This window comes from Taudactylus pleione, unplaced genomic scaffold, assembly GCF_031769625.1.
Source record: "Taudactylus pleione unplaced genomic scaffold, aTauple2 ptg000032l, whole genome shotgun sequence".
Classification (NCBI taxonomy): Eukaryota; Metazoa; Chordata; class Amphibia; order Anura; family Myobatrachidae; genus Taudactylus; species Taudactylus pleione.
This window is the reverse complement of record NW_028284434.1, coordinates 48239225-48383403: the sequence shown is the minus strand read 5'-3', so window position 1 is coordinate 48383403 and position 144179 is coordinate 48239225. Positions and strand designations below refer to the sequence as shown.

The 144179-nt window shown below is 44.8% G+C and overlaps 3 protein-coding genes across 13 annotated transcripts in view; 1 reads left to right on the top strand and 2 right to left on the bottom strand.

The window, feature by feature from the left end:
- Positions 1 to 4969, bottom strand: part of LOC148539083 (lysosomal dipeptide transporter MFSD1-like) — a 13726-nt gene extending 8757 nt beyond the window's left edge. The window contains exons 1-5 of one of the 2 annotated variants that reach the window (XM_088452074.1): positions 4844 to 4969; positions 4697 to 4735; positions 2233 to 2333; positions 776 to 903; positions 9 to 64 (exon numbers count right to left, since the gene is read on the bottom strand). In XM_088452074.1, coding sequence (XP_088308200.1) covers positions 9 to 64; positions 776 to 903; positions 2233 to 2333; positions 4697 to 4718 — 307 coding nt within the window. In that variant the 5' untranslated portion in view covers positions 4719 to 4735; positions 4844 to 4969. Of the gene's footprint in view, positions 1 to 8; positions 65 to 775; positions 904 to 2232; positions 2334 to 4492; positions 4567 to 4696; positions 4736 to 4843 lie in introns of those variants that run through there. The other variant, XM_088452075.1, reaches the window with a different exon arrangement.
- Positions 4970 to 23572: 18603 nt separating this feature from the next.
- MAPK8IP3 (mitogen-activated protein kinase 8 interacting protein 3) lies at positions 23573 to 131001 on the top strand. 9 transcript variants are annotated; one of them, XM_088452066.1, is made up of 33 exons: positions 23573 to 23793; positions 24639 to 24990; positions 63127 to 63247; positions 66716 to 66786; positions 67083 to 67174; positions 68351 to 68374; positions 74013 to 74157; positions 74832 to 75066; positions 76676 to 76778; positions 80308 to 80426; positions 87966 to 87983; positions 90474 to 90531; positions 90897 to 91049; positions 91634 to 91688; positions 94043 to 94191; positions 97352 to 97408; positions 99804 to 99974; positions 102275 to 102434; positions 102782 to 102877; positions 102985 to 103143; positions 105014 to 105179; positions 116306 to 116491; positions 116886 to 117069; positions 117233 to 117352; positions 117636 to 117716; positions 120734 to 120801; positions 122192 to 122340; positions 122998 to 123169; positions 124383 to 124496; positions 125077 to 125115; positions 127685 to 127867; positions 128062 to 128205; positions 128544 to 131001. In XM_088452066.1, exons 2-33 carry the CDS (start codon positions 24682 to 24684, stop codon positions 128663 to 128665), a joined length of 4023 nt encoding a protein of 1340 aa, XP_088308192.1. In that variant the 5' UTR covers positions 23573 to 23793; positions 24639 to 24681; the 3' UTR covers positions 128666 to 131001. The 9 variants fall into 9 exon arrangements, with proteins under 9 accessions (XP_088308192.1, XP_088308196.1, XP_088308194.1 ...); XM_088452070.1 differs by having other exon boundaries at positions 23573 to 24990; positions 74013 to 74064; XM_088452068.1 differs by having other exon boundaries at positions 23573 to 24990; positions 102308 to 102434.
- Positions 131002 to 135015: 4014 nt separating this feature from the next.
- NME3 (NME/NM23 nucleoside diphosphate kinase 3) lies at positions 135016 to 143348 on the bottom strand. Of its 2 annotated transcripts, none has more exons than XM_088452062.1 (5): positions 143135 to 143348; positions 141547 to 141677; positions 140259 to 140363; positions 138032 to 138144; positions 135016 to 137586 (listed from the first exon to the last, which is right to left on the bottom strand). In XM_088452062.1, exons 1-5 carry the CDS (start codon positions 143178 to 143180, stop codon positions 137469 to 137471), a joined length of 513 nt encoding a protein of 170 aa, XP_088308188.1. In that variant the 5' UTR covers positions 143181 to 143348; the 3' UTR covers positions 135016 to 137468. The 2 variants fall into 2 exon arrangements, with proteins under 2 accessions (XP_088308188.1, XP_088308189.1); XM_088452063.1 differs by having other exon boundaries at positions 140259 to 140360.
- Positions 143349 to 144179: the final 831 nt, after the last annotated feature.

Here is a 144179-nt window from a genome sequence, read left to right as displayed (position 1 = left end):
TAACTCACATCGGTTTCCAAGCTTGTCAATGAGAAATCCAGCCATGATGACCACCAAGGCGTTCCTGAGAAAGAAAGACAGAAAAGACGCAGTCAGTTCCCACGATGACACAAGCCGACAGGAACATACATGGACAGAGGCACATACTAGTGCTCCTTACCTACGTAAATCAGCCCCCCCCCCTTATTACAGCAAAAGATCCATCCACTATATACGTCTCCAATCTTATTAAGTGAACAACATGTTTTACGAAAAATAGGCCTGATTTAGATGTGGACGCAATGCCGCTATTTACACAGATTGAGCAATTGTTAGCCATTGCGCACGCGCAGAGATTGAATGGCGATTACTCTCACACAGAGAATTCACTAGCAAAGGGAGTGACAGGTAGTCAACATTTGGGGGAGGTCATAAAGAAAAATGCAGGTGTATCGGACACTTTTCTGGGTGTGCATAAATTAGCCACTGTGTCCTTGCTGGCAGCAGGAGAGCTCTCTGCTATGTCTGTGGCAGCTTAGACTTAGAAGGCTGATGGCCGCCTCATCTGCGTTCCATGTTCCCAGTTTTGTGCGTGAGCAGCGGATGCGAGATGCCATCAGTGGGCGTCTCTAAGCACTGGACTGTGGGTGGGTCATTAGCAAAATTTTGCAATTGTAATCAGACCTAATATCATTACTTTCAAAATAATTGCTTAGTAAAACACTATGAAGTCACAAGCGAGCCGCCCAGGCTGTGAAGAGTGCAGCGTATTATACAGCATGTTCCTTATACTCACGTCCAGGCATAGATGGCGTATAACAGGTTATACTGCTCTGGGGTCATCCCAAGCCCCTCCACGCAGCCTGTACTGTGGTTACCGCTGTGCGTGCTATTGGGGTGACTCCCATTAGTACAAGTCAGGTTCTGAAGATAGTTTAAGAAATTAGAGAAAATGTGTCTTTTATTACAAAATATATGTATAACAAGTCAACAAAGTTTTGTACACATCCAGAATATTAATGCAACAAAGAAGGCAAAAAAAAAAAAAAAAAACCTTTGCTATCAAATTGCACACACTCAACGCTGCTGACTCAGATATGCACAAAATGCCGGAGTAGCCTCATGTCACTTATCTCTGGGACCATACAAACCAATCACTCACAGTATTTTTTTTAAATCGCTATTAGTACATAAGTACTGTTTCATAGTGGTCTTTGCGAAATGTACAGAAAACATTTATATAAAACAACAATAGTTCTACCAGGGGTCTATGTACTAAGCAGTGTTAGGAGACAGAGTGAAAAGTGATAAGGTGCCAGCCAATCAGCTCCCAACTGTCATTTTTCAAGCCTGTGAGATGACAGTTGGGAGCTGATTGGCTGGCACCTTATCACTTTTCACTCTGTCTCCTAACATTGCTTAGTAAATAGACACCCCAGACTTTTATATGAGTAAGCCCTAGATAGTGATCATTCTAGGTCCAGCACCGGGCGTGGACGAAAAGGGGAAAGGGGGGGGGGGGGTGGCATTGAGACTTGTCCCCTTTTCCTCACTTCTGGGGGTGTGCCAGCAATTACGGACATGCTGGGCTACCCCCAAAGCTCTCCACTCGCTGTGGCGTGCACATGCGCACTGCATATATTCACTGGCAGTGAGCGATCCACCGCAACTTTTCCCACCGGCGGGACACTGCGGTACTTGACAGGCTGGGCACATATGAAATCAGGTAGGACGCGGCACCCTGCTAAAGCAGCCTAGTGGGAACGCTACCTATTGAGGTAATATAAGTGGTGGGGGGAAACATTCATGTAAATGTCATTAGAAGCATAGGGATACCACAGTCTGCACCGGGCAATTCCATTGTACCTTGCTGGATAGCTGTAACCTTACATTCTCTTAACAACAAAATGTTAATTACTGATGCATTCAGATTAATAGAAGACATGGGAATAGAGATTAATACCGGGTTTACAGTATTTGGCAACTAGCAGCAACCCTGAGGCTATTTGTAATGGACTGGCAAAATGTCAGATACCTTTAAGCCGGATATTATTTCCCCCCACCTGCCTAATAAGATGATACATGGAAGAACTGCAAGACAAGCTTTTCCAAGCAAAAGTCATTTTAATGAGGAAAAACTATGTTAAAAGCTCAGCAAAGAATCACAGCGCAGTGATTTAGGTTTATTAAGAATTTTTCATGAGACAGGAATACATTCAGTGATGTGATCTGGGGAACAGACTGGACACTAACCCCTTGGAACTGGTCCTGGAGAACGCTGGGAATATCAAAGCAGAAATAGGAGCCAAAAGTGAGCATACAGTTGAAGAACAGCACCACAAACCGGTAATACCCTGCAAGGGAAGGAGAGGTATTATTACATGCTTGTTGTAGAGTCAGTACACATGTTATACAGTGCTGCCCACTGGGACAGGTGGGTGTGTACTGAGGGCCCAGTAAAGCTGAACTTGGTCTCAAAATGGCTGCCTCCATTATGAGCCATCATTTCACCAGGAAAAAATGTCTATACTGAGCCAGAACAATTAATGATTTACTATATATGCACAATATAGAAATAACTTATTCTGCACTTCACTGAGAAATTTAGTGATTCACATCAGTCCCTGCCCCAGCGGAGCTTACAATCTACATTCACACTCGGGTTACATTTTGTGTCAGAAGCCAGTTAACCTACCAGTACGTTTTTGGACTGTGAGGAAACCAGTCTGGGAGTAAACCCATGCAAACACAGAGATAACATATAAACTCCACACAGATAGGGCATAGGTGGAATAATCCATGACCTCAGCATTGTGAGGAAGCAATGTTAATCACTGTGCCATTGCGCTGCCATATTTTTATACCCCATTATTGATAAGACTGTGACATACTGTATTGTGCAGCTCTGTAAATTGAAGGAGCCCTGATATATAATGACTGATACAGAGGGTAAAGATGGTGCTGTCCAGATGAGCTTACAATCTAAGGGATTTGGGTAGCACCATAAATAAGGTAGTGTGATGACAATTGTAGCTGCTTGTGGGGAAAGAACATGTATCTACTGTAACCAGCCACCAATAATAAGCCAGCCATTGGTGACTGGCATTTCTGAATAGCTGCAGGTGGTGCCACACAGCTGGAACGAAGGGAGATAGTGCACGGATAGGCTTGAATGTTGGAACAGACCAGACTCCTGCCTCCACTGTCTTTAGGTGACTTGTGAATCTTGAATGAAACTTGGAAAAATGTATACCCTCATACTTTGTCTGTTAGAATATATTTAATACACAGTGGTTACTAAACAAATAGTTAGAAAATGTTGCTTTTTTACAATTAAGACAGCTTTTTTTTTTTCCATTTATTCAGCTGTCCTCATTTTGCAGTGTCAAAAGATGAAGGGGATCCAGAATAAATGACTTCCAAAATACCTCATTATATAAGTTATTGATGGATGTCTTGCAGTAAAAATAAAAAATGATATTACAGCTTACACTACTGAGGTATTATATGTAAAGTCAACATCTATAGCAAATCTGTACATTAAAGGGGCTGTGCAGCCGCTTGTAAGCTTGTGCACTATAGAGAATGGGACGAGGAAGCTTTGGAACCATGATTTATTTGTGTCTATAGTGCTGCTTATCAAGGAGGGCAGAGGAGATGGGAGCACATAACTACAATGGTTATGCAATAAACCTCTGAATAAAGACTGACCGGTATTTATTTCTATGCTGTCAGTGATGCTATAACATCATTAGGGTCTGATGCAGTTTCTTACAATTATTATGTACTTTTAATAAATAAAAAATAATGACACTGTAGCCACCTTACAAACTCCAATTACTGTATTTAGTGCAGTTTATCTTTAATATGAAATAAATGTGTGTGATTTTAGGGGAATGCCAGAACACGGTTCATTGGGGTACTGGCATCAGTCCTTTCCATAGGTCCTCCAGTTTAGATAAAGGTCGAGAGTTACTGGATCAAAGTATTAATGAAAGCTGACAAAGCAGTGTGCATCAGCTCGCCTCTGACCTGGTGGGGGATAACCAGATGCTTAGATGGCAAAATAGGCCGAAAGAACATCCCTCCGCCTGAGCTTTCACCTCCTTCACGACTCACTCATGTCACCACTATTGTGTAACAGGAATAACATTTAATGACAATGTGACCCTGATCTTACACAGCACTACAACTAGTGTTGTGCTCGCCTTACATCAATGGCCATAATCACACAATCACACCGCTCAGCAGCCTTCAGCAAACAAATGACAACAAAACACTAAACAGCTGCAAAGTACAGCGTATTATAGCAATGCCATTGGTTATTAGTATTCCAAGTATAGTTTCCATACACAGTTTATCCATACAGATCTTTACACCACAGGGTCACTGGGAAAGTAATAATAGATTCAATAAATACACCAGTTGGGACATAATATACAGAGTGAGCCTGCAATGATTAAATAAAGTGCAATGTTACAAAGTGCAAAAAAACCCAAAAACGGATTAACACCTCTGGATAGGTCAGTACTGACAGTCAGGGATCATTAGTAATATTGTGTGTGTAACAGCCGCTTTACTCCAGCAGGAAGCTCCCATCACGTGATCCCTGGGATGTTTAAACCAGATGAAAACAGTCACGTGACGGGGGAAGAGTCTCGCACACACAGGTTACTGGTGTTGGGTAGTTTAGGAGACATCTCTCCGATGTACTTACCTCTCTCCGCTGGAACAGCCATGATTCCCCTTGTTTACTCTGTAAAGCAGACACATGGGTACCATTACAATGCAAAACAGCATAGTACTCGTCACACACAGCCATGTACTTGAACTACTGCTGCATACCCCCAACTACGGTACTTACACACACGCAGCGGCTCCCAGCGCACGGACCGGCCACACACAGGCGCAGCCGCTGCGCTCCGACTACCAAAGCATCAGCGGTAGGTGACAGACAGCGGCTAGCCACGCCCACGGGAGCGCCGGCAATCTGAATGCCCGGCTCCGCCCAGCATATACTGAACCCTGCACCGATCTACTGCTAAACCACAGCGCCATGCCCAGAATGCCCACAGGGGGGCGCGCCGGAGAGAACTTGCCTTTCATACTGCTGAGAAGAATGAGATCATTACAGGACACAACACTCATAAAGCATTTGTAGAAGATATATATATTTCTACATCAGGGTCCATAGGGTATCCACAGGATACCTTGGGGTATGGGTGATGACGTCAGGCATCGGGCACCATAGAGTTAAAGTTTTCAGCCTCCCAGGATGCACCAGGGTCCCCCTCCTATACCCCGCCCCCGAGCCAAGGCATCTCAGTTTTCGTTGGTGCCCGGCTCAGAGTCGGAGCACCTGTTTAGAGGGGGGCTAATGGATAGCCCCTGAAGTTTTCTTCACAGCAGCTGTGGCTGCCCATCTGGAAATACAGCATGGACAGTCAATACTGACGTCCATGCTGTCTTCCCTACACCCCCGCCGGTACCAGAGCGCCGGTACTGATCTGGGGATGCTGGTAAGGTGTTTTGGACCATGGCCGGATTCAAGGGGGCAGCAGGTAAGTAGCGGGGTCCCGCGGTGGGTCCCTGCTGAGCACATGGTACAGAGTCCCCAGGCAGGGGGCTCCCTGGGGACTGGCTGCAGCGTGGAGCCAGGTAACTAACCTGCGCTTCCACTACCCCCCTGGGACAGCGGACCTTGGCTGAGCGGTAGTGCTGCGGCGTCCCAGGGGTTAATTGCATGCTAGGGGAGCACGTCTTCCCAGTAACACAGCCGGCGCCTCCCCCGCTGCACACAGCCCTCTCTGCATCTGCTGACTTGCCCTGTGGCAGCGCTCCTCCCCCAGGCCGACCTCCTATCTGCTCCTCGGTGGCCGTCTTTGCTGAAGCATGGTGAGCGCTGCTGGAAGCTGATGATCGGTGGCATTGCGGTCTGGGTCCCCCGGCATACCTCTCCTCCGTTGGTTACAGGTCTGTGTATGCAGCGCTGTGTCCTGCCAGGCTCTGTGTCTGCGTAGTTGAGGATCAGCGCTGATAGTGCAGGAATTGATTTCTTTGCATTTGATGTGACTTCTGCTAGCGTCTGCTGCCTGTACTTTCACTTTCTACTGTCAGCCATTTCACTGTCCCTGCTCTTCTTCTGCAAAAGCCCTTGCGGTGCGGTGATTGCAGGGTGGTTCTCCCACTATACTATCAAGTATCAGTGAGAGGGGTCACATACTTACCATCATGTCTGAGAGTGACTTTCCTCTCCAGCTTATGTTTACTACGTGCAAGGTACCAATAGCAGAAGGGGAGGGTAACGCGGAGGGGCTATGTCGACAGTGTTATTTATTGGCAAGGCCAATTACTGTCACGGCTCCGGTACAGGAACCGCCCTGGGCTTGTTTCACCAAAGCGCTTACAACCCTAGTGGGCCAGTTAGCTCCGCAGCCTGTGTTTTCACAGATGGGATTGTCTCAGCAGTCAGTAGTGTCGTCATCCATGCAGGGTTTCCCGAGACAATTGATGGTACCCCACAGTCTCCCTATTTCCCCTCCCCCGGTCTCTTAGGAGCCTGCGTGGGTTAATTCACTGACAAGTTCTGTACAGCATTTGTCGGACGTGTTACAAGGGGAGTCTGTGTTGCGGCCACATAAGCGGCTGGTGGCATCTCTGTCCACTCCTTATGAGGATGACGACGTGACGTCCGATGATGGGGAGATTCTGGATCTTTCTGACCAAGAACCTCTCCGTACTAAAGAGTCGGACGCTAAGTCCAAGGTTTATATTCCTGGCCTTATTCGGGCAGTCCGCACAGCTTTAGTGATTGAGGATGAAGATCCTCCGGTGTCCAAGTCAAAATATGCCTTTTTAAGGATATTAAGGGTGACGCCACAGTGTTTCCTCTTTCGGGTCAGTTAGTAGACCATTTAGAGGAGGCATGGAAACACCCTGGTAAACGGTATCAGCCTCAGAGATGCTTGGCGGTGGCTTACCCGTTTGCGGACAATTATTTTTCTAAGTGGGAATCCCCTCCACAGGTGGATTCTCATGTGACACGCCTAGTCCGAAGTGCCACATTGCCCATGCCCTCCATGTCCTCCTTGAAGGATGCTACGGACCGTAAGGTGGAGATCTTCCTAAAGTCCGTTTATTCCCTTGCGGGGGGGGGGGGGGGGGGGTGTTGCCAGACCGGCTACGGCCATTTGTTGGGTAGCCAGAGCTATGGAGCGCAGGGTGGATAGTTTGGAGGCGTCTTTGGATTCCGACTGTTCGGCTGAACAGACAGAGTTGGTAGGCAATCTCCGGGATTCGGCCACTTACATCAATGAAGCGGCCTTGGATATCAGTACCCTAACTTCTCGGATTTCTTCGGCAGCTGTAGCTGCTTGTCGCACCTTATGGTTGCGATCTTGGAAGGCGGACGCTGATTCCAAAAAGGGCTTGGAATCTTTGCCTTTTAATGGAGAAGTCCTATTTGGTCCGGATCTGGACAAAATTGTAGCCACGCTGGCGGCAGCCAAATCTGCATGTCTCCCGTCTGCTGCAGTTCCTTCCAGTTCAGGTACGTCGGCCTTACAGGGCCCAGGGTAGGCCTAAAGCACAGTCTTTTCCCCGACAGGCTGGCCCCAAAAAAATTGGCCGAGCCCCGGAAACAGGCCTGGAGTATCAGACGTCCGGCCCCTAAGTCAGATGACAAGCCTGCGGCCTGACGGTCCGGGCCTCCCTTTAGGATATCCCAAAGTGGGAGGTCGTCTGCTGCAGTTCGCCCAGTGTTGGTCGGTTACCACGACAGACAGTTGGGTTCACGAGGTGGTTTCTCACGGGTATGCCCTCTCCTTTCAGCACAGGCCCCCATCCCGATTCTTCGCCACGGGTCTTCCATCAGACCGGAACAAAGCCATGGAACTGCGGAAGGTTTTGCATACTATGCTCCAGGCTGGAGTTATAGTGCCTGTTCCATTCTCCCAGAGGGGTTAGGGTTTCTATTCCAATCTGTTTTTGGTGCAGAAACCCAATGGGTCATACCGTCCGATCCTCAACCTCAAAGCACTCAACAAGTCCTTGTGGGTGCCGAGGTTTCGGATGGAGACTCTACGGTCCATCATTCTGGCACTGGAACCTGGGGATTACATGGTGTCGTTGGACATACAGGACGCTTACCTGCATGTCCCTATTCTTTTACGCCATCAACAGTTCCTCAGGTTTGCAATCCGCAACGATCACTTCCAGATCCTGGCGTTACCCTTTGGCCTGGCGACAGCACCACGTGTGTTCACCAAGGTTATGGCGGCTTCCCTGCGGCTGCAGGGAGTCGGCATGTTGCCGTACCTGGACGACCTTCTGTTGGTAGCAGGATCTCCAGAGCTTCTTCTACGCCACTTGTACCTGACGATTGTGGTACTGCAACGGCACGGCTGGTTAATGACTGGCAGAAGTCCACCCTGATCCCGTCTCAGAGGATTCTGCACCTTGGAGCCTTATTAGACTCCAGACAGTGAATAATGTATGGGAAAAAAGGGGGGAGGGGGGAAGAACGCAGCACAGGTCAAATAAAGATTCCCCAGATATATAACAAATCCAATGTAAATAAGAGATATCACATGATGTTTAACACAGGTGCTCCCACGGAGTAATAGAACTATATTCACAAGAAAGAGAGAAAGAGAAAACAGAAACTCCTTTGTTTGGGGCACACTGCGTCACAAAAATAGTAAAAATTAACTTTTATATCAGAAAATTAAAAAATGTTACAACTCAGATACATCATGTCAATGGTTGATTCAATCAAAGAAATATAATATGATCCTATATGTCTAGTTAGCAACAGGGGACATCAAGGTGCTTGGTGCAATCGAATATATATACACATAAATATGTCCCTTAAGGATATATATCCTGCTCATTAAATAAATATAGTATCAATTAATAAATAGTTAATGAATTAATAAATATAGTCAAAAATAAATATATATAGAAATATATACAGAGAAAAATCAAAGTGCTAGTGCAAATGAGAAATTGATCAGGAAAACTCAATCAATAACGTGTGTGCAAATGTGAGCAATAGATAAAGCAAAAATAGGCAGTCAATTGATAATTAAGTATAAACACACAGAAGGTATGTGTCAACAAACTGGATAATTAACAATTAGTGTCAAAAGTGCTAGTGCTATTTAGAGAGATCCTATATCAGAAACACAATAAACATATATGTGCAAAAGTATGCATATATTTATTGATTATTGTTTTTTTTGTGTGGGTGTGCGTGCATGTCTATATGTGTATATATATGTGTGTGTACATGTGTACATTTGTATGCTTCATCATTGGTGTCCATTTGTGTTAATCCCATTAATTTTAGCAATCTGGTTCCATTCCTTTCTGTGTTGGTAAATATTTCTCCATCTCCTTTCTTAATAAAGAGACTGTTGGTTATTTCTCTAATTGAGATAGACTGCTTAATGATATTTTCCCTTTTTAGATATTTAACAGCTAAATAGACTAACATAAATGAGGTTGATTCATGTCTCAATGCAAACTTTACGAGACATTAGACCCGCCCACAAGACGCAATACTCAATACACTATTGGTGTTTTGTGATTACAAGGATGATTGGAGGATTACTCTGTCAGAGAATCCCATCCAATCACAAGATGGCCGGATGTATTTATGCCCGGCGAATATACTAACACGTGAGCCCTCTTGAAAAAGACCTTTAGGCGAAACGCGCGCCGGGCCACGGGAGCACCTGTGAGCACAGGCACTCCGGATCATACGGACGGCAGTCCAGGCTACTCTCCTTCTCCCCGCTAAGTGTATCAGGTATCTCTGTCCTACTCTTTTTTCTCCAGACTCTCATCAGCTGCAGGCTCTGTTATTCCCACCCTGCAATACCACGGTAACGGGGGTTACACTGCCCATGCTGACAGCAGAGAGAGTGCTTCCTATACTTCACTCTGCTATTGGACAGGGACTCTTATTCCCAGTCCTATGCAGATGTAAGACTGGCACTAGCAGATCCCTATCTCCCTATAAACGCACAGGCACTTTATTTCTAATCTACTATGGGGGCAATCTATGGTTAATGAGGGACGCCTCAAAAGACATCTTGCAATCACAGGACTGTCAGGTCCGTGTTATTACTGCATCCATTAGTATAGGCAGTAATTGATCAATTGGTGACATTTCTTCCATATTTGATTTTATTTTCGCCTACTGTACTGTATTTCTTACCTATTAACTGTGTTCTATTAATTAATGATGAATGTATTTACACCAATATGATAACGCTATATCACTTGCTCAAGAGGACAAGTTTTTACTATATATATCTTATGTGACTTGTGTATTTTTCTGTCTGCATCAAGTGAGATATCAGTACGCTGTACTTTGTATTTGGACCAGTGAAATTAATATTTGGTGGTATGATGACAGTCACCACCTACTTTTGCACATATATGTTTATTGTGTTTCTGATATAGGATCTCTCTAAATAGCACTAGCACTTTTGACACTAATTGCTAATTATCCAGTTTGTTGACACATACCTTCTGTGTGTTTATATTTAATTATCAAATTATCAATTGACTGCCTATTTTTGCTTTATCTATTGCTCACATTTTTGCACACACGTTATTGATTGAGTATTCCTGATCAATTTCTCATTTGCACTAGCACTATGATTTTTCTCTGTATATATTTCTTTTCTATATATATTTATATTTATTTTTGTTTTTGACTATATTTATTAATTCATTAACTAACTATTTATTCATTGATACTATATTTAATGAGCAGGATATATATCATTAAGGGACAGATTTGTGTGTATATATATTCGATTGCACCAAACACCTTGATGTCCCCTGTTGCTAACTAGACATATAGGATCATATTATATTTCTTTGATTGAATCAACCATTGACGTGATGTATCTGAGTTGTAACATTTTTTAATTCTCTGAAATAAAAGTACATTTTTACTATTTTTGTGACGCAGTGTGCCCCAAACAAAGGAGTTTCTGTTTTCTCTTTCTCTCTTTCTTGTGAATATGGACTCCAGACAGCAAAGGATCTTGCCTTACAGTTGAGAGTGCGCATTTGTCTGCAGAGTCGCCGGGTGTCTCTGCACGCGGCGATGAGGTTACTGGGCTCCATGGTGTCAGTATTCGACATGGTGGAATATACCCAGTTTCACTCCAGACCTCTGCAGCAATTGATCCTGTCCAAATGGAATGGACTGCCTCAGAGTCTAAAGTCCCAGACGATGGTGCTCACTCCAGAGGTTCACCTGTCCCTAGCCTGGTGGTTGCAGACGACCCATCTCAACAAGGGTCGTCCATTCTGGGTGGCGAATTGGGTCCTGTTGACAACGGACGCCAGCCTTCGGGGCTGGGGAGCTGTCACGGGTCCACACTTGTTCCAGGGCAGATGGACTCAGGCGGAAACAGAGCTTCCAGTAAACATCTTGGTGCTCCGCGCGGTTTTCAATGCTCTCCAGCAGGCACATCGGGTTCTCCAAGGTCACCCCGTGCAGGTCCAGTCGGACAACGCCAACAACATGGCCTACATAAATCGGCAAGGAGGAACCCGAAGTCGGGCGGCACTCGTAGAGGTGTCCCGAATCCTGGTTTGGGCGGAGCGCAATCTCCCGGCCATATCAGCAGTATCCATCCCGGGAGTCCTAAACTGGGAGGCGTACTTTCTCAGTCACCAGGACGTTCATCCGGGGGAATGGGCTCTGCACCAGGACGTCTTTCAACTTCTGGTGGACAGGTGGGGTCTTCCAGAGATCAACCTCATGGCGTCCCGGCACAACAGCAAGTTGCCGTTGTACGGGTCTCGCACAAGAGACGAATAGGCGTCTCTGGTGGATGCTCTGTCCGTCCAGTGGACGTTCCGGTTTGCTTATCTATTTCCTCCGTTTTTCCTTCCACGGGTAATCCGGAAATTTAAACAGGAAGGAGGGGCGCTCCTGTTGATAGCTCCCGCGTGGCACAGGCGGCACTGGTTCTCAGACCTCCAGGGGCTGTCCGTGGACATTCCTTTGTGGTTGCCGTTGCGACCGGACCTACTGTCACAGGGTCCTTGTCTTCACCCGGACCTGACTCGGCTGTCTTTGACGGCGTGGCTGTTGAGACGGCCATGTTAAGGTCCAGGGGGTTTTCCAGCTCTGTAGTGCAAACTATGCTAAGGGCTCGGAAACCATCTTCTGTGAGGATATACCATCGTGTGTGGCATACGTTCTTCCAGTGGTGTCGACCGAGAGGTTATGCTCCTCGGGAGTTCCGTCTGTCTAGAGTGTTAGCTTTCCTACAGGCGGGACTGGACCATGGGCTTCGCCTTGCGTCTCTGAAGGTGCAGGTGTCTGCCCTGTCTGTCTGATTCCATCGTAGGATTGCTGCAATCCCTGATGTGCGTGCCTTTATGCAAGGTGTTCTACGAGTTCAGCCACCTTTTGTTCCACCGGTGGCGCCTTGGGATTTAGCTGTGGTCATCAGGGCTCTCCAGGGACCGCCGTTTGAACCACTGGGCTCAGTGGACCTTAAATGGCTGACAGCTAAAACAATTTTCCTTCTGGCCAGGCGTGTTTCTGACTTGGGGGTTTACAAGAGAGAGCCCCTTTTTCTGATTGTTCATAGGAACAGGGCGGTGCTGCGCACTCGTCCTGGATTCCTTCACAAAGTTGTTTCGAGTTTCCACATCAGCAAGGAAATCGTTGTGCCGGCTTTCAACTCACCTGACCTGTCAGTGGGTGAGGCCACTTTGGACGTGGTGCGGGCCTTAAGGATTTATGTTGACCGCACTTCTTCGTTTAGGAAGTCGGACGCCTTGTTTGTCCTCTTTGGCTTCCGTAAAAAGGGTTGGCCTGCTTCAAAGCAGACTTTGGCAGGTTGGATTCGTATGGCAATTTCTGAAGCTTATCTTCATGAAGGCCTTCCGGTTCCATCCTCTGTGAGGGCTCATTCCACTAGGTCTTCTGGTCCTTCGTGGGCAGCTCTGCAGTCCAGATCTGCAAGGCTGCCACGTGGTCATCTGTCCACACCTTTGTGAGGTATTACACGTTTGACACCTTTGCCTCTCAGGATGCTTCCTTCGGGCGGCGGATTCTCCTTTCAGCACAGGAGCGTCCCCACCCTTGAAGGATACTGCTTTGGGACATCCCCAAGGTATCCTGTGGATACCCTATGGACCCTGATGTAGAAAATATGAGATATGGTAAGAACTTACCTTTGTTATCTCTATTTCTATGAAGTCCATAGGGTTCCACAGGACTCGCCCTGTCGCACCTGTGCTGCAGATGGGCTTTACTCTGGTCACCGGTTTTTCCGTCTCCCTCTGGTGAGAATGTGATTCTTGCGTGTCCAGATCTTTTTTGTCTCTCTTCCTTCTCCTCCGGCCTATGGCTTGGTACGTAACTGAGATGCCTTGGCTCGGGGGCGGGGTATATTAGGGGGACCCTAGTGCATCCTGGTAGGCTGAAAACTTTAACTCTATGGTGCCCGATGCCTGACATCATCACCTATACCCCAAGGTATCCTGTGGAACCCTATGGACTTCGTAGAAATAGAGATAACAAAGGTAAGTTCTTACCATATCTCATATTATAACCACAAGTACCAGCATGCAGGGCATTACAGGCCTGTTGGTACCTGTAGTTCACCTGCAAAAAAAAATATATAAAAAATGACAAGACACACCGTGAAAGTTAAAGTTTATTAAAACATACATGCACACTCACTATCTCACATACTCACCTATGTATCCCTGAAGCCAATCACGTCCCCTTCTCCAAGTAGATAATCCACCAGTACCTGTAAATAAAATTACATACTCACCTCCTATTCGTGCATCAGTGCTGCAGAGTGCAGACAGACTGTTGGAGGCGGGGGGCAGAGCCAAATACCTGACAGCCGGAGCTTTAGAGTTGAGTGACAAGCAGACTGCAGGAGGCGGGGCTAAACATTGGCCAATCGGAGCCTGCAGATAGATTGAGTGACAGACTGTGGGAGCCACACTCCAGCCAGCCGGAGCCTGGAGAAAGTGACTATCTGGAGGGGGCGGAGCCAAATGCCGCACTCATGGATGGAGTTGAGTACTCGTCAGGGGGGGAAGAGGACTACAGTGCGCCGGCATGGGCGTGGTCACAAGGGGCGTGGCCACTGAAAAATGGGGCGTGTCAACATGACACACCTCTTTCTTGTCACTGGGAACATTTCTTTCCATTTGCACCTTAATGCAGTGCCCCTTATACAGTCCCCCTTATGCAGTGCCCCCAGTAGTGGTCCCCCTTATGCAGGCCCCCAGTAGTACCCCTTATACAGGCCCCCAGTAATGATCCCTTATATGCAGTGCCCCTTACACAGTTCCCCCTGTAGTACTCCCCCTTATGCAGCCCGCCATTAGTTCCCCTTATACAATGCCCCCAGTAGTGATACCCCATATGCAGCCCCCCAGTAGTGATCCCCCATATACAGTGCCCTTTATACAGTGCCCCCAGGAGTGATCCTCCTTATGCAGGCCCCCAGTAGTTATCCCCCCTATGCAGTGCACCCTGTAGTGGATCTCCCTTTTCAGTGCCCCCTGTAGTGGTTCTCCCTTTTCAGTGCCCCCAGTAGTGATCCCCCCTGTGCAGTGCCCCCAGTAGTAAGCCCCTTAGTGCCCCAGTAGGAGTCCCCCCTGATGCAGTGCCCCTTGTAGTAGTCCCCAGTAGTGGTCCTCCCCCCAATGCAGTGCCCCCAGTAGTAGTCCCCAGTAGTGCCCCCCCCAATGCAGTGCCCCCAGCAGTATCCCCCCTTGTAGTCGTCTGACTCTCATTGGCTGCTGGTTAACACACACATCGCCGCCATCGCTGGCGGCGATGTGTGTGTTATGCACAGCATGAACCCGCCTGCCACCCTCCTCCTGGCGCTATTGGGCAAGCGCTCAGGGGGAGGGAAGGGGCTCAGCTGTGCAGCACAGGACCGGCGCTGGAAGCCTAGCGCCGATCCTGTGTAAATGTGTAGCGCTGACCGCACTAACTGTGGTCGGCGCTACACTGGCTAACTAGGGCAGGCCGGTACCATGGCCGGCGGTGCCCCCCCCGCTCCACCGGTCCCACGGCGCCCAGGGCACGCACCCTGCTCGCCCTGCCCTAGTTACACCACTACACATATGGCCGCCACACAGCAGCCAGGAAGGAGCCAGGGGTGGTGCAACTCTAAGGAATTAAAGAAAGTCAACCTTCGGAACACCATTAAATCATTACCATTAGATGGTGACAAACATTGGAATGCCACTATCGAATGGTAAAAACACTAACATCAAACGAAAAACATTGATGGTTAGCAAACATTGACCATCAATATACATCCCTAACCCTCCCTCCCCGTGCCTGAACTTAACCCTCCCCTCCAGTGCCTAATCCTAACACTCCCCCTAGTGCCTAACCCTAATCCCTAACCCTCCCCCCAACCTCGCTACGTACCTTTGGGATGCCGGCAGTTGGGATGCCGGTGCCGGGATTCTGACAGGTGTCAGGATTTTGGCGACGGTATTCTAAACACCGGGATCCTATGTGTCAGGCTACTATATGTATCCCATGCTCACCCTATTTGAAAGGAGCATCTAATATATTTATTTACTACCAGTTATTTATATAGTGCACACGTCCCTGCTATAGATACGAAATCCACCTGCTTCATAACCAGCTAACTGGCACGGGGGGCATGAGGCTTTCACCGACACAGTCATGGGCATAGCTATAGTGGGTGCAGGATGTGCAATTACTGTGGACCCAGAGGCTTAGGGGTCCTGCACCCAGGTCATATATGTTACGAATCCCAAAGACTTCTCCGGCCTAGCGAGGTCTTCCGCCACTAACAGCCACCCGTTGTTCCCTTAGAACTAAAGATCTTCACCACTACTTAGGTGGCCGCCTGGACTTAATACTCGGGGTAGTAGCGGCTTACGCGAGTGCTTGATGGGATCCAGTGGAGAGGTGAGGAGTTTAGAACAGGAAGTGTCAATGAGGCAACTAGAGAACCAATGGTGTGGCTGGAGAGCCGGTGATGTGGTTTGAGTGCCGATGTGCAGGAAGGTTTGGCTTTGAGAGCCGACGGTGCGGTTTAGGAGCCGATGGTGCGGCTTTGAGCCGGTAGCATAACTAAGTGAATTGATGGTGCGGCTTTGAGAGCTGATAGTGCAGCTAAGGTGCCGATGGTGTGGCTTTGAGCCGGTAGTAGGAGTATAGGAGTAGATGTGGCTTTGGGAGCTGATGATGCAGCTGCGGTGCTGATGGTGCGGCTTGGGAGCCGGTACACAAGTTTGGGTACTTGAGATGTGGCTTTGTGAGCCGATGGTGTGGCTTGGGAGCCAGTACACAAGTTGGTGTACTTGAGATGCGGCTTGGGAGCCGGTACACAAGTTGGTGTACTTGAGATGTGGCTTTGAGAGACGATAATGCGGCTTGGGAGCCGGTACACAAGTTGGTGTACTTGAGATGTGGCTTTGAGAACCGATGATGCGGCTTGGGAGCCGGTACACAAGATGGAGTACTTGAGATGCGGCTTTGAGAGACGATGGTGCGGCTTCACATGTTGGTGTACTTGAGATGCAGCTTTGAAACCCGATGGTGTGGCTGGAGAGCCATTGATGTGGCTTGAGTGCCGATGTGCAGGAAGGTTTGGCCTTGAGAGCCAATGGTTTGGCTGGAGAGCCAGTGATGTGTCTTGAGTACTGATGTGCAGGAAGGTTTGGCTTTGAGAGCTGACGAAGCAGTTTAGGAGCCGATGGTACGGCTTTGAGCCGGTAGCAGAAATAAGTGAATTGATGGTGCGGCTTTGAGAGCTGATAGTGCAGCTAAGGTGCCGATGGTACAGCTTTGAGCTGGTAGTAGGAGTAAAGGAATAGATGTGGCTTTGGGAGCTGATGATGTGGCTGCAGTGCTGATGGTGCGGCTTGGGAAATGGTACACAAGTTTGGGTACTTGAGATGTGGCTTTGAGAGCTGATGGTGTGGCTTGGGAGCCAGTACACAAGTTTGGGTACTTGAGATGTGGCTTTGTGAGCCTGTACACAAGTTGGTGTACTTGAGATGCGGCTTTGAGAGACGATGGTGTGGCTTGGGAGCTGGTACACAAGTTGGTGTACTTGAGATGTTGCCTTGAGAGCCGATGATGCGGCTTGGGAGCCAGTACACAAGTTGGAGTACTTGAGATGCTGCTTTGAGAGCCGATGGTGCGGCTTCATATGTTGGTGTACTTGAGATGCGGCTTTGAAACCCAATGGTGTGGCTGGAGAGCCGTTGATGCGGCTTGAGTGCCAATGTGCAGGAAGGTTTGGCTTTGAGAGCCAATGGTGTGGCTGGAGAGCCAGTGATGTGGCTTGAATACCCGTGTGCAGGAAGGTTTTGCTTGAGCACCTAGATTGCCTTGTGGGAGCCGAGACACAAGTTGGTGTACTTGAGATGCGGCTTTGAAAGCCGATGGTGCACCTTGGGAGCCGGTACACAAGTTGGTGTACTTGAGATGCAGCTTGGAGAGCCGATGGCAGCCCGAAAGCTGCTGGTGCGGCTGGGAAGCCGATGCAGTGATTTGTGAGCTGGTGGCAGCACAGAAGCTGATGGTGCGGCTGGGAAGCTAATGGAGTGGTTTGGGAGCCGGTGGCAGCATGGAAGCTGCTGGTGCGGCTGGGAAGCCGATAACCGGTGGCTAGGCAATATCGCTGGACACATAGTAGCAAAAAAGCACAGAATGCTGACAATGCATCGGAGCCGAGAGAACCAAAAGGAACGCTATAGTCGGCGAGGCGGCAAAAGACCAGCATGCACAAATAGGGGATAGATATCTCTATCTATCACAAATAAAGCTGTGATCTAACCAAATATTACACAAACAGTCCTACTTTGATATAATAGCACAGGAAACAATTCACAAGTCATAGCAGAACAGCAAGCACAAGCAGAACTAGCTGCAATGCTATGTAGTTGGCATACAGCCATGTCACTGAGCACCTAACTCTGACTGGCCAGGGTGCTGCCACCAGTGAGGCGTATAGATGCTGGCATGGCAGCCAGCAGGCAGGTGACCAGTGATAATTGCTATGCAGACTGTAAGAGGGGCACTCACGCTTGTTTTCCCTGGTCCAGTGAACCATCGCCTGGATGTGTCCCTCCAGCACAAAAGAGGAGCTGACCAGTCAGATATGCCCTGCTGGAGATGGCCCCCTATGGAGCCAAGGCGGGTTGCTTGCTCAAACAAATGTTGCTACGAGTCTCCTCTCCTGCCGTGGTGTACACCCCCAGCCCAGTTTGTGCATGATCAATGTGCAACGTGACGTCATGCTGCCCCTTACATAATACATGCAAAAGGTTCTGCCAGCCCCGAGCAGAGCGGAACGGCTGTGCTGCGCAAACTGGTAGCTTTGTCACAGACAGTGACACAGTCTGTCCGATCTGTGTGTGGGCTTGCTCGCGTGTCATGGCCAGGACGCCCTCCTCTGTGTGGCGTCCTACTCAGCTGGCTGCGTAACACATGTAATTACAGGGCAGGCCCCGGTGACTCTCCTCCCCCTCCTATGCAGTATGCACAGTCACTCTACTCTGTGACAGTGCAGACAGCAGTGACACTGAGGGACTCTCGGAGTGTGGGCGGATCTGTGTGACATCATGACATCACGCGGTACTCACACAGTACTCCTCTGGTAGCATTTTGACCGGACGGATTCTTGGGGCAAAGGGGCCCGTCTACGGGACCCTTAGGTCCATCAGGGCCCTAGGTGAGCTCCTAGGTTGCCTTGTGGGAAATTCGTCCCTAATCTAGAAGCTTTGGGGTGGGGGCCCTTCAAAATGTTGCTGTGGCATCCACAAAGTTCTGGTTGCACTCCTGGACACAGTTGCATCCCAAGCGACCTTGCCGTCTGCGTCTGTCTCCCAGCTGTTATTGAGGAAATCCTCCTGCTGAATTCACACTCCAAAAATAGTGATCAGGACTAGTGCTTGAGGCTTAGGCCGATAGTAGTAAAATCTGGGGGACTGGCATTTCTAAATAGCTGCAGGTGGTGCCATACCAGGGCCGGCTCTAGGGGTGTTCGACCTGAGTGGTCGCACAGGGGCGCCACCCATAGAGGGCACACCCCTCCCCAACATCCTAATTTCAACCGTGGGCCGGAGTGGCCTGCGGGTGGCTAAATCGGGCGCCACCCATAGAGGGCACACCCCTCCCCAACATCCTAATTTCAACCGTGGGCCGGAGTGGCCTGCGGGTGGCTAAATCGGGAGGTTGGGGACCCCCCCCCACTGCCGCAGCTGTGCAGCGGTGCTGGACCTCGGAGTCTCTGAATGGATGCTGCGCGCATGCACGCGGTATCCATTCAGTGACGGGAGAGGGCTGAGGGAAGCCCAGCTAGTGAGGCTCCCCCCAGCCTGACGTTATTTGGAGGCGGACTCGCCTCCTAAAACATCACATAGGGGGCGTGGCCTATGGTAATTAGACCATGCCCCCATTTTCGGGAAGATAGGGCGCTCTGGAGGGTGCCGGCACAGGGTGCTCCGACCCCTGGAGCCGGCCCTGTGCCATCTGGCTGGAACGAGGGGAGATAGCGCAAGGATAGGCTGCATACTCATGACTGTTGACCACAGACACCTGTCTCCACTGTCTATAGGTGACTTGTGAATCTTGAATGAAACTTGGATAAATGTATACCCTCATACATTGGGGGAGATGTACTAAACTTTGGAGAGAGATAAAGTACCAACCAATCAGCTCCTGTCAGTTTACAGGCTGTGTTTGAAAAAATCACAGGAGCTGATTGGTTGGTACTTTTACTCTCTCCACTTTATCTCTCTCCAAGGCTTAGTACATCTACCCTTTTGTCTTTTAGAACCCTGCGGTTGTGCAGTACCGTCCATCTCTAAATCAGGCCCTATGACCAAAATACCATACAGCGGAGGCCTTCTAGGTAAGTGGTGCAAGAGAAGTGGACCTAATAACTGACAACAGGACCTGCAGGGACGTTAGAGGAGACCCCATCTGCTCCGTAAGGAAACCTGCTGCACTGAGAATCCTGCTCCCACTCCACTAAATGGGCAAGCTGAGATTAGAATCTAATACTGCGTATCCACTAGACGATAAATTGAACGATTTGACCGATAACAATAACGTTATCGCTCATCGTCTGCAATATCGTCCAGTGGATATGCAGTCAACGACCAGCGATGCGCACTCCCGCTGGTCGTTGACAACATCTTTCATCGCCCGATATCGTCAGGTTCTGCAAGTGCGGGCATGAGGGAAGGTGACGTCACTGAACGATATTGTTCAGTGTAGCCCAGCACTGCAGGGCAAACACTAGGCTATATATCACTCACGGAGCATATCGTCTAATGCACAGGTTCATAAACGGTCCTCAGGACCCCAAACAGTGCATGTTTTCCAGGTCTCCTTACAGAATAACAGGTGAAATAATTACAGTAGCTCCTCCTGTGGAACTTTTAATATGTGTTAGTGAGTAATCAATATACCTGTGCCCCTGTAACTGTCAGTGATAACTTCTTCCAGGTATGGGCTAAATGCTTAAAATAGGTTTACATAGCTCTGTTTGATATCTTACTAAATCATATGTAAAATAGAAGCATTTGGGATTCAAGTCAAGACACCCAGGTTATAGAAACTGTTAAATTTCCAGCTGACCATTCATAATAACTCTGCCTACACACATAGGGCCTGATTCAGACCCACTCGCAAGCGGCTGTCCGCTCGCAAGTGGGTCGATGTTGTGCACTGCACATGTGCACGACGGCGGGAGCTCCGTCGTGCGCATGCGCCAGACGCGACGAGCGAAGGACTTTCCTTCGCTCGTTGTGTCTGATCAAAGGGGGCGTGCTGTCGATGTTGATTGACAGCACACCCCCTTTGGTGGGCGTGCCGGGGGCGTGCCTCCCAGACGGGGGCGTTCCCAAGGGAACGCCTACCGTCAGAAGCCGGCCCACTGACATCACTAGTGATGTCAGTGGGAGTGATTTTGGCTCTGATAGAGCCAAAATCACTCCGGGCCTTGCGGTTGAAAAACTCAACCGCAGGCTCCGGCTCGCAGTGGCGATGGTCGCGATGGTCAAGACCATCGCGGCCATCAAACTGCATGCTCGTATAGGCTGTGGGTGGTGACCCACAGCTATACGAGCGTCCAGGAGGGCGCTCATTCAGAGCGTGCGCTCTGCTCAGAGAGTACGGCTCTGAATGAGGGCCATAGTGATGTGCTCATGTTCCCACGATGTGTACGATTTCCCCCTGAAGTCTCCCCGGGAGCTCCCCGGCAGTCGTGGGCACGACTTGGTCTGAAAAAGCTGCCAATTTGACACACGATCCATCGTGCCTCCTAAACTATTCCAGTGCATTGTGACTTGAGATTGTCAGATCTGCCCTACAGCACGGCAGATCTGAAGATGCAATGTGTGACCAGCGGGGCCGCGCATCGCATCGTGATCGTGAGTGGGGACTCACGATTTGGGCATATTTTACACGATCTGTCGTTCCCGATGCATCGGAATTGGCCAGGTCGGGTAAAATATTGCCGTGTGTAGGTACCATCAGAAGCATTACCAAGCCTTTAAACAGGGTTGGGTATGAGAGACCGGCAGTCGGGATAAATGCTGGCTGTCAAAATACAGACAGCGGCATCCCAATGCTCAGTATTCCCGACAGGTGCTCCGTAAGTATGCTAACCCTACCCCCTGCTTCCCCTAACCCTCTGTTCCTGCATCCTAACCCTAAATCTCCCCACCGCCACCCCCTAACTCTGCCTGTTAGTACCTAAACCTAACACTCCCCCCTTGGCTCGGGTGGACTCGGATCCCCACTGTTCTGAGCGGTTCGGATTCCACAGAATCCGAACCGCTCATCTCTACACCAATCACAATGTCACGCCCCTGCACCTCCCACCTGAAATGTTGGTAATTGTTGTATTTAAAAATGGTTTGATAAATTTAAAGTGATATGTGTTTGTCTGACAGTTGCAAGCAAGTTATTTTATAACAAGTTCAATACCCATGTCATGCTGGGAATTGTAGTGCTCCAAAGTTTGTTTAGAGTTTTAGATAGTACTGAGGACAATGGGCCTGATTCAGCAAGGATCTCAATTGCAACCGCGTACGCAGATCGACCGATCTTGCGTACTGCGTATGCACCGCAGTACACGTGTGCAGGTTAGCATTGTGATCGCACAGCGATCAAGTCTGCAGATACAAAGCCATTGCATGGTGAGTGATGGGACGTCAGCGTTTGGGGGTGGTGACGGGGGAGTGGTTGGAGAAACGCAGGCGTGCCTGTCCGTTTGAATGCCGTTACATGGGCGTGCATAAATTAGACACTGCAACGACGAGACTTGCAACTTCTGAGCCAGGTCAGACCTGCTGTAATTCTGCGCGAGGGGCCGATGTTACTCGATGTTACGGATGTACGCGCAGGTCTTACGGATGTGAGAAAGCGGCAGTGGGCGTCTCTGTGCTGGCTGAGCGTTTGAAAACATTAACATATTTTCGCCACAGAACTGCGTGCGTAATCGCAGCTGCGATCGCAATAGCGATCCGTAATGAATCGTGACCCATGTGTTTAGATGTAGCTGATGACTAACAAAGTGCCCCTGAAATGATTGTACAGATGCTGGTAACTATGATGCTGGTTGGTCATAATCTGAGGCTGAGGCCCTTTATCATCAGGAAATATTTTAGTCAGGTTAAATTGTCTTTCACTGTTACAGTTAATATGTTTTTTTCATGTATGTTGTTACCTTTTAAAGTTCCTCAGCACTGCAAATATAGCTAATCATACCCATGCCAGTCCTCTAACAGCACAAGTATTCGGCATGGCTGGACGGCACAGTGACACAGTAGTTAGCATTGCTGTCTTCCAGTGCTGGAGTCGTGGGTTTGATTACGAAAATATGATGGGTTTATAGGTTTTCCTGGTGTTTATGTGGTTTTCCTCTGGGTACTTCGGTTTCCTCCTACAGTACAAAAATATGCTGGTTCATTGGCTGCTGACAAATTGGACTATACAGTGTATGTGTATGCCTGTATGATTGCACATTTATGCTCCTTTCAGACTGATGACCTGAAAAATACACGGGTCTATCAACGGGATCGGTATGAAATCTCGACGGCGGAAGACCGGCACCAGCTTCAGCTCCCGCAGCCTGACCAAAGGAGCAATGGTGATCCCAGCCTGCAGCGTGCAGCGTGTCTGACACCTTCTTCTGCATTTGCACCTGAGATGGACGGATTTGCACAGCCGCTTGTGTGCGGTTCTGCAAATCCGTCCATCTCTGAATCAGGCCCAATATGTACTATTGTGAATTAAAAGTAAAACAATATAAAAAAATAATTAAAAAAAAATCAAATATTTATTTATAAATTTGCATTCATAATGCAGCAGCAAGATCCAGCAATGGTTTATCATAGATACACTTATATACTGATGTCTGTGATGTTATTTTAGGGACCATCTGACAAGAGAGCACCAGTGCCTCCCTCCTCCCTGAGTGTAGTCCAATAGTAAACAGGCAACGGGTTTGCTTTGCAGTGCAGGAGATGCTGGGAGTGAATCAGCTGTATTCTCTACCCATAATGCAGACAGCCTGACGTCAGATCAGCAGCAGCAGCCTTGTCAGGGAGCAGGGAGGGAGGGCACAGGCACAGCCACTGCCAGCCTCCTATTCCCATACTTCCAGCAGATCTGGGAGGTGCCTCTATCTACCAGGGACCAGCATCACCTCTATAATGAGATGGAGAGGCTCCTCTAGCACCCCAGCAAGGCAGCATCATTAAGAGGGATCACCCCCAGGACCACTGCAGGTGTGTGCAATCCATTATAGAACATTCACCCTCCATCTAGGGTATCCCTGTAGGGTGGGGGAGGGAGCAATCAGGTGCCTACATCACATAGAGTAGAAATGTATCCTTACTGACTGAGAGCTGGCCTGCTTGAGAAGGGATGAAATACCCCTATAAGCTTTATCTTATGTACAGATAAGACAAGGGGGAGGGGGGAGCAGGAAGTGAATTGACGGTGTCTCAGATTTAGATTGTAGTACTCATAGAATATATGTAAATAATGTCACCCTGCTTCATCAAGGTTGCATGTTGTCACTGAGGATTCTGGGTGAATATATGCACTGTAGATAGGTCACATTTGCAGTTGTAAATCTTATTTATATATTTTTTTGTATTGTCACCTTTGTGCGAACGAACGTAAGGATGATAAATAATATTATAGGTGTAGGAGAATACCAAGCGTTATAAAGATCGGCTTAGTATTGGAATCTTGTCTTTGCGGATGGGGAGAGGTGCTGCATTGCATTGGCACACGTATAAAGTCACACAGTGGCAGAAGAAGGCCAGATCCCCGGCTGCATACACCCCTGTAAATAATGTACTTGTAGCCATACATGTAACATTAGTGTAAAGAGCACACCGGAAGGAAGTCCATGCTTAACTGGAGATTACTAAAGTAGTCACTTTAATGAAGAATTTACACATGTAACGGAGTCTTAAAATCATTGCACCTGATTCTGCCCAGGGTAGCCAGAGGAAAGGGTCATACTGATATTTAATAAAGGAATTCATCTGCCCCCACCCTCTAGAAAAACATAGCAAAAAAAACTAATTAAAAAGTAACGCAATAATAAGTAGTATCCCAGTTTTGCAGCCTGCCACCCCTGTGGGACCTGTCCCGTTGTCAAGATGATGGAGATACAGATTGATGATGGGGTGGTGTACCAGGACGACTATTGTTCTGGGTCGGTTATGTCAGAACGGGTGTCGGGGCTGGCGAACAGCATCTACAGAGAGTTTGAGCGTCTGATCCAGTGCTACGATGAGGAGGTGGTGAAGGAGCTGATGCCACTGGTGGTCAATGTCCTGGAGAACCTTGATGCTGTCCTGACTGAGAACCAAGAACATGAGGTGGAGCTGGAGCTTCTGAAGGAGGATAATGAGCAGCTGCTGACTCAGTATGAACGGGAGAAATCCCTCAGGAAGCAAGCAGAGGAGGTGGGTGCCAGAGCTGTACATTGTCCTTGCACTTGCTGAGTCACTAGCTCATACAGCTCACACTCTACTCATGAGACGTCACATGGTAATGTGAAGTGTGCTGGTTCACTCTACTCATGAGGGGTCTCTTGCCTTTATGCAGTGTGCTGGTTTGAACAATGAATAGTGAGTCAGTGGCTCACACAGCTCACACTCTATTCATGAGAGGTCACTTGCTAGTGTTAAGTGTGCTGAATAAAACTATGAATAACCTCTATGTAGTGGAAGAAATTTCGCTTTTCAGTGTGTTTCAGAGCAACTGACGTGGCTGTTGCTAGAGAAAAGATTTTTGTATTAATCTTTTTATAGACGTTGTCTTCCTTACATTGCAATGGTGTGGCAGATTTTAGGTTCCCTACAGATTATTGTCTATTACTGTATATGTGAAATCTCAGCTATTAGCCAGATCAGTATCAAACTTTTAAGTGTCTTTTACTGTTCCTTTTACTCTGATCCCCAGGATCTGTCAGTAGTATATATGTTATCAGGATGTCAGTGTTTAAGATTTGTTGGACCAGTTCTAAGAAGTGAGTCTCAGATAGGGATATACTAGGTATCTGCACTGTTTAATAGTTTCTGAAGATCTGAACCTAGAGTATGTTGTATACCAGAGGTAGACAAACGATTGCTCCACAGTGGAACTGTATGTACCAGCATGCCCACACCAGACTTTTCTTTGTAACTGCAAACACTCTGAAACATGCAAAATACAGTGGCTATGAAAATATGTCATCTTCCTTCCAAATATTGTACATTTTATTTTTCTTTACAACATTTTTGTACTATTTGGGAATTCTAACCAATGCCGAACATAAAGGGGGAATTCAATATTGAAAATGGAATTTGTTGTTGAAATTTCACCCGATGTACATTTAGCTGGCTCAAATGCCCTGCGGCACATCGCCAGGTATTAAATTGCCCCAAAGCGGTATATGTAATAGCCTGCAAGATTTTGGCAATTTAGCCGCTTTATCTAAAACTGCAATTTTTTTAAAAGACTAAATCAGGTCACTTTGCCTTTAAAAAATTGCTGCTTGAAATATATTGGCTAGATTGCTGAAATCTTGCAGCTGCCGTCATCTCACCAACTATTATATATACCCCAATGTGTGCTGCAATGTCAAAACAAAAAACTCAAAAACTTTTTTGATTTATTGCAAACAAAGGGACTGATTTAGGGATGGACGCTATTCATACAGCCGTGGCGTCATTGTACCCAGCGTCTGTGCGAAATTATGAAAAAGCTGCAGGATTTGTCTTCTGATGCCGGCAGCATGTCAAAGTAGCTGCGGTGTTTGGCGCGCTGCGTCCGACATCGCAGACCCAGATCTGCACGGGTGTGGTATAAGAGATAGACAGTAATTAGATAGACAATGTCTAAATAGACACCAGATATTAGAAAGTAAGACAGGGACAAAAGATCGACAGGGACAAAAATCAGACACACTAAAGTTAGATATGTAAAAAGGTCAACAGGTACAAAATGTTGACAGACAGGGTAAAATAAAAAGTTTGACATGAAAACGATCGACACAAAAATGGTCGCATTTTTTTTTTTTTAGCCCTAATCTTCACCCTCACCCTCCCTCCTGGTGCATAACCCTAACCCTCCCTCCTGGTGCCTAACTCTAACCCTCTCTCCTGGTGCCTAACCCTAACCCTCTCTCCTGGTACCTAACCCTAACCCTCCCTCCTGGTGCCTAACTCTAACCCTCTCTCCTGGTGCCCAACCCTAACTTTCCCTCCTGGTGCCTAACCCTAACCCTCCCTCCTGGTGCCTAACCCTCCCTCATGGTGCCTAACTCTAACCCTCCCTCCTGGTGCCTATCTCTAACCCTCCCTCTTGGTGCCTAACCCTCCCTCCTGGTGCCTAACTCTAACCCTCCCTCCTGGTGCCTAACCCTAACCCTCCCTCCTGGTGCCTAACCCTAACCCTCCCTCCTGGTGCGTAACCCTAACCGTCTGGCTAAGTGCCTAACCCTAACCCTCCCTCCTGGTGCCTAACCCTAACCGTCTGGCTAAGTGCCTAACCCTAAAAAACAAAAATTGTCGACCATTTTCATGTCGAACTTTTGACCCTGTCGACCTTTTGTACCTGTCAATCTTTTTACATGTCTAATGTTGGGCATCCACTATACAATTATCTGTCAGATATCTGTCCAATCTGGCTGGTTGGAATGAAAACCTGGTAATGTATGGGAGCCAATGACAATAGAAATTTGCTCCCAAACACTAGAAAACGGACCAGATTTTCCTTCCCACCAGACAGATATGACAGATAATTGTAGAGTGTATGCCCAGTATAACTTTAGTGTGTCTGACTTTTGTCCCTGTCGACCTTTTGTCCCTGTTTAACTATTGACTGTCTAACATCTGGTGTCTATCTAGACATTGTCTATCTAATTACTGTCTGTCTATAGTCCAGAACCCGATCTGCACATGCGCAGAACGGCTCCTGCTGATGTGCAGATCTTAAATCATCGGAGACGTGCATTAACATTGAATTAACGTGCATCTCTGATTCAGACCCAAAAAACATCAACAGTTTGTTACATAAGTGCCTTTCACTATTACCATTTGAGGTGAGAATTAATTGATTGGAGCCCACCTGTGTATCATAAGTGTTTTCATTGATTGCAATATACTGTAAATACACCTGCTTGTTTCAGGTCCCACAGTTTAAAAAAAAAATCCCCCTAAAAAAATCATCATACAGATTAAAAAACAATCAAATCGAATTTAGGAAAATTTTATTAAGTAAGTACCAGGGCGTAGATATGAGAAGATTTCTGTCTTTTAATAGGCCTAGAGCACAGGTTCTCAAACTCGGTCCTCAGGACCCCAAACAGTGCATGTTTTCCATGTCTCCACACTGAATCAAGTGAAATAATTAGCTCCAACTGTGGACCTTTTAAAATGTGTCACTGAGTAATGATTACACCTGTACACCTGCTGGGTGACCTGCAAACCGTGAACTGTGTGGGGTCCTGAGGACCGAGTTTGAGAACCACTGGCCTAGAGCACTGTATAGTCTACAATAAATACATCTATACTACTTTTCCATCTGACTGCAGGGTTGCACCTGGGACTATGTTCATGCACCCATCCCAGGTGGTGCGACCCGGCTGAGACCCTTAGAGACAAGCGGCAAGACCCGGCAATAATGCAGGGTCTTTGACATGATCTGGATCACATGATGAGCCGGCACATAGAGATGATCTCATCTCCAAGCATCGGCTCTTCCTGTGCAGAGAACGGGACCCGAGTCGCAATGACCCGGGTTAAGGAGCCCATATAGCAGCAATCTGAAAACTACAATTGAACAATTTGAAGATTTATTGCCCGATTTTAGGATTTCCCAATCTAGCAATCTGTGCCCATACATTACAGATCTTTTTCAGTGATTTGCAAGATGATTTTCAGCAAACACAGATCTGCCAATCTTGAAAGGCCCATCATTATACTAGTAATGGTCTGCAATCTGCTGATCATGTCCATACACTAGCAATTTACAGCCCCAATCCATCTGGGAAATCCAACATGTTGGGCAATCTGATTTAACAATTCCAATCACTTTTTGGTTGCAATCTGCGATCTGTGAAGCCCATACATGGCAGATTTTTATATACAATCGATTGCAAATTGCAGAATTTCCACAATCGATTGCTGATGTATGGTAGCCTTTACCCATTCACATTGCATCACGGGCAGGGTTGGACACACGTTCAACCCTTCTCGTAGCCAAGGTTGAAATGCCAGGCCAACTCGCACTGCGCAGTGACCCGAGTTGATGCGCGCTCACGTGTAATAACCCGAGTTATTACTGCTAGTGTAAAAATGGGGTATCGGAGACTGTGGCGTAACTGTGAATTTGTCTAGAACAGATTGGTCCCTAAAACTGAGCATCCACAAGAGAATGGCCCTTGATTAGGAAGCGACCAATGTAATCTCTGACAGTTACAATATTCCATGGCAGAGATGGGAGAACCCGTCTTACTAGTTATCTATTACCATTGCTGCCTTTTCAAAACTATTGTGTACATCTTTTTTATACAGTAAACTAATAATATATAATGCTATTATATTTAGCATCTAATTTTATATTAAGAATTATATTAAGTATTTTTGTTATATTATTTTTTATCAATAATATGTAATTAGTAAAAAATAAAAACCACAGAGTAAAATATTCTTGATTCAAAACTGGACTAAAGGTTGCACATATTTAGTCCCTATGACAAAGCCCTAGAAAGGAACGCAGGGCCACCATCAGCAGTGGATCTGGTTGAGTTGTGTGTTGAATGTTTAGTAATCTCCTGAAGTGAAAGTTGTGCTGTTTTCCCATTGGATGGGAATGAGTCGTTTCCCTTCTGTGTCTCTGTAGATCAACAGTGCGTGTCAGCGTCGGCAGGTTGGTTTAATAGGGTTCATGGGGAAAGAGAAATTATTAGAAATATTCATAAGTGAATTAGAGGCTTATTTATCTATTTTAAAAAAAATAAAAGATGTAGAGACTGCAGTTTCTGCATAATTATATATTTCCCTGCTATGTGCTAATAGCCAAATGCAAAAGGCTAACTACCGCTACAGACCGCAGTCCACGTTATTATCAATTGTGACTACGGTTTGACCCCCTACTGTATGTACTACACTTTGGCCACGTTGGTTTATGCCATCCTCGGATGGTGTGAACCACTTTATGCCTATGGGTGGCATTCTGGCAGGAGAGGGATCTTGTGATCCCTCTCCCGCAGCCTGTGTCCAGCTCTGGTTATTGACCATGTGCGTATGTGCAGTGTCAGATTCTTAGGAGGAAACTTTTTGAAAAAGTGAAAGACTCCTCCGATATGTTGGGGGATGTAACTCGCAGGGACAGGGATTCTTGCAATTATTTTAATGTTTAATTATCTTCACTAGTAGCATCTGACACAAAATAATCTGTAAAGAAAGTATGTAGACAGGTGTGGGGCTGCATCCGATTGGTTCCAGTGACACCATAGCCACTTCACCATGAGCCTGTAGACGGGAGCAGCGGCAGTACCTCAGCGTGTTGCGTCAATGTGTAGTGTCCTACACTGATCCTCTTCCCAACCGCAGGTGTAAGTGCTGCGCACAGACTGGCGCTTGACATGCCATGCCAGTGGCATTTTATTAGCCAGAGAGAGAGAGATCCCCACAGCCCACAATGCCGGTTCACAGTGGGCATACACACGCCAGGATCTACAGGCATATATAGTGGAGCGCAACAAAATTGGTTAAAATCTGTCTGACATATGATTTGTATAGCACTGCTTAGTGCATATCCATAGTAAAAATAACTAGTACATCAGTGCCCATGAGTATGAGCGTTGCCTCTTGAAACCAGTGTACTGTACCTGCCTCGGCCTGTGCCCATGGTCCCGCCAGTGAGTGTAGTAAGAGTGGTTGCCATACTAATCTACAGATAACTATATTGATGCTGGCTCTCAGGATCCTGGCAGTCGAAATCCTGACGCCGGCATCCCGACAGGGTTAGGATACCGACACTTGTAGGTAAATGTCATAGCCCTACCCCTAAACCTAATCCTCCCTCCCTGCAGCCTAACACTAACCCTGCCCCCTGAGCGGCCTAACCCTCTCCCTAGTGCCTAGCCCTAAACCCTTACCCCAATAAGTCGGGATTCCTGCCGAGATATAAACTACATCCCGCACAGTGCTATGCAGAGAATATTTAAAAATTTACACCAGTACCAGTGGAGCTTACAATCTAAATTATCCTTCCCACACACAAACACTATGGTCTATCTAACAGTATGTTCGTGGAGTGGGAGTAAATGAGCATGAAGAGGAAGCACACGCTAACATAGGGAGAACATACACACTCCACACAGATTGGACATTGCTACAAATCAAACCCATAACCCCAACACTGAGAGGCAGAAATATGAACCAGCAATGCTAACCACTATGCCACTGTGTATACTTCTCATGCCCTCACTGTTGTTTTTAAGTTGCCAAATATACTCTTCCCTAGTTGATTGTATGTTAAAGCAAAAATATTCTGAAACATCCAAAATGTACTTTTTGAGATAAATCGGGCAATTGTCATGCCTTAGATATGTGTATTCATTCCCAAAATGATCGCTGAGTACAGTGTTTCTATTAATAATTTCCTTTGGACTCTGTAGCTACAGAAATAGTAGAACAGCTCCAACTTAATGTTAATAAATAAAAAAATGGTTATCTCTTTAAATAAGGTAGAGAGGGGAGATGTATCACACCTTGGAGAAAGATAATGTGGAGAAGTTCCCCTTACTAACTAAACAGTTTCTTGTTAACATTTGTCTAGCACAGTTTAAAAAATGACAGTTAGAAGCTTATGTGTTGCTATGGGCAACCTCTCTACTTTATTATCTCGAAGGTTTGAATTAGAAACTTTTAAATGTTTAAATCTCTTTATGTAAATATCTCCAAACGCATTCACATTATATGCCTGTGACATTAATGCTCCTCCAATTATTAAGGCGACACAACACATGATATTTCTGGCTGCTCTCTATGGACTTTTGCAAAAGAACCTCATTTAAACAAGCGTGTCCTGCTTCCCATTAACGTGTGCGCGCAGCAATGCAGGACGGTGCAGGTTTGGCATTCTTCCATTATGGATCACTCAGGAGACGCAGATACTATATAGCGAGGCTGAGTAACGCTTATCGGCACATGCCGTACCTTGGAGATATCTTTCAGCAGAACCCGCTCTGCGCTGGATTAAGAGGAATATATTCACCATTATGTGACTGTTTTGTGTGTTTGAACTTCTGTTTACTTTTCCCACAGGACTCTCTGCATTTGAATATTAATTGACTGGGAAATCATATGTAAATACCTGGCAGTGCTCTTATTTGAAATTATTTGCTGTCCATGTTAGTGTGGATTTCTGAATATTAGTTTGTCTTAAATGTATAACTCATCAGCACTAATATGACTTACACGTTGGGATACATGCCTGGAACCTGGCTGTTCATTGGTAAGGGGGACATGTATGGCTGCTGGCCATAAAGGCTCTCATTAGCCTGTATTTTATGCTCATTGTCTGGTTAATTTGACAGATCATTAGTATGGGGACCACAGCAGAGAGTATATCAGGAGTTGTGTGTGTTTGCTAGAGGCAGTGTCCCATTCATTCCTATAAAAAACCAGCTGATTATAGCGATCCTCCATTCCTTGTAACGCCTCCTTAAAATGTATCTATCTATCTATCTATCTATCTATCTATCTATCTATCTATCTATCTATCTATCTATCTATCTATCTATCTATCTATCTATCTGTCTATCGTGCCAGACTAACAACAGGGCAGCAAGGGGCGATCGCCCAGGGCCCCCCACACATATTTACCTCACCAGCACTGGGGGCACTGTGGCATATGTGAACTGTGGCATATGTGAAAGGTAGAAATGTGGTCAAACCCTGAAAATGCGGGTTTGACCGCATTTCTCATATGCACCAAGCCCCGGAATGCAATGCACTCCGGGCTTGGTTGCGGTGGGTAACGCCATCTTCCTGATCGCATTACCCTTTAGAAGCCTATGGGCTTCTATCCGGAGAGTGCTGAGAGAGGGATCCCTCTCAGCACCCTCAGCGGCATGCGCGTCCTTATGCGCAGGAGGATGCCAGAGAGGCTTCTGGGCCAGATGTGGCCCCCAGCACTGTCCCCTGTCTCTCTTTCTCTCTTCAGTACTCCACCATCTCTTTTTCTCCCCCTCTTCATTCACCTCTCTCTTCTCCCTCATCTTTCCATTTCTCTTATCAGCGTTTGATTTTATTATATAGATAATCGTTAGCATTACCTTTTTTCTTTACTGATTGGAACGTCCTCCATCTTTTCTCCTATACCTATTTCCTTCGTGTGCACTTTTTTCCATTCTTCTGTACTGTTATACATTATTGGTTGTGGATAATGCTTTTTGGTTGTTATTGGGTGATTTTCATGAGATGGTATGTGCAGGGGGATCGGAGAGGGGGTGGACGCTTACTAATTACTCGGGCCCGTGCTTGCTGGAGCGGCCCGGTGGGGGCCCGGGTCTGACGCCGCTCCTCCCTCCTCCCTGTCAGCTGAGCAGCTCAGCACACACTGCTGTGTGCTGGGCTGCAAAGGGAGTCTGCTTGCTGCTGCAGAACAGCACCAGTCGCCTCTGCCTGTGGGGGAAAACGATCATCCTGATCGCGCCCCCCCCCCTTGATCCCCTCGATATGCGCTGGGCTGAGGGGCTAACAGTGCCCCCCGTCCCAGCGTTCAGCGCCGTGTTGCAGCGCTCCACAGTATTTTTTTCTTATTTTTTTTCTTAAGGGGCCATGGCCACGCCTTCCGCGATTAGGTCATGCCACCTGCACCCGGGCCCGGCCCGGCTCTTGGCAGCCCTGGGTATGTGATAACGGGGAACAGGAGTGCTTGGAGACTGTAGATGTGTGTTATACCAGAACTCTCTGGAAGTGACATCACTGACATGCCAACGTGAGGACATAAGTTTTAGCACTCTTCAGCTTTACATCTACACAGCAAAAGAACCCGGTATATGCCGAGTAACATCAGCCGCTACGTCTTACCCTTCCCCCACCCAGTCCCCATTAAACATACTCACTGTTCTCGGTGCAATGGTCCTCCTCTCCGGATGGTCTGTCCCGGCCCACTGTGCATGTAGGAGATGGCAGAGCACCACCATTTATTAGATAGATATAGATAATATATAGGCTGGTACCCTGTAACCTTGAGGTTGATGTATCAAGCAGTGAAAAGAGTGGAGAAGTGGACCAGCGGAGACATTGCCCATAGCAACCATTCAGCTTTGAGGTAGCATTTATTAAGTACGTTAATGATAGTTAGAAGTTGTTGGGTTGCTATGGGCAACTTCTCCACTGTTCCACTTCTCTTCTCTTTTCACTGCTTGATACATCAGCTCCCTTGTTATTGTGCCTACCCTTTCTGTATCACTACTCTTTACGGTGCTGCAGAACTTTAAGGCGACTTATAATAAATAAAATGCTAATAATAATGAATGCTAATAATAACAAGGATTATGGATAATCTTGTAAACTTTATTTATAATTAATGCTGGCAGTAACAATGTAACTAAGTATAGCTGGCCCACAGCAGGAAAAAAGTTGACTTGGTTGCCGGTCATGGGCGCAGCCATGACAGTCTTTATCACCTGACTGACTCTCCGTCCAATGGAAGCATGATCGTTGTCAGCTGACGCTGCCCTCCATTGGACTGCTACCTTAGGGTATATTACTGGGCTCTGGACAGCAGGAAGTTGCCTGTACAACGTCGTTACTACTAGTGTTAGCTTGCCGTCACTTCGTTCCAGGTACCCTTCCTTTTCTGCTCTAGAGTAATTTCTAGTCACTCTCCTGTGTCAGCTGTGTGTCTGGATGACTTGCCTGCGTACTTAGGCCCTGATTCAAAGCCAGACGCTCTGACAGAGCGCTCGCTCTGAATCAGGGCCGTCCTTCATTTTTAGAGCGGCCTCCTGATCACCCACAGCTATAGCGAGCGGCCAAAAAGATGGTCGCGATGGTCAAGACCATCGGGCTTGCGATGAGACCCTTGTGGTAGGGTCTCGTTCCTGCAAGCCCTGGAGTGCTTTCAGCTCTATCAAAGCCGAAGGCACTCCCACTGACATCCTATAGGAACGCCTCCGTCTGGGCAGCCACGCCCCCGGCACGCCCACCAAAGGGTGTGTGCTGTCACCATTGACAGCATTCCCTCTTTGGTACGAGACCCAAACCTCCGTCGTGCGCATGCACACTGGGCCAACATCGACCCGCTTGCGAGCGCTCAGCGCTCGCGTGGGGTCTGAATTAGGCCCTTAGTACCACACTCGAGTATAACTACAGTGTCACTCTCCTGTGCCAGCGGTGCGTCTGATACCTTGCCCGTGTACTCGGTACAACATCCAAGTACAGATTACTCGCTAGTGCTTCTTTCAGAAGTACACTCTCCTGGGCCTCATCGGTGTTATCTCCCTCCATTTTACACTTGTATCGAATACCTGACTTAGGGGCTGCAACCTGCTTGCAGGGTGCAGCTTAAACCCATATCCCGCTTAGAGGGATCACTTGTGAATACCTCCCAGCAGGTTAGACTTCGCGCCTTTGGTCAGGTCTCATCAATATCCGATACTTGTGGATGAGGAGGACATACATCCAGGCCCCTCGCCTCTGATTCCTTCCACAACCCGGGACCTCAGCTTTCAGCTCCTCAGTAGGAGATCCTCCTGAGCCAGCCGTGACAGGGCCATGGTGAGGTGCTAGGGTTCATGCGGATGACTAAACAGCTTAATTGCGAGTTATAATATTGACTGTGATCACAAAAGCTTTGGCTTCCCCCTAGTATTGTTTCCTAAAAGAATGAGAACTGAACATCCAGTCCATGATACCGGCAAGGTGAGCTTGTTGTGTACGGATGTGACCATGTCGTGTAAGGATGCAAGCTTTCATGTAGGGATGCAAGCTTGTCATCATGGATGCAAGTTTGTCATGTAGGGTAGGGATGGGAGCTTGTGGCGCAGGGATGCAAGCTTGTCATGTAGGGATGAGAGCTTGTCATGTAGGGATGAGAGCTTGTCATGTAGGGATGCGAGCTTGTCGTACAGGGATGCAAGCTTGTCATGTAGGGATGTGAGCTTGTCATGTAGGGATGCAAGCTTGTCATGTAGAGATGCAAGCTTGTCATGTAGGGATGCAAGCTTGTCATGTAGGGATACGAGCTTGTCATGTAGGGATGCAAGCTTGTCACGTAGGGATGCAAGCTTGTCACGTAGGGATGCAAGCTTGTCATATAGGGATGCGAGGTTGTCCTGTAGGGATGCGAGCTTGTCATGTAGGGATACGAGCTTGTCATGTAGGGATGCAAGCTTGTCATATAGGGATGCGAGATTGTCCTGTAGGGATGCAAGCTTGTCATGCAGGGATGCAAGCTTGTCGTGTAAGGAATCAAGCTTGTGGAGTAGAGATGTGAAGTTGTCGAGTAGGGACACGAGCGTGTCGTGTAGGGATGCGATCATGTTTTGTAGGGATGCGAGGTTGTCATGTAGGGATGCGAGCTTGTCATGTAAGGAAGATAGCTTGTCGAATAGGGATGTGAGGCTGACGTGCAGGGATACGAGCGTGTCATGTAGGTAAGCGAGCTTGTCGCGCAGGGATGCGAGCTTGTCAAGTAGGGATACGGGCATGTCGCGTAGGGATGCGATCATGTCTTGTAGGGATGCGAGGTTGTCATTGCGGGATATGAGGTTGTAGACGGCTGATGCTGCAGCCTGTTAGAAACTTGGGAAAAGATTTATATACCAGCATTATAGTGAGGTCTATTTATCAAAGAGTGAAAAGCCTGTTTTCACCTGTAATAGTGCCTCATACTATACATCGAGTTGGTATTGCCGACAGAGGTCTCCCCACCAGCAACAAGATTTACTAGGATTCAACAGTGATTCTTTCCCCATAGTTTAGTAAATTCCATATATATGAATTTAATACATTTATTTTTTTATTTATTCTTTTGTCCACTAAGCGGAGCTGAAAGTGCAATGCTAGCCAGGTCACATACAATATGTGCATTATCTCAGCTACCCTGGCTATTTTTTTATTGCTGAATTGTGGAGATAAGTCTTCTTGCTTCCTATTTATAAACAGGTCCCAAAAGCAGACAATAGCCACATTGGACCGGTTTAGATAAGAAAATAAATATCATGGAGTGTTCCTGTCATAGCCCAGACCTCAACCACCTGTGGAACAGTTTGACAACAATGGTCACCAGTGGCCGCAGGTAGCGACTTGCCCAAATAGTCTCACAGCTGTAATTGCAGCTACGTGAGCTTCTGCTAAGTTTATAGATGAGTATGAATACTTATGTAATCAGTTCTTGTCTGTGTTTGTTTTTTTTTTTTTGCTATGAATTTATTAACAGTTTATTAACATTTATATAGAACACACGTATTGTCTAGCGCTTTTCAGAGAATATCTGGTCATTCACATCAGTCCCTGTCGCAGTGAAGCTTTCAGTCTATGGGCCCCATTTAACAACGAACCTGGGGGCATATTTTGTTCAGTTTCACAGTGATACATACAGGGGTATTCAATATGAAACGTTAACTTCGCCGTCTATGCGTTTCAAAGTTTTTGCCGCACATCAGAGCTTTTGCCGGCGAAAAAGTATCGCGCGCGCCTCGATTATACTCGTATTCAATATGAATTTGGCGAAAACGGCACCCGGCGAATGTGAAATCAGCGAAAACTTCGCTGATTTTTGGGGACATCACCCTAACACCTCCAAAAAGATGCTCTGACATGGGGGGATCACTCTGGATACCCCCGATTAGCCCTGCTGAAGGTTTTTGGGGTCTTTAAACAGGCTCAATAGCTGCTATTTTGGGGATTTGGGAAGGTGGTGAAGAATAGTATTTAGAAGGTTTTTTTGCAGAAAATAAGTAGTCCCAGCAAATTTTGGGTACTTGAAAATGGGGGTGAGCATATTTAAAAGTTGCTAAAGTGAAGTTTTAAAAAACGTGAAAAATCCACCTGCCGCAAACACATGCAATGAAAAAAAACACCTGGGGCATACTTGGGGACCCCTCTAGATTGTAGCTCGCTAGATTTTAACTTTGTACCCCCCAATTTTTTTTTTTCGCCCCCAAAATGACAGTGCTTTTTTGGGGGTCTTCTGAGGTATTTTTTTTAAACATTTTGACACAGTTTACCTTTGGGGGACTGTCTGAAGGTTGCAGGGTGGTTTCCAAAATGTTGCACCCCAAAACCCCAATTCTGCACTTTTTTTCGCCACCCATTCCTTGGTGATACTTTTTCGCAGGGTCGAATGCAATACACTTTTCGCACCGGCAAAAAGTTTTCAAATTAAATACGGTGTAAAAGTAAAAGCGGCGAAAATGACGTCATCTGAGCGAAAACCTCGCAGAAACAGCGTTTTCTCTCCATATTGAATACCCCTATAAGGCGTAAATTTACTAAGAATCGAGAATGGTGGAGTTTATTTTTTTTTTATCTCGATTTGCATCGCTAAATCTCGGGTGATTTTCCCATTTTTGATCTCGCAGATTTAGAAGAAGAAGTGAGTTTAGCTGAAAGTGAGTTGGCCGATGGTGAAGCAGATCGAGATATCTCCCCTAAATTGCAAGTGAAGATGAGATTACTCACCGAAGATTGCAGTGTTTTCTCTCTGCAAATCTCTCCCGAGCTAGCAGCCTGCACATATCAGTGAAAGGTTGATATAAACATTGTTACGGTTTTACACTATATATTTTCTTTTTCTTTTTCATATATTTTTTGGAGAAAAATACCAAAAAGAAAAGATTTTCATTAGATCATAGGAAAGGTCGGTACCACTTCACAATACAATTATCCTTTTGAGGGGCCTTGTTGAAAGCTCCTGCTGTTCCTGGCTGCATTCTGGGTCTATCGTTAGACTTCACAGGGAACATAGCGCCAGCCACTTACATCTGTAAATTTCTTTTCAATTGAGGCTGTCAGAGTAATGAGGGGCAACCCCGATATAAATTGCTGCAAATCACAGCATCAAGTGCTTGTACACTTGCTGACAAAAGGTAGGTGTCCTGTTCTCTCAAAGGGGCCTATTTATCAGTAAATATGGGGGATGCGATGCTGTCAGATTCACCAAGCTCCAAAATGCGTAGCATTCCGGAGTTTGGCCCCTGCAGCAAACTCCATCTAAAGATGTTTTAGACTATAGGTTACACTTTGGAAAAATTACCGGGAGACCCTCCACAGCAATGGCCGCCGCACATGTGGCCAGTATACCACGCATTTGCAGGAGACCCAATAGAGGAGTGAAGAGACCGCTGATATGGCAGGGACGGGCTAATGTAATATTGTGCCCAGATTGCATTGAGAATGTGATTATTGATAAATGTGCCAAAAGTGTGGGAGCATCCCAGACATTATGGTACAGTAGCCAAACCTGAAATTTAGAAATAGAAATATATATATTTTTTTACCTGTAATTATTTAATTTTTTTTTTTAGAACACATTGGACTCTTTAGTAAGTAAATCATTATATACCTACATTTACAAACACAGCTGTAAACCCTTGAATTTTTTTTTTTTTGTTGTGTAAAAATAATAGCTAAAAAATTAAACTATCATCATAGCGGGTAAAGGGTATAGTAGTTAAAAACGCTTCTCAAAAGCCAAAACATTAGTAGTATATTATATGTGTAGTTTGATAGTGTCATGGATGCCATTTTCTTACTCATCCCTTTTTTGTTTTCTTTTTAGTGTTAGATAAAAAATGTGATTTGTTTTTCGAAACAGTGGAAAGGGGCGAAAAGTCGGACAAGTTTCGCCTGACCGACTTTCCGCCTCCTTCGTCTGTTTCAGAGGTGAAAACTTTTCGTGCGTGTCCCCGCTTTTCGCCCTATTCAATTCCTAAACACGCGAAAACGGAAAGCGGCGAATGCGGTACAGGCGGAAAGTACTGTCAGAAGTGGGGAAATCAGTCTGCAGCCCAAAAAAAGATGCAATAATAAAAGTGTTTGGGGTACTTAAGTTGTTTAAATTGCTTCTTATTAGCGTCTTTGTACAAGTGGTGAAGAATGGCATAAAGCAGTGTTTTGGGTGAAAACAAGTACCCCAGTCAAATTTGGGATACATGAAAATGGGTGCTAGCATATTTTTATGTCTCTAAAGTGAACTGTTAAAAAAACGTAAAAAACGCACCTGTTGCATGCAACTGCAATCCTAAAAACACCTGACCCGTCCTTGCAGACCCCCCCAAGAAGTCTATTTAGCTAGTTTTTATACTTGTCCCCCCACTTTTTATTTTTTTGCCCCGAAAATGAAAGTCCTTTTTTTTGGGTGTTCTAAGGTGGGTTTTTTTTGCAAGATTTGTCCTTTGGGGGACTGTCCCAAGGGTTCTGGGTCATAATTCCACGATTGCACCCCAAAATAAAGATTTTGCACTTCTTCTCACCTGCTATTCTTAGGATAATCTTTGTCGCCTTATACATTGCACTGAGTTTCCGCTTAGGCGAATTCCGCCTGGAATTGAATTTGGAGATAAGTTCCAAACAGTTGAAAAGCGGCAATAGGCAAAACTTTTCTGACGATTACGGCTTTTTGCCGCTAATTGAATACGGCCCTTGGTGGCAAAATGGGCAAAAATTACTCAAAATAAAAGTGCATGAAACAATAAGGTATTTGCCCACTATGCCAGGTGTAAATTGCTGTGGCTTAGTCGCAAAGTGCATGGTGCGCCAAATGAGGCTTTTTGGCGCGATATATATATGTAGACATATATATATACACATTCAGGTTCATAAATATTGGGACATTGACAGAATTTTCATATTTTGGCCTCTATTCACCACCACAATGGCTTTGAAATGAAACAAACAAGATATGCTTTAACTGCAGACTTTCAGATTTAATTTGAGGGTAATTACATCCAAATCAGGTGAACGGTGTAGGAATTACAACGGTTTCTATATGTGCCTCCCACTTTTTAAGGGGCCCTAAGTAATGGGCCAAACTAAACAATCCTAAATCTAACTTTCACTTTTAATACTTTGTTGCAAATCCTTTGCAGGCAATTACAGCCTGAAGTCTGGAACGCATAGACATCACCACACGCTGGGTTTCATCCCTGGTGATGCTCTGCCAGGCCTCTACTGCAAATGTCTTCAGTTCCTGCTTGTTGTTGGGGCATTTTTCCTTCAGTTTTGTCTTCATCAAGTGAAATGCATACTCAATCGGATTCAGGTCAGGGGATCGACTTGGCTATTGCATAACATTCCACTATTTAGCATTAAAAAACTGTTTTGGTTGCTTTTGCAGTATGCTTCGGGTCATTGTCCATCTGCACTGTGAAGCGCCATCCAATGAGTTCTGAAGCATTTGACTGAATATGAGCATATAATATTGCCCGAAACACTTCAGAATTCATTCTGCTGCTTTTGTCAGCAGTCACATCATCAATAAATACAAGGGAACCAGTTCCATTGGCAGCCATACATGCCCACGCCATGACACTACCACCACCATGCTTCACTGATGAGGTGGTATGTTTTAGATCATGAGCAGTTCCTTTCCTTCTCCATACTCTTCTCTTCCCATCACTCTGGTACAAGTTGATCTTTGTCTCATCTGTCCATAGGATGTTGTTCCAGAACTGTAATTGCTTTTTTATATGTTGTTTGGCAAACTCTAATCTGGTCTTCCTGTTTTTGAGGCTCACCAATGGTTTACATCTTGTGGTGAACCCTCTATATTCACTCTTGTGAAGTCTTCTCTTGATTGTTGACTTTGACACATATACACCTACCTCCTGGAGAGTGTTCTTGATTTGGCCAACTGTTGTGAAGGGGTTTTTCTTCACCAGGGAAATAATTCTTTTGTCATCCAGTCATCCAGTTGTTTTCCGTGGTCTTCCGGGTCTTTTGGTGTTGCTGAGCTCTCTGGTGCATTCTTTCTTTTTAAGAATGTTCCAAACAGTTGATTTGGCCACACCTAATGTTTTTTCTATCTATCTGATGGGTTTGTTTTGATTTTTCAGCCTAATGATGGCTTGCTTCACTGGTAGTGACAGCTCTTTGGATCTCATATTGAGAGTCGACAGCAACTGATTCCAAATGCAAATGTCACACCTAGAATCAACTCCAGACCTTTTACCTGCTTAATTGGTAATGAAATAACGAGGGAATAGCCCACACCTGTCCATGAAATAGCTTTTGAGTTGATAGTCCCATTACTTTTGGCCCCTTAAAAAGTGGGAGGTACATATAGAAACCGTTGTAATTCCTACACTGTTCACCTGATTTGGATGTAATTACCCTCAAATTAAATCTGAAAGTCTGCAGTTAAAGCACATCTTGTTTGTTTCATTTCAAAGCCATTGTGGTGGTGAATAGAGGCCAAAATATGAAAATTCTGTCAATATCCCAATATTTATGCACCTGACTGTATATATACACACACACATATATATATATATATATATATATATATATATAAGCTATATAGATTAATAAAATACATGGATCAATATTTAATTAAAACGTCATGTATTTTATTTTATGTAATGGTATGTATTTTATTTTTATCTACAATAAATAACTACCTTCATAGCTATAAAATAAAACCTCCTTTGCATAGTGTGACTCACCACACCTCGGAGTATGTCAGTCTGCCTTGGAGACAGTAGAGAACTGTGCAATGGCTTATGGGAGGAGCTGCTGCCGTTTTGGTATTTAATGCAGGGAGAATGTCCACTGTGCTTGTCCACTGGAGGGAGTGTTTCCGGGCACATGAAACTCCTCCCTAAGTGTGCCTATGTGTGCAGACCCGTACCTTGGCAATATACAGGGGCGTATCTATAATGGGTGCACACGGGCCCGCACACCTTGCACCCATATAAATATACTTCTGGTGATTTGCGCATGCGCAGTAGAGATGTCCTGGGAACGTGGCGTGGGCACCATGTTCCTGGAGACCTGCGCATGCTCAGGAGATTGTGGCACAATGCCAAAGTCTACTGCACCGCCGGAGAAGAGGGGTCTAATCAGAGCCTGCACCACCTCTGGCCATATATATGCGTCATCATCTTCAGTGTGTACTTACAACCTGACCTGTAGCAGGTGCATACGCCTTATTATTATCCTTTATATGGCGCCAAAAGGGTTCCGCAGTGCCTTACAATGTACATAAACAAATGAGCACACAAGAAAACAGTTATTAACAGTACAAACAATGCAGGATAGATACGTGATTAATACATTGCTGCATAACACTTTGATAAGCAGCATGGTGTCGGCAACCAAGGGTGGGGAACTGTTGTATATTAAAGTATAATTAAGTGAAGGAGAAGCACATGAGGGAAGAGGGCCCTGCTCGTGAGAGCTTACATTCTAAGGGGAGGGGGCAGACAGACAGGGGTGAAACAGGCTGGATACAAGGGTGACAGTAATATAACATTTATGAAAAGGTTAGTTTAAACTTAAGGAAAAGATAATGAGTTGATCAAAATTGCACCAAGCCTCAAGATTTGGGGGCCACAACCAAGGTCCATTAGAGGGATCATATATCAAATAAATTTGTGCCTACTTGCTGGTTTCCATAGGTCTCATTTTTACCCCTTACTGAACTTTACCTATGGGGTGCCACAGGACACTTGCAGCAGTACCACGGGTTGGTTGTCCAGATCCAAATCAAATTATCTAAATTATCTATGATCAATGTGATTGGCAGCCACCAGCACTGGTTTTGCCTATCATAAAATCTGAGGACAAACAAGCGCGACCCTGCCCACCACCACATAGCTGACCCTAAGGTTGACCGGTCAGCACAGTTTTCTTCATTTAATCATTTTTGCAGAGTTTTTCAATAATAAACGTTTGGCCTAGGGCGCCATATATAAAATGCTGTTACTCTAGTGCTCCGTGATTCATGGAAGTTTAGGAACCACTGTGCTACAGAAAATTATTAGTGCTTCACTCTTTATTTTTTCAGTATCTTTATTTCAGGATTTGTATAAATAACTTTTTCCATTCATATTTACAATAAGCTGTAAATTGATTTGTCTCAAACTGGGTGTAAATGTGGAGTCAAGATTATCTCATTGATGGAGACGAAATATACACACTACAGACGTCCATTCATTGCTTCCCTCCTGGCCACTGACACGTGTGTATTTTATAGATGTGTTTTGCAGCAGAGATTCACAAAGCCTCACGTGTGGCTGAGCACTCTGGGAGTGAAAGGGTTGACGTGAGTGATGATGTAATATAATACAGGATAATGCATGGAGGTCAATGTTTCAGTCCCCGGAGAGACTATGGGCTGGGTCTATACATTAATATCCTGTAAGCGTATCAGGCACTCAGCAATTATGTTGGGGAAACGGGGCCCAGATAACATTATTTTTATCTTTATTTGGATGATTACAAATGACATACAATTGACTAACATTTACCATAAACATTAGTGTGTAATTGTTTTCTGTGATAGTAATGCACAGAGGCCCTGATTCAGAGCCGGACGCTCTGACCAGAGCGCTCGCTCTGAATCAGGGCCCACCTCCATTAATATGGAGCGTCCTTCTGGAGGCTCGTATAGCTGTGGGTCACCACCCATAGCATATACGAGCGTGCAGGATGATGGTCGCGATGGTCTTGACCATCGCGACCATCGAAACTGCGAGCAACAGCCTGCGGTTGAGGTTTTCAACCGCAAGGCCAGGAGTGATTTTGGCTCTATCAGAGCCAAAATCACTCCCACTGACATCACTAGTGATGTCAGTGGGGCCGGCTTTAGACGGTAGGCGTTCCCTTGGGAACGCCTCTGTCTGGCAGGCACGCCCCCGGCACGCCCACCAAAGGGGGCGTGCTGTCAGTCAACATCGACAGCACGCCCCTTTGATGAGACAATTCCGAGCGAAGGAAAGTCCTTCGCTCGTCACGTCTCGCGCATGCGCACGACGGAGCTCCCTCCATCATGCGCAGTGCAGACCATCGACCCACTTGCGAGCGGACAGCCGCTCGCGAGTGGGTCTGAATGAGGGCCAGAGCGTGTGTCTGAGTGCTGACAACTTAGCAAAGGAGCTTTAACCTTTTTGTGAGTCTGTGTCAATAAATTTGTCTATATATTGTCTATATGTTGTCTATATGTAGAAAAGTTCTAGTGAATTTGTTGGGACAAAATGTTGACTTTTAAAGTTGAACTGGTAAAAACATCCTTTAAAGAATCATAAAAACCCATTATTATGGGAAACATTAAAGGCTTTGGGGGTCATTCAGACCCGTTCGCGAGCAAAGGACGCTCGCAAACGGGTCGATGTTGCCCCACTGCGCATGCGCACGACGGAGGGAGCTCCGTTGTGCGCATGCGCGAGACCCGAACTGCGACAGCCAAGCTGTCACTCCGGGTCTCGCACCAAAGGGGGCGTGCTGTCGATGTTGATTGACAGCACGCCCCCTTTGGTGGGCGTGCCGGGGGCGTGGCGGCCAGACGGAGGCGTTCCCATGGGAACGCCTACCGTCTGAAGCCGGCCCCACTGACATCACTAGTGATGTCAGTGGGAGTGATTTTGGCTCTGATAGAGCCAAAATCACTCCAGGGCTTGCGGCAGCGAGACCCTACCGCAGGGTCTCCGTCGCAAGCCTGATGGTCGCGATGGTCTTGACCATCTCGACCATCATTATGGACGCTCGCATAAGCTGTGGGTGGTAACCCACAGCTATGCGAGCGTCCATGAGGACGGTCCTAAAACGGGTAGGTGGGCCCTAATTCAGAGCGAGCGCTCTGGTCAGAGCGTTCAGCTCTGAATCAGGCCCTTTGACCGCGAGAGCATTATAGTGATGGCAGTCTGTGAGACTTCTACAACACAGGGGAAAAAATGTCCTTTAATATACCAAGGTGATATGAATTCATAATGAATTTATCCAGGAAGTTATATGATTTGTAAAATAATGAGGATACAATGACTGTCTTTATAATGGGGTTGGGTACGGGATCCCGACGGCGGCTTTCCGACCATCAAAACACAACGGATTTTGGTAAGTATTTTAACCCTTACCCTATCTTTCCCCCGAACCCACCCCTCCCGTAGTCTAACCCTAACCTACCTTTTCCGCAGCCGAACACTAACTGCCCCCTCCCGCAGCCTAACCCTCCCCCTAGTGCCTAAACCTAACCCTAATACGGGATCTGTTGAGATTGTGACCGTCAATTGTGACCGTTGGGATGCACTGTTGGTATTGTGACTGTCGACATTCTGATCCTGACTACATCCCATATAATGTTGCCTGATGTGCCAGACTGCTACTAATGCAGTTTGTACTCTGTCCTATTAAAGACTGACTGGAATTTTTTATTGCTGCATAGAGGGCCCATAACAAAATTATCATGGGGCCCTTCCCTGCAGCATATAAAAGTCGTACCCACCACAGCTTTGTAGATTACTAAGGAGCGGATTGACAAATCAGCCGACCATCCGGGTCCTTCAACTGATAGTTTTAAAACGGCAATAGAAATAAGTGCTAAGCTAGGCTTGATTAGTATTTATTTCTATTGCTGTTTTAAGTCCATCAGTCAAAGTTAACGATGATTGACAACCTGCTCCTTAGTAAATCTACCCTAAAGCCTGATCCATCCCCGCTCAGGAGTTATGGCCCTGTTTGTCTATATGTGTCTCTGATGGTTTTCCTTCCTGCCAGACCTTTACAGCTACAGCAAATCATTTACTATATACACGTGGAGCAGGTCTTTGAATCTGTTGCTTAATTGTCACTGCCAGCACTGGCTGCTCTCCCTGGTGTCGGTGCTGACCGTGCAACAATGCAATCCAGTGACCGCGGGGAGACTGGCGGAGGGGGTAAAGGGTATATGGGAGTGTGTCCCTGCTGAGCAGAGGATGACAGCCCTTCTGATCCATGCTGACACTACTTTTAAAAACTTAAAGAGAAATTAGCATCACAAAATTTTCAATTACTTATTTTCTGTTGTTATTTTAATTCTGCTGTTGACTCTAGATGATAAAGGGCCTGATTCAGCAAGGAACGCAATCGGCAGATTATTGCATACTGCACATGCACATGCATCGCAGTGCGTGTGCGCGAACCGGCAACTGCGATCAGGACTGCAATCGCAGTGACTACGCAGACCCATCGCAGAGTGATTAACAGGAAGTGCCGTTTGTGGGTGGTCGGCTGAATGCAGGCGTGCCAGTGCGTTTGGACGCCGTTGCAGGGGTGTACATAAATTAGCACCTGCATTGCCATATGTAGCCTGAGGTCTCATAGCATGCGTGGAAGTTAGCAATGTCTGAGTAAGGTCTGACCTTGTGTAAGTGTGTGTGAGGCTGCGATGGTACTCCATGTTACCGATGGTTTCGCAGGCTTGCTAAACATTATGGATATGGCGTCCTTATGTAGTGCAGCGGCGGCATTACGAGCACAATGGATTAGCGTACTATCGCAGTTGAAGCGGGTGCGTAATCGCTATTGCATTCGCATTTGCGTTCCCTAGTGAATCAGGCCCTAAGTTGTCTCCCTGGATAGCTGGGGTACTCTGTACCACTGAAGTACTACTGTTTGCGCATTTTGGCTACGCACTCTTAGCTGAGCAGACAGATGCCAATTGATTTGGCAGAGGCAATGTTAATAGCAGCACCTGATGGTTTGGAGTTTAAGTGCAGCCATCCGTCTGCTCTGGGAGATCCCGCCTGGAGTAAGCAGTTGAGATGCATGCTCACACTATAAATTATTAATTGGAGGCAGTTCATATTACCTTAATGTGCATTATGCATCACACTGAGGAATAGGAGCTCTGCGGCTCTCGCACATGCTGCCTAGTCTTGTCTATTTAAATAAAAACAAAAAAAAAAACAACTTACAGTCTACCTCCGAATTATATGATGCAACGTGTACAACATACAGAAATCAGGAAAATCAGTTTCAAATTAAAACAAATAAAAGACTATAAAATTGCCTTTATGCAAACAGTATTCAAAATAAAAGGCCAAAATCAGTGTTAATCTTTATTTATTTTTTACAGTTTCATTATTTACATTTTAACACCAATGAATTATTATATTTTACCATGTTGTAAATCACTTGATGCAGTATACTGGCTATATGGGGCATTTTGGTTATATGCTGTCGTGTGAGGCTATATGAACTAGCTGGTGGTTTGTGAGGCCAAATTGGCATATTAGCTGTAGGACCCATTAGTTTGGTGGCATGTGAAGTATACGGGCATACCGGCAATGTGCTAGTCTGTAAGGCTAGAAGGCACTCAGTGGTGTTTATTTTATATATTACTAGCTGCAGCACCCGACTCCGCTCTGGGTGGTAGTCGGTGATCTGTCTCTCCCTAGGTAGCCGGCTCCCCCCCTTAGTGGGCTGTCACTTGGGGGTCTATTCATGTACAACATGAAGAGGCTACGAAAAGATTTCACTATATATCACATCAATGCGATATATAGTGAAGTTTAGTAGCCATTCATGTACACTTACTTCTCCGGCGTCTTTGGGCGCTGTCCGGCCCCTCCGCGTTCCCTGTACACAGTGAGTAGACAGACGTATCGCGATCCCGATATACCTGCTCCTCACTGCGTATTCCCCGGCGTATGAGAGCAGCGGGTCATGTCAGACGTGCTGCAATGGACGCTGGGAAAAGGGGACGGAGCCTACGCCGGGTAGAGAGCAGAGAAGTATGCTGCTTCCTTGCTCTGTTCGGTTTGTGGTACAGATTACGCCATCCTCAGATGGTCGAATCTGTATCGCAGGAGAGGAACGGAATGCTGAGCTTTGTATTCCTTTGTGAATCGTACTCACCATACAAAAGTATGGTGATGCGATACAGGCATGTAGCGGGGGTGCCACTGGAGAAGCAATACACTATTCCTCTGTAAACTTGCTCCATGAATAGCACGTAGCAGAGAAGAGCCCTGATTTTAGCTAAACAGGGCTCTTCTCTGTTTCATGAATAGACCCCTTAGCCACCAGCTCCCTTGTACTGAGCCACGCCTCCTGCACAAGAACCACCTCTAGGGACTTGTACTGAGCCGGCCCCTCTGTTCCCTTCAGTGACTGCCCTCCGGTATTCTCATCACAGTGCTGCAGCCTCCCCAGATGACAGGGAGCTCCACCGACCACCGCACATAACAGGTCCCTGTACAGCAGGTACATCAGCGCTTGTGTAACGGGCCTCCTCAGGTCGCAGCTGCCCTATTTACTGTACGCCCAAGACTCCTCTCACTGCTCACAGCAAAACCTCCTCTTCGGAACATAGATTTCCCGAGAGCATGGCAGGGGACCCTCTCCAGGGAGCCCCACCCACAGCTCCCTGACAACCGATCGTGATGATCCTTAGCCTAAAACCTGCCTGGGAAAATTTCCTACACAATGGTGAAAACTGCATCACAATCGGTTCAGTGGTTCCGGAGTTTATCACAATCAGACAAACAAACAGGCGTCCTCATTTAGTCTTCATTCTAGCACCCTGCACCTGTCACACCCCGTGCTGTTCTTCTTTCCTGCCTGGGGTGTCACTCTCTGCTCTGGTGCTTCTAGCACACTCAACTGATAAAACAAACTGCTGAGATACAGCAGTTTGTATGCTAGAAGCACCAGAGTAGAGAGTGACACCCCAGGAAGGAAAGAGGAACTGCATGGGGTTTAACAGGTGCAAGGTGCTAGAATGAACACTATAATTTATAAGATATATAGGGCAAGATGCTGGAAGGGGAGAAATGCGGTCAAACCCCCAAAGTGTGGGTTTGACTGCATTTCTCATATGCACCATGCCCCGCAGTGCGATGCACTCTAGGGCTTGGGTGTGGTGGGTAACGCCATCTTCCTGATGTCATTACCCTATAGAAGCCTATGGGCTTCTCTCTGCAGAGTGCTGATAGAGGGATCCAATCTGATCCCTCCCAGCACCCCCTGCGGCCTGTGCATCCTTCTGCACATTCTCAGCAGGGCGCCGGATGGGCTTCTGGGTCACAGACCCGGAAGTCCCTCCATCACAAAGGGTTGCTCTTACCGACAGAGTGGCCCTTTGCGGTGATCGTCATACATACCGGCATTACCATCGCCGGCATGTATGCGAAGACCGGTGGAATGCATTGCATCCCGAGTTTGATGCGTCATACATTCCGCCCATAGATTCAGATCAGTAACGTAATTTATACAGATGTCTTTGCAAATTTGTTGTGCTCATCTATAGTTCTCAATACATATTTCAGGTTCCTCACCACATAATCTTCCAGTATAAATATATATCTTCTGCTGTCACATAGTGTACATGCCAAGTGCATTCTGGCTTTTATCCTGCCTTAAACATGACTATTTTTGCAAACCGCGCATACCAGCTCTGTCATTTCACCACTTTTTTTTAGCTGTAAATGCTTGGTAGTCGCTGAGCGTCTGTTGTGTAGCTTTATTATACACTGGCGAACTCCCATCAGAGTTCTGATCCTCACCAAACCCCCAGTGGTATAAACACCTGAAAACAGTTGTGGCGTATTAAGTGCTCACTGTGCTGTCCAGCTGAAGATGGGCCCCCTGTTGTTATAGGATATATGTGGCCCAGGCACAGACTAGAGCAATTGCACTTTATAAATCATGGGCACAGAAACAGACAAATCTCAGGTGCACAACTCCAAATTATTAATAATATATATAAATGCAATAAAATGTTGCAATCAACAGAGGTTTTTAGCATAATCAAGGTTATGGGCCTACCCACCATATCCAGGTAACCTCTTTCGGGTAGGTCCCTAACATACTAGGGTTCAAATCCAGAGCGCAGGACCCCCCAAAACTGTCCCAGCCAAGCTGCCCCACGGCACCACCATAGTAAGATAAGTGCAGTGTAAAGAGATAGTTAGGAGCAGCTGCAGCTGCATATAAAGAATGAAAATAAAAAAGTGAAGTACATATATATTAAACACACACAGTGAAGGGTTAAAATGTGTTCTAAAGGAAAATGTCTTATAATGCGGTGCCCTGAGACAGAATCCAGGGGGACCCACACCCCAAAAATGAACCAAAGTTGTACTACAGTATATAACTTGTAGGACTTACCTAGAATTGTACCTAATACAGTGTGCATATACATTATCATACTCCATGCTTTGAAACCAATAAGGAAGGGTGCTAGTCCAGAATGGGGGCGTCTCCTTTCCCTCAGAAGTGCAATAAAGCACATTAAATGGAGTATATGGGAAAGATTTCTGGACTGCACAGCCTGACTATATATATGATGGGAGGTGCTACCTGATGAGACTAATTGCAGGCACAGAAACAGACAAATCTCAGGTGCACAACTCCAAATTATTAACAATATATATAAATGCAATAAAATGTTGCAATCAATAGAGGTTTTTAGAATAATCATGGCCAAGGTTATGGGCCTACCCACCATATCCAGGTAACCTCTTTCGGGTAGGTCCCTAACATACTAGGGTTCAAATCCAGAGCGCAGGACCCCCCAAAACTGGCCCAGCCAAGCCGCCCCAGGTCACCACCATAGTAAGAAAAGTGCAGTGTAAAGAGATAGTTAGGAGCAGCTGCATATAAAGAATGAAAATAAAACATCTTTCCCATATACTTTATAAATCATGCCTGGTGCATTCCTGGAGTACAGTAAAAATCAACTCTAATGGAGCAAACACACGGTCAGATTTGTCAGATCTGTCAGATCTGTCAGATGAACGATTTGAACGATTTTTACCAAAGATTTGAACGATTGAACGATTTTTGACTGCATTAAAATGAATGGAAATAGTCCAAGTCTGACTGCAAACAAATCAGATGTCAGATATCGTTATCTGACCATCAGGAACGCACATCGTTCAAATCGTTCATCTGACAGATCTGACAGATATGTCAGATTTTCCTTCAGATATGAACGATTGAACGATTTTTTAAATCATTATCGTTCAGATCTGAAGGAAAAATCTGACCGTGTGTTTGCAATATCAAGCTGCATACACACACAACGATTTTGTTACCAACGATTTTATGAACGATTTTATGAACGATTTTCTGTCAGATTATCTGTCAGATTTTTTAAAGTGTAATGAAAGATTTTTTTGAACTACAAACGATATTTGCATATTCCCTAAATGAAAATCGTTGAGTTGACAAGTCTGACTGAACTACAAACTACAAACGTGAACGCGCATGAAGGATAATCGTTCATCGTTTGACTCAGAAAGTGAACGATTTTTTCAAACGATTATCGTTAAACGATATCCTTTGACGATAATCATTTAAAAAATCGTTGTGTGTATGCAGCTTTACACATTACTTCAGCTGACAATTTTGACTCAATAACTAAAGTAAAACTCTATAATAACCTTTAAAATGGAAGATGAAATTGTTCTCTGTATACTAAGATGTAGTCTGACTCCGATGCGCTAATACAGATGATAATAATTTCTGTACATTTCTATAATAATTTTCTATACAAAGGCATCACATGAAACGTTTCTTAGCAAATTGGAATACATTTTTGGGGATTTTTTTCATTATTTTATTTAGTTTTTTTATTAGTTTACTATGTAATAGAAACTGGTCAACTCAGTTAGCCGCAAGTCAGCCCGCCCCGAAAGTAAAGGCGCCCATATGCCTCACTGACTTTAGCACCGAACTTGCTGATTTCTGTTCATATCGTCATCGGGCTGCATACAAAACTCGAGTCCTGGGCAAGGTGGGTGACGAGTTGATGTGCCATCACACACCGTTGTACTGGCACCCTGCTAGCAGATAACTGAACTGACCCCCAAAAATATGGGTAAAAAAGTAAGAAACCTGGACGGGGAAGGTGTAAGACAACTGGGAGGAACAGACGCAAACTATATCCAATAATGTTGCAAAGCAGTATTGACTAAAATACACTTTTTATCGAACAGGGAGAGATGTACTAAGCCTGGGAGAGAGGTAAAGTGGAGAAAGATAAAGTACCAACCAATCAGCTCCTAACTGCTATGTTACAGGCTGTGTTTGAAAAATGACAGAAGCTGATTGGTTGGTACTTTATCTCTCTCTATGGGGTCTATTTACTAAGCAGTGTTAGGAGACAGACTGAAAAGTGATAAGGTGCCAGCCAATCAGCTCCCAACCGTCATTTTTCAAACACAGCCTGTGAGATGACAGTTGGGAGCTGATTGGCTGGCACCTTATCACTGACTTATCACTTTTCACTCTTGTCTCCTAATACTGCTTAGTAAATAGACCCCTAAGGCTTAGTACATCTCCCCCACATACTTCAACAATTCCATACATAATCAGTGTCCGATTATACCAGCTATGATTTAAAAGCTCTATTAAGGCTATCATACATGGAGTATATAAAGCATTCTACCTACCGCGGAATGGAAAATAAGTATAGCACTAGCAGAGCTGGGGGCTGAAGAAGAAATAGCCTGCTCTTAGCTATAGACCACTTACTATGGGGGGAGGATGGAGCTGTAGTATAATTTTAAGCCAATTGTTTCCATTACAAAACTCCTTTGTCCTCTTAATGATTTTAGTGATAAAAGGGAGGAGAGATCTCTGTTGGACAAGTGCTGCCCCAGTCGCTATTAGAATATGTCCTGTACCTGTCATGTGGAAGGACTTGGGGTGAGAAGTTGGGGAGTAGCGATACTTCTGGTGGTTAACAAACGCTTACATACTAATTGACTTTATTGGATACTTCTACCCCTAACACAGTGTCAGACTTCATTCAGCAAATATCTCAATTACCAATGCAAAAGGATACCTAAAACCATATATTTAGGGGTGTCTTTGATGAGGGAGATTGTCCTGATCTGCACAAATCATCTGTCCCTACAAATCGTAGACCGCAGAGAGAGACAAATATCTGTTAAAAACAAATCACAGAGTGATGGACCTGTGGGTATTCTCTAACCCAGCTGCTAACTCCATCTACTCAGGAGTTACAGGCCATTCTCCAGGATAGACTCCATATTAGTGGCTGACCATCTAATAACTGGATATAGGTCAATTCTCATAACCTACACAACATCCTAATATCTGATCATGTAGCGTTCTCCATCACATTCCAGGTCCAGGTCACGATCACTGGTGATTTCCATCCTATTTGAATCAATCTAAACCCTCCAGCTATATATTAAACATAAACAGATGAAGCCTCTGGACGATATTAGAACCTTGGCAAAAGCTATCACTCGGGCCATGTTAAAAAAAAACCTTTATAGCCAATCGGAAAATGGAAAACTAAATCCAAAAATATGTGGTCGATGTTCAGCTCCGACTATTACACAATTTTACAACTGGAGGGGGTCCCTACGATTCCTGAACATTCCTTCTTTTTCCTATTCATGCAGAGAGACTTGGTGTGTGTGTGTGTCAGGCATATTTTGTGGGTTTTTTTAGGGGAGAGGGAACAGGATGGGGCTGTCGGGAGCTCTAATCACTCCCCTGTGATGCGTGACCACTTGTCCCGAGTCCCAAGAGGAAATGTTGGGAGATATGGTTGCAAAGTGGGCTCTAGGGTTTCTGATTTGTTTCCAATTATCAACACATCAACAAATTGCTAACTTGATACATATCACACCCTAACATGATACATATCACACACTAACTTGATACATATCACACCCTAACATGATACATATCACACACTAACTTGATGCATATCACACACTACCTTGATGCATATCACACACTAACATGATGCATATCACACACTAACATGATACATATCACACACTAACTTGATGCATATCACACACTAACATGATACATATCACACACTAACTTAATGCATATCACACACTAACTTGGTACATATCACACACTAACTTGGTACATATCACACACTAACTTAATGCATATCACACACTAACTTGATACATATCACACACTAACATGATACATATCACACACTAACTTGATACATATCACACACTACCTTGATGCATATCACACACTAACATGATGCATATCACACACTAACATGATACATATCACACACTAACTTGATGCATATCACACACTAACATGATACATATCACACACTAACTTAATGCATATCACACACTAACTTGGTACATATCACACACTAACTTAATGCATATCACACACTAACTTGATACATATCACACACTAACTTGATACATATCTCACACTAACTTGTTACATATCTCACACTAACTTGATACATATCTCACACTAACTTGATACATATCACACACTAACTTGATACATATCACACACTAACTTAATGCATATCACGCACTAACTTAATGCATATCACACACTAATGGTGGGTACACACTACACAATATGCTCCCTGACCGATATCGTCTAGTGTGTCCCCGGCAGGCTGTGCTCAATGTCGTTCATGACATTGAGCACAGCCGCTGAACGATATCATTAACGATATCGTTCAGCGCCGGGCTCTCTCCCCCATTCCCTGACATGCAGCAACCTCACGAGATCGTCAAGTTGGCCTGCATGTCAGCCCGACGAACGATGATGACGAACGACCCGCGGGAACGCGCGTCGTCGTTATCGTTCATCTTTTTGGGCTTAAAAATGGATGATAAAGTGGACGACTGAACGATAACGATATCATTATCGTTCAGTCCTCCACTTTTTCGCCCAGTGTGTACGCACCATAACTTAATGCATATCACACACTAACATGATACATATCACACACTAACATGATACATATCACACACTAACTTGATGCAAATCACACACTTGGGACCCAGTGACTTAAGTAGACCTCCTTACTCTCTCTGTCAGGGGTTTGATAGCTAATACAAGGATTAAGAGAGGAAGCGGACAGCCTTGGAGAGTCACATTATATATCTGGAAGCTAGGGGACTATGCCCCATGATTGAAACCTCAGGCCGACGGACCTGGATAGACAGTGAGGATGGATTGTAGGAAACAACCTGCAAAGCCAAATAGGGCTGGTGTACATTCCAAGCAAGAAAAAAATGTTCCTAGTCTTATAAGTTGGCTGTCTCCCTAGCGCAAAGTCTGTCTAATTCAGGTGTAGTGTGACTGATGGTCTGATTCAGAGGTGGGCGCTAATCCCGTCGCGGATGCATCTATATATGACGGCAGCGATAAATCATGCTGATGCCGCAGCCGCTGTCATTTGTACAGAGACACCCATTGGCTGCGTCTCTAATCTGCTGCTTGTGTACAAAGATGCAACATCGAACTAATGGGCAACCCTATGGCTGCTCAGAATATCCATCGGAAGAGAGCCGCCGGGGCTAGTGAAACTGAGTATAAAGATGCAGCCACTGTCTCCAACACGCCCACAAAATGCTTGTGACGCGCTTTCATTTGATTAGCCACCTCCCAGTTCCCTCCTATAAACGCACACTGACTGTCAATCACTCTGTGTCCAAATACTGACTACAGCCGCCATCGCTAACCCATGGCAACACATGCTCAGTGCGACTCAGACGCATGAGCTGTACAAAAACCATCGGCCAACTGTACAAACATCGGAATAGTGTCCACCCCTGATTCTGGTCTCTGTTACCTTCAGAAACAATGTTAGATCAGAGGGCCTGATTCAGACCCGCTTGCGAGCGCTATGCGTTCGCAAGCGGGTCGAAGGTGGCCCAGTGTGCATGCGCACAACGGAGCCGGCTCCATCGTGCGCATGCACGAGACCCGGATAGCGACGGGCAAACCTTCGTTCCGGGTCTTGTACCAAAGGGGGCGTGCTGTCGATGTTGAGTGACAGCACGCCCCCTTTGGTGGGCGGGCCAGGGGCGTGGCTTCCCAGACTGAGGCGTTCCCATGGGAACGCTTACCGTCTGAGGCCGGCCCCACTGACATCACAAGTGATGTCAGTGGGAGTGCTTTCGGCTCTGTTTGAGTCGAAAGCACTCTTGGGCTTGCGGCAACAAGACCCTACCACAAGGGTCTCGTCGCAAGCCCGATGGTCAAGACCATCGCGACCATCATCATGGCCGCTCGCTATAGCTGTGGGTGGTCACCCACAGCTATGCGAGCGGCCAGGAGGCCGTTCTGCAAAACCAGAGGGCCGGCCCTGATTCAGAGCGAGCACTCTGTCAGAGCGTCCGGCTCTGAATCAGGCCCAGTGTTCCAACAGGGCTACACAATTTCCACCCAAGGTTTGGCAATAACCCAGCTTGGGAATAGTAATGATTTGTACATCTATCATCTCCTTAGGGTAGATCACTTTCTCAGAGTCAGCAGTAAGGCGTTAATTTAAGATCTGAACAAGGTCTTGCTGGAAGGTAACCTATAAATAACAACTGTACTGTGAACTTTAGAGAAAAAAAGATCAGACGCGTCTTTAACAAAGATATTTCCATTACTAAAATATTAATGATTTTACTCCACTAAACAGTTTCAGTAATACACTATTGTACATATCTGACAGAAGAACATACTTTATATGAGTACTTTTTGCGGTGTAATATGTATGTTAGTGAGCAATATGGAAATGTAGGGACGGAAGTCTACAGTCAGGGAAAATAAAATGGAGTTTTATTATATTTATTAAATGAAAAAAACAAACAAGCTGGCGGAGATGGGTGAGGCTCAAGTTATTACAATTCCAAAGCCGGGTGTAGATCCCACTAACTGCAGAAATTATAGACCCATAGAACTTCTCAACACTGATGTGACAATATACGCATAACTGCTTGCTAATCGCATTACCCCCTGGGTTGATTCATTAAGATCGGGTGGGCTTTATTCTGGGACATCAGGCCCCCGGTAATATTTGTAGAGTGTTTGATTTGGTTGAATGGGTGTCGAGCAAGCAGATGGAATTACTCCTTCTTTGTCTTTACACGGAAAGGGCATGCGACAGGCTGCACTGGGGGTATATGAGGCAGGTCCATTCCAAATTTGATTTTCAAGGAGATATAGGCCCTCATTCAGAGCCGCTCGTTAGCGGCAGTACGCTCGTTCTGAGCGATGTTCGCACATCTGCGCATGCGTACGGTTTTTAGTACGCATGCGCGAACCAGTCAGTGCGGCCGAAAATCGTTTGTACGCTATATAGCGAGTGCCTGCTATTTTGTGTGACAGAATGAGGCGTATGTGGGTGGTAACAGGGGAAGGTGCTTGAAAACGGGGGAGTGGAATTCGAACGCAGGCGTGCTTAAAGGTCAAAACGGGCGTTTTAAGGGTGTGCATAATTAATCCAGCAGCGTCATTGACCACGTCACTTGGTTTTTTTAAACTCAGAACTGCTCGCAAAATAGCGGTTGAAAAAACCAACCACAAGAATAGCGAGCAGTTCATACGCTGTACGATGTACTCGATTAATCAAATAAATAGCGGACATGACGTATGGTGCGAGCGGCCAGAGGGCGTTTTTATCAAATAAACGAGCGTATGTTTTGCTCGCTCGTTCAGACTTAGAGGTGTGAACAGACTGCAATTTGCGAACGGATCATTTGAATAGCCACCCCTTGTTTTTGAACGAACGACCGCAAATAGCGAACGGCTCTGAATGAGGGCCATAATCAATGCTATCACAGCTCTCTATGCAGGTCCCACGGCACAAATTTTTAGTAGTGGCTTCCTTTCCTCCCCTTTTCAGATCACAAATGGCATGAGACAGGGGTGCCCTCTCCCCTTTAATTTTTATTTTGCGATTGAGCCTTAACCCAAGCCCTTCGTTTATCTCCTGACTTCCCTGGGGTTACGATACATGATATTTCTCATGTTATGCCTTTTTGCCTACAAAGTCCTTTTATTTGTAGCCGACACTGGGTCCCCGCTGACAGCCCTCCCGGCTATTCTGTGTTGCTACAGTGCAGCCTTGTACTATAAATTAAATGCCACTAAAACTGAGGCTCTCCCTATTAATGTCTCATTAATTTGCCCTCCAATCCCTAAAGCTACATATCCCCTTCTCTTAGAAGGAATCCTCCCTTACCTACTTGGGGATTGAAATCCCCATCTCTATTAAGAATGTTTTTTATGTCAATTATGTCCCCTTACTTGCTCAGTTGACAACCATAGCTGCGGTCTGGATGAATCACAAGGTTTCTTGGTTAGGCCGCCTTGCAGCATTCAAAATTATGCTTTTACCTAAACTGATGTACTTATTTTGTGCTGTTCCCTATGCAATCTCCAGTAAAGTTTTAGATTGTATGAAAAAATTTATTCTTTCCTATGTTTGGTAGTGGGAGGCTCCACAGCTCTCCTATGGTTGTATGGTGGAAAAACACAAGGGAGCTTAGCTCTTTCTGACCTGGCTTGGTAGCATGAGTTTGCTTCCCACGGCTATCTTTGATACCCTGTAGGAAGCCAAACTTCTGCTACATTTTGATTTTGCCCTCCCTACTACAAATATGTCTTTTAAGGCTTCAGATAATTGCTGCTGCGCCTCCATGGTTCCTGTTGGTTTCTCATGGGCATTGTGACCCTGGCAGACATGTTTTCCCCATCCTCTATTCTTCCCTTTTCCCTACCCTTTGCCCACCACACCAAAAGTTTTTTTTTCACCTCCGCCCAACCTACTGGCCAGACTAACCACTGTTGCTTCCCGTGGTGCTGTATCCTATTGATATTGTTTTATGTCTTCTCCTGACCTGCTAGACCAGAGGTTCCCAAATGCGGTCCTCAAGGCTCCCCAACAGTTGAGGTTTTAGAGATGTCCATGGTTGAGCACAGGTAACTTAATTAGTACCTCTGTCAATTTGATTTAACCACCTGTGTTCAACCATGGATATCTCTAAAACCTGAACTGTTGGAGAGCCTTGAGGACCGTGTTTGGGAACCTCTGTGCTAGACTCCCAAACAGCGGAACACAATCCACCTCTCCTCATTCTCTCTGTCCAAATTTACTAACCACACTGAAATGCATATTAAACTTTTGAATAGATTTTCCCTGACCCCTTCTAAACTCCATAAGATCTGGCCCTCTTGTTCCAAAGTCTTCTGGCATTTATGTAACCTGGAAGGTACCATATTTCAAGGTTTTCTGGGAATGCTAGAGGTGTACAGTCTTCAAAAAGATGTACTAGACAGACCTTACCCTTACTTCAGAACCAACCCTAGCCCTGCTTCATTGGTACCCTCTAGCTGTCCCTAACTCTGCCCATTACGTCCTTGGTCATATCCCAATTTCACCCAGAGCTACTCATGCTCAACACAGGAAGTCCGCCTCCCTCCCCCATTTGCTAAGGTTGTATCAAAGACCCATCTCCTATTCATGTTGGAGACCTGAGAGGTCCCATATTCTATGGCCACCTCTTACCACTTTAGTGAATTGTTATTTGTGGCTTCTATATGTAACTGAGGGTAAGGGAGCCCCCCTAAGGTCTCAACTGCATGGAGCCCCTCCTCTTCGTTTAATTTTAATTATTCCCCAACTGTGGATCCTGATGATTACATTGTTTTGGTCTACTGTGATCCATCTGATTTTACAGTGTACTTTTCTCCTCTGTGCCCTTTTTGACTTGTCTGCCTCTTTACTTCTTTTCATATTATCAGTTGTATGTCTTGTATCATTGATGCCCATGGGTGTCCTGTTTCCCCTGCCCCTGCATGGGGGGGCCATGCTACCCCTTTTTCTTTTCTATACCCCCTCCCCTTGTTTTTGTTCATATATGCTCAATAAAAATTGATTATTACACAAAAAAAAAGATCATATATAATCGCAGCGCCTTGGTGAAATTCTGCATATTTGCATATGTCTCCCAGAAATGTAACGTATTAGGGTTTACAACTGCGGTTGGAAATTATGTTGACAGTGGTTTGATTGTAGATGTGCAAGCTGTCAGTTTGCCTAATGTTCGGTTGCTGTCTGTCACAATGGTTGGTGTCAATTAGAAGTTTAGAAGCTACTGTGCTACGATCTCTGCATCATATGGCAGCTCCCGTGCACGTCACCGTCATGTTCAACTGGCACAAATTCCAGCCCTGCCTGTGAGTCATCCCAGACTCATTAATTCACTCCTGATCAGAATACACTACAGGATTGCAGCCAGATGAAGTAGCACTTCACATTTATTACTGGACTAATCTACACAGTAAAGCCAGCCACACACATGGTATCAAGATTGAGAAAGCAAATTTTACACAGCTTGGAGCCGGTGGGCAACACCATCTTCAGCTGGCATTGCCCAATAGAAACCTATGGCCTTCTTTTTGCATTCAGTAGAGAGAGGGATCAAATCGGATCCCTCCCAGTGCACTCTGCGGTGCACAGCGTTCTGCGTAAGCCCAGTGGGACTTCTGTTTCATAAATGCAGAAGTCCCACTATCGCAAAGGACAGCTCTAATCGGGAAATTATCTTATCAGGAGATCTGTTCTTTGCGTTTTCTTCATTCATACCAGCGTTATTAATGCCAGCATGCATGCGATGAGTGACGGGATGATGCCTGGTGCATCCCACCCAGGATCTGCATCAAAGGTGGCCAAATTGTATAGATCTTTAGAATGTTTTGTTATTTAGGTGGGGTGTGGTACGAAATGTCGACATTTGGAATCTAGACATGGGCATAATGTCGGCATTTTGAATATCGACAGTCAGCGTGTCCACATAGCAAACCTGACCTTAAACTTAACCCATCTCTAACACAACCTAATCCTAACCCTAAAACTAACTTGGACTGTCAACATTGTGCCTGTCGACATTCACAATTGTTGACTATCAACATTTTTAGTGTTGACCTTTTATGTCAGCATTCTGTATGAATAATGACTACATAACTTTTTAGTGGTCTTTGTAGCCTTTTGGCCAGGGATAGCACCCATGGGCCAGTGTGTTTAGCACTACAATTGATTTTTCACCCTCATGGACTGTTTTGATCATCAAAATGTATAACAAATGATAAGTTTCAACTATAGAGGCTGCGACTGCAATACAAATGTTCTTGATTATATAGTTGTCAGGTGGAGGTTAGTCTCTGATGACAGGAGAAACTGGGGCTAGCATGCAAGAAGCAGAAGGTGTACAGGAGTTATGGGAAACCTAGGTTCAGAGGTGTAATGGGAAATAATGGCAGTGGAAGGGTTAACCGTAGAAATCGGTAAAGCAGGCCAAGTTAACTAGTTAGCCAAAAAAATGTTCAAACCACTAAAGCGGGAAACCAGGACTGGGAGTGCAGCCAACAGAATCTGTGTATTCCGGACTCCCAGCACTTGCATGGAACCGCTGTCTCGCTGTCAGGTACTTGGATGCCAGGACTTGTTATGTTATGAGCACAGGGAACCTCCACTACACTTGGAACAAGATGAACCATGCATGAGCTGGAGGTTGGAACCAGAGGAAACCCACATAGTAAACCAGCGAGGTCATAGTTACAGGGACTGAGAAGAGCTGGCAGTGAGCCGCATGTTCATCCTAATTAGCCTAGCTGGGTAGTAGATCAGAAAATATTCTGGGGTTGTGTCATTGGCATCAGGGCCAGATTGACAATGTTTCGAAGGGGGCTACAGCCCTAGGCCTCCACATAAACATAGGCCCATCATCATGGCACCTGCCACAACTCCAGAGACAGCAATATGTGCATATGTTATTACTTAATGATTACTTAATTACAGCATATGCTATTACTTAGTTCACTGCTGAGGTCTTCTGCAAAGTGCAAACTATTTTATTTCACTAATAAGATATTAGATTGAAAAATATGTATTATCTATATCTTCACTGTCTATCTATCTATCTATCTATCTATCTATCTATCTATCTATCTATCTATCTATCTATCTATCTATCTATCTATCTATCTATCTATCTATCTATCTATCAGCATCTTTGTACCCAGTGAGTCATTATTCTGCAACATTGTGTCCAAGGAATGCTGTATTTAACATTGTATCTGGTGGGATAATACATCTAGCAAAGATTAGTTAGTGTTGGTAAACACTGCTTGTGTTTTGTATATTATATATCCTTTCTCACTGGCATTACTGCAGAAAGGGGTTGGCTACGGAATGCCAGCACTCAGAATCCTGGCACTCAGAATCCCGACACCGGCATCCCAACTGGGTTAAAATACTGACAGCTATTGTTAAGTACCCTAGTCCTACCCCTAAACCTAATCCTCCCTCCCACAGCCTAACCCTAACCCCCCTGCAGCCTAACCTTAACCCTCCCCCCTGCAGCCTAACCCACCCACCGCCCACAGCCAAACCCTAACCCTCCCCCTAGTGCCTAACACTACCCCTTAACCCAAATAGTTACTGTCGGGATGTCAGCGGTCAGGATGCTGGCAACGGGATTCTGACTGGTATCGTGATTCTGGCGCCACCATTCTGAGTGCCGGTATTCTGAGCGCCAGGATGCCAACTACATCCCTGCAGGTTCTATGCAGTTTAATTTTTAAAAATTAGTTTTTTGTGTTGTATGTTAGAATTCTAGTGGTATTCAATAAAGATTGATATAACTAAGTGCCCCCACAAAAAAGTGTTTCTTTCTCTCCTATTTGTGTTATTTGTACAGGAGCAGTTACAGTATTCAGCAGCATATTTCACAATGTGATTATTATAATGATATAAGGACTCTGACTGCTGTTCTAACCTTTCTGCCAGTGGAATGGGGGAAATGGTTTCACCTATGCATGCTTGTTTTTTCTTTCTTGCAGAAATTTATTGAGTTTGAAGATGCGCTGGAGCAGGAGAAGAAAGATCTCCAGTACCAAGTGGAAAGCCTTGAATTTCAGTCCCGGCAGCTGGAGCTAAAGATCAGAAACTATGCTGACCAAAGTACGATTTCTTATATTCTGTGGAACAGTCCTTTCCTTGAACATCCAACTAGTCGCTCTGACTTTTCACCCATATAGGGGTAAGATAGGCATACCCATAATTTAGGTCATGGGAATTCAATTATTATCAGTTCCTTAAATGCCTGCAAAATTAGTTTAGGAGGACATTATGCACTTTTTGTAAATGTAAATATTCCCGTACCAGGGCAGAATTCCAAATGCATTATTTGTGCAGCAGCCAGTATGTAGTCAGTGTCTGTGTGCATGCAGTTTAGCAATTCCCTAGCAGTGATGTCTAGTTTCTAGTGATATGATAGGCTGGTAACTAATGAACAATGGTTCAGCCCATATAATGGCTGCCTCCACACTCTAGGTAACAGGCACATCGCTACTAATTATTGATTATTGTGATCACACATTTTAGCAAATTCAAAAGTTCCCTTAAATATTTTTTTATGCAGGGCAATAGGTGGCCCTAGGGTCCTCTGAGCCTTCACCTGTGGCCTCAATCTCCTCCCTGCCTTATTGTTATAAGCCTTCACCTGTGTCCTCCATCTCTTCCCTGCCTTATTGTTATAAGCCTTCACCAGTGGCCTCCATCTCCTCCCTGCCTTATTGTTATAAGCCTTCACCAGTGGCCTCCATCTCCTCCCTGCCTTATTGTTATAAGCCTTCACCAGTGGCCTCCATCTCCTCCCTGCCTTATTGTTATAGGCCTTCACCTGTGGCCTCCATCTCCTCCCTGCCTTATTGTTATAAGCCTTCACCAGTGGCCTCCATCTCCTCCCTTCCTTATTGCTATAAGCCTTCACCAGTGGCCTCCATCTCCTCCCTGCCTTATTGCTATAAGCCTTCACCTGTGTCCTCCATCTCCTCCCTGCCTTATTGCTATAAGCCTTCACCTGTGTCCTCCATCTCCTCCCTGCCTTATTGTTATAAGCCTTCACCTGTGTCCTCCATCTCCTCCCTGCCTTATTGTTATAAGCCTTCACCAGTGGCCTCCATCTCCTCCCTGCCTTATTGTTATAAGCCTTCACCAGTGGCCTCCATCTCCTCCCTGCCTTATTGCTATAAGCCTTCACCAGTGCCCTCCATCTCCTCCCTGCCTTATTGCTATAAGCCTTCACCAGTGGCCTCCATCTCCTCCCTGCCTTATTGCTATAAGCCTTCACCAGTGCCCTCCATCTCCTCCCTGCCTTATTGCTATAAGCCTTCACCAGTGGCCTCCATCTCCTCCCTGCCTTATTGGTATAAGCCTTCACCTGTGGCCTCCATCTCCTCCCTGCCTTATTGTTATAAGCCTTCACCAGTGGCCTCCATCTCCTCCCTGCCTTATTGTTATAAGCCTTCACCTGTGGCCTCCATCACCTCCCTGCCTTATTGTTATAAGTCTTCACCTGTGGCCTCCATCTCCTCCCTGCCTTATTGTTATAAGCCTTCACCAGTGGCCTCCATCTCCTCCCTGCCTTATTGTTATAAGCTTTCACCCGTGGCCTCCATCTCCTCCCTGCCTTATTGTTATAAGCCTTCACCTGTGGCCTCCATCTCCTCCCTGCCTTATTGCTATAAGCCTTCACCTGTGGCCCACTACTCTGTCCTGTGTCAGATCTGCCAGTTCTGTTTGTTATAACTTAAACACTTTCATGATGAAATGTATTGTGTTAAATCATGTTATGTTAAGATCATACTTGCGAACTCTCCCGGAAGGTCCAGGAGAATCCCAAATTTGGGGTGGTTCTCCCGGGCCTCCCCGCAGATTTGGCTCATCTCCTGGTGCCACCCACTTCCTGACTGAGTGAGTGCCAGGAGGTTGGATAGAGGGATTCGCATTGAATGGCGTCATCCAAATCCCATACCCCAGCTATAAAATGAAGCGAATTGCGGCTTTGAACAGCCTTAGGAAGGAGCCACGATGCAGTGTAGCTCCGTCTACTCTGTAAAAATTAAGAAAATTACTACTTTAAACAGGAGGGATGGTGTGTGGCCTCGATAACCAGAATGCGACGCTGTGCCCCCGACCATTCTAGTGGGTTGCTCTTTCCGGTACTCTCCCAGAGGGGGTTTAACAAGAGTCAGCAAGTATGGTTGAGATTAAGTATAATGGGGCTAAATCAGCTTTGCACATAAGTGCAATGCTGAACGCAGATTCCCGATAATCGCAGGACTCGTGATCGCACTCAGCCCTGCTATGCATCTGCCTAATTTATAGGCAGAGGCTGTGTGGGGGACCAGCGTTCGCGAAAACGGAGCGTGTCCGTCCCATCTTCCAGAAGTGGTAAAGCCACGGACTGTCACTCCCGGATGGTCGTCATGGTGACCCCAGCCATATACCTCCTGCTGCATTTGCATATTAGCAAGGACAGAATTGCAAAGCAGCAACAATTTTTTTTTTTCACCCAAAATTTGTGCGGCCTTTTTTTTGCCAAAGTACACAACTTACAATTTTTTTTGTGGTAATTTATAATTAGGGTGGGTGTCCAAAGGGTTCTGTAAAAAATCCCCACATTTTTAGCCAAAAATAGGGATTTTGCTTTTTTTTTTTTCTCCTGGTCTGGGATGAAGAAAACTTTTCTCCAGGTTTTTTTCTCCAGTTTCGCCTGTTTGCTGGGTTTTTTTGTTGAAAATTTTGTGGTGAAAAACGTCCATTTTCGTCGATGATTGAATACGACCCTGAATCACCCCCAATGTGCGCTCTTTTGAAGGTTAAAGGGCTGCCTATGCCTATCAGGTTGCCCATCAATGGTGTAAAGTGAAAGATGCCTGTCCCATGATGGACCTACATATAGGACTTATATTAAGACATTTATGGCGTGCTTCAGAGGCGTACGCAGGGCCTATGTCTGACGTATTGGAGCGATTTTTTTGCTATTATGCATGCGTCTTAAGTCGCACAGACCCTGCATCCCTATTGTAGCCCTGCAGGGATTCAGTTCTATTTTCAGGCACATGCAGGGAGAAGTGTATTGAAAATGTATCGGGTATTCCTGAGCGGACAGGGTAGTAACTTAGGGAGCGCACGAAGATGGTCCGTGTTATGGGAGTGTCGCGCGGCGTGTCAGTGAAAACGGCTGCGTACACAGATGCTCAACCACTCACATAGGAGACCATACTCGGCCAGAAAGACTGCACCCGCCATAGATCTGGTACGAGTTTCGATGGTGCGACCGATAGTAACGTCTAAGAACCACCAATCGGTATTACTGTGCACACGGACACTAAAAGTGGGCTTCTCAGTCCTTGCACATTCAGACGCACAGCTGAACACAAGGGAAGAGCTCTGCAGCGGCATTTGCATAAAGTCGCAGACGGGCAACCACCAATAGCCTCTTCTGCGGGCGCACCTCTAAATGAGACCTTTATTTTCCAAAATGTTCCCTTTCCAGTTTTCATCAGTGTCTCTTTGACTTAGTACTGTATTTGTAAAGTTTGTCGTGGATTCTGATTAGTTCTGTCTGTAAACGTATCTCAGTTTCTAGACTAGAAGAGCGGGAATCTGATATGAAGAAAGAGTACAATGCTTTGCACCAGCGACATACCGAGGTGAGTGAGGAGCGACTTTGCTATAAAACTGTGACATAAATTAAGGAATATTCTATCACTTGCTGCAAAGATCTTTTTCACTGCAGCCCTAAACTGACTACTTTTTACAAGTTTATGATACACCTCTCAGTGAGTTACATTTTTCTGTAATTTCTCTTTAAGAAACTATAATATAGGATGCAGCCTACGGTTATTAAGGATTCTTAGGTGAAGAACCTGATTCCTCAATTCCAGTAAAAAAAAATAAAAAATTTTGTCTGACAATGACTAAGGCAGCCATTTTGTTTACCTCACAGATGATCCAGACATACGTAGAACACATTGAACGATCCAAACTACAGCAAGTAGCTGGAAATAGTCAATCTGATGGCGGCGTCACAGGCAGAAGGTGGGAATTTAATGAAGAGCTTAATATATTTTTGTGTACTAATAAACAGGATTGAATATATATGTGTGAAAACTGAATTTATAAAGGCAAAGTTACACTTGGGAGTATTCCACTTAAACATGAAAGTAGCCCTCAGACAGACTTTTTTTCTCTTTTTGGAATTTTTGGATAATGACTTCCCACCCCGGATAAGACTTCATCATCTCATACCCGTATATGTAATATTATAAGGTTGAATCCTTCACACTGTTAGATGTAACCAAGTGCTTTCTGTTTTCTTCTTTACTTTGAGGAGTTCTAAATGTACATTGGGGGAGATGTACTAAGCTCTGTAAAGTGATAAACTACCAACCTATCAGCTCCTAACTGTCATCTTACAGGCTGTATTTGAAAAATGACAGTTAGGAGCTGTTTGGTTGGTAGTTTATTACTTTCCAAAGCTTAGTACATATCATTTTGTAAAAACTAAATGATACATGAGGGTTACTTAGCGTAATACTTATGGCACGTCAGTGGGAATGCAGATGTATCCTAACTGTAAACACATTTAAACCCCTATCAAAAAAAACACAGTTTTATTTTTTGCAGGATAAAATGTGACTTTTTCTCAGTTATTACCTATATTTTGCTGACCCATAAACCCTTCCTAAGACCGATGCCTCATTGTGACACATTGTGACTTACCAGTGATTTTATTTTGTAATACAAATGTCATTTGCAGAGGTTTTTTATTCCCATACACTAACGTCACTTGTTCATTATAAAACCATAATTTCAACATTTCCACACAGACATTATACAGATTTATAATAATAATTAGATATAAATAAACAAAACAAGCAGATTTCTGTAAGTGGCTTGTTTCCCATATGTATTTTTTAGATAGTTAATAAAGTTATTATTATTAGGGACCAATGTCTATGTGTTTATGTATATATCGTTTCTTATTGTATGTAGTGATGGCTGCTTGTGGTACTATGTTCAGTTATACATATGCATCTTGGTCGCAAACAGTTCCTAATTTGTAAAGCACTGTGATCTGCTATTTCTGTTATCACGCTGGCTCATGTTATTTGTTTTATGCATGCACTGCGCATCTAATCGCTGTTTTCTTGTCTTGCTTCTCGTGCTGTGGCCGCTGTGTTTGGGTATGTTGTCTGTGAATTGTCACTACAGTCATCGCCAGTCATGGAGGAAGAGGTAAATGTCTCTCTCTTGCTGTGTGAATGAGAACAGGGGTAGATCAGCTGCCAGTCACAGAATATACTGTATAGTCCTTTTTATCTCTTTGTTATATGGCAAGTATAACGTGCAACTTAACCACGGTCCACTGAAAGAATGAAATTGGGCTTTCACTTGTAATAACTCCTGTACTAAATCCGCACCTTTCTCCCCAGGGACCCCGCCTTTTGGCCTATTAAGTACAGTCCTGACGCCCATATTATAGATGAGATCGTCTTCAGTTCTACTTGGCTCTGTTTCTATGTAGCTGAAGGATCAGACACAGCAGCGCTAAGACTGTCTATTAGGACCGCTGTGTCGGATCCCTCCTGCTACGGAGAGAGCTGACCAGTGCTGAAGAAGATCCCAGCAGATGTGAGTGCTGGGACCCTACTAATTATAGCAGATGGTGGGTTGTTAGGATTGGGAAACCAAACTACATTATTGGGGCTATTTTAAGTGGGAAACTATACTTTTTTTTTTTTTTCCCGGTCAAGGGCTATTAAGGAAGACAGGCCAGTCAGTCACCATAGCATAAAATATCAGGAGCTAGCCATAAATTTGATTTATTCTGAGGCATATCCTCCAATTTAAACCCTTCTACTAGGTACAAAATGCTCCCCCCCCCCTCGCAGCCTGATCTTGACTCATGGATTTTTGTATGATACCCTATGGGACTGCAAACAAAAATCCACGAGTTTGGCAGTACTGTGAAGCTGGCCACACACTAGACCAACTTACATCCAAACATCCAACTAGTTGATTGGTTGGAATGAACATCTGGTAAGGTATGAAAGCAAATGACAATCAGCAATTTGCTCCCAAACACCGGAAAATGGACAAAAACTGTTGTTTGAACAAATTGTTTAGATCAAACATTTTACAAACTTTTCTGGACGACCATTTTCATCTGTTTTCTGGCACTTAGGAGCAAATTGCTGATCATCATTTACTTCCATACGTTACCAGATTTTCATTCCAACCAATCAACTAGTTGGCTGGTTGGACAGATAATCTTTAGATGTGTGGCCAGCTTTAGTGCGTGATATAGCTGTACTTGCAGTCACCTATGTTAACAATACCTTTCTCATCAATTAATCGGTTCAACACAGGTGACTTCAATCATACATAATGGGGAAGTGCAGGAACAGAACATTTTGTACCTTGTGGAAGGGGTCATGTTGGAGGCTCTCCTGCTGACATTTAATTCCCATAATAGCCTATCGTTGACGCCACATGCATGGTGCTGTACCGTGGCACATCTTTTTCTTGTCCGTGAGTCAGTACTTGCCTGTTTTTAGATCTAATTTTTACTCTGCTCTAAAATTTCCCAATCTCTGAAATGTTGATCTAATAAATGCGTTTTGGTTGAAATATAGGTGCACTTCTACACAGCCATTTGTAATGTGACTGTTGTGGTCTCGCTAACAGCTATTCTAGCATTCACCTTAGTGACTCTGTGTTAGGGGTCTCTGGTAACCAGAGTCAGATTCCACATCTTGTCAGTAAAAAAGTTTTGCTTATAAAGTTTATTTGGCTTTTGCTTATTGCAGAATGGCAAATCCCTCTCCGCTTTTATTCTTCAGTCTTGGGGCAAACTTGGCTCTTATGGAACTGCAAGCTCCAGTGACCACACTGAAGGAGAGATAATGTGGATTAGTTACTCAAAGCAACCATTTAGCTTCTATGACCGCCTTTTTGGAGGTTTGACCTTATATATCAAACTTTACAGCGCTATGGGCTTCTTTACGGATAATTGGATCTCTCCCAGTACAGCCCTGGCCAACAGTCTCGCATGCGCTTATTGGAAGAATTGTCCTTTGCGATCTTAGGGGGTCTGTGTACTAAGCAGTGATAGGAGACAGAGTGAAAAGTGATAAGGTGCCAGCCACAGGCTGTTTTTGAAAAATGACAGGAGCTGATTGGCTGGCACCTTATCACTTTTCCCTCTGTCTCCTAGCACTGCTTAGTAAATAGACTCCTTAATTCTAAAATTACATACATATAGCGTTAATAAATGCCGCTATGCATGTGGTAAATGGCGGGATGTATCGCATTCAAAATGTGATGCTTGATGCATGGCGCCGATAAACTGATTGGTTGCTTTGGGCAATTTCCCCACTTCATCTCTCTCCAAGGCCTGGTACATCTCCTCCTCAGCCTGTATCTGCCAGGACATGCTGGGACTTGTAGTAGCACAGCAACTAGAGATACGCAGGTCTCTGTCCTAAATGCAGTAAGTTAGGTATCCTAATCTACAAAATAAATGTTGAGAGAGACTGATAATAAAACTAACAGGATGCTATACAGTACATGACGCAAAGAAACAGAGACATTTTATTTAGGTGGCTGTTTTTCCAGCTGTGTGCATAAATGGAGCACATCTATATTCCACCCTTTAATGTTTGTCAGATGTTTTGTGGAATATTTTGTGAATGTTTGGTTAGAGACTGAAACAATATATGTCAGCAAATGTGATAATCTCTCCTCAAAGTACTGTTTACTCTCACATTTGGATCACCCTGTAATGCAGACCTGTAACTTGCACACAGCAGAGGCAGCCATTTTGTTTGTTACAATAATATTCATGAAATTGTGACTTATTCATTCTCTAGGAATCAGTTCCTCATATAAGTATAAGTCAGGCCTCAGTGATGTCACTAGTTTCTAGCAAATTAATAGGCTACATCCTGGTTCTGGCCATAAAATGGATGCTCCACTGTATAAAAGATAGGTAAGGAGACAAAAACAATTCCTTTGTAGAGAAGTTAATTAATCTATTGAAGCAATGGAAAGCCATGCAACCTGAAAATAATTATGCATTCATCTGTTAATGTTTCATTAGTATTATATTTTAAAAATTTTAGACAAATTGAAAGGGAAAACATAACATATATATAGGGGATGGGATGTACTAAAGGAAGAAATGTGGTGAAACCCCCAAAAATTCAGTTTTTGGGGGTTTTACCGCATACCCCATATGTACTAAGCACGATGGGTAACACCATCTGCAGGTATATTCGGGATGCTCCCCTTGAGAGGGATCCAGTTGGATCCCCCCCCCCCCATCACCCCCCCCGGCCTTCTGTGCAGAAGGACGTCAGAGGAACTTCTGGGTGTTAAACCAGAAAGTCCCTCTGTCTGGGGTTATCGCAAAGGGCAGCTCTTATCAGGACAGCTGTCCTTTGCAATATTCCAAGTACATACTGCGGTAATTAACTGTTTTATGTACCCGAAGAGAGGCGGGATCTAGGGCATTGCGGATGCAATGCTTAGTACATCCCGTTGAGGGGGAGATGTACTAAGTCGTGGAGAGAGATAAAGTACCAACCAGTCAGCTCCTAACTGTCATGTTACTGGCTGTGTTTGACAAATAACAGTTAGGAGCTGATTGGTTGGCACTACGGGATCTATTTACTAAGCTTTGGATGGAGATAAAGTGAACGGAGATATGTTACCAGCCAATCAGCTCCTTACTGCCATGTCACAGGCTGTATTTGAAAAATGTCAGGAGCTGGTTGGCTGGTACTTTATCTCTCTCCACTTATCTCCATCCAAGGCTTAGACCCTTTATCGCTATCCACTATATATCTTTCCAATGCTTAGTACATCTACCCAATCATAGTGTGTGCACATTTTGATAACCATTTAATGACATTATTGGTAAAAAATATCGTATTAGGGGGATAAGCCCATTTAGTTACAATATGGGAGTTAAAACCTGAAAACAATTCAATTTAGCAAGCAAATCCGCTGTCCTGTGCTTCAGTGTGTTTCCATGTGTGATGCCCGGTCCACGAAGCTGTTCACAGTGTACTTTATGAAAGTGGTGAATTACTGCTGTGCTGTTCTAGTATAAGTAAAGTATGGAGGCCCATCTTATATATAGGGCTCCATTTATCAACAAGGCTTAACCCCTGGAGCGCTCGCTAATGGGGTTATGTCCTACTCTCTGGATTTAACAAAAAGCGGTAATCTAAGACAGTGGCGTAACTATAAATTTTGTTCCCCCATGCCAAAAAAGTTTCAGGCGCCCCCCCCTTCCCCGCCCAAAGATCAAACACACCCAAAGACGACGTTTAAGGTGTGTGGTTACATGATACAGTAACGTGCCTTACACATTATGACACACTAAGTAATGCCACTTATAACAGTGTGCCACACCGGATTACCCCTTACAACACATTATGCCACACAGCAATGCCCTTTACACATGCCACACATCAATGCCATGTATAACACATAATGACATACAGTAATGCCCTTATAGCAAATTTATGCCACGCTGTAATGCCCCTATTTCACATTATGCCACACTGTAATGCCACATACAACACATTATGCCACACAGTAATGCCACATACAGCACATTATGCCACACAGTAATGCCCCTTACACATTATGCCACACAGTAATGCCCCTAATAGCACATTGTGCACACAGTAATGCCAAATACACATTATGCCAAACAGTAATGCAAGTTCCCCTGTAATAGTGCCCATTATGCAGGGCCCCCTGTAATTGTGCCCATTATGCAGGGCCCCCTGTAATTGTGCCCATTAAAGCTGTGCCCCCCGTAGTTGTGCCCCCGTAGTTGTGGCCTCCCCAAACCTCTCCCCCCCCTCCCTCACTTACCTGACTTCGCGCGCTGTCATCTGGGCTGTCTCTCCAGCTTCCACGCTGACTGGATCTAAAAAGATCCAGCAGACGCGGCCGCGCAGGTTCCCCAGGTCGCGGGTGACGTCATGACGTCACTGTACTGCATTACAGAGGCCAGCGCTCACAGTTGCAGTGGCATAACCACTGCCCCCGTCGCCCCCAAGCTTCCGCGGGGGCTGCGGGGGCAGTAGTTACGCCACTGATCTAAGATTACTGCTGTTGTCACGGCAATGCTCTCGCCATCTTTAGTTGCCGGTGATGGGGACCCGCTGCTGCCTTTTCGGCTTCAGCAAAGCCTTCCACCATGGGACCGTCGCGCATGCGCATTTCACAAGACCCCCGCCGTTGCCAGCAGCCTAGTAGAGGACCTCGCAGACGAGGAGGACTTCGCTGGACCTCGCCGGAGGGGTAAGTATTGGTAAATATCAGTGGATTTTTTGTTTGTATCACAGTGATTGTAAATGAAAAATTCTGCTGTTGGTTACCTTCGTTGATAAATGGGGGCCCATAATGTTTTATAAACTTAATATTTAATGGTCAGCCAGAGTATATGTATCCTTATTTCATAACTCAACAGTGAAATGCTTCCTGGAACTTAGCTGTCATCTTAACAACATGAGAGACAGACATGTCATGGGTTGAATCATTATTCATGAGACTATAAACCGACCATTAATCAGGAATCAACCACACCACTGAGGCACAATGTGCCTCATGCCTCAGTGATTCCAAGTGAATTCATAGACTGCATTCTCATGAATATTTGTTCAAATTACAAAATGGCTGTTTCTGCTGAGTACAAGTGATGAATACTCAATACCCCCTTTCATGCTGATAAAGCACCTTTGCCAAAAGTTTCACCATATAGTTGCGAGTAGTACTAAGAAAATGAGTGGTATTCTGTTGACGTTTTACCTCTAAAGTCCCTGACTTACGACTTTTATTCTCTGTCTCTTAGCCGAAAGGAGCGCCCAACTTCTCTCAACGTCTTTCCACTGGCAGACGGAATGGTACGTGGGCAGTTGGGTGGCAAGATCACCCCGAGCTCGGACCACTGGCACCTGAGTGACCTCAGCCAGCTAAAGTCCAGTTTCAGCTACAAGGTTGGCTCAGACGGTCATCGGAACAGAGTTCCCGCCATGTGTCTCCATGATCAAATCCATCACGCTTATCCTTGCAGTGGATATGAAAAGGTCATGTGACTGTATTATATAGTCCGTACAACGGTTGATAAGATCTATCAGTTATTACATCCATGGTCTGTCAGAGTGCGGTACTATACAACATACAACCAGCAGATCTGATTTCATACATCACATATGTTTGGACCCACTGTATATTCACAGCTCACCATTTTAACATACTGTAAGTTATTTTGGACAAACATGTCACACATATCCAGAATCCCATGCAAAGCACCTTGTGAGTCCTTATTTTCTGGTGTAATCCCATTACTACATTCATTTCCAGACTCATCTTGGTCACTACCAGTCTGTTTTCCAGTCTGTTTGGTGTCTAGCAATTGGGAAATTACTTTATTAAATTGTGTTTGTCGTCTATGTACATTAAAGGCAGCCATTTTGTGGGAAGAACCAGTATTCAAATACAGTTCTTGAGGGAACTCTCTCCTAAGTGAAATTCATAGGCTAACTTTGAATTCTGGTTTAGCCCACATCTCTGAATGCCTAATAATGGTGGTGATGGGACTCATACAAAACTCACCTTCATGACCACTGACCACTATTGTCTTGTTATTGTTTGTTCCACCTTCTGTCAGGACGAGATGTCTGAGTCTGGCCAGTCTTCGGTGGCAGCTACCCCAAGCACCACTGGTACAAAATCTAATACCCCCACCTCATCCGTCCCGTCGGCCGCTGTGACACCGCTACACGAGAGTCTCCATCCCCTACAGGACTATGGCAGGACGGGCAAAAGCAAGAGGTCACGTGAAAAACGAAACAGCCATAACATGGAAGTCCAGGTTAACCAGGAGATGAGAAATGTTAGCATAGGTAAGACCACCATTTTGTAAACATAGAGAAAGTCTTCTATTACCTGATATGATCTCACTCTCAAACGTACAAAACACTATATTCAGGTCATTAGCCAATTAGACATTTATTTTTTTATGGTAAATCATTTTAACAACATTAATAACAACATTAATAATGAGAATGATGGAGTTTTGCATTCATTGATAACTCAGAAATATAATAAATAGAAACTGCTCATCTGTCTTCATGGATTTGCATACAATGGGCCCCATTTAACAACGATATTAAATACCAGCGGCATATTTCGTTTAGAATTGCAGCGATACAAAAACTAATATGCCACTGGTGAGGTCCAGCGACGTCCTTCTCGTCGGTGTATCCACCACGCAGCCGCTGGCAGCCTATCGGTGCCAGAGACGGGCTTCTCTGTCATATGTGATGGTCTGTTTGTGCATGTGCAGGACTGAATAACCCAGCGTGGACTCGGAAGTGCCTTGAAGGCTTCGCTGAAACCGGAAAGGCTGCTGCCCGGTCCTCATTGCTGGCAATGGGGACCTCAACGCTCTCACCATTTAAAGATGGCGAGAGCCATACAATGACAAACAGCTGTAATCTTAGATGACTTAGGGATCTATTTACTAATCAGTGTTAGGAGACACCGCACAGGTTTCAATTCACCTTATAAAAAAGTGATTAGAGAATCACCCTTGAAAAGAAGTGCACTAGCAGATCTCTCATTCCCTCTCCTCTACATAGTATGAGAGGGAACAGCAGAGCCTAGTTGCATATCTGGATACACCCAACTTTCATCACTTTATATCAGGGTTTTTTTTTGCTGTAGACCTATTATTGAAGGTGGTCATCCTATGTCCTATTTAGGGACCAATTATTGACATATCATATTGTACCTGGTATTTTTTACATTTAGACATTTTTAACTTGTATGTTAGTAATGTATTTTTGCAACTTTTCCAATACTTCGCCTTAAAATAAATATGTCACTACATTGATTCTAGTATACTGTAGTTCTGTCAAGTTATCTATATTTGTTTGATATTCGTTGTGTGTAACCGTGAGGCCTGTTTTATCTTGTCCTTAATAAACTAATTAAAGGTTAAGTTTTAATCAGGTAATAATGGATGATAACCTGCTATTTTGAGTGCTCTCCTTATAGAGTCTTATGTGGCTGGCTTAGTCCTCCCACATTTTCTTTTACAATTGTGTTTGAAAAATGACAGTTAGGAGCTGATTGGCTGGCACCTTATCACTTTTCACCCTTAGGGGTCTATTTACTAAGCAGTGTCATTTTTCAAACACAGCCTGTGAGATGGCAGTTGTGCCAGCCAATCAGCTCCTAACTGCCATCTCACAGGCTGTTTTTGAAAAATGACAGTTGGGAGCTGATTGGCTGGCACCTTATCACTTTTCACTTCTCCTAACACTGCTTAGTAAATCCCTAAATCCTTTTAGCGAGTTCTAAAGGGGTTATGCTTCGTTGTTAAATGGGGCCCAAAGTATCTTTTAGCCCATTGTCCAAGAGAACGTTTACGTAGATGTATTCTAAGTGTTAGTCATAGTTTACATTTTACTAAAATATGATTAAACTCCTTAATTGCTTCTTGTACAGGTATGGGAAGCAGTGATGAGTGGTCGGATGTCCAAGACATCATCGATTCAACCCCAGAGGTGGACATGTGCCAGGACCCCCGCCTGGAACGCTCAGGGAACAGGTAAAGGCTCAAATAGTGTATAGTATAAAATAAAGTCACAATAATAAAGAGCCAGAGTGTTGTCTAGATACAGCGCTAGCCCATTGACAAAGAGCATTTGCGGTATACCTTTTCTATAGTTTTATTTTCCAGCTAGATTGGAGGCCAACGCGGTTTCAGAGATTCAGACATTAAACATATATTTGCTATAGCAAAGTGCAAAAGTTTTACACTAGATACAGTCTCAGGATATAAGTTAGGCAGAGTGTATTTAAAAAATATATATGAAATAAGTACTGAAATTATGTGAAATGCATAGAATTTGGGTAGTTTCATTATGGTTCATTTAGTATAACAAAATAATACACCACTCTTGGATCGGCACTATACAACTTATTATGACAAAAACTTTGAAATGTGAATACAACTACAATAGGGAAATGTTGCACTAAAAATAAGCCCCTCTCCTTGTAGAGGAAATGCCCTTGTCTCCACAAATAAGCTTAAATACAACCAGTGTGTGGGCCTGATTCAGCTGCGTATGCAGATCGGCCGATTGTTCACTATTGCACGCACGCTGCGATTACGGACGCACAGAGGAACCCATCGCAGAGTGAGTGACAGGCTGTGAGCGTTTGGGGGTGCTGACGGGGGAGTGGTCATAAATACGCAGGCGTGTCTGTGGGTTTGAACGCCGTTTCATGGGCTTGCATAACTTAGCCACTGCGATTGCATATGCCCCTTGAGTATTCACTGCGTGCGAGGAGACTTGCAGTTTCTGCGGCTGGATATATAGAAAAAAGAAAAAGAAGACTCTTTGTTGGAGGCACTCAAGATATAAATGAAAAATGAAGATTTAACTTTTAATAGTTATAATTCTAAAATATAAGGTTGACATACAACATACATATAATATCAAATATAAGGTTGACATACATATAATATCTATAGATATTGACAAAGATTTGCCAATAAAGGAAACTATGAGAGATATGTACTCATAGAGTTAAATATTCTGGATGATGGCGAATATTGATAGGTAAAAGTCAATCTGTTCATAATAATACTTCAGATGTACGCATACTTGCCAACTCTCCCTCATTGTCAGGGAGACTCCCTGAAATAGTAGCAATCTCCCTGTCTCCCTGAAGAGTCCAGCAATCTCCCTCATTTCATCCTTACCCCCATTATGAAGCTGAGATATATACATTAAAATGGGATCATTAGTGTCATTTCCTTGCATTGGTTATTATAAGGCACAATGATCCCTATGAATTTCTGAAAAGTATTAGTGTGTTTTCAGCAACAAACAGATCCTACTAACTGCTTTTGGGCTGGTTTACATTTGGATGTAAGTCAGGTTTAGGACACACCTCTCAGATTTATCAGTACACGCCCACTGTAACACGCGCTCATAGGTGCTGCTTTCACAATCTCCCTGAAATGCTTTTTCAAAAGTAGGCAAGTATGGATGTACGTTGATGAATACAACCATAAATTAGTATAGGTCAGAAAAATCTCCAGAACAATGATTGACACATATAATGTAGACAAATACAAGCATAAAATGCCTTCCTGCTCAGAGGATCCCTCAGTGCACCCACTTAGGACAATATAGTTTATATAAATACACACGTCATGTCCTGGTGCCTGTGGGAAGAAACATTTGATAGAATAGCATAGGTTGATATTCCAAAATAAATAGACATGTAATAAAATATTGAAATATATCAGTTTCTGCGGCTGGTCAGACCTGCTGTTATTGCTCGTGATGGCCGGATGTCCGTCGATGTTACCGATGTATACGCCGGAGTGCGACGTAGTATGGATATGAGAAAGCAGCATCTCTATGCCCGCTGCCATGTGGCAGGCACACAGCTGTATCAGGATTCGCAGCTGCATACGCAATAGCGATCCTTGCTGAATCAGGCCCTATGACCAGAATAGTGTGACCTCAAAATTAGGTCATTTCACTGTCCCACACTTTTAATAGAGGGGTCACACAGTATCACTCAACTAATTATGGGCCTAATTCAGAGATGTACCCATTGCTGATATTTATGTAGTTGGGCGGTTATCTGTAACGTGCGCATGCGTCTAGATCAGAGGTTCTCAAACTCGGTCCTCAGGACCCTACACAGGTCACATTTTCCAGGTCACCCATTAAGCGTACAGGTGTAGTCATTACTTACTGACACATTTTAAAAGATCCACAGGTGGAGCTAATTATATCAGTTGTGATCTGTGAGGAGACCTGGAAAACATGCACTGTTTGGGGTCCTGAGGACCGAGTTTGAGAACCTGCGCATTTATTTACAAAGTGATTGACAGGGACTGTTTGTGGACAGCAACGGGGAGGTAGCGGCTCAAACGCAGATGTCTGTGATCCCGTACGCAATTAACTGTAGCATTTTAGTGTCTTTATCTAGGGGCTGTAGCATTTTAATGTCTTTATCTAGGGACTGTAGCATTTTAGTGTCTTTATCTAGGGGCTGTAGCATTTTAGTGTCTTTATCCAGGGACTGTAGCATTTTAGTGTCTTTATCTAGGGGCTGTAGCATTTTAGTGTCTATCTAGGGGCTGTAGCATTTTAGAGTCTTTATCTAGGGACTGTAGCATTTTAGTGTCTTTATCCAGGGACTGTAGCATTTTAGTGTCTTTATCTAGGGGCTGTAGCATTTTAGTGTCTTTATCTAGGGACTGTAGCATTTTAGTGTCTTTATCTAGGGGCTGTAGCATTTTAGTGTCTTTATCTAGGGTCTGTAGCATTTTAGTGTCTTTATCTAGGGGCTGTAGCATTTTAGTGTCTTTATCCAGGGACTGTAGCATTTTAGTGTCTTTATCTAGGGGCTGTAGCATTTTAATGTCTTTATCTAGGGACTGTAGCATTTTAGTGTCTTTATCTAGGGGCTGTAGCATTTTAGTGTCTTTATCTAGGGACTGTAGCATTTTAGTGTCTTTATCCAGGGACTGTAGCATTTTAGTGTCTTTATCTAGGGACTGTAGCATTTTAGTGTCTTTATCCAGGGACTGTAGCATTTTAGTGTCTTTATCTAGGGGCTGTAGCATTTTAGTGTCTTTATCTAGGGGCTGTAGCATTTTAGTGTCTTTATTTAGTGACTGTAGCATTTTAGTGTCTTTATCTAGGGGCTGTAGCATTTTAGTGTCTTTATCTAGGGACTGTAGCATTTTAGTGTCTTTATCTAGGGTCTGTATTTAATGTCTTTATCTAGGGACTGTAGCATTTTATTGTCTTTATCTAGGGACTGTAGCATTTTAATGTCTTTATCTAGGGACTGTAGCATTTTAGTGTCTTCATCTAGGGACTGTAGCATTTTAGTGTCTTTGTATTATAACTTTACCGTTTTAGTGTCTTTGTATTATGATTTTAGCATTTTAGTAACTGTCCTGTGGTTAAAGTGTATTGAGTTGGTCAGGAGATGTTTACTGTATAATTTATTTAGCTGTGATAAGCTTAACCATTCATAGCTACACTAAACCCTCATTTCCTAAGATGTGTTTGATATGTTCAATATAATTTATCGTCCAGTCCCACTCAAGGAATTGTAAACAAAGCCTTTGGAATCAACACTGATTCTTTGTACCATGAGTTGTCAACGGCAGGGTCGGAGGTCATCGGTGATGTTGATGAAGGAGCTGATCTGCTTGGTAAGCAAAAAAAGTGCATTAATGAGATATATGTGTGTGTGTAATATCATATACTATGTGTGTTCTTTTTACTTTGTGTCTGTCTTCTGGCCCTGATTATTGGCAGATTTAATTTTTCAGCATGGAGGATAGTTATTGTCCATTCTAATCAAACTCATTACCGATTGCAGTCATTGCTTTTCTTTTGTTTGTTTGCAAGTTCCACAGCTATGACAAAACCTTTGGAATTCACCAATTGTTATGAGATTGGCTACTTCCGGTCCTAGGAGTGGATGCCCTGTGCCAATAGAAATAAAATCTGTATTCATTGCCTTCAAAATATATTGGATCAAATCTAAAAAATGTATGGATTATTTTATTTGTTCAAAAAAACAGTTTGAGCTTTATATGCACAGGTGTGATATTATATAGCTTGTTACGTACCTAAAGTTTCGACTTTGTGAAACCATGAATTAAGGCCCCCATACACGGTGCGATATAATCGTGCATCGCACCTCCCGATCTTACTGCATGTTCACTGGTTCTGGGGATGCGATGTACGATCCCATGCAGCTATATATGGGTGGGGGAGGGGGGTGCCGGCATATCGGACGGTCGGGCAGTGGATCGCTACGTGTGTGGGGAGCGCCCGATATGTCGGCCATCGGATCGCCCGTCGCATCGCAAGGTGCATATTGCACCGTGTATGGGGGCCTTAGTCTTGCCACTTCCTACTTTCCTCTCATATGTTTTATCTGTGTTTTGAATGGCTTATCCTGAGCATTTTTGAATTCATTGCAGTTTGATCAGTAGGCAGTAGAGGGCAGTGGAGAGCCAAGTAAGAGAGAACCTCCAATTATATAGTATTTACTGGTATTACTATTTGTGAAGTGGAACTAGAATCAAACACATCATTCTGTCCTATAAAAATGTACTTTATTTGCTTCTCTACATTATTGATCCAAAGGTTATAGTCAGTGTTTGCACTTGCATTATGTGTCACCCTGTGATCTGTGGTATGATGTGAAAGTTACATATCCATTGCATGTTCTTCTTATTAAGAGTATTATTTTGTTGGTTGAAGCCATTGACTGACCCAGTCTTTCCCTCTATTACCCTTCTCTTCCTCCCTCCGCCCCTCCCCCATCCCACATGTCACGCTGGATGGTCTTCGTAGGAGAATTCTCAGGTGTGTATACTCCATCATTGCACCTCCTTTCTGTTTACTCCTCACTATGTTCCCATTTCCCACTTTACTCCTGAGTGAATGGCGTTTTCCTCTCCTGGCTGGTAAATCACTGGTGTCTGCAATTCACCGGCTCTTAAAGACACCGGCTCTCGTTTACTTACTAACTGGTGCCAGAGCCATTTACATTTCTAGCAGTTATATTTTTGTTTGTGCTGGTGGAAGGCTTATTAACTTGTATGCATCAACAGCTATACACCATTAGTGCACGTCACCTATACACTGTGGAGGCAGCCATATTAGTGCACATGTCACCTATACACCGTGGAGACAGCCATATTAGTGCACATGTCACCTATACACTGTGGAGACAGCCATATTAGTGCACATGTCACCTATACACTGTGGAGACAGCCATATCTGTGCACATGTCACCTATACACTGTGGAGACAGCCATATTAGTGCACATGTCACCTATACACTGTGGAGACAGCCATATTAATGCACATGTCACCTATACACTGTGGAGACAGCCATATTCGTGCACATGTCACCTATACACTGTGGAGACAGCCATATTAGTGTACATGTCACCTATACACTGTGGAGACAGCCATATTAGTGTACATGTCACCTATACACTGTGGAGACAGCCATATTAATGCACATGTCACCTATACACTGTGGAGACAGCCATATTCGTGCACATGTCACCTATACACTGTGGAGACAGCCATTTTAGTGCACATGTCACCTATACACTGTGGAGACAGCCATATTAGTGCACATGTCACCTATACACTGTGGAGACAGCCATATCCGTGCACATGTCACCTATACACTGTGGAGACAGCCATATTAATGCAAATGTCACCTATACACTGTGGAGACAGCCATATTAGTGCACATGTCACCTATACACTGTGGAGACAGCCATATTAGTGTACATGTCACCTATACACTGTGGAGACAGCCATATTAATGCACATGTCACCTATACACTGTGGAGACAGCCATATTAGTGCACATATCACCTATACACTGTGGAGACAGCCATATTAGTGCACATGTCACCTACACACTGTGGAGACAGCCATATTAGTGCACATGTCACCTACAGTATACACTGTGGAGACAGCCATATTAGTGTACATGTCACCTATACACTGTGGAGACAGCCATATTCGTGCACATGTCACCTATACACTGGAGACAGCCATATTAATGCACATGTCACCTATACACTGGAGACAGCCATATTAATGCACATGTCACCTATACACTGTGGAGACAGCCATATTAGTGTACATGTCACCTATACACTGTGGAGACAGCCATATTAATGCAAATGTCACCTATACACTGTGAAGACAGCCATATTAGTGTACATGTCACCTATACACTGTGGAGACAGCCATATTCGTGCACATGTCACCTATACACTGGAGACAGCCATATTAGTGCACATGTCACCTATACACTGTGGAGACAGCCATATTAGTGCACATGTCACCTATACACTGTGGAGACAGCCATATTCGTGCACATGTCACCTATACACTGTGGAGACAGCCATATTAGTGCACATATCACCTATACACTGTGGAGACAGCCATATTAGTGCAAATGTCACCTATACACTGTGGAGACAGCCATATTAGTGCACATGTCACCTACAGTATACACTGTGGAGACAGCCATATTAGTGTACATGTCACCTATACACTGTGGAGACAGCCATATTCGTGCACATGTCACCTATACACTGGAGACAGCCATATTAATGCACATGTCACCTATACACTGTGGAGACAGCCATATTAGTGCACATGTCACCTATACACTGTGGAGACAGCCATATTAGTGTACATGTCACCTATACACTGTGGAGACAGCCATATTCGTGCACATGTCACCTATACACTGGAGACAGCCATATTAATGCACATGTCACCTATACACTGTGGAGACAGCCATATTAGTGCACATGTCACCTATACACTGTGGAGACAGCCATATTCGTGCACATGTCACCTATACACTGTGGAGACAGCCATATTAGTGCACATATCACCTATACACTGTGGAGACAGCCATATTAGTGCAAATGTCACCTATACACTGTGGAGACAGCCATATTAGTGCACATGTCACCTACAGTATACACTGTGGAGACAGCCATATTAGTGTACATGTCACCTATACACTGTGGAGACAGCCATATTCGTGCACATGTCACCTATACACTGGAGACAGCCATATTAATGCACATGTCACCTATACACCGTGGAGACAGCCATTTTAGTGCACATGTCACCTATACACTGTGGAGACAGCCATATTAGTGCACATGTCACCTATACACTTTGGAGACAGCCATATTAGTGCACATGTCACCTATACACTGTGGAGACAGCCATATTAATGCACATGTCACCTATACACTGTGGAGACAGCCATATTAGTGCACATATCACCTATACACTGTGGAGACAGCCATATTAGTGCACATGTCACCTATACACTGTGGAGACAGCCATATTAGTGCACATGTCACCTACAGTATACACTGTGGAGACAGCCATATTAGTGTACATGTCACCTATACACTGTGGAGACAGCCATATTCGTGCACATGTCACCTATACACTGGAGACAGCCATATTAATGCACATGTCACCTATACACTGGAGACAGCCATATTAATGCACATGTCACCTATACACTGTGGAGACAGCCATATTAGTGCACATGTCACCTATACACTGTGGAGACAGCCATATTAGTGTACATGTCACCTATACACTGTGGAGACAGCCATATTAATGCAAATGTCACCTATACACTGTGGAGACAGCCATATTAGTGTACATGTCTCCTATACACTGTGGAGACAGCCATATTCGTGCACATGTCACCTATACACTGGAGACAGCCATATTAGTGCACATGTCACCTATACACTGTGGAGACAGCCATATTAGTGCACATGTCACCTATACACTGTGGAGACAGCCATATTAGTGCACATATCACCTATACACTGTGGAGACAGCCATATTAGTGCACATGTCACCTATACACTGTGGAGACAGCCATATTAGTGCACATGTCACCTACAGTATACACTGTGGAGACAGCCATATTAGTGTACATGTCACCTATACACTGTGGAGACAGCCATATTCGTGCACATGTCACCTACACACTGGAGACAGCCATATTAATGCACATGTCACCTATACACTGTGGAGACAGCCATATTAGTGCACATGTCACCTATACACTGTGGAGACAGCCATATTAGTGTACATGTCACCTATACACTGTGGAGACAGCCATATTAATGCAAATGTCACCTATACACTGTGGAGACAGCCATATTAGTGTACATGTCACCTATACACTGTGGAGACAGCCATATTAATGCACATGTCACCTATACACTGTGGAGACAGCCATATTAATGCACATGTCACCTATACACTGTGGAGACAGCCATATTAGTGCACATGTCACCTATACACTGTGGAGACAGCGATATTAGTGTACATGTCACCTATACACTGTGGAGACAGCCATATTAGTGCACATGTCACCTATACACTGTGGAGACAGCCATATTAGTGTACATGTCACCTATACACTGTGGAGACAGCCATATTAATGCACATGTCACCTATACACTGTGGAGACAGCCATATTAGTGCACATGTCACCTATACACTTTGGAGACAGCCATATTCGTGCACATGTCACCTATACACTTTGGAGACAGCCATATTAGTGCACATGTCACCTATACACTTTGGAGACAGCCATATTAGTGCACATGTCACCTATACACTGTGGAGACAGCCATATTAATGCACATGTCACCTATACACTGTGGAGACAGCCATATTAGTGCACATGTCACCTATACACTGTGGAGACAGCCATATTAGTGCACATGTCACCTATACACTGTGGAGACAGCCATATTAGTGCACATGTCACCTATACACTGTGGAGACAGCCATATTAGTGCACATGTCACCTATACACTGTGGAGACAGCCATATTAGTGCACATGTCACCTATACACTGTGGAGACAGCCATATTAATGCACATGTCACCTATACACTGTGGAGACAGCCATATTAATGCACATGTCACCTATACACTTTGGAGACAGCCATATTAGTGCACATGTCACCTATACACTGTGGAGACAGCCATATTAATGCACATGTCACCTATACACTGTGGAGACAGCCATATTAGTGCACATGTCACCTATACACTTTGGAGATAGCCATATTAAACACTTGTATTAAAATGCAGCCTATCAATTAACTAGTGACAGGGATGCTCCTGGTATATAGAACATTATGGTTACCAGGCTATTATAAATACGTTTAGGGACACTTCGACCTAACTCTTTTTTAAGCCACGCCCACAATGTGGGGACCACACAGTGGGCCTGATTCAGACCCGGGCACAAGTGCTGTGCGCTCGCAACCGGGTCGATGTTTGACCACTGGGCATGCGCACGACGGAGCCGGCTCCATCGTGCGCATGCGTGAGACCCGGCTAGCGACACGTGCTCCGTCGCTCCGGGTCTCGCACCAAAGGGGGCGAGCTGTTGATGGTGATTGACAGCTCGCCCCGTTTGGTAGGTGGGCAGGGGGGGTAGCTGGCCAAACGGAGGCGTTCCCGAAGGAACGCCTGCCGTTTGGGGGCGGCCCCACTGACATCACCAGTGATGTCAGTGGGAGAGCTTCCGGCTCTCTGGGGCTTGCGGCCATGAGACCCTACCGCAAAGGTCTCGTCGCAAGCCCAATGGTCGCGATGGTCTTGACCATCGCGACCAATGACCTGGCCGCTCGCAATAGCTGTGGGTGGTCACCCACAGCTATGCGAGCAGCCAGGAGGCTGAACAAAAAAAAAAAAAATGCCCTGATTCAGAGTGGGCGTCCGTCTCTGAATCAGGCCCAGTATGCGTTATTCAGCATTAAAGTAAAAAGGCTAAATTCACGTGGTGCACAAAGCCCGTCACTGTAATTACAGTTTGCATAAATTATATTAATAGGGCCAAATATATTGTTGCAATGTGTGGTTTGGCGAAATAAGATGAACTTATTGCAGGGTAAAAGTGGACACTTACTGTATGTGCCATGCTAAGAAAAATATATATGTATAGCTATCTTCCAGGGTAATAATATCAGGATTCATCATGTTTGCAGACAGTGTGTTTGAATTATCAAGCAGCGATAAGAGTGTAGAAGTGGAACAGTGGAGACGTTTCCCATAGCAACCAATCAGCTTCTAACTAACATACACTGTAACTTGATAAATGTTATCTTCAAGCTGATTGGTTGCAACTTTTCCAGCCCCTTGCTAGGTGCAAGAGATCTGTCAGAAACAGACTATCCTACTCTGTGCGGCTAAAAATCGCATGGAGCAACACCTACCTAAATCCAGTATCTTCTAGTGTCTCCATCCGTAGCCTAGTGTGATACCAGCTCATAGTGACACATGATCAGTGTGTTGTGAGTAAGTGACAGCAGGTGCGGATATTACGGGGTATATTTACTAAAGTGCGGGTTTTCATAAGTGGAGATTTTGCCCATTGCAACCAATCAGATTCCAGCTATTATCTTCTATAAGGTGCTGATTGGTTGTTATGGACAACATCTCTACTTCTAAAAATCTGCACTTAAATATGTATATACAGTATATATATAAAATATACCCCTAGATCTGCTGTTACCTGATTGGTCAGTGCTCGGATCCACCGGATCCCAGCACGTTGACTATGAGATTTGTGTAATGCTTCTATGCTCTAGAAACAGACCCCCAAAATTGGGAATACCCCTAGGATACCCAGCAAGCTGAGACATATTTTATCCATAGCAAAATTTAGTTTGTTGGCTCAGCAAACAAAATGGCTGCTGTCTAGGTGACAGGGTGCACTGTAAGTGACAGGCATATGTTAGTAAACATAAAATAATACTATTTCACTCCTGCACAGCATGTATTTAAAGTTAAGTAATAGGAACAAACTACGAGGCGCTCTGATGCATGAGCACGTTTATATTTGGGTTCTTACTCAGCAGAATAAGGCAATAGATACTTAGAAGCCCCATTAGCATGTGCTTTACCATGTTAATGGTGCTGCTGTGTGTTGCTTGCAGTACATTGTTATGAATATGAGCACATACAGTTACACAGAGAAGATATGAGGGTCTCGGCTATGGTAGCCATAGTATTGCATGGCAATAGTTGCTATATCGGCTGATCTACAATCACTTGCTAACGGCTGCTCTGTTTTTTTTTCCACCCTTTCTGCCGCCTCCCTCTCTTCTCCCAATGTGGCTGCACTCCTAGTGAGGGATGATTTCTTTGGTAAGGCCGAGGCCTGCGTTCTTCCTGTCAGTACAGGCCTCCTGTTTTTTTCTTCTTGCTGTATTTCTGTTACTTCTGTGGGGAAATAAACTGGAGACAATGCTTTATATTTATGTGTGTTGGGGAATTGAAGTTTCTTTTCATTGTTTCAGAGTGCATATTGCTTTGAGATTTCAGGAGCGCATTGTGGACCAAGTAGTGTGTACCTGTAGGCAGCCATTTTGTTGGCTGAACCTATATTGATTAGAATCCAGTGCAATGGATTTACTAGGTTACATACTGGTTTAGCACACAAAATGGCTGAAACCCCTGTGTGTAGGCGACGGGTGCACTCCAGCTCCTCTGCAACATTTGAAATAATTTCCAGGCTTACTTGTGCATTGAAGCACTTCCCACATAGTATTTGTACTTGATGGACTGTGGAGCAATACAACCCTGATCAGGCCTGTCTGTAGCAGGTCGCTTCACCTGCGAAGGTCAGACAAGTTGATCTCCTTTAGTTATGCCCTTCTGCGCTGTGTGTAAATTCACACTTTGAAGAATGTATAGTGTATTAGTAGCACTGGCATGACGGTGAGTAGTACATTCTGGTGTGTGGTTCGCTTGGCATAGGACTGGGAACACTTGAGACCAAATCCCACCAGTGAAGGATGCAAAAGGTCACAATATAGTCACAGAATAAGGTGATAGTCTATGCGAGCTGTTGATGATAATGCATCCTGGCCCGTATGTTTTGTGTTTTCACACTGCACATGCTCCATAACCAAGTGTCCACAAGCATGGGCGGCGTACATTCATTCAATCGCATCTCCACTTCTTGGTTGCTATGGCCAACTGCCTTGCTAAAACAAGGCACTTTGCATAATTTTTGCCTCATGCCCCCCCCATACGGTACCACGATTCCCAGTATTCTCTCCCCATCATGCTCATTTCACTAGGAAGTGGGCGGGTTGTAGATAATCCACCCCACTCTTCTGGGGGTCCAGGTGTTACCTGAAAAATCGTGAGTCTCCCGCACCTTCTGGGAGAGTAGGTAAGTATACGAGTGCCCATAGATGATAATGACTACCAGTAAACCCATCGTACAGATAGGAGAGGGCACAAGGCAAGATGCTTACAGCGCTACATAAGGACAGATATACACATTTTTTTCCGTGCACACACTGCAGGAGCTTCTGTACCCGTATCAGGGGCTATAGGGTCCTACTTGGGTCCTCTAACTGTCCCATGCTTTTTATTAGGACTTTTGATTTAAACATAAAATAATAACCTATTTTCATTAAGAACAGACTCTGCAAGAGTTCACACATTACTTTCTTTGTGGAGGTAAAACAAAATATTTTTCACGGACACGAATAGAAATGAGCCCCCCAAAGAAACAGCTTTTTTTTTCCCTAAGGAGAGCCCGGGCATTGCTGTGGCCACGTCCCCTGTGTGACATCACACGGATGGTGCGTGGCCTCCACCGTGCCCGCAAATGATGTTATATATATCAAAATGGCCCTCGGCAGAAAAAAGGGTCCCCACCCCTGCACTAGACGATGTACTGTATGAACGATATTGGTGAAAGATTTCCCTTGAACTTTCTGTAGTGCAGGACAAATTAAATTGGGTGTACACACTTTTTTATCTTTAAAGATATCTTTCAGTGAAGTCATCCTGCCCCATCTCTGATCAGGCAATTCTTGATGATATTGTCAGATTGGCCTTCATGTACGGATGACAAAAGACATCGTTAACGACCTGTGGGAGCGCGCATCGTTGGTCGTTCACTGCACACACACTGAACGATATGAACAATATATCATTGAACGATATATCGTCCATATCGTTCATATTAATCATCTAGTGTGTATGCGGCTTAAGTCTGGGGTGCTGCAGACACAGCGGGACTCCAGACACGCAGAGAGCTCTCCTGTTGCGAGCAAGAACCTAGTGGCTACTTTATGCACGCCAGAAAACAGTGTTTAAATGGTCCAACATGCCTGGATTTTTCTAACCACCCCCGTTATCTCCCCCAAATGCTGACTACCTGTTACTCACTTTGCAAGTGAATCCTCAATGCGCGAGTGATTGCTCAATTTGTGTAAATATCGGCATTGCGTGTGGATAGGAATTGGGCCCTATTTACTGACCCAGTCTACATAACTGGGTCAGTAATTATCCTAGCTGTTCCAGCACAAGAGAATCCTGAAAACATGAGCTGTTGGGGGTGCGTGAGGAGCGCATTTGGGAAACACTGGTGCAAACGCTCTTGAGATCTCAGTAATACATTTATTTTGAACTGTGTATGAAAATCCTAATTTCTGTATGTCATTCTGTTGTCATATGCAGCATCTAAATCTGTGATTTAAGATGGAGAAACAAGAAGGCTTAAAAATACTGGTTATATATTCAGAGCCGAGTTATTATCACTCGTTTTATACCAGTTGTATAATCAGCTATTTTAATTCTGCTGCCCAGGGGCCTAATTTTCTATGGTTCTTACAGGGATGGGAAAAGAAGTAGGCAATCTACTCTTAGAGAATTCCCAACTTCTTGAGACCAAGTAAGATTTTCAAGTTTAACTGCTATACTGTAAATGTGCTACTTGTGTATCTTATCCATGTTGTTGTTGTTTTTTTAAGCATAGAAAGGTATTAATTATTAAAATTATTTAATTAAATCCATAAATGATTTGTACCTCACAGCAACCAATCCGTTTGTTCTTTATATCGTTGTAGCACAAGTTAAACAGAAAGCAGATGTTTGATTGGTTACTGCTCCTATTACTACTTTTACTACTTGTGGTATTATTGTACTGCTGTGGGGTTACACTCAGTGAATATTGATTGTTATTTAGCTTTTGTGTTTATATATTTTTGAACAAATAGCTCTACTCTTTATTATTTTATTCTTACTTAACCTCCTTAGGAATGCATTAAATGTGGTTAAAAATGACCTGATAGCGAAGGTGGATCAGCTGTCAGGGGAGCAGGAGGTACTGAAAGGGGAACTAGAGGCCACGAAACAGGCCAAGATCAAAATGGAGACCCGTATTAAAGAACTGGAGGAGGAGCTGAAACGGTAAAGTTGAATATATTGTCCACGCCAAGTAATGTCCTTCTTTTCTTTGATTGTTTGGCACCAAGGGGCTGATGCAGCGTTAAATATAAGTCAGTTTTTGTGGATGTACGAGTGGTGTAGAGTCGCATCTCCACTTCCGGCTGAAGCTGCATAACTGGTTGGTAACATGGCGGTCACGTGTAGGATAAGGTCAATGAGGGCGTGACAGCAGAATTGCTGGTTATGCAGAGTCATGTGTCTTTCTGATTATGCCTGCTTTCAGATGGTTCCTTTGCACTAGGTGTAGGACTGGCGCCATTAAACACTGATAATATTGACGGCTATGATACTAAGGGTACAGATAGAGGCAGCCCAGCCATAGAGATCAGTACCACTCTGCACACGGGGGCGAATAAGCACATTTCCGCACACGCCATGTGGGAACAATTACGGCTGACTTGTGTTCAACTGTGCATCAGCCCCTTAATGTACTGAATAGGAATCTTTGTACTGTTATTTATGTTAATCCGGCTTTAGTTTAAGGTTTAGCTTCAGTACATAACAAATACCAATTTTATTTACATTTTTTATTATTATTCTATAAGGGTGAGATCTGAAGCTATCGTGGCCCTACAAGAACCTAAGGAGGAGGTGGATGAGGTAAGCGAGTCTGGAATCAAAACTCTGTTGTATAATTTGAATGTATGCACCTGACAGCTTATTCTGTGTCTAATAAGGATATAGAAGATGTTCTCATGCATGTACCACCTATACACAACGGAGGCAGCCATTTTGTAGGCTGAATTCATGACAAAACAGCTTATTAATCCATTGGGGAAATGGCCGCGATGCACAAAACGCAAAATATAGAGACAAAAAAACCCTTCAAGCACACAAAAGGTTTAGATGATAAATATTGTCTTAGTGTCCACTCAGTCTAATGATTAATGTAAGTCATAAATAAGGTTAAAAGTATTAGCAGTATTTTAGGCAAAAAAATCCAAAAAGTTAAATTTAAGGAAAGTGGTTGTTGTAAACTGTTATAATGTTTCCCCTCCTCAGATCTTTCTGCCACCTGCAGACCCAGGGCTCACATATAATTCTGAGTCACATGTAAGTTAGAATGCGGCTGTATCTAGCGTTTGTTAGCGAACTGCTCATGTGTCACGGCTGTATACGTCTCTTTAAGAGCATACGAGTGTTTCAGAGTCGTACGCATCTCTGTTATTTCTCAGGGACAGCTGAATGGCCATTACAAGGTAGCAGTGGTGTCAGGGGTGTATCTAGGGATCCAAGCTCCCCTGGCAATGTAATGGACTGGCGCCCCCCCCCATGCAGTGCCCCCAGTAGTAACTCTCCAGTAGCAATCCCCCTATGCTGCATTGCCCCCATTAGTAGCCCCCCCTATACAGTGCCCCCAGTAGTAGTCCCCCCTATACAGTGCCCCCAGTAGTGGCCACCCCCCTAAATTGTCCCCAGTAGTGGCCACCCATATACAAAGCCCCCAGTAGCAGGCACCCCCCCCCCCATAAAGTGCCTCAGTAGCGGCCACCCCCTATTTCAGTGCCCCCAGTAGTGGCCACCCCTATAGAGTGCCCCCAGTAGTGGTCACCCCCCTAAATTGTCCCCAGTAGTGGCCACCCATATACAGAGCCCCCAGTAGCAGGCACCCCCCCATAAAGTGCCCCCAATAGCGGCCACTCCTTATTTCAGTGCCCCTAGTAGAGGCCACCCCTATAGAGTCCCCCCAGTAGTGGCCACCCCTATAGAGTGCCCCCAGTAGTGACCAACCCCTAAATTGCCCCCAGTAGTGGCCTCCCCTATAGAGTGCCTCCAGTAGTGGCCACCCCTATACATAACCCCCTGTAGTGGGCACCACCCGATAAATTGCCCCCAGTAGCGGCCACCCCCTATTTCAGTGCCCCCCCCCCCCCCAAACACACACACACAAAGAAAAAAAAAAAAAACGTACCTGATCCTCGCTCCTGACGCGACCGCCGCTGTCCGCTCAGTCCCGCCCGCTCTTCTCCTGCATGGGAGAGACATCATACGTCATGACGTCTCTCCCATCACATGCTGCAGAGGGAGCCGGAACACGGAGCTCACTAGTGAGCTCCAGCCGGCTCCCTCCGCAGACGATGCAGCAGCAAATGAGAGTCTGTCTGACTCTCATTGGCTGGCTGCTATTACAAACACACAGCCGCCGCTGGCGGCTGCGTGTTTGTAAACTGTGTAGGGCAGACCGCTCTCACTGCGGTCTGCCCTACACTTGTGGGACCGAGGGACTTGTCCACCTCTTGGCTACTGGTGGCACTTGCCGGGTGGCGCCCCCCCTTTGGTCGGTGCCTCTGGCGAGTGCCATCCTGGCCAATGGGTAGATACGCCCCTGGGTGGTCTGTACGCATGTTAGAGGAATGTTCCGTGGGCGTGTCGTGGGCATATAGCCATAGTTACTATGGAGTCGTGCGTATGCAAAATGGACAGTCACAACTCCTGCACCTAGCAAGGGTAGGTGTAAGTGCCGATGCATGTGCTAAATGTAAGCTACACGGAAGGAGGACTGGGGCGGTGCCATTGCATAGATGCGTATGGCTCAGTTTACAGGCGGACAGTTGCCTTAGCATTCTGTACGTAAAACGCTGGCTGCTGGTGTTCGGTATTACAACCGCATAGCTTGCGACTCGGAATCAGTCTCATAGTTGGAAAGTAGATATAGACCTTCCTTGCTTGTCCACTACCAAAGGGAAGGTGCACAATAAGGGAACCTCATGTGATGCGGCTGCATTGTGGTGACGTGACGAGTCTTGAATGTTTATTAGTCTTAGCATTCTAAACCTGCATTGTAATCAGTAGGCTCACTCATGCAATGACTACCAGTAAGTACATATGTGATCCTTGCCATCCCACGCCACTGTGCCACTACTAGGCTAAATAAACACAGTCTCACTAATGATACCGTGTTCTACATAGGAAGCAGATCCATTGTCCTTATAAATGTATTTCATTCACTCCAGAGCTCCTCGCCCCTGCAAGATAACATCCCTATCGCACAACGCAGGAGGTTTACACGGGTGGAGATGGCTCGTGTCCTGATGGAGAGGAACCAGTACAAGGAGAGGCTGATGGAGCTGCAGGAGGCTGTGCGGTGGACAGAGATGATCAGGTGATACTACGCTCAGGAGAAGGGGCCATAAGGCCTGATAATTTCAAAGACCGGAATTTTGATCTAGGGATCGGCACTTACCATTTATTAACAGACCACCCATAGTAAATAGAAGTCCATCTGCTGGTACCTGTGATTGTTGCTTGTGAATGGCTCCGCTGTGCTGGATGGCATTGGCACATTGTACAACGTATAGAAGATGACAGCCTGCTTGCAGTTACCATGCATGGTAATGGTAGTGGCTATTAGAACATATAGTTGCTCATATTCCAAATCTAACAGTACTACTTATTTACAAAAGTAGCAAAAACTCTTCGGAGTAAATGAAATCCATGAGTTATATAAAATGACTATTTTGCAGTAATCCCAAAACCACTGATATTTGTTTTTAGCTGTTCAGTCATATTGAGCCTGATTCGTATGTAATACCCGCTGTGTAATGCGGCTATAGGCTCGTGTTCAGTCATATTGAGCCTGATTCATATGTAATACCCGCTGTGTAATGCGGCTATAGGCTGGTGTTCAGTCATATTGAGCCTGATTCATATGTAATACCCGCTGTGTAATGCGGCTATAGGCTCGCATTCAGTCATATTGAGCCTGATTCATATGTAATACCTGCTGTGTAATGCGGCTATAGGCTGGTGTTCAGTCATATTGAGCCTGATTCGTATGTAATACCCGCCGTGTAATGCGGCTATAGGCTCGTGTTCAGTCATATTGAGCCTGATTCGTATGTAATACCCGCTGTGTAATGCGGCTATAGGCTGGTGTTCAGTCATACTGAGCCTGATTCGTATGTAATACCCGCTGTGTAAGGCGGCTATAGGCTGGTGTTCAGTCATATTGAGCCTGATTCGTATATAATACCCGCTGTGTAATGCGGCTATAGGCTTGTGTTCAGTCATATTGAGCCTGATTCGTATGTAATACCCGCTGTGTAATGCGGCTATAGGCTCGTGTTCAGTCATATTGAGCCTGATTCATATGTAATACCCGCTGTGTAATGCGGCTATAGGCTCTTGTTCAGTCATATTGAGCCTGATTCGTATGTAATACCCGCTGTGTAATGCGGCTATAGGCTGGTGTTCAGTCATATTGAGCCTGATTCGTATGTAATACCCGCTGTGTAATGCGACTATAGGCTCGTGTTCAGTCATATTGAGCCTGATTCGTATGTAATAACCGCTGTGTAATGCGGCTATAGGCTGGTGTTCAGTCATATTGATCCTGATTCATATGTAATACCCGCTGTGTAATGCGGCTATAGGCTCGTGTTCAGTCATATTGAGCCTGATTCATATGTAATACCCGCTGTGTAATGCGGCTATAGGCTCGTGTTCAGTCATATTGAGCCTGATTCATATGTAATACACGCTGTGTAATGCGGCTATAGGCTGGTGTTCAGTCATATTGAGCCTGATTCATATGTAATACCCGCTGTGTAATGCGGCTATAGGCTCGTGTTCAGTCATATTGAGCCTGATTCGTATGTAATACCCGCTGTGTAATGCGGCTATAGGCTCGTGTTCAGTCATACGGCCCAGTTCTCTGTCCGAGAGCAGCCGTTATCACTATAATCAGCACTGACACCTACCCAATGCTAGGTCTAGGGGATGAGACGGAATTTGGCATGTACTGCACATGGTACAGAATAGGGCACAGTCCTGGCTACATGCCCATGACACACCCAATGCGTACATTTGCATTGTGGCCGCTCAATTGCATATACCGCCTGAAACGCTGGCGCAATATGCAACAGAAATCACTCGACGTTTGATTTTGGACTTGTTTGCGCAGAATCAGGCCAATTAGCTGCATCCATATATGAAGGAGGCGCTGGCCCATTCTTCATTGTCATGTGATAATAGTAGTGGCCACTCATTGTCCCTCATGTGCCTGATGTCACAGTGATGTCACTGGTTACTCTATAATGGAAAAGAAATGGCAGTTTTGCCTTAGCTTGTGCTTGAGATCGTTCTATTTCTTCTTTCTACTCCATATTCTATGGAATCTGTATCCTGCCAGAAGAGAATAGAGAGCAGCTATAAAACACTTTGGGCCTGATTCAGAGCCGGTCGCTATTTGCGCTCGCTCGTCCTGAAAATAGGGGCGGCTATTCAAATGAACCGTTCGCTGTTTGCGGTCTGTTCACGCCTCTAGGTCTGAACGAGCGAACAAAACTTGCGGTCGTTTTTTGGGAAACTACGCCCCCTGGCCGCTCGCATCCTACGTCATTAGATTAATCGAGTACATCGAACAGGGTATGAGCTGCTCGCTATTCTTGTGGTTGGTTTTTGCTACCACAATTTTGCGAGCAGTTCTGACTAAAAAAACCCCCAGTGACGTGGTCAATGACGCTGCTGTTTTAATTATGCACACCCTTAAAACGCCCGTTTTGACCGTTTGGCACGCCTGCATTCGGATCTCCACTCCCCGTTTTCAAGCACCTTCCCCTGTTACCACCCACATACGCCTCATCCTGTCACTGAAATTATCAGGCATTCGCTATTTTGCGAGCACATGAATTTCGGCCGCACTGACTGGTTCGCGCATGCATATAACGATCCGTACGCATGCGCAGATGAGCGAACATCGGTCAGAGCGAACGAGCGGCCGCTTACGAGTGGCTCTGAATCAGGCCCTTTGTTTTTAAGAAATATCAGCAAAAAATACTTTTTTATGGTCTAAAAAAACAAACAAAAAAACAAAACAAACTAAAAAGGTGTTTTTGCATTACAAATAAAATTATTTTAATAGAATATGGTGTCAGATTGCATAGTAATTCCATCAAAGTCTTTGAGAACATTTTTAGATTCCTCCGCTAGCAGAACACCAACACCCATAGGCTACGTTCTCGCGGACAGGACTTGTGCTCTAGCGTCACGCTCACATCAGGTGCGTGTGGGAAATATCATATATCATTATTAAATATCATTATCCCTTTTTCTGTTTTGTCTTTTTCTGTTTACGCCTTTGTGAGTCACATGAAATCCTTTGCTTGTCAGTCAGTGGCACCAGTAACCATCTTATAATTGAGTTTAGGTCACCTAATGAGGACTATGGTTTGTAAGATCCATACCGTGCTAAAACTGCTTACTGTGACTGTTTCTGTAACCTGTAATTACCGCTATTGGCACAAACGTCTGTCTCATTCCAGGGCCTCCCGGGAACATCCGTCCGTCCAGGAGAAAAAGAAATCCACTATCTGGCAGTTGTAAGCATGAATTTGTCCTGTGTGTGTGACAGTCTGACTTGTATAAGTGTGGACAGCTTTCTGTGCGACCTCCGGGCCTCAAGGGACGTGTTTAAACTTTCTGCTCCATCTGCGAATATATTTTTGACAGCTGTGTGGCTCTAATTAGATGAGATGAGCACAGATTTTATGATGGTTTCTTTTCATTTTATGCCCAGAAATGTTTTTGTGAAATATATTGCATTTTATCTGTACCCAGAATCCTGCTCAGCGCTACAGAGAAATCTTTCAGCCGTCGCATGAAGTGTAAATTGTAAACGTTTGCAAGGTGTAAAGAGCAAAAAATCAAATGAAGTCCAGTCTGCTTCGGCTTTAGGGCCTCTCCTTTAATTAATTTCAACTTTAAAGTTGTCCTCCTAAAATACTGATAGGGTTTAGCCTCTTTTGTTGCCTACATTAATCATGACAGTGAAGGAATATCAGGACTTTCCTGTGACTTTTAGGCGTTTGAAGGTTTAAAATTACAGCCATGGCCAAAACTTTTGAGAATGACACACGTATTGGTTTTCACCAATTTGGTTTGCTGCTTCATTGTTTTTAGACCTTTTGTCAGATGTTACTGTGGTATACTGAAGTAACATTACAAGCATTTCATAAGTGTCAAAGGCTTTTATTGACAATTACCTCTGCAGTTTGCCCTGGCATGCTGTCAATCAACTTCTGGGCCACATACTGAGTGATGGGCGCCCATTCTTGCCAAAACAATGCTTGGAGTTTGTCAGAATTTGTGGGTTTTTGTTTGTCCACCTGTTTCTTGAGGATTGACCACAAGTTCTCAATGGGATTAAGGTCTGAGGAGTTTCCTGGCCATGGTCCCAAAATGTTGATGTTTTGTTCCCTGAGCCCTTAGTTATCACTTTTGCCTTATGACAAGGTGCTCCATCATGCTGGAAAAGGCATTGTTCATTGTTCATCACCAAACTGTTCTTGGATGGTTGGGAGAAGTTGCTCTTTGAGGATGTTTTGGTACCATTCTTTATTCATGGCTGTGTTCTTAGGCAACATTTTGAGTGAGCCCACTCTCTTGGCTGAGAAGCAACCCCACACATGAATGGTCTCAGGATGCATTACTGTTGGCATGACACAGGTGGTAGCACTAACCTTTCCTTTCTCCGGATAAGTATTTTTCCAGATACCCCAAACAATCTGAAAGGGGATTCATCAGAGAAAATAACTTTACTCCAGTCCTCAGCAGTCCAATCCCTGTACCTTTTGCAGAACATCAGTCTGTCTCTAATGGAGAGAAGTGGCTTCTTTGCTGTCCTTCTTGACACCAGGCCATCCTCCAAAAGTCTTTGCCTCACTGTGCGTGAAGAAGCACTCACATCTGCCTGCTGCCATTCCTGAGCAAGCTTTTGCACTGGTGGTGCCCCGATCCTGCAGCTAAATTAACTTTAGAAGACGTTCCTGGTGCTTTCTGAACATTCTTGGGCGCCCTGAAGCCTTCTTCACAACTATTGAACCTCTCTCCTTGAAGTTCTTGATGATCTGAAAAATGGTTGATTTAGGTGCAATCTTACTATCGGCAATATCCTTTTCTGTGAAGCCCCTTTTGTGCAAAGCAATGATGACTGCACGTGTTTCCTTGCAGGTAACCACGGTTAACAGAGGAAGAACAATGATTTCAAGCTCCACCCTCCTTTTAAAGCTTCCAGTCTGTTATTCTAACTCAATCAGCATGACAGAGTGATCTCCAGCCTTTTCCTCGTCAACACTCTCACCTGTGTTAACGAGAGAATCACTGACATGATGTCAGCTGGTCCTTTTGTGACAGGGCAGAAATTTTGTTTTTGAGATTAAGTTCATTGTCATGGCAAAGAGGGACTTTGCAATTAATTGCAATTCATCTGATCACGCTTTATGATATTCTGGAGGATATTCAAATTGCCATCATAAAAACTGAAGCAGCAGACTTTGTGAAAACCAATACTTGTGTCATTCTCAAAACTTTTGGCCATGGCTGTACATTGGCCAAAGTGCACCTAGAAAATTCAGAAATGCAACAGTAAGGTGCGAAACGCGTCCCATGAAAATATAGATATGACGTGATTTCCACATAATTAGGTTCTATTATCTTGTTTATATAACCTTACATGGGTTCTTCGCACGTTGGTGTAAAAATAGACTCAATAGTGTGCCTAATCCGTGCCCAACAAAAAAACGATTACACCCCTACAGATACCATCATTTGGCCCTGAAATCCCTGCACTTGCCCGATGAGTGCACAAAAGTATTCAACTTTTGTGGCTCATAAATGACTGGCCTTGTGTTTATGTGTGTTAGATCTTTATTATGAGACTATACATAATAATATACTAGTGTAAGAAACACATGATTTGCTTGTCTCTGTTTTCAGCTTCAGCAGACTGTTCAGTTCTTCATCCAGTCCTCCCCCTGCAAAGAGATCGTACCCCCCTGTCAACATTCACTACAAGTCCCCCACTCCTGCTGGCTTCAGTCAACGGCGCAGCCACACCATGTGCCAGATATCCACTGGGGGGCGCACAATCGAGTTCTTCCCTGATGAGTAAGTATAAGGACATTTGTGCACAGAGACAACCCCCTTGAAATGGGGGTGAGACGTTTCTGCATGTCATAGGTACTTGTTATACATGGGTAATGCAATTTAGGCCTCTTCTTCCAAAGCCCTGCGAGTACATGTATGTATATGTGTTTTCTCTCCCTTGGGTGGTACATGAAGGTCCTTTTGCCATGTCCTCTGTATGGCTACGTACAAGTCCTACCACCGGCTAACCACTTACTTGGCCTGAATGTGACACTTGAATTGCAAAACATAGATCCAATAATTCGTTGTGTTCAAGCCGTTTAGTATTTCAGCTGACCATGATTAAAGCTTATTATTGGTTTTTTTTTGTTAGAGTTGTATTTTAACTAACTTCATTTAGTAAGATAAAAATAAAAGACATAGGGGCATATTCAATTAGCCGTGAAAAGTCCCATACTTTTTGCATACTGGACTTTTCGCCGACAAAGCTGGTATTGCATGCAATATAGTATCGCACGCGTCCCCGCTTATCCCCGTATTCAATTCCAAAGGACGCAAAAACGAGTCCTGGCGAAACGCCAACAGGCGAAAAGTGCTGTCAGATTTGGGGAAATCAGCCTGACACCCCCAAAAGATGCACTAACATTGGGGATCATGGTAGATACCCCCGAATAGGCCTGCTGTAGGTATTAATTTTAATGCTCTCATTAGCTGCTAATTAGCGTCTTTGCACAAGTGGTGAAGAATAGCATTTAGCAGTTTTTTTTGAGAAAATAACTAGCCCCAGTAAATTTGGGGTACATGAAAATGGGTGCTAGCACGGTTAAAAATTGAAAAAGTGAGGTCTTAAAAAGCATGAAAAGCGCACCTTCAGCAACACCTGCAAACAAAAATACACATCCCCCATACTTGCAGACCCCCCCCCCCCCCCAAAGTCTATTTTGCTAGTTTTTAAGTTTGTGCCCCAACTTTTTACTTTTTCAAAGTAATTTTTTGGGGTGTTCTTTATTTTTTTGTAAAGAATTTTTTTTGATGCAGTTTACCTTTGGGGAGCTGTCCTAAGGGTGCAGGGTGGTTTCCCTACCTTTGCACCCCCAAAACCGCAATTCCGCCGGGTACACTGCAATGCATTTTCGAAAAGTCACAACAGTTGAATACGGGGATAAGTTTCCGCTGGCAAATGACGTCATCAGCGATACTTTTTCGCAAAAAACGGCTTTTCGCCGCTAATTGAAAACAGCCCATATTTGGAAATCTGCTTTAATTGTGAGAAGTTTTCTTTTTCTAATAATAATGTAAGGAATACTGTACTACAATATTTTATAACCACAGATTTTGAGTGTATATTGATTTCATTGAAGAATATATTTCAAATGAGGGGGTCTATTTACTAAGCAGTGTTAGGAGACAGAGTGAAAAGTGATAAGAAAGTGATAAGGTACCAGCCAATCAGCTCCCAACTGTCATCTCACAGGCTGTGTTTGAAAAATGACAGTTGGGAGCTGATTGGCTGGCACCTTATCACTTTCTTATCACTTTTCACTCTGTCTCCTAACACTGCTTAGTAAATAGACCCCTAGGTATGATAAAGGTTACAAAACACGCCTAAAGGGAAGATTAGCCAGCCTAGCTAGATTGTTATTCATTTGTTAGATTATTAAATGTAAATGTTATAGTGCAGTAGTTTTTTTTTTGTTGTTTTAATTATGATAATTTGGTATGTGGTTACTTCTGCTGTTTTAAAAATATGTCTCTCCCTGTGATTACATATATAAATCAGAATGAATATTTCCATTTAACTAATTATGATATCACAATGCAGGTTTTGGCTTTTTTATTTTTTTATTTGCTTAAAATCTTCTAATCTACTAATAAATTCATGCCATTCTTCTATCCCATATTAATAAATGCGCACATTCATTATAGTTATAGACTGACATTATTAAAAGGAATTGCCCAGGTTAAATAGTAGCTTGCTTCATTTGTAACCATAGCAACAGTGTAAGCCATTCACAGAGCTCACTGGGGGATAAATTTGGATCCAGACACTGTGATTGGACCTTGCTGCGGCCTATGCTCCCCAATGCTTAGCCATTGCTTTTGCACACTGTTCCCTCTAAGCTGAGTGGTCGGAATACTCTGGGGTTGTACTGAACGGCAGATTCTCCATGCTGCACTTCATGATATGACGCTTTTAGCTCCTCCATTTCCAGATGGTGGAACTTAGAAGGAACATTGGTCATGCATTGCCACTAACCCTAGCTGCTTTGCTTCATGCTCCTGACACTATGCTCCCCCTATCCCTTTCTCTCTTTTTCTAGATTGAGGAGTAACACTGTGGCTTCTCTTCTTAGCGACTGCACGTCCACAGCTCGCCGGGAGCAGAAACGCGAGCAGTACCGCCAAGTGCGGGAACACGTGCGTAATGATGACGGTCGCCTGCAAGCTTGTGGGTGGAGCCTACCTGCTAAGTACAAGCAGGTTGGTGGCTTTAGTTAGTAAACTGGAAACAAAAATGGATGGAAATAAATATGAAAGTGGACTCGTCACTTACACACAGTGAAGTTAGCCATTTTGTGGGCAGTACCACTATTAATTATATAAATTCATTAGCAGCTGGAGACATTGCTGAGGCACGAGGCACAAAATGCCTCAGCAAAGTGACCAGGTCTTTGTGAATTGGTTTCTCATAAATATTGACTGCAGCCCACAGACTGACTGTATGTTGGCCGCGGGTACCCTTTATTATAACTATAACATGCTCCGTTATCATTCGAGAAGATTTTCACAGAACTCTTCTATTTGTGTGTTGTTTAATAACCTGTCAGCTGAGTCCAAATGGAGGTCAAGAGGACAACCGTATGAAAAACGTCCCGGTGCCCGTCTACTGTAGACCACTCGTGGAAAAAGACCCCACTATGAAGGTAGCGTTACGGGCCTGTGTTCAATCCATTCCCCAATTGTGTCTGAGGCTTTTGTTCCTCTAGTGCCCCCTGCAGTTAGATAAAGACTGCCTTGATCCTCCTCACAGTTGTGGTGTGCGGCCGGTGTGGACTTAACTGGCTGGAAACCATTTGAGGAAGAGTCTGTGACCGGGACCAAACCAGTGTCTGGCCGGGATCCTCTGACATCCGACCGTGAAGTGGAAGGCGAGAGTAAGAGCACGCACACCTCTCCAGAGAAGAAAAAGGTGAGGAGATTAATACTGGGGGAAAGGTTCATCCAACGACAGCAGAGCACTGGTCTTTGTATAGTAATCTGTTCTCAGGTGATGCAGTGCATATGTAGTAGTTCCATTTTAAAATACATCTTTGCGCCAGTTTTCATATATAGCCCCCATAGGATGTCTCAGCCTGAGTTACAGCAGGATCGTTCTGCCCATACACAGGGGTAGATTCAGTCAGGTGCAAGGTTCTGTCGTAACCTCGCGCTGCGCACAATGCAGGTCATTTGTGAGGGAAAACTTGGCTTATTTTCTGTAAGTAAAAGAAAATTGCTGGAACATGCACCAAAATCTCTATATATGTCAGCAATGCATTCGCAATTTGCAAATCACTAGAGGTTTTCTAATGCTTTTAACTGTCATCATTGTATATTTGCACCAGCCGTCGACCACCTGGACATAATACCTTTCACAGACATACAGTATATGTATTTGTGTGCCCGCGCGTATCTGTTCCTATTTGCAGGAACAGGCCCTCATTGTACTTGGCCTATGATAGATTGCCCCTTCCTTCCCTCGTCCAGTGCGCGTGTGCTCCAGAATTCTGCAAAGCTGCATATAGGGCCTGATTCAGTTATGGACGGAATAGCAGAGCCGCACACTGCACAATTCTGTCCATCTAAAAAGGAAACAGACACCTCCTTTCTGCATCTGTGACATCATCGCTGTGACCACGGACAGGAAATCTGCGTCCAGTGATGCAGACCCTGGCCTCGTCCCTCCGAGAAAACAGGGACAATAAGCCCCCAATTCCGGGAACGCTGCCCAGGAACACCCCCGCTCTGCCTCCCAAATGCTGCAGCATGTCAATTAGGCTGCTGCTGGGAAGCAGTGCGAGAGGATTGCAGAAGGAGGACTGCACATTATTATTATTATTATTATCCTTTATTTATATAGGCAGTACACATGCTGTGCATGCACAGACCTCTAATAGTCACCCATAACACCCATTCTCTCCTCCCTTCACTGGCTGCCTGTCAGAGGGCGAATTGCTTTCAAAATTGGATTAATAACTTACAAAGCCCTTCGTGACCATGGCCCAGGGTACCTGAAGCAGCTTCTGATTCCTTACTGTCCCACTCGATTACTGCGATCCGTTGACGAAGGACTATTAACAGTACCTACAATCTCCCGGAATTCGTCTGGGGGTCGAGCCTTCAGTTTTGTGGCTCCAACCTTTTGGAACTCACTTCCTTGCACAGTTCAAGAGGCCTCCACTCTAGAATCCTTCAAAAATAGACTCAAGACTCACCTATTCATCACCCAAGCATTTCACTAATGTCCCTTGTTTAAGCTTATTTTGTATTTTGTACTGTAAATGTAAAGCACTTTGAGTCCTTTAGGAGAAAAGCGCTATATAAATAAAATTATTATTATTATTATTATTAATAGTCGGAGATGTGCGCTAGCGTTCCTCTCTGAATCAGGCCCATAGTGTATGTGTGTGACCCATTTTCTGTGCATGATCGGGGCAAGTTTATACAATTTACACTACGCACACTGGAGTAGTTCTCAGTCTGTATCAGCCTTTCAGTGTACTTACTTTTTGTGGCACCCCCAGGACTGTGCCGTTGCCAACCTTTGGATTTAAAGCAATGGGGAGGTGTTTAATCATTTCACTTCCAATCTGACCTGTAGTGCTGCTGCTGCTGCTGGCTGTCCTGTCCACCTATGTCAGGGACAAGAAGGGAATTTGCCGCTGCCAGAGAAGGTGCCAGGGGGGCGGATGTTTAACACTTTTCACCGATCCTGAATATTTGCATGTAACTCCGCTTATGTACAATATACTGTTCTACCTCTGTCTATTATGCTGAATACTTTTCCTCCCTATCTGCAGACCAAGGAGCTCCATGAAGCAGATGCCACTTCCAGCCGTGTATGGATCCTAACCAGCACGCTATCTACTAGCAAGGTTGTGATTATAGATGCCAACCAGCCGGGCACTCTGGTGGACCAGTTCACAGTTTGCAATGCCCATGTGCTGTGCATCTCCAGTATCCCTGGTATGAGTGTAATCCAAAACCCTTCTGTTTACACTGTCCCTGACTTGGCATCTTTTTTTTTTTTTTTAATTTGTCATTTACAAAACGATAACACATACTCCTCTCCCTGCACTGTATCTGTCCCATATGTTATACAAGTACAGAAATGCTGCTCATGCAAATGGTATCTGTAAGGATGCAAGCTGAGGGGAAAGGGGCGTTTTCTTATTTGGGCCATGCTACGTGCATAAATGTGCCTGGTTTTAATGTGCCAAATGGTATCTGTAAGGGTGCAAGCTGAGGGGAAAGGGGCGTTTTCTTATTTGGGCCATGCTACGTGCATAAATGTGCCTGGTTTTAATGTGCCAAATGGTATCTGTAAGGGTGCAAGCTGAGGGGAAAGGGGCGTTTTCTTATTTGGGCCATGCTACGTGCATAAATGTGCCTGGTTTTAATGTGCCAAATGGTATCTGTAAGGGTGCAAGCTGAGGGGAAAGTGGCGTTTTCCTTTTTGGGCCATGCTACGTGCATAAATGTGCCTGGTCTTAATGTGCCAAATGGTATCTGTAAGGGTGCAAGCTGAGGGGAAAGGGGCGTTTTTCTTATTTGGGCCATGCTACGTGCATAAATGTGCCTGGTTTTAATGTGCCAAATGGTATCTGTAAGGGTGCAAGCTGAGGGGAAAGTGGCGTTTTCTTATTTGGGCCATGCTACGTGCATAAATGTGCTTGGTTTTAATGTGCCAAATGGTATCTGTAAGGGTGCAAGCTGAGGGGAAATTGGCGTTTTCTTATTTGGGCCATGCTACGTGCATAAATGTGCCTGGTTTTAATGTGCCAAATGGTATCTGTAAGGGTGCAAGCTGAGGGGAAAGTGGCGTTTTCTTATTTGGGCCATGCTACGTGCATAAATGTGCCTGGTTTTAATGTGCCAAATGGTATCTGCAAGGATGCAAGCTGAGGGGAAAGGGGCGTTTTCATATTGGGGCCATGCTACGTGCATAAATGTGCCTGGTTTTAATGTGCCAAATGGTATCTGTAAGGATGCAAGCTGAGGGGAAAGTGGCGTTTTCTTATTTGGGCCATGCTAGGTGCATAAATGTGCCTGGTTTTAATGTGCCAAATGGTATCTGTAAGGGTGCAACCTGAGGGGAAAGGGGCGTTTCTTATTTGGGCCATGCTACGTGCATAAATGTGCCTGGTTTTAATGTGCCAAATGGTATCTGTAAGGGTGCAAGCTGAGGGGAAAGGGGCGCTTTCTTATTTGGGCCATGCTAGGTGCATAAATGTGCCTGGTTTTAATGTGCCAAATGGTATCTGCAAGGGTGCAAGCTGAGGGGAAAGGGGCGTTCTCTTATTTGGGCCATGCTACGTGCATAAATGTGCCTGGTTTTAGTGTGCCAAATGGTATCTGCAAGGGTGCAAGCTGAGGGGAAAGTGGCGTTTTCTTATTTGGGCCATGCTAGGTGCATAAATGTGCCTGGTTTTAATGTGCCAAATGGTATCTGCAAGGGTGCAAGCTGAGGAGAAAGGGGCGTTTTCTTATTTGGGCCATGCTAGGTGCATAAATGTGCCTGGTTTTAATGTGCCAAATGGTATCTGTAAGGATGCAAGCTGAGGGGAAAGGGGCGTTTTCTTATTTGGGCCATGCTACGTGCATTAATGTGCCTGGTTTTAATGTGCCAAATGGTATCTGCAAGGGTGCAAGCTGAGGGGAAAGGGGCGTTTTCTTATTTGGGCCATGCTAGGTGCATAAATGTGCCTGGTTTTAGTGTGCCAAATGGTATCTGCAAGGGTGCAAGCTGAGGGGAAAGGGGCGTTTTCTTATTTGGGCCATGCTAGGTGCATAAATGTGCCTGGTTTTAATGTGCCAAATGGTATCTGCAAGGGTGCAAGCTGAGGGGAAAGGGGCGTTTTCTTATTTGGGCCATGCTAGGTGCATAAATGTGCCTGGTTTTAATGTGCCAAATGGTATCTGTAAGGATGCAAGCTGAGGGGAAAGGGGCGTTTTCTTATTTGGGCCATGCTACGTGCATTAATGTGCCTGGTTTTAATGTGCCAAATGGTATCTGCAAGGGTGCAAGCTGAGGGGAAAGTGGCGTTTTCTTATTTGGGCCATGCTAGGTGCATAAATGTGCCTGGCTTTAATGTGCCAAATGGTATCTGCAAGGGTGCAAGCTGAGGGGAAAGGGGCGTTTTCTTATTTGGGCCATGCTAGGTGCATAAATGTGCCTGGTTTTAATGTGCCAAATGGTATCTGTAAGGATGCAAGCTGAGGGGAAAGGGGCGTTTTCTTATTGGGGCCATGCTACGTGCATAAATGTGCCTGGTTTTAATGTGCCAATTGGTATCTGTAAGGGTGCAAGCTGAGGGGAAAGTGGCGTTTTCTTATTTGGGCCATGCTAGGTGCATTAATGTGCCTGGTTTTAATGTGCCAAATGGTATCTGTAAGGATGCAAGCTGAGGGGAAAGTGGCGTTTTCTTATTTGGGCCATGCTAGGTGCATTAATGTGCCTGGTTTTAATGTGCCAAATGGTATCTGTAAGGGTGCAAGCTGAGGGGAAAGGGGCGTTTTCTTATTGGGGCCATGCTACGTGCATAAATGTGCCTGGTTTTAATGTGCCAAATTGTATCTGTAAGGGTGCAAGTTGAGGGGAAAGGGGCGTTTTCTTATTTGGGCCATGCTAGGTGCATAAATGTGCCTGGTTTTAATGTGCCAAATGGTATCTGCAAGGGTGCAAGCTGAGGAGAAAGGGGCGTTTTCTTATTTGGGCCATGCTAGGTGCATAAATGTGCCTGGTTTTAATGTGCCAAATGGTATCTGTAAGGATGCAAGCTGAGGGGAAAGGGGCGTTTTCTTATTTGGGCCATGCTACGTGCATTAATGTGCCTGGTTTTAATGTGCCAAATGGTATCTGCAAGGGTGCAAGCTGAGGGGAAAGTGGCGTTTTCTTATTTGGGCCATGCTAGGTGAATAAATGTGCCTGGTTTTAATGTGCCAAATGGTATCTGTAAGGATGCAAGCTGAGGGGAAAGGGGCGTTTTCTTATTGGGGCCATGCTAGGTGCATAAATGTGCCTGGTTTTAATGTGCCAAATGGTATCTGTAAGGGTGCAAGCTGAGGGGAAAGTGGCGTTTTCTTATTTGGGCCATGCTAGGTGCATAAATGTGCCTGGCTTTAATGTGCCAAATGGTATCTGCAAGGGTGCAAGCTGAGGGGAAAGGGGCGTTTTCTTATTTGGGCCATGCTAGGTGCATAAATGTGCCTGGTTTTAATGTGCCAAATGGTATCTGTAAGGATGCAAGCTGAGGGGAAAGGGGCGTTTTCTTATTGGGGCCATGCTACGTGCATAAATGTGCCTGGTTTTAATGTGCCAAATGGTATCTGTAAGGGTGCAAGCTGAGGGGAAAGTGGCGTTTTCTTATTTGGGCCATGCTAGGTGCATTAATGTGCCTGGTTTTAATGTGCCAAATGGTATCTGTAAGGGTGCAAGCTGAGGGGAAAGGGGCGTTTTCTTATTGGGGCCATGCTACGTGCATAAATGTGCCTGGTTTTAATGTGCCAAATTGTATCTGTAAGGGTGCAAGTTGAGGGGAAAGTGGCGTTTTCTTATTTGGGCCATGCTAGGTGCATAAATGTGCCTGGTTTTAATGTGCCAAATGGTATCTGCAAGGGTGCAAGCTGAGGGGAAAGGGGCGTTTTCTTATTTGGGCCATGCTAGGTGCATAAATGTGCCTGGTTTTAATGTGCCAAATGGTATCTGCAAGGGTGCAAGCTGAGGGGAAAGTGGCGTTTTCTTATTTGGGCCATGCTAGGTGCATAAATGTGCCTGGCTTTAATGTGCCAAATGGTATCTGCAAGGGTGCAAGCTGAGGGGAAAGGGGCGTTTTCTTATTTGGGCCATGCTAGGTGAATAAATGTGCCTGGTTTTAATGTGCCAAATGGTATCTGTAAGGATGCAAGCTGAGGGGAAAGGGGCGTTTTCTTATTGGGGCCATGCTACGTGCATAAATGTGCCTGGTTTTAATGTGCCAAATGGTATCTGTAAGGGTGCAAGCTGAGGGGAAAGTGGCGTTTTCTTATTTGGGCCATGCTAGGTGCATTAATGTGCCTGGTTTTAATGTGCCAAATGGTATCTGCAAGGGTGCAAGCTGAGGGGAAAGGGGTGTTTTCTTATTTGGGCCATGCTAGGTGCATAAATGTGCCTGGTTTTAATGTGCCAAATGGTATCTGTAAGGATGCAAGCTGAAGGGAAAGGGGCGTTTTCTTATTTGGGCCATGCTACGTGCATTAATGTGCCTGGTTTTAATGTGCCAAATGGTATCTGCAAGGGTGCAAGCTGAGGGGAAAGGGGCGTTTTCTTATTTGGGCCATGCTAGGTGCATAAATGTGCCTGGTTTTAGTGTGCCAAATGGTATCTGCAAGGGTGCAAGCTGAGGGGAAAGTGGCGTTTTCTTATTTGGGCCATGCTAGGTGCATAAATGTGCCTGGTTTTAATGTGCCAAATGGTATCTGCAAGGGTGCAAGCTGAGGGGAAATTGGCGTTTTCTTATTTGGGCCATGCTAGGTGCATAAATGTGCCTGGTTTTAATGTGCCAAATGGTATCTGTAAGGATGCAAGCTGAGGGGAAAGGGGCGTTTTCTTATTTGGGCCATGCTACGTGCATTAATGTGCCTGGTTTTAATGTGCCAAATGGTATCTGCAAGGGTGCAAGCTGAGGGGAAAGTGGCGTTTTCTTATTTGGGCCATGCTAGGTGCATAAATGTGCCTGGCTTTAATGTGCCAAATGGTATCTGCAAGGGTGCAAGCTGAGGGGAAAGGGGCGTTTTCTTATTTGGGCCATGCTAGGTGCATAAATGTGCCTGGTTTTAATGTGCCAAATGGTATCTGTAAGGATGCAAGCTGAGGGGAAAGGGGCGTTTTCTTATTGGGGCCATGCTACGTGCATAAATGTGCCTGGTTTTAATGTGCCAAATGGTATCTGTAAGGGTGCAAGCTGAGGGGAAAGTGGCGTTTTCTTATTTGGGCCATGCTAGGTGCATTAATGTGCCTGGTTTTAATGTGCCAAATGGTATCTGTAAGGATGCAAGCTGAGGGGAAAGTGGCGTTTTCTTATTTGGGCCATGCTAGGTGCATTAATGTGCCTGGTTTTAATGTGCCAAATGGTATCTGTAAGGGTGCAAGCTGAGGGGAAAGGGGCGTTTTCTTATTGGGGCCATGCTACGTGCATAAATGTGCCTGGTTTTAATGGGCCAAATTGTATCTGTAAGGGTGCAAGTTGAGGGGAAAGGGGCGTTTTCTTATTTGGGCCATGCTACGTGCATAAATGTGCCTGGCTTTAATGTGCCAAATGGTATCTGCAAGGGTGCAAGGTGAGGGGAAAGGGGCGTTTTCTTATTTGGGCCATGCTAGGTGAATAAATGTGCCTGGTTTTAATGTGCCAAATGGTATCTGTAAGGATGCAAGCTGAGGGGAAAGGGGCGTTTTCTTATTTGGGCCATGCTACGTGCATTAATGTGCCTGGTTTTAATGTGCCAAATGGTATCTGCAAGGGTGCAAGCTGAGGGGAAAGGGGCGTTTTCTTATTTGGGCCATGCTAGGTGCATAAATGTGCCTGGTTTTAGTGTGCCAAATGGTATCTGCAAGGGTGCAAGCTGAGGGGAAAGTGGCGTTTTCTTATTTGGGCCATGCTAGGTGCATAAATGTGCCTGGTTTTAATGTGCCAAATGGTATCTGCAAGGGTGCAAGCTGAGGGGAAAGGGGCGTTTTCTTATTTGGGCCATGCTAGGTGCATAAATGTGCCTGGTTTTAATGTGCCAAATGGTATCTGTAAGGATGTAAGCTGAGGTGAAAGAGGCGTTTTCTTATTTGGGCCATGCTACGTGCATTAATGTGCCTGGTTTTAATGTGCCAAATGGTATCTGCAAGGGTGCAAGCTGAGGGGAAAGTGGCGTTTTCTTATTTGGGCCATGCTAGGTGCATAAATGTGCCTGGCTTTAATGTGCCAAATGGTATCTGCAAGGGTGCAAGCTGAGAGGAAAGGGGCGTTTTCTTATTTGGGCCATGCTAGGTGCATAAATGTGCCTGGTTTTAATGTGCCAAATGGTATCTGTAAGGATGCAAGCTGAGGGGAAAGGGGCGTTTTCTTATTGGGGCCATGCTACGTGCATAAATGTGCCTGGTTTTAATGTGCCAAATGGTATCTGTAAGGGTGCAAGCTGAGGGGAAAGTGGCGTTTTCTTATTTGGGCCATGCTAGGTGCATTAATGTGCCTGGTTTTAATGTGCCAAATGGTATCTGTAAGGATGCAAGCTTAGGGGAAAGTGGCGTTTTCTTATTTGGGCCATGCTAGGTGTATTAATGTGCCTGGTTTTAATGTGCCAAATGGTATCTGTAAGAGTGCAAGCTGAGGGGAAAGGGGCGTTTTCTTATTGGGGCCATGCTACGTGCATAAATGTGCCTGGTTTTAATGTGCCAAATTGTATCTGTAAGGGTGCAAGTTGAGGGGAAAGGGGCGTTTTCTTATTTGGGCCATGCTACGTGCATTAATGTACATTTCATTTTGTGGCATAAGCACATTTCAAGCTAAAAACATAAAAATACACAAATGTGATGAAAGCAATTAGCACACTCACAAGTCCTGTCACTCTGACAATTAATATAAGACATAGATGAAGCGAGACCCAGCAGCATTATTTAGAGAAACTTAAAAATACAACATCCATCAGCAACTGGTTGTAAAATGGTAGCTGGCAGGACTGCAATGTGATGTTGTCACCGTGCATGCGTTTCCTGTTAGACTCACGCGTGTCATAAATACAAAATGTAGACTTGTACAATGAGAACCTTAGGGGGAGATGTATCAAATCTTGGAGAGAGATAAAGTGGAGAAGTTGCTCATAGCAACCAATCAGCTTCTGATGGTCTCTTTTCTAGCACAGCCTGTAAAATGACAGTTATGATGGCTACACACTTAAAGATGTGTACCCAGCTGATGTGTCATGCGACGGGTCCCGGCAGGGTTGCCGGCATCAGGAAGTGCTTACACACTTGCCGATGCCGGCATCGACGGCGCGACAGCGGGGGCCATGCTTCATTCGGCAGCATGGCCCTCGCTGACGATATCGCCCTTCGGATCTACATACAGCTCGCATCGTTAGCAACATAGCGGGTACACACTGCCCGATGTGGACGATATGTGGATCGGACGACATATTGTCTAGTGTGTACCCGGCTTTAGAAGCTGATTGTTTGTTAAATTATCTCTCTCCAAGATGTGATAGCTGTTCCCCTAAAGTTTTGCAGATTTGTCGATGACCTGCAGATTGTGGCTGACTGCAGCCAGTATGTGTATAAACCTATAGAACGAGTCTCCATAACCAACCCTTTCCTATAGAGTGCAATATGCTCACCGGTACTCTGTTGCCCCCATGACTTAATGCAGGCAGTACAAGTTTACAACAAGCCAGTGCACTCAGCAAATATACAGTACAGTATATGTAGGTATGAGATAAGTTACCAACCACCACTCCACATACAGCAAATGGAATATACTACTAGAGGAGTGAACAGATCAATACTGAATAACAGTTCAATGGATAGTTAGAAATGGAGCAGAGTTCAGAAACAAGCGGCTAACAACATGGTAAAACCAGCAAATGGTCAGGGCTGGTGGCTCAGGAGCAAAATAGTATATTAGCAATAGTCAGGGCTGGCGGCTCCGGAGCAAAATAGTATATTAGCAATGGTCAGGGCTCGCGCTCAGGAGCAAAACAGTATATTAGCAATGGTCAGGGCTGGCGGCTCAGGAGCAAAACAGTATATTAGTAATGGTCAGGGCTGGCGGCTGAGGAGCAACACAGTATATTAGTAATGGTCAGGGCTGGCGGCTCAGGAGCAAAACAGTATATTAGCAATGGTCAGGGCTGGCGGCTCAGGAGCAAAACAGTATATTAGCAATGGTCAGGGCTGGCGGCTGAGGAGCAAAACAGTATATTAGCAATGGTCAGGGCTGGCGGCTGAGGAGCTTAATAGTATATTAGTAATGGTCAGGGCTGGCGGCTCAGGAGCAAAACAGTATATTAGTAATGGTCAGGGCTGGCGGCTCGGGAGCAAAACAGTATATTAGTAATTGTCAGGGCTGGCGGCTCAGGAGCAAAACAGTATATTAGTAATGGTCAGGGCTGGCGGCTCAGGAGCAAAACAGTATATTAATAATGGTCAGGGCTGGCGGCTCGGGAGCAAAATAGTATATTAGCAATGGTCAGGGCTGGCGGCTCAGGAGCAAAATAGTATATTAGCAATGGTCAGGGCTGGCGGCTCAGGAGCAAAATAGTATATTAGCAATGGTCAGGGCTGGCGGCTCAGGAGCAAAACAGTATATTAGTAATGGTCAGGGCTGGCGGCTCAGGAGCAAAACAGTATATTAGTAATGGTCAGGGCTGGCGGCTCGGGAGCAAAACAGTATATTAGTAATGGTCAGGGCTGGCGGCTCAGGAGCAAAACAGTATATTAGCAATGGTCAGGGCTGGCGGCTCAGGAGCAAAACAGTATATTAGCAATGGTCAGGGCTGGCGGCTCCGGAGCAAAACAGTATATTAGCAATGGTCAGGGCTGGCGGCTCAGGAGCAAAACAGTATATTAGCAATGGTCAGGGCTGGCGGCTCAGGAGCAAAACAGTATATTAGCAATGGTCAGGGCTGGCGGCTCAGGAGCAAAACAGTATATTAGTAATGGTCAGGGCTGGTGGCTCAGGAGCAAAACAGTATATTAGCAATGGTCAGGGCTGGCAGCTCGGGAGCAAAATAGTATATTAGCAATGGTCAGGGCTGGCGGCTCGGGAGCAAAACAGTATATTAGTAATGGTCAGGGCTGGCGGCTCAGGAGCAAAACAGTATATTAGTAATGGTCAGGGCTGGCGGCTCAGGAGCAAAACAGTATATTAGCAATGGTCAGGTCTGGTGGCTCAGGAGCAAAACAGTATATTAGTAATGGTCAAGGCTGGCGGCTCAGGAGCAAAACAGTATATTAGCAATGGTCAGGGCTGGCGGCTCGGGAGCAAAATAGTATATTAGCAATGGTCAGGGCTGGCGGCTCCGGAGCAAAACAGTATATTAGCAATGGTCAGGGCTGGCGGCTCAGGAGCAAACCAGTATATTAGCAATGGTCAGGGCTGGCGGCTCGGGAGCAAAATAGTATATTAGCAATGGTCAGGGCTGGCGGCTCGGGAGCAAAACAGTATATTAGTAATGGTCAGGGCTGGCAGCTCAGGAGCAAAACAGTATATTAGCAATGGTCAGGGCTGGCGGCTCAGGAGCAAAATAGTATATTAGCAATGGTCAGGGCTGGCGGCTCAGGCGCAAAACAGTATATTAGTAATGGTCAGGGCTGGCGGCTCAGGAGCAAAACAGTATATTAGTAATGGTCAGGGCTGGTGGCTCAGGAGCAAAATAGTATATTAGCAATAGTTAGGGCTGGCGGCTCCAGAGCAAAATAGTATATTAGCAATGGTCAGGGCTGGCGGCTCCGGAGCAAAACAGTATATTAGCAATGGTCAGGGCTGGCGGCTCAGGAGCAAAACAGTATATTAGCAATGGTCAGGGCTGGCGGCTCCGGAGCAAAACAGTATATTAGCAATGGTCAGGTCTGGTGGCTCAGGAGCAAAACAGTATATTAGCAATAGTCAGGGCTGGCGGCTCAGGAGCAAAACAGTATATTAGCAATGGTCAGGGCTGGCGGCTCAGGAGCAAAACAGTATATTAGCAATGGTCAGGGCTGGCGGCTCAGGAGCAAAACAGTATATTAGCAATGGTCAGGCCTGGTGGCTCAGGAGCAAAACAGTATATTAGTAATGGTCAAGGCTGGCGGCTCAGGAGCAAAACAGTATATTAGCAATGGTCAGGGCTGGCGGCTCGGGAGCAAAATAGTATATTAGCAATGGTCAGGGCTGATGGCAACAGAGTAGTCAGTAAACAATCTGTGTCGGGGTAACGTCAGACAGAGTAGCCATAACTGAGAATAATAACAGGCAGAGTAAAACAAGCTGGGACCAATCAGGAGCACGGCTGGAATAAGAACAATGACAGACTATAACCAGCAAGCTGTGAGTGTTACAGGTCAGTATATAAAGCAGCTGTGCTCAGTCTCAGCTCCTCAGTCAGAATCTAATAGTTACCACAGTGACAGACAGGCAGCTGCATCAGGGAATGAGCACATGATGAGAGGTCTGAGGACTAGTGACAATACTGAGATTTTTGTTGTTCCTGCCTCTATAGCTGTGTACACGCCTAACGATGGTGTGACTCAGCCATGCAAAGTAACGATACTTCACGCCACCGTACATACTACACCAGAGGTTCCCAAGCTCTGCCATTACAGTTCAGATTTTAAGGATAGCCATGCTTGAGCACAGGTGACTTAATTAGTACCTCAGTCAAATTGATTTAACCATCTGGGCTCAAGCATGGCTATCCTTAAAGCCTGGACTGTAATGGCGGAGTTTGTGATCCTCTGGCATACACACTAAACGATGTGTCCAATCCGCGTATAAATGTCGGGCGATAGATTGTATAGTGTGTTCCCAGCTTAAGTCTGACACTACTCCTGACAGCTGAGTACCTGATTTGGTTTTGGCTCAGGGGTAGTTATCGTTCAACACATTGGCTAGTAAGATATAACATATTAAGAAGTGAGGCTAAAAGTGACCATATAACTGGACAGCTGATGATTTATGGCCAAGGATAGCACTTGTTGAAAGTTAAAATAAGTATGTGGGGTGTTGGAGGAAGAAGGGTTACATAGATAAAACAGGGATGGGCGGTAAGTGGATGGGGAAAGGGGGCTTGATGGATTGGTGAGTTTAATAAGGACAGATGTAAGAAGGGAAGAGTTAGTAGAGGGAATAGTTACACACACAGAGAAAGAAATAGAAGCTGGAGGAGATGAGGCCTGGGAAGGGCGAATTGCATCGCTTATAGGTAATATTGTGAGACTATAATCCTATCGCTATAACACATCCTGTAATAGCTTTACCTCTGTTAGATGTACTCGTGCAGCTAGATAATATGCTGCTGTTGTGGGACTGAAAGAATAATAATTATCACACTGTACTTTTACTAAGCCCTGTTCATATGGTTGTGTTCTGCAGCTGCCAGCGACAGTGATTACCCACCGGGTGAGATTTTCCTAGAGGGGGATGTTAACCCAGAGGATTCAGGTGACACTGATGGAGTCTTGGCAGGAATCACTATTGTGGGATGCGCCACAAGATGCAATGTGCCGCGGAGCAATTGTTCTTCTCGCGGTGATACCCCTGTCCTGGACAAGAGTCGAGGTTAGTATTGTCGGTTACTTAATCCCCCTTATGAAAGAGAAGTATACCGGTCACCTATTCCCAATAGGGGCAGCCATTTTGTACATTGAACCAGTGCTCAGCCTATCACTGCACTTGGAACAAATGACATCACCCAGGCATGGGGCACTAGTTCCTACTGTACAGATTGGCTGCATTCTCATGAATGGTTGTCTCCTCTGTGAGTAGGAGTAGGGTTACCTTTTTAAAATGTTCTCCATGTTTATCATCTTTGATTCAACAACATTATTTAGTTATCAAATGAACACAGAGCGTCAGGTGGCCCTTAAATAGCTTTCATCTAAGCTATGAATATTTCATTTATACAAGATCTTTTGTAGTAATAATGGAACATTTCGCTGGTCTTTCCTACCAGGGGAGGTCTCTACGGTAAGTAACGGGAAACTCAACCAGCACCAATCAGCAGAAGAAGCTACAGAAGCCCTAGAGGTACCAGAGTCTTCAACCAATGAAGCAGAACCAACGCAGGTTCGACCGGGACCACTAACAGAACATGTCTTCACCGATCCCGCCCCGGTAACCAATGGCAGACTATGCAGGTATAATCACACTTAAAGTAAGGTCTACACATAGCCACTCAGTGCTACAGTGGAAGAGTGGGATCTTAACAAAAAAACATTAGCTTTTTTTGGTGCTAAATAATACCCCAAATCCTCTTATTAATGTGTAATCACATTTTTATCTTTGTATTCCCGATGCTAGTGAGAACGGTCATCTAAAGCCTGAAGTGAACACGGCACAGCAAGAGGTGGAGCCAAACAACGAGGCCCCAGCTGGTACTAGTGCGGCACCCACAATGTGGCTAGGAGCACAGAATGGCTGGTATGTCACCTTCAATCCAGATTATTTGCCCTGAAATGATATGCAGCTATTGCTGAAAACAACGCATTCCTCTGCCAGAGGGAAGATCAACGCATTTCACTGACATGAATATACTTTGATATTATTTGTATAAAAATCAAAACCGATCATCTAAAATAGAATATGGAATATGATCATACTGTGACAGGAAATCGCCATCCTCTTCCTCTCATGAGAGTCATCACCTTCCATGTAAAATGTCCGTGCATAGATCACTAATGCAGATTCTGTCTTTATGCCCCAGGTTGTATGTTCACTCTGCTGTCTCCAACTGGAAGAAGTGTCTGCACTCTATAAAGCTAAAGGATTCAGTGCTGAGTCTTGTGTAAGTAAAGACAACATCAGTAGGTATCTGTGCAGGCCCTTATTTGTGACTTATCCACCAACGCGTTGTCACAACATTATTATGTGGTACAGTAACACAGTCACCAAGACTGCATTTGATTTCTATCTTTATATAATATACAAGTGACACTAATATATGTAGAAACTTCTGTAAATAATATCTGTATAAGCCACTGAGGTAATATGAAAGCCAAAAAAAGGCATCTCCACAGTACAAATACAGATTTGGATCCGCTGTGCACTTTGCCATGCGTAAAGGCACCTAGAGTTCTGCCAAGGTGCAGAGGATTTGCTGTAACAAAATGGCTGCACTTTTGGAGGAGCTGAAACGTTCACAGCCAGTGCGAAGGAAGTGGGTGTAGACCTTTCGGCTGAAGTGCGGAACCATTGGTCTTCATGTCACAGAGCACTGCAGAAATGAGAGTATGTTCTGCAGAGCGCGATTATTGCAATTAGAGAAAGGAGGGGACAGGGCACATTCTCAGAGCCGTTCCTTTCTCTGCACAGCCACAGCAAAATAACTCTGATCTCGTATCGTCCCATACTTTTAAGGAGACAATATAGTTCTTAAACTCAAGAGTGGGCAGCGTACCACCTCAATTCTTCATCCAGTGCTAAATATCAAGGGCTGGTTTCCTTTATAGCTACATGACCACGGGCCTGGAGATCACCTGCTATAGTTTCCGCCAGCCCCAAAAGTTGAGAGAAAAGAGGGGCACATTGCTCATTTTGTATCTCTTTTTATGAAACAGGAGGCACAGTAAATGGGGACTATTTTATCACAGGTGGCAAATGCTCTTCCCCACTGAAAAGGTCCTATGACATGTATACTTCTTCAGCCAAGAAGTATATTTCTAGATGCACTCTGCACAATATAAAGCTAAACACACATAAAAGTGTCACACAAGGTCTTCAACTCCTCTCAGACTCATGGCTTATTGAAGCCATTAGTAGGACCTGGCCTATACTCTTATGTGCTTTGGGAGATCCATTAAGGTGCTCCTGTCCACAGCTTAGTAGTTTATTGGTGCACCTCATAAAAGAGGATCAGGATGTTGTGGTTTTCAAATTATGGGCCTGATTCATAGTTGGACAATAATCCCGTCTTTGTACGCAGCGGTACTGAGAATGGTAATGCTGCAACTTCTGTAACTTGTACAGAGCCACCCATTGGCTGCATCTCTGATCCGCCGCTTGCGTACAAAGACGTGCCATTGGTCAAACATTGAACTTCTGAGCAGCTCTATGGCTGCTCTGAATGTCCGTCAGATGTAACCGACCAGGGCCAGTGGAACGGTGTACAAAGATGCCGTCGCTGGCTGCTTCAGGCCCACAAAACGCTTGTGATACGCCCATGTTTGACTTGCACTCTGAGGGCCTGATTCAGAGCCGCTTGCTCGCGCTGTGCGTTCGCAAGCGGCCCGATGTTCTGCGTACGCGCATGCGCACACTTCATTCTGCGCGTGCACGAACTACATACTGCGATCGCTCGCCCAGCAAAGGCAGCCCAGGGTAATGAGTGACAGGAGAGGCTGTTTGTGGGTGGTAACAGGGGCAGTACTCTAATAACGGGGGGTTGGAGATGGGAACGCAGGCGTTCCTGAGTGTTTCAACGCCGTTTTTAGAGGCCTGTATAATTAACAGGCAGCGTCATAGTACACGTCACTTGCCTTTTTTTTACACTGATTTCCTCGCAATGCTTGCGGTAGGGTAAAGCTACCTCAAGCACTGCGTTCACATCCGATGGTGCTCGATGTACCAATGTTTTAATACATTTCCTGGAGATGACGTGTTGCTGGTGGGCGGCTCTGCCTGTGCAATTGGGCGTACGCATACACAAAGTAGCCGCTCGCTAAGACATGGTGGGTGTGCTTATGCCTTGGCGAGCGATCGCTTCCCGTGGCATCACTTTGGCATCTAGCGAGCGTACGCAGATAGCGAATGGGTCTGAATCAGGCCCTGTGTCCAACTACTCACTACGACCACCGTCTGTAAACCATCACGATACATGTGAGGTGCGACTCATACGCATGCGCAGTACAAAAACATCACCCGACTGCGCAAACATTGTCACAGCGTCCACCGCAGGCATTATATGTGATACGTTCTGATGCAACCACTTCAGTGTTCATTATAAGGTGATTTTTGTGTGTTTTATTTGTGTATTTTTTCCTGTGTCTTTGCTTTTGTTACTACTTCTACATACAGACCGGTAATGTATTACTTTTTTATGTAGACCTATTTTTTTCGTACTTCCAGTTTTAGCTTACAGCCTAATTCAGGAGCACGGGACAGGTTAAACAAACTGGCTTGCCCCAGGTTGCAAGCTTGATACTAGGTTCTGCATTCCTACAGAGCTCTTACCTACTGAGCTATGGGCCTGATTCAGACCCGCTCGCAAGCGCATAGCGCTCGCAAGCGGGTCGATGGCCGGGCAGTGCGCACGCGCGAGCCCCGTAGCGAGTGAATTTTCACTCGCTGCGGGACTCACTACAAGACGGGGCGGCTATCGATTGTGGTTGACAGCTCGTGGGGGCGTGGCTGGACAAACGGAGACGTTCCTGAAGGAACGCCTGCCGTTTGTGGGCGGCCCTACTGACATCACACGTGATGTCAGTAGTGAACTTCCTGCTCTATTAGAGCAGGAAGTTCACTGGACGAGACCCTACCACAAGGGTCTCGTCGTAAGCCCGATTGTCGCGATAATCGCGACCATCGCCAGGCCGCCCGGTAAAGCTGTGGGTGGTCACCCGCAGCTTAGCGAGCGGCCTGGAGGCCGGTAAAAAAAAAATGTCCCACTCTGATTCAGAGCGAGCGCTCGCAAATAGCAGGGCCTATGTTCCTTGTAAATAAATCAGATTGTGAATGATCCTTGTTACAGTGCGAGTAATGATTGTGGATGAGTGATATGATGAAGATCGGTGTGATATGCACGTGTCTGATTGGTCCAAATACAACCTACCTTTCTAAGTTCCCTGTCATCTCATGACTTCTCAGGCACGTGAAAGGACGGGTTCTAGTAGCTCTAGCAGATGGAACGCTGGCGATCTTCCACAGGGGAGAAGGTAAGGACCTTGTACCTTTCAACTTTTTGACTACACATATAAAATAAATATTTGAACACCCCATTTATGTTCATTATTTATTAGTTACTCATCAGAAAAAAACAACATTATCACATGATCATAGCAGACATTGAGTCTGAGTCAGAGGCATCTGCGGACGCCTGTCCGTGTGGCAGCAGCCTGCTTACTAGTTTCTGCTAGTGCGAGAATCCGCCCATGTATTCTAATATTCCGTGTGACTGCATGTATAAGAATATACCACCCACCGTTCTTACGTCCCCAAGTATCATCATTTGTATCAGGACTGTACACCAGCTCAATGCTGGGTGAATAACATCCGGCCGACACAGACGTACCATCGCTGTCCGCACGCTACGATTGAGCAAGGAAATCGTTGGACATGCCCACTACACACCCATGGCACTCTCACATGATGGAAGAGTTCTGGGCGATCGCATGTTCGCCACCCAGAAACCCTCATTTCACAGATAGTGTGGCCCGCCGATAGATGGGTCAATCCATACGCCCTAGCGATCTCCATCGGTAGAAACCAGATCTGGCTCATGCCCAGAAGCTGATTTCTTTCTTTGGCACATGCACTGTATGTAGAAATCCGCAAGATCCGTGCGCATTATGGCTTGCTTGTGACTCAGAGTCAGCTCCATTATATGGAAATCAATCACCAGGTTCTGCAGTCATGTTATCACGATGAACATAGGCTGATTCATGCCCCGCGATCTGCCGTTAAAACAGCGTGTAAAGGCAACAATGGCACATCAACTCGCACCGATCTTACCTTGAATTTGACGATTTTGTACACAGTCCTGTGGATCTACCGTAACTGCGGCATATACGCACACTTACTCGCGGGGCGAGCCGGCTTACAGCTAAGTGAATCGACCCCCTGGAAGTTATGAAAATATACTGATAAAAAATGAATGTATCTTTCAATGCCAAGTAAAGATCAATAATTCTTGGTGAAATGTTCTGGGGTGAAATAAAGAGTTGGGGTACGGGATCTCGGCGGTATTCTGAGCGCCTGCATCCCGACCACCAGGATGTTAACTACATCCCGAAATAAATGAGCAAATGTTCCTATAACTGTAATGAGTTCTGATTGAATTCATTTAGTTGTAGTTCTCCAAATACCGTGAATAAAATTCAGTGCGAAAAATGAAGCTTTTTCTGGCTCTAAATCCACGAATTCAGCAGAAATGCCTGATCGCTAGCTTCAGCGTGTGGTGGGCATAGGGGTTGAAGGGAAAACTGTAGGTGGCCATTTTTAATTGTATTTATGTGCTTAACCAATGTTTTATTTTGGAATAGAATCTGAATTTGAGTTGCTCTACCTCAGGTACTGTAAACTGCTGAATGCATTTTTTTTTTTAAGACCGACAATGGGACCTCAGTAATTATCATTTAATGGACCTGGGGCACACCCATCACTCCATCCGCTGCATGGCTGTAGTCTATGACCGAGTCTGGTGTGGCTACAAGAACAAAATACACGTGATTCAACCTAAAACCATGCAAATAGAGGTACGTGGCCAGATCGGCAGGTTGGTTATATTGAGGTTAGAGGACCACCGAACCTAAAACGCCAATCTGCCTTACATAGAAGAGCGACTAATGACAGTCACTGACATAGGTAAACGTTTCAGCAGGTTATCGAGATTGAAGATATTTGTAATAAAGTTGGCATCTTACATACATAGCAGACTACCAGGGATAATCTTATTGAAGGGACACTAAAGCCAGCATCTGGTAATCACCCACTGCAGAAAACAGCTGACTATAGAGAACAATAGCTGACACTCAACTGCATAGCAAATGTAACTACAACAAATGTATTTACTAACAGCAAATAAAGTTTCTCTATATGGATAAACGCACCCAATTTGTCCGGCGTTTTGTCTGTGACTGTAAACACACAGAGTGAAAAAAGGATATACTGTACCCTGAAATGGGTTTTTTACTATTACCACCTGCATTTTAAGTTTACTTTCCCTGTAAATGCTTCCGTTTGTATTACCGAACATACACATTAGATTGTCTATCAGGGTCTGCAGTCAAAACCCCAACATAAGAGAACAATGGAGTAAATATATGGCGTTTGTGACCATATTTGTATGATATCAAATAAATGAAGCATAAACTTTGTAATTACATGAACTTTTCCCCCTATGTGACTTTCAGAAATCATTTGATGCCCACCCCCGAAGAGAAAGTCAGGTGCGGCAGCTGGCATGGATTGGAGATGGGGTATGGGTATCCATTCGCCTGGACTCCACGCTGCGGCTGTACCATGCGCACACACACCAGCACCTCCAGGATGTAGATATTGAGCCTTATGTCAGTAAAATGTTAGGTGAGCGATGCCGTATCCTGGTCTCATGTAAACAGCCATCATCTCGTGTATAAAAATAAACGTCACCCGTGCGCCCAGTTTTGGGGGGCAGTGAGAAGATGAGATTCCAATTTGAGGAGTTATGTAATTTAAATGTGACCAAGGCACGGGAGGGGTTAATCTTTAGGGGTGATCCTTGCAGATTGGAGGGGCGCACGGCTATTTCTGCTACACAAGAAGACACGATGCATTCCGGAGATTGACCCCAACAGCTAACGTCATCTGAAGATGGCGTTAGCCCATTGTAGACTAAGGGCTACACATCACAAATCTTACCGGGAGAGGGTCCCATATGAACCCTCCCCCCGGCAATATCTCTCGCACTTGTGCAGTCTGCGCATGTGCAGTAGCCCCGACAGCTCTCTGGGCACATCGCAGGCACGGGCTCCTTTCATAGCCCTTGTCTCTGCGGGTGCCGGATGATACATTCCCTTGCTATGATCGTATCTTGTAATGCAATTATGGGCGGTAATACCATCGATCATTAATAAATGGGCCCTTTTGTACCTCCCAGTGGCACTTTGGCAGAGAAACATTATGCTTTTTTGTCTGCTATAAAGAAAAAGTGCCACATGCAATAACGATAGTCCTGAGGTCCCCACACTCTCAGGATTCATTTACACCATAAACGATAAACTGAGCATTACATTGAGTCACAAAAAAGAGGCAGTATGGTGGCACAGTGGTTAGCCTCACAGCACTGGGGTCATGAGTTCAATTCCCAACCAGGGCCCTATCTCTGCGCAGCTTGTATATTCTCCCAGTGTCGGCATGGACTTTCTCCAGGTACTCCGGTCTCCTCCTGTGCTCCAAAAGTATTCTGGTAGGGACTGGTGTGAATGACGAATATTCTGCCTACAGCGCTTCATAATATGTTGGCGTGATATTAAATAATAATAAACAAAAAAGATGCTGGATTAGATGTTGGATTTTTGATTGGCGATAACATTTTTGCGCCTCTCCAGATGTATCCTCCTCTCCGCACACTCAGATGCGCTCCTAGTTTGCTGAGGCAACTCCCGAGAGTGCGGAGCAGGTGATCACCTTGTATTTCCCGAGACCAAAATGAAAGTGCTTTGTGATATTCATAGAATGCGCCTCTTAAACAACCTCTGGCTGTATTGGTGCACTAATATCTGTCGCTCGGCTGTGACTAATTCTTTCTGATCTGCAGGCACTGGGAAGCTGGGATTTTCATTTGTACGGATCACAGCGCTGCTTATTGCCGGCAATCGGCTGTGGGTGGGAACTGGAAATGGAGTGGTCATCTCCATACCGCTGACAGAAAGTAAGTTGTGGAAGAGATGATGCCTAATAAGGGCACCACTGACTGAGAGCTTTGCATGACATGATTCAACACAACATGCTAGAATCATCTCCAATGCAACAGGGGAACAGACCCAATGTATTATTATTATTAGACATAATGACGTGTGTCCAGGCAGCTGTTAGTAAGTAATGTAGCCGAACTAATGTGCTAAAGTCTTATAACCATAACCAAGAGTATTCTGAGAAAACAAGGCTGGAGGGTGGTGGGCATTTAAGTTGTATTAGAGGATGGTTGTAGATTAGGAGTAAAGCCTTAAACAGACTATGTGCACACCTCATTACCAGGGGTATCTATTCCATATAGTAGTAGTCTAGTACCTCATATTAGTAAATTCTGTTCCACCTTTTATCTTAGTAATGTATAGACTGAGGAGCTTCTTCGTAGTTGCACCATAACCGACCCCAAAATATAGATTTTCCTCCCTGAGAATCCTGCCAATAATTTCTTATTTTTGTGTTCTTCATGCTTTATCCTTCTCCTACCCACACGCCCCCCTTCTCTGCCTATTGATTGCTTCCAACCCTTCCACCTCTGCTAGCGGTAGTCCTCCACCGGGGCCAGCTGCTGGGGCTGAGGGGTAAGTGCAGAACCAGTCTGTCTCACCTCATCCCATCTTTCCAACACATCCTGTCTCCATCCTCATCCTTTCATCAATCTGTGGTGTTCACTAAGCTACGGCTGCATCTCCCAATTTCTGGGGAAGGGTGGTGGTATGTATGTGAGATTTAAAAAGTGCTAATTAAAGAACGTATTGAAGATTATGTCACAGTCAATGGCTTTCCAGTAACCAAAGCTGAAACTATTGGCATCACCTCATAACTAATGCAGGAAATGTGCAAAGTTTAAGAGCTTTAATTATAGCCATTTACTCAGTTGCCCATCGGAAATTGGGATTAGAACAAGCACTTCAGTGGTACGTGGCTGTCCAGCACTGATGACATCATCACAATGTGACATCATCTTCTCGAGGTTTAAGGCTAATAATCCCATCACTTGGCCAATTAATCTTTCTTAGTGAATACCAATCCCGGTTTTAGTTTTCCATACCATACAAGCATCTTCCAGAGAAGAGACCAGATATTGTTCTAGGCTTGAGGACTACAAATAAAGGGGTCACCTATCTGATTCAACCAATCAGATTCTTCTTATTTTTTATCTAGCACCTTCTAGAAGATAATAGCTAGAAACTGATTGGTTGCTATGGGCAACAACTCCACTTCTAAAAACCCGCACTTTAGTAAATATACCCCTAAGTGTCGCACTTGCTGTGATCAAGCCTGCTGCATGTTTTTCTGAATGAGGTAGATTGCTTTTATAATGAAACTATTGCCTGCACACAGTAGAGACAGACATTTTGGGCCTGATTAGGTCACACGCAGCGCCGATGTTTGCAGTGTATCCTAACTGACAAAAATAATTCAGTGTCGACAATGGGATAACCCTAAATCCAGATATCTGAGACCATGCTGCAACTACAAACCAACCTCTGCAGGTTCTAATTGTAAGAAAGTGACATTATTGATAGAAAAAGCCCATATCCTACAAGCCATGAACTATAATCTGGCCTCCTCTCTATTTATGCTATATTTGTTCTTAGTAATGTGTAATGTACATAATTAATAATTTATTTATTTTTTACAGCAAAAAAATATGTTTAACACTTTTCTTAGACTCAACTATCTGATAAAAATCGTGACCACTTTTGATATTTCCCTATGGCTGTGGGCTGCAGTCATTTTGTGTCTGTCATGTTGTGGGGAGAGTGTCCAAATCTTAGAGGGCTTCAGCCGGAATGTTTGATTTCACATCTTGAAATATTTTAGACATTGCTGAAAACGGGTCCACACATAACTAGTGGAGAACAGTAAATCTATACCCACCTGTGCTATAACAATAACAGAATCTGATTGGTTGATATGGGTATCATCCCCTTGTCTGTGAAAGTTTCCACAAATGTTCTCTAGTGTACTTTAGGTATTATAAAATAGCTTGCCGTGCACTTCAGTATAGACCAATGGATTAGTTTTTCTCATGGTTCTAAGCTTCTGATAACCTGTTTTATAACAGGATCTCACAATGACAGATGGTTCAACATGTAATCTTTTTATTGGCTGGTGTTTCAGGCATATTGTTGATCTCAGTTAAATAATATCATACGTGAGCTATTTTGGTATTTTAAATATGTCATGGGCAGCAGGCCAGGAAGTAGTTCCATTAGCACACGCACGCACGCTCCCACACACCCACACTTACACACACACTTACACACACACTTACACACACCCACACTTACTTACATACACACTTACACACACCCACACTTACACACACACCAACACTTACATACAACACACACTTACATTTACACCCCCCCACACTTACATACACACACCCACACTTACACATACACACACACCCACACTTACACACACACCCACACTTACATACACACACCCACACTCACACACACCCACCCACACTCACACTTACATACACACACCCACACTTACACATACACACTTACACACACACACCTTTTTTCCACGCCAAGCTCTGTTGTGCTTCATTTACAGACTCAGACTAAAGAGGGGTGTTGTCTGTAGCAACCAATCCGATTCTTACTGTTGTTTATCTAGTACATGCTATAAAATGATAGCTAGAATCTGATTTGTTGCTCAAAGGATTTATACATTTCCTACATAACAAAATCTAATATCTGTCTCTTTCATCCTATCTGGGGGACACTGGTATACTTTGGGGCATACAGGGCACCAAACCTGGAGCAAGCACAAAAGTCAAACTAAACTTGTTTGAAAACTTGTTCCTCCCCCTGTACATGCACTCAGGCCCCGGGAACCAGCAGTCTTTTACTTTTCATTTCTTTTTAACGCCAAGGCTTAACAGAAATAATAAGTCATTTTACTATATAGCTTAATGGCATAATGCAAGCTTCTTAAAGTGCATATGTATGGGGTCTGCTCTTTAGTTCGGCCTCAGATATATAACAGTACAGAGCTGGGTGGAGGCCATGTGTTTATTGTGCTAGAAATGGGGTTGCTCAGAATGGGACTCTCAGACCTTGGCAGCTTATCTCGGCCTGAGACCATGTGCCTGAAGGTTACCTGATTGCCTCTCTATGTCTTCAGCCAACAAGACTTCTCCCACATCTTCTGGAGAGGGAACGCGGCCCGGAGGAGTAATCCACGTGTACAGTGACGAGAACAGCGACAAGACCGCAGGGAGCTTCATCCCCTACTGCTCCATGGCGCAGGCCCAGCTCTGTTTCCATGGTCACCGCGATGCGGTCAAGTTCTTTGTGTCTGTGCCAGGTGAGCAGCGGAAACTGTTTTAGATCATTAAAGAGGTGCACCTCTATGTACAGGAGCGGGTCTGGGGTGGTTTATAATAATAACCACATTGTTTTTGGTACATGTTTAGTGATAGGAGGGCAAAATTGACCGGGACGGAATTCCAAGCATGTCACAGCGTTTGTGCACCCTCTGTCACTTGTGTGTGTTTCCAGGTAATGTGCTGGCCACTTTGAATGGCAGTGTGCTGGACAGTCCGTCTGAGAATCCGGGCACCCCATCCACAGAGAGTGAAGAACAAAAACTGAAGAATGTGCTAGTATTGAGCGGAGGAGAGGGGTACATCGACTTCCGTATTGGTGAGCTCTCTCTGAGAAGTTTTTATTTCCTTCTGTAATGTTTTTTCTTTTTAACACATTTTAGTTATAAAGAATACACTGTACCCAGCACAGGTTTATGTTATGTATTTCTTTTGCTTCTACATACATGTCTGACGTTCTTCAGAGACAAGTAAAATAAAGTTATTCTGTCTTTTGCATGTACTCACTGTTCAGGCCTTGATACATACATAATGGTCATTAAAGGAAGATACATCTAGATATAAGAATGATCGCTTTCAAGCAACATGTGTGAGGTAGTGATCATGTACGTGGCTACAACAAATGGAATTTTACTGGGTCAATGTTCTGTGTTATAGGGGACGGGGAAGATGATGAAACAGAAGAACACTCCGATGGTGGGAACCAGACCAAACCAGTGCTTTCTAAGGCAGAGAGGAGCCACATAATTGTGTGGCAGGTCTCCTACATCCCAGAATAAATGCATCTTTAGCCTTTACCCCAGAATGCCAAGACCTCAGCTTCCCCGCACCCGCTGGAAAAACCAAACTGAAACGTGGACCCAACTCTGCATAAGAATTTCCGAGGCCATGCTATGCAGGTCTTCTCATCCTATATTAACCCGATGATGTGCCCAGCATCTCCTGTAACTCTTTAGAAAGTCTCCATATTTAGGTATTTTTCCTGCATCCCAAACAAATTCTTGCATTACCTGTACAAAGCCTTACCCAGCAATAGTAATGAGAAATGAGAGTGGCAAACTGGGTCATCGATCGTGTGAGCCAGATAGCCTGGCAACGTGGTCTTTTTTAGCCCCTCTGGCATTGAGAAGTTTTGGTGGATTCCTATAATGGTAGCGTGGGATTGAATGAACAATGATCATTGTCCATCTTACTGCACAAAAGATCGAGCTGAGGCTGCCCTGGAACTGAACATCCATTTTGAAACCAGGCTTTCTGGTTCCATGCCAAATCGTTCTCCCCGACGGTATTTTATTGATATTTATCTAATTAATACTTACATTTGCTATAATATTATCTACATTCCTAAAACCATACATGAACTGAAAACATTTTATCAGTATTGGTGTTTTGCTTTTTTTTAGAAAAAGTTCAAAAGTTTGATTCATTCTTTTTAATTTGTCATCATTTTTCTCGCAAAATAAAGGTGATCCAGTTGCCGGGGGCTGTTATATCTGCCAAAGTTTTAATACATTTGAGGAGATTAGTTAAGCGAAAGGTCCTGTAGGCACAATGTGGTTCTGTGCACATTTGCAGTTATTACGATAAAGCCAAAGCAGCTTATGCTTTCATCTCTACGAGGTGTAAGCAAACATTAGCAATGTTTCGTATTGGCAAATTCCTGCGGGAACACATCCAGCGAGGTTCCTTATGAGACCTTGCACTTAATCTCCCCCCATGGTAGCTGGCAGCATGCATTACTTTGTGACACTCAGCCGGTTGTCTTGTATCAACCTGTGGCGCTCCGACTGTTGCCAAATCACACGACTCAGGATGCTCTGTCAGCCGCGATTTGCACACCTGGGAGCTACAGGTTAGTTTAGACTCGCTTCAGCTAAACGCTTGAAGTTTTAGCCATGGTTTTTGAATTATGTACATCAGGGATGGGGAACCTCAGGCCCGGGGGCCGTATAAGGCCCCCGAATAATTTGGTCTGGCCCTCTGAGCTTTTTATGCTAGCCTCATTTGGCTAGCAGGGTGCCTAGAATGGCACCCTGTAGCCAGAATCTATGCAGCAGTGCCGGCTCGAGTGTCCTTAGGAAGCTTCAGACGGTCACACCGCTGCCCTTACAGCTCCCTCTCAGGATGCTCCGGGAATTGCTGTAGTCACCGGCGATTGTGGCTCCGCCCCTGTGTTACATCACACGGAGGGGGCGTGGCCTGCACCAGGCCCGCAAATAATGTTACATATATCAAAATGGCCCTCGGCGGAAAAAGGTTCCCCTGATGTACATACTGTACATCTCCCAGTAACTAAGACAGCTTTGTTTTTTTAACATTAATAATATAAATTCAATTTAATTTAAAATGTATTCACCAACATATTAAGAGTATCTTTAATTCGCAGGTAAGCCCAACACACATCCCAAAGGCCGGCTTTTTTTTTTTTAGGAACCATCGTCCATTGGCTGAAAATCTTTCATACTGTTGTCTCACACAAAATAAATGCTGATCTCTTATGCATGAACTTTCCAAATTGCAAATGTCAAAACACCAGGAAAGTTTAAGCATTCCTTGAAAACATGGGCGAATGGAATTACTACACATAACAGTCATTAAACTAAAGGCACCAAAGCTTTGGAAGAACTTGCATTATAAGCTTGTCAGTGCATATTTCATTGTAATACTCCTACTACCAATGGTAGTGCTGGGACTGAACACATTCGTCTAAAAGTGCTGTTACCCTAGATTACTTCCCTGCATGTGATCCTGCGGCTCCCCCACTGCCAGAGTGCCTACAATACCCAGTGTTGCAGGACTTTCTGGGAGTTCAGGGGTTAAAGAAAAAAAAAAAGCACATTCTGACCAGCCAGCAAAGTATACGGTGCTTGGCGCTAACAGCTCATTCTACCTACGGAGGTGACGTATGTAAAGAAAGTGTCACAAGGGGGGCTCTCCAACTTGTCTCTTACAAAGGCTTGTAAACTCCGCAGTGTGTGTCGTTTGTCTTCTGGTCTTATCGGTGGCATTATGTAAAGACAGCTGTATGTATACTGCTCTCTGCTTTCTCTCTCCCTCTTGTGACATGAACACCATGTAATTGTTATGTATGTAATAAATATATTACAAAATGAAAGCAGAACATTGTCATTGTGTGGGATTAGAGACCAGGGATGGTCCATGAATCCTGGCTCTTGTAAGCTGCAGATAATTACTGCCTATATATGCCAGACCCATGTTTGCGTAGATGTTTTTCAAAGATCATGCAAGTGGGTGCCCACACATTCAGGATGGTGGCAAAATGATTGACGTATGAGTTGGACTGGCCATCGGGCACTTCTGGCAATTACGCCCTCAAGGAGGGCGGGAGTGCCCCCGTCCTCCACCCCACGCCGCCAGGTACAGGATATGCGCTCAGGAGGAGGGACGGGCCACCACGGCAGTGATGGGGAGGGAAGAGACGGGGCGTACTGAACTACAGCTCCAGTCCGTCCCTGGCAGCTACAGTCCTCAATACACTGGAATGAGGAGCTAGCTTGTGTTAACTGTTAGGGACCCATCTTATGGGGTTCAACTTGACGTGATGGACTGGCAAACATTTTTGGCCAAACGTACTAAGAACCTCACTTATACTCCATTTTAATTGTAGAGTTTATCAGGATTATTTTAACTATCATTGTTCTTAGTACTCAGCGTATGCGCCTATATTCTTTGATCCCTTGCATTCTACTTCATGCCTAAGAAAGAACTTTAATTCTGCAACACTCCAGTGTATTAAAGAGCAAAGCACTATAGTAACACTGATAATATGGACTATCTAATAATAAACTACTGTAGATAATGAAGAGAAATGGTAATATCTTAAATATTACTATTTTCGTTAGCGTCATAATAAGAAGCATTCTGTTAAATATTACTTGTGGGAACAGCATTGGAACACTCGGAATAATGGCGCATTGTGAGCACAGCATCACTCTTCTTTGCAGAAAAAATAAGCGGTGTTGCGCTCCAATAATTATTAGTGTTAGGCGCAGCTGCACATCATGGCTTATTGAATGACTACCTACGGTTCCCATTTTGTTCCCTATATCTTTTTTTTAGGGGGAATTCAATTGTTTTTTTGGGGCGTCCTAAGTAATGGGCGTCTATCGGAGCAATTCAATAGTTGTTCCAATCTGACGCCCATTAGCCACAACAATCACATTTTTCTCGCAGCCTCCGGAGGTGTGAAAAAAAAATGTGTGAAAAGTCCTTAGATTAGGTGCTAAAACCAGGACTATAGATGGGGTAAGTCACTTTACGTGGCTAAATTAAATCCTTTTGAGCATGTAAAATACTAAAGGGCATCTGGTCGGAGCAACAATTGAATTGCTCCAATAGACACCCATTAGTTAGACGCCCAGCGCTAACAATTGCATTCCCCCCTTAATGTCTCAATGAGAAGACAGAATTCCGCCTTGCATGGAGCACAGAGTATTCGAATTGGGAAGTATGTGAAGACTGCATGGAAGGCATCTAGTATTATGTCCTAGATTAGAAGTGAATGAATAGAAACTAATTGTATGATGCCCCAGGTCACACTATTCCCTTTTCTTGAAGCCCCTAAATATGTATTTCCTTGTGTATGTAGGGGAACCTTCTGAATGTTATAAATATAGGTACAGGTAATAGTAAAGACCTGCTATACCGGAGACCATTAGTATATATATTCATCAGCCACTTTCCCGCACTGGGTAGGACTCGCTTTGCTAAAAGCCAGAATACTTTGTTGCATGGATTCAACAAAGGTGATGGAAACATTTAAGAGATCCTGATCCATGATGATATGATAGCATCACAGTTACTGTATACTACTGGGCCTGACTCAGCAAGCAACGCACACAATCGGTCGATTATTGCATACTGCACATGCATCGCAGTGTGCGAACTAGCCGGGACAGTGATCGCAGAGGATACGCAGACCCATGGCAGAGTGATTGACAGGAAGTGCCGTTTGTGGGTGGTGATGGGGGGAACGCAGGCGTGCCAGTGTGCTGCGATAGCATTGCAGGGGCGTGCATAATTTAGCCACTGTGATACCTGAGGCCTCATAGCGTGTGCTGAAGTAAGCTAATCCTGAGTAAGGTCTGGGCTTCATTAACTCATCCGATGTTACCGATTGTTTCTATATGTTGGCCAAGTATACAGATGTGAGTATGGGGAAGTGGGCGTCCTTATGTCAGGCTGCAATCGCAATGTGAATGCAAATATTTAAATATTACAGCTGATATTAGCAACTGCGTTGCGTGCGTAGAAGCAGGATAGCGACCCGTAGCGAATCAGGCCCATTATTCAGTTGCATTCCAAAGATGCTCTGTTGGACTGAGATCTGGGCACTGCAGTAACCAGGGGGTTGTAAAACTAAGGGGGAGATTTAATAAAGCTTGGATAGAGATACAATTGGAGATAAATAGCACCAACCAATCAGCTCCTGTTACTTTACAGGCTGTGTTTGTAAAATGACAGGAGCTGATTGGTTGGTGCTATTTACCTCCAATTGTATCTCTCTCCCAGCTTTATTAAATCTCACCCTAAGTGACATTATTTAAATCTTCAACTGTCCAGTGTTGGTGAGCCTGTGCCCACTGTACAGTAGCCTCAGTTTTCTGCTCTTAGCTGACAGAATTAGAACTCTGTGCGGCCACCTGCTGCTGTAGACCATCCAACCATGGCTCGGCATACTGTTTGTTCACCGGTGCTCTTCTGCATACCACTGTTGTACCACATGGCGATTTGAGTTAGTTGCCTTCTTCAGCTTGAACCAGTCTCCTCTGACCTTTCATTAATAAGGTGTTTTACCTGCAGAATTACTGCTCACTGTAGTTTGGCCGCAGAGCGGCCACATTGTGAGCTCAAAAACAAATACAGATCTCCACCTGAATTCAAGAAGCTGGCCACATCCATGGGGCAGCACTACCATGCCAACTCGTGAATGTAGCTGTCGTCACCATCAGTGCACATTTGCACCAGCCCTATCCCTGGTAAGAGCTTTGTCTGAAATCAATGTGAACTCTCCATACACTAACCTGTGCACAGACTGCAATTCTGTCTAAATGCCCATTGAGACAATAGCAAGATTGGTCTTGAGTGCAACTCTCAATTGGCCCCTGGATGCTTCTTGTTTTGCACACCATTATCTGTAAACTCTAGAGACTGTAGTTCCTGAGATACTTAAATCACCCTGTCTGGTACCAACGATCATTCCACAGTCAAAGTCCCTTCTATCATAGTTATTCCCTCTGGAGTTCTGTTGAACAACAACTGGACCCCTTGACTATGTCTGCATGTCTTTATGCATTCAGCTCCTTTCTCCTGATTGGCTGATTAGATATTTGCAGTAACATTTAGATGTAAATAATAAGTGGCACTACAGTACATAACATATACAAACACTCAATATAAAACAAGAAACTCAAGTGTATGAAGAATCAGCAAAGTGAAACTGGATGTAGAAGCTAGGATAAGTCACATAAGATAAGAAAACAAAAATAAAGTTTTGAAACTACCTTTTCTTCTTTTACCTACTAGAATTGCTTGTTTGTTTGCTATACTGTCTTAGTGTATTTTTTTTTTTAAGTGTTTCTGGAGTATTTTTTGAACAGCGTAAAACGATAGAGGGAACGATCCTACGGCTCATAGTATTAATAAAAACGTTGCAGATATGTGTGCACATAGAGAGTGGACTTACTTTGATTGATTACTTGCAGAGAAACTTGTTCTGTACGTAATAAATAAGGGGGTCCTAAGTAATAGCCTGTATTGTCTTCATTCTTGTGGCTTTCAAAAACAAACAAACACAAACATGCCGTCATCCATCGTGCCACAAGCCCAGGCTACCTCCTAAGGACAAACCAGATGGACATTATTAAGCCCAGAGCGTATATCCCCAGTACTAACTACTTTATGGTCCCAGTATACATATGAGGTAGAACAGCCGCCACTCCTATTATCAGGCATGCCAGGGGTGGGCTTCCCTGATAACTTACGTGCATTGCTAATTTATATTAGCTGGAGGATTCCATTATAGCTAACACATGTATACCGGATTCGTTTTTTTTTTTTTTAGGGGAGTCAAAAAAAAAGAAACATTTCAAAAAGTTTTTGGAACAGATTTTATTACAAAAAGGGATAGTAGTATTACAAAAGTTTGATATCTCCACGCTGTAAACAGATTTTCCATTTTAAATTCTCAACAAATGCTAACATTACTTATGACCTGTATTCAAAAGCTTAAAACAGTTTTTTCTTTCCAACTGCCAGCAGAGCTATGTAGATTGGCTCCTAATAGTAATTGTGGAAGCTGCCACCCTGTGGTCTCAACCAGTATTCCACAGAGCACTTCCCCACCAGGAACCAGTGACCGTACTATTTCCTTAATGGTACTGGTTCTAATGCATAGAATACATTCGCATGAGTATTGGTTCAGTACACTTAAGAAAAAAGGAAATTTAGGTTTTACAAGTTGTATCCTGTAGGGATTTTAGTATTATAACTTTTTTAAGTGCATCATTCAAGCATTGTATGCAAATAAGTGTTTTCATTTTGATGGTGTGTGTGATACCTTCTGCCATCAGCTGTCACTGTTGCTGTCTGCATAGAGTTTAGTTCCACTAGACTTTTTATTTACGATTATTTTTCCAAATCTAGTTTAACAAGAATAAAGTAATGATAGGTCCCGACCGTACAATTAGCAAGGCCAGCATGTGGTTATGTAAGCCATAGCTTAGAAAATGTCAAAAAGCAAAATCCAGACTGATGCCTCTATCAGGACCTGTAAATCAGGACAGTTTAACCTATATAACTAGGACAGATGAATAAGCGAATCTTCTGTTTCCTATAAGCAAGGCCATAGTACCACACTATTCTCACCCAGAGATTACCAGCAGCTTACCATGTCTGGGAAACACCCCCCATCTTTCCACACCTGACCTCGCTATTGGATATATTGTACATTTTAGGTCTGGTCCTCATAAGTCATTCAGTACATAGTAGACACTGTAGTAGTGGACCCTTCTAAAGGAAGATGTGGACTTTATTAGACTGACCAGAATTACCAGTGTAAACATTGTGTGATGTGAAGGCACACCAAAAGCTGCTTCTATATATGGAGGTTAGCCAGATTCAGAGGCAATGCTTTCATTACCCAATTCTCCATTAATATAAACTATCCTACTACAGGAGAACGCTCTACAGCTGGAGGGGTGTGCCTGGGGGGCACAAGGCGTTTTAAGGGGCCTACAACTTGGGAGATCTGGTCTAATCCTTATCTACATATTATTAACCATTGTTTATATGGACCCAGGATATTACAGATCACTTCACGTATTGATCTGTTTCATTGTAGCAAAAAAAAAAAAACAACTAATCTTTATAGGGTTTAACAAAGTGTTCAAAAGCCACTGCTGTGTGATAATGTCAGACACGATTGCATCCTCCCAGTCACCGAGAGGAGCACTGCTTAACAATTTCATATGTCTAGACTTGGAAGTATACTTATTTACAATGCCGTGGTTTGTCAAAGCTGCAGTTCATGAGCGACATTGACTGACAGTTTTAAAATGGCAATAGGAATGAGGGATATACCAGGCTTGTCTAGCACTTATTCCTATTGCTGTTTTAAAACTATTGATCAAAGCCACCTAAGATAGGTAGTCCAGCTCATATACCTCTATTACAGGACTTACCGTATTGACAAATGCCTGGTGCTGTTACACTGGCAGTAAGGCTGGATCTGCTAGATGCTGTGCTGCCACACACCTCACTGTACAGTAGGGGAGAAGCACCAAACCTTTGAGAGAGATAAAGTAGAGAAGTTACCCATAACAACCAATCAGCTTTGGACTGTCATTTATCTAGCAGTATATAAAACAGAAGCTGATAGGTTGCTATGGGCAACAACTAAACTGAAGGTTTGAATCATCTCTCCATATAAGTTTTGTCCTCCCCAGCGGTCATGTCAATGGAAGATATGGCAGAAGACTGATCCTCTCAGGACAACACAAGTGGACTTTAAAAAGGACAGAAATAAATACATTCAGTGTTTGTCATCCCAGCAACAAGTAGTTTCAAGAATCCCAACGTAACAAATGTATATATAGCCCAAGTGGGACAGTGGTAAGCCAAACAATGGTTTCCTGGCTCTAGGCCACATGGACATAAATGTCTGCAGGCGGCTGTTACAGATATTCTGGAGTCAATGTAGTTATTTCAGCTCAAGCAGGGGAAACCATAGGTACTAAAGGTTGGGGGGGGGGCGTACTATAATCGTTAATGCTTAAAAAAATTATAACCACTATGTAGAGTTTTTTCTCAATGGCTGTAGTGGTCATGAACGTATAATCCTTACGAGAACAATGGGTTAAATATTCGGGAGAAACCCCCCTGCCCACAAAATGAATGCTATTTGGACGGAACATGTGCTTTTGGACCCCCCTCCCCTAAATAAATGTACATTTTGATCCCCCTACATTCGAGTGTCGCCCCCTGCCTCTGTTTAACTGTCCTAGCCGAGATCAGTCCACGTGTGATTTGTACCAGCCCCATATATTTCTCCATTCTCAGCGGTTACTCGTAGATCCAGCTCTCGGCATGATCCTGCCAGCAGATAAGCTCATCAGGCTGGAACCAGAGGGAAATCTCACGCTGGGCGCTCTCCCTAGAGTCGCTGCCATGTATCACATTTCTGGGGGAAGAAGAGAGAAACAATGAAAGACAAAATGGCGGAGTTTGGGAAACCCATTAAAGCTCACGGTAAACATTTTAACCAAAGTTACAACGGTCTCTCCCACTCACAATTACAAACATGCAGTAGAATAAGGCTTCCTGTACAACAAAGATTCCCAAACCCTGCCATTACAGTCCAGGTTTTATGGTAATCCATGCTTGAGTCCAGATGGTTAAATCAAATTTGACTGAGGCACTAATTAAGTCAGCTGCGCTCAAGCATGGATTTCCTTAAAACCTGGTTTGGAATGGCGGCATTTGGGAAACACTGCTGAAAAGAATATACCCTATGCTTTGCTGAACATTTATTAAAGAGAGAAATGAAAACCTATTACTTAGAGAAGCCATATTTTACATTTAAAGAGACAAAGTGATTGTGAGATAATATTGAGTTTACAGTTTACCTGCTGACATCCACACAGAAATCCCCTCTGATAGTTCCCGGCAGGGAGTCGGCTGGGCTGGTCTCTCCCAGCATAATTCGCGCTGTCTTCACCACATCCAAACCCTGCCAAACCTGTGGGAACCAAGCTCCTGAGTTACATAAATGCATATGACGAGGTATCTGGATGGTAGATAGACAGCAACTAGATAGACCATCAATAGACACCAGAAGGTAGGCACATGGGCTTTTTTTTACTACCAATTTAAGGGTTAGGATTAGGCACTTGGAGGAGAGATAGGCTGCAGAAGGGAACGGTCAGGATTAGGCAGTAGGGGGAGAGATAGGCTGCAGAAGGGAACGGTTAGGGTTAGGCACTAGGGGGAGGGTTAGGGTTAAAATAAAAAAAAATCAAACACGTGTCGTTCTTTTCTGTGTCAACCATTGTCCCTGTCGACTATTCACTTTCTAACTTCTGGGAACACAGCTGCAAAAAAAAATGATAACTATTCCAAAAAGGTTTCCACCTTCTCACATGCATAGGACGACGCTTACCTACGTAAATATCAGTAACATCGAGCGGCCATCTTGCCCTTGCAGAAGGTCTGACCTGCCGCAGATTTGGCAGCTCTCCTGACACGCAGAACTGGGTATGAGATCGCAAGGGCTAATTTATGCACGCCCATGTAACGGCGTTCCGATGCCAGCGTTATTATGACCACTAGCCGTTACCACCCCCAAAGCTGACAGCCTGTCACTTACTTGCGATGGATTCCTCTGTGCGTCCGTAATCGCAGTGCGTTCACTGTGTATGAGCACTGCGGCTTATACGTATGCGCAATGACAAACAATTGCTCGATCTGCGTACGTAATCACCATCTCCGAATCACGCCCTATGCCCGTTATAATTAGGGTTTTACACATCATACTATGGTATCAGGTTTGGACAACTTACAGTACTGAAAGTAATTTCCCAAACTGCTTCTAATTTATATTGCAGTGTATTTCTGTAAGTAATGGAGAAGCAACGCAGTAATGGACACAATCCTGTTCTATTGAGCGATATTTAAAATGTTTTTGAATATCACATCAAGCTTTAGTGTGTTCCAATAACACTGACAACTGAACCTAAGCGCAGTATATAGATGATCAATTTCCTCTTTCCCTGCGCAGTCAGCCCGAAAAGAAATGTAAAAACACGATGATCCTCGCAAAATGGAAAAATCTAATACAGAAATAGAAAATATGTCCACGGGCATAAGAAAAAGGTCTATTGAAGCATATATTATTAGCCTTCATTTATAAAAGGCACCATAAGGGTTCAGCAGCCCTGTACAAAGTGGGAGATATAGCGACACTACAAAATACAAGGGTTCTCCGGCAAAGCCGTTACATACAAGAACACAACTTTACACATAGACATCATTCAAAATCTACAGATTACGTAGCAACACAGAGGAAGAGAGTCCTGCTCGCCAGAGCTTACATTCTAGAGGGACCGCAGGTGGACACAAGAGGGAGTGGGGAGCAGAGTTGGGGATTGCAGAGGCCTGGAGAGTTGGGGGGAGGGGTGGTAAGTTGAAGGTAGGGATGCTGGGTGAATGCCTGACGGAGCGTGGGAGGGCACTCCACAGGCTCACTCAGACTTTTTAAAAAACAAAATAGGCGTTTCCTATATTAGGAATCGGATATAATTATTTTATGGGCTTTATATTACGGAATTATGGAACCCTCATGCTCCAGAGCTGTGAAAGCTATCACGTTAGGTGCATGCACACACACAACGATTTTTGGAACGATTATCGATAATATCGTTTATAGGTCAATCGTTGAAAAAAAATCATTCACTTTCTGAGTTAAAACGAATGATTATCGTTCATGCGTGTTCACGTTTGTAGTTCAGTGAGACTGACCAGCCAACGATTTTCAGTAAGGGTATATGCAAAAATCGTTTGTAGTTCAAAAAAGTCGTTCATTACAATTAGTAAAATGAACGATTTTAGTAAACGATTTTCGTTCATTTTTCCCTTGAATTAATGAACGAAAATAGTTTACTAAAATCGTTCATTTACGAAATCGTTGTGTATGCACCTTTAGAAATGTTCTTTGTTAAGGAGGCTAATCAGGGTTTGTTGGAGAAATCAGCTGTCCCTGTCTTTGGCTATTTGTAATACTGACTGATGGGGATGCTCTGTGGTTTCTGTACCAGCAATAGCAGGATGGGGAAAGTAAGCACAGCAAGCCCTCACCATAGCGATCACAGGTCCAGAACTCATGTACTTCACCAGCCGATCATAGAATGGCCGATCTCGCAAAGCGATGTAATGTTCCTTTAGGAGCCCCTCTGACGCCTGCTGAGAGACACAAAGTTATACAGCGTCACAGTAAGGGGCGACACAACACCGTGTATTCATAGGTGAACTCAGGCTGGCCATAGCCGCACAGTTCGACGGGTCGATAATTTGAGTGCCTCCTTACACTGCAAGATGTATAGAGAGGGATCTCCATTCACACCCAGAAGTTGGCTGCACGATGGTTGGGTGGATCGGACAGGATTGATAATCAAACTATCCAGACGGGTTTCAAGCTGTGAACGATTATCATCCAGCACCATAAACTTGAACAATGATCGTTCAAACCAGATGTTGGGTCGGCTAGAACATGGTTATCATGCAGTGTATTGGCTGGCTTTACTCTTGCTCCATATTGGTTTGTTATATATTGCTGCAAGGCACGGTCTACATTATGTGACAATATAAATACAAATATACACAAACAGGTGTGGCAAACTTTATAAATTGACATATAAACACATCACAATGCCATTCATCTCAATAGCACATAGCATGTTAAAGTTTGTATCATCTGTAATGTAACATACAAAGCTATACTGCAATACTCTATGTTCTGTATCTATAAACTTGTCTAATATTCAACTTCCAATCTGTAATGATGACAAACTTAACTGGACAAAATGAGTGATACATTCTAAGTAGAAACTTTACTAACCTACCTACTGGTATTTCTGATGCTACTTAGGTCTATAAGTGTTTATTTGATGATACTCAAACATTCTTTAAAAAACAAAAAAACCTCCCAAAACATGTCACCATTATACTTAAAAAAACAACAACAAAAAGAAACTTTAAAAAAAAGAGATTTAATATAAAATCCTGGAGTCATTCCTACCCCTTTCAGGCAGAAAATCAAATTACCAGGTCAAACATTTCTACTCGGTAATTTGCTGTTCAAAACGTGTCCTTTTTTCTGTCTGAAAGGGTCAACCCGGGTCAAAATTCCAGGGACTTCAACCCTGGTTTCTACCAGGGTCGGAGACCCGGAAATTTCGACCCCGGTTGACCTTTTCGGACAGAAGAAATACCCATGTTGTTCAGCAAATTACCGGGTAGAAATGTTTGACCCGGTAATTTGGATTTCTGTCTGAAAGGGGTTTAGGCTGGGACCAGCAAAACGACCCGGCACTTAAATGCCAGATATTAGGGAAAATTCTGTGTGAAAGAGGTATAACAAACCCACCTGTATCATCTTCATAGCAACTAGCCGGAAGCCCTTCCTCTCGAAACGCCTGATAATCTCCCCAACCAATCGTCGCTGACACCCATCAGGTTTGATGGCTAAAAAGGTGCGCTCATTAATCCCAGTCCAAGCTGCAGAGGGGACAAGGACGGTAAGATAAAAAGGACAGCAAGTCAGGATCTACAGACAGCAAGGGGATAGGAGATCCCAGTTTAAGGTGGCACAAAAATTGAGATAGGGTTATAAAACAAATACGGACACACAGGTACACTCCAACACAGCATCTTTATAAAGAAAATGTTTCCCCTGACTTAGTATTGTTACCCTAAAATCAAATATACGTGTACAAGGTAGCACACCTTTAACATAGATTAAGAGTGTGTTCACATTAGCCCCCTGCCCTGATATGACTGATAAAATGCCAATGCATAGGCAGGATTAGTGGCAGGACAAATATTGTGAGTTCTGACGCACCCACAGAGATGGCTCCTAAACGGGCTAATGGTGCATACACACGGTCAGATTTTTCCTTCAGATCTGAACGATAACGATTTAAAAATCGTTCATACCTGAAGGAAAATCTGACATATCTGACATGCCTGAACGATGGACGATGCGCGTTCCCGTTTGTCAGATAACGATATCTGACATCTGATGTGTTTGCAGTCAGACTTGGACGATTCCATTCATTTTAATGCAGTCAAAAATCGTTCAATCGTTCATCTGACAAATCTGACCGTGTGTATGCTCCATTAGATGCCCAACATAATGCCATTCACTAGGTGAGGTTATTACATCAATTTCATTACAGAAGTAGAATAGTTTTAGTGTTGGATGGGGGAGAGTCACAGACCAGGTCATACTGGCTATAACCATGGCTAGTGGAGAAGCTCCTCATAGAGAAAAAAGTGCTTGGAGAAACAGAGTCCGTGATGCAGGAAGGCAGAGCGGGCGGAATAAGCCCTACTGGGCACAGGGGTGCTGCGCAGGTAAGCTGGTGGTAGAGTGAACAAGCCAAACATGGCACAGGGGTCATCTAGAACAGCCCTGTCATACAAGGAGGCATGAGGTGGGGGCACTGCTGCCTCTGATGGCCATAGTGGAGACCATGGACACCAGTAGGGCACCTGTCAGTGCTCCAGGGCAAAGCTGGGCACAGCACAGGGGCAGAACAGTCCTTAAGGCAATCATTTCTAATATGCAAAAAGGTAAGAGATTGTGACGGGCTGCCAGTGCCAGAGGCCAATAGACAAAGCCAGTGATGGGTTTCAGCATGGGAGAGTCAGGTAACCTACAAAGTGCACCAGGCTGGTTCTCATTGCTCCCTCCTAACTGTGTTGTGGTGCAGAGGATAGTGAAAGGAGGGTATATAATAGTATTACACTAATAGCTGTATTAGCCAGGCTTGGTGTGTAGCATGTAATATATATTATATTACCTCCTCCCTATAACAGGGATGCTGGCAGCGGTCACATAATGCCACTCACTCACTGTAACTACAACGCAACCCCCCTACTAGTAAGCAGAGCCCATAATCCCCAGTACCACCCCCATCCGCGGCTGCTGATCTGCCCCAGGGGTGTCTCACCAGTAGGGAAAATGTGAGCAAAGATGGTCAGCACCAGACAAATCATGGCGAGAGCCGGCAGCAAGAGAGAGGGCGTCTCGGGGCGCGCACGTCACCAAAGCGGGCACAGGCGGGAGCGCGCACGCAGACACATGCTGCTGCCTTATGGAGCGCCCGGCAGCGCTGATACTCGCTGTGCCTGTGACACTGAGATCCTCGGGTTACCAAGACCTGTGTGTGCTGCTGCTGGGAGGATTGTGTGATAGAGAGGGAGTCTTATTACCCACTGAGGGGGGCTGTACAGTGTCTGGGTGCAGAAGCCAAAGCACTTTAGCAATGTACAGGAATATAACGCAAATATCTCAAATTACAAATGAATTTATTGTGCATATTATAAATACAGAGTAATAGGGCTGGATTCAGAGGTGGCGGCAGACGTGGGCCCAGCAACGTCTTTTGGTGGTTGCCGGTCTGTGACTTTATGGAAAGCTGCTGCAAAGCCCCTCCCTGGTGTGCATGCATGCGTATGACTGTGCAAGGACTGAGACTGCGCCACCATTGGTCACACGCTATGGCAAGTGCAGCCTTTCTGTCTGAGTATGGCTTCCAACCTGAACGATGAAGCGTCTGTGTAATCAAAACCTCACCGACACGCTTGCGACACTCCCATATGACGGACCATTGTTGCGCAATTTAATAGTTACCGCCCAGGAGCGTCCCGCACTTTTCCTAGACATTGCTGTTACCATGTGCCTCAATCTCCACTGTGCCTTTGTGCGTACATGCGCCGTACAAGTTTTTAGGGATTTACACACACGCAGTAGCAAGAAAACTCTTAAATCCATGAATGGGCAATACCCTATGAGATATCTCAGTGTACTGGCCCCAATATCTGCCCCCCCCCCCCCCCCCTCTCGCCCGAGAAGGAGACATTTCCCCATTCTTTCCCTGTGAAGGAGCAAGGGAAATGTTTGTCTGTCGGCTGCAGCTGGGCATACACTTGCAAAATATCACATTGGACGGGCATGCTGGACAATCTGGCATGCCCAACCGATATTTTACCCTT

Coding starts and splice junctions, on each gene's coding strand:
- MAPK8IP3 (XM_088452066.1), top strand. CDS start 24,682: ATGATGGAGATACAGATTGATGATGGGGTGGTGTACCAGGACGACTAT. Junction 66,787..67,082: donor TGCACCAGCGACATACCGAG/GTGAGTGAGGAG, acceptor TTTACCTCACAG/ATGATCCAGACATACGTAGA. Junction 94,192..97,351: donor CGGTGGACAGAGATGATCAG/GTGATACTACGC, acceptor GTCTCATTCCAG/GGCCTCCCGGGAACATCCGT.
- NME3 (XM_088452062.1), bottom strand. CDS start 143,180: ATGATTTGTCTGGTGCTGACCATCTTTGCTCACATTTTCCCTACTG. Junction 141,678..143,134: donor TGCTCACATTTTCCCTACTG/GTGAGACACCCC, acceptor TCCCCTCTGCAG/CTTGGACTGGGATTAATGAG. Junction 140,364..141,546: donor TTGCTATGAAGATGATACAG/GTGGGTTTGTTA, acceptor TGTGTCTCTCAG/CAGGCGTCAGAGGGGCTCCT.